Genomic DNA, 141,121 nt, shown 5'->3' with positions numbered 1-141,121 from the left:
CCTATTTTTTCAATTTTACCCTTCTCCTAAATCTAAACTCACCTCCACTTCTGACCGCCGCTGCCGCCGACACCAAAAGCCGATGCCGACTGCCGTCGCTTCCGGCTAGCCACCGTCGACCGCCGCCGACCACCACCGACAAAACTTAAAGAGCAATTTTGTCAATTCATCTAATAATCTTATTTCATTCTTAAAAATCATACCAAGAGTATCTCGCTTTCTTATTAACCTAAAGAGAGAAAAAGAAGAATTTTTCAAGCGTTATTTATTGATCTTTATACGCAATTATGTCCGCAAGAGCTTACTCAGAAACGGCAGCCTCCATCTTCTTAGTCATGAGCTGCAACCCCACTTCGTATTTGCCCACAAAATCTTCAAACTTCCATCCCACCACCGGATCAACGCGGAAACACCATTCAACGACACATCCTCTGCCGCTACCCCCTGCCGGAACAACCTTGATACTCGAGACGTAGGATTTGAACCCAATATTGCAATCCACAATCTCGTAACTAAACGTCATTTGGGCATGATCAATGGCGATTAGTCTCTCCGTAGACCAACGCAAACCGGACTCCTCTTCGTTGATTTTCTCTGTTTTGAGACCGAATCCAGCGCAGTAACGCACGCAACCCGGCTCGCCGTTGGTCCCGTGGATGCCGTATGGCGAGGCCCGGGAACCATTGATGAAGCCCGAAGAAATCCTGGAAAAGAGGCCATATTTGGTGAGCCGTAGCCTTTTCCAGCTTCGTTGAAACCCTCGCTTCCCATGTTTGTGATGAAATGTTTTGCTCCATTTTCAGGCTGGACTGTGAAGGTGAAATGCATCAGAATGAACGGCGATATTTCGAAATTTGCGACGATTTTTCGTAAACCATCGCAATTTTGCATAAACCGTCGCAAAGTGAAAAGCGTCTGTTTTTTTAAAAAAAAGGTCGCTATTTGAAAAACCGTCGCTAATTATCACCAACGGCTATTTTTTCAAACGGCAAAATTATGCACCAACGGCTATATTCGATTATCGTAATTCGTTTTCTTTGTATTTTGTGTTTTTTTTAAGAGATTGTGTTGAATAATATTTTAAATAAAAGAGACCAACTTTTTTTTCATTTCTTAATAATATTTTAATGAATATTGGAATTAAGTTATTTTTAAAATAATAATACTATTTATTTTTAGTAATATTTGTTGTAAAATTTTAAAAATATTAGAAAGATATTGAAATATTAAAAATAAAAAAAATAAGTAAGTGGACAGTGAGATCCATAAATAATGAAAGTTGAAATTAAATGAATGTGGGTGTGTGTTAATAATGGGGAAGTGTTAATGTAATGAATATGTGGCTCGTGGACCCCATCATTTTTGATGAGATGAAGAGTTATTAACATGGATTAATTCCGACGGATGCGGATGTCCTAAGCACAACAAAGCAATAACCCAATCCCGATTATACACTTGTAATTTTTCTTTCTTATATATTCGACAACATGGACTAATGGTCGCTGATCTTTGTCACATCAATTGAATTTCGACTTAATCATGCAAATCATGATATCGACTAATTATTATAAATTTTTTGAGAATAAAATATTTTATTTTTCAAAATATATTTTTTTAAAAAATTGAATGTTGAATACAAGTCTTTTTTTTTTTTTGGATCTCTTAGACCTTTATATATATATATATATGTTAATTAATTAGGGACTTGTAAAGTCGTACTAGTTGAATGCGGCGCGCTAAATACTCCATTTGATAAAGGATTTGGACATTATTATGAGAGTATCCCGTGAGGAATGAATGATCACCATTGTTGACATCTGACATTGACATTTGATTAATATATTTATTGGAATTGGACAACAAATTAAAACTTGAAAAAGAGTGAGACACCGAACATGCGTGCACGAATCTTCAAATGTGAGGGATAAAGGGCGGCTAATAGGCAATTACAATTCGGATGGACCTTATCAAATTTTTTTTTTTGGGAGCAATATTGTCCCTTTTGTCAAATAAAATAAAAATCATGTTCTCTTGTACTGATGACTTGTAAGATGGAGTCAAAATCACAATTGTAATAATCTCTTCACTTAACTGAAAAAAGGCAAATCCTCTTGTCCATGGCTTATAGTTATTTTGGCACAAGGAACGTAAATCTGAGACGAAATCTTAGGATCGAAACCGAATTATGACAAATCACAACACAAACTCAAAATAAATAAATAGAATCCTCTTGGTAAATAAGAACGTTCATACTAAGAGGACATGAAGAGTGTAATCGTCAATGCGTTTTTAGTTTTTTGAAGGGTCGACGATGATTTTTCCTCATTGATGACAAACCCATATAATGGGCCGAGTTGTTAGAAAACCCACACACCACTATTGGGCCGACAGTGGGAAATTTGTCGGGTTCCATGCATGACTACGCACATCCATTTTAAAAGCCCTGTTCAAAGAGCGGATAGCGCAGCGGGCGACAGAAATGGGGCGCTGTTTGCTCTCTCAGTTCTCAATCCTCTCCAACATTTCTCCACGCTCCATCTCTTCGATGTACGTTTTCGTTTTTCAGCTTCAGCTTTGAAATTTTACAGTATTATGATTCGTTTTCATTGTTTTTTTGAAGCTTGCCGAATCGTGTTCATCTGAATAATTGCTCGAGCAGAACGAATGTGCTACTTCAACGGAGAATTCAAATTGGCGAGAGCTTTCGATGCCTTTGCAGCGTCCCAGTTTCCAAACCTTCGACTTCTGAGTCTTCCTCCAGCTCCATGAAGTAATAGTTCATTGATTTCTTTCCATTGTGTTTCTGATTATTTTCGTTTACTGTTGGCTCTCTGTATCGGTTTGTGGAGAGATTGCGACTGCTTATGGTTGATACCATTGTATTTGAAGCGTTTGAATTGAGCGTAGAATGAATTGCGTTCAAATTTGAATTGAATATTCATATGTTTCAATTTTACGAGCCTACTAAGCCTATGGATAATGGATCTTAATGCATTAGTCGTTTTTTTGGGAATTTTATTCTCTTCGTATGATATCTATTGCTTGATTTTGTTGAGGAGTTTGGAGATAAAAATTTCTATGAGTTGTTTGCTTGTGGAATTCTACAATGTCAGCATAGATTAGAGTAGCTGCAGTGATTAATTCGGGAAACTTAACGGAAGAGATGATACTTGTGCGGATCATCTTATTAACATGTTGTAACATGTAAGGCACTTTTATTAGATTTTTTCTAGCCTTTATAGATTACTGTTTTCATGTTTTTAATTAATTCGAAAGTTGTAGAGCTCAACGGATGTCTGTTTATATTCTGATGCTTGATCAGCAGAAAATAAAGTTGACACAACCATGTTATCCCCTGTCATTTTAGAGAGGTATCCATTGACCTCATGTTGACTTCGCGTATGTTTCCTTGAGGAGGATATTTGAATTTTCCAATGCAATGTTGGTTATCCTAATAATGGATTTTATTGACGCACGTATTGACACCATATGTGTAATATAGTCTATCATCATCATCTACATCAGCCAGAGTTTGACACATTGCATAATTTCTAGAACAGGAAGGAACTTTCTGAGATATTTTTGGTTCACTCGCAAATTGGAAATTTCAATTTCTTCTCCTTTTTGACATTATTGATGAACACATTTACTTAATGAAGCACATTTGTTGGCTTCTTGTATAGGAAGAGAATAGTCTCTGGCATCCAGCCCACGGGATCCATACATCTTGGCAATTATCTTGGTGCCATAAAGAATTGGATTGAATTGCAGGTTTGTTAACAAAATATCATGAGTAAAAAAGTTCAAAATAAATTGTATTTGCTTGTCCGACTGTGAATGAACATTTATTTTTTTTCAAGCCTTTCTTTCACCTTTATATTCCATTCCTCCTTGCAGAATACCTACGAGACACTCTTTTTCATTGTGGACCTCCATGCGGTATTTCTTGATACTTGACATTTATTTACTGCTGCATTGTGTTCTCCTTTATTTTTTCAATGTAAAGTATTTCTGCTAACTAAATGTTTTGAGTCGCTTCTTGTTACTGTTTGCTGAACTCGCAAGAGTGCATTTAGCCAGCTCTGTACAATAATTGCTGGATTCCTTCCTAATACCTATTTGTTTCTGATGTCACGTCTGACTTTCTATGTTCAACTTCCCCATCTTACCCGAAATATATCTCTTTGTAGGATCTGTTATGTTCATTTATATGATGAGTTCAATGTGATGAAGTACAGTTACTAGAATATTTAGTTTAGTGATGCATTTTACAGTCAATTGACTATTCTCCAAGTTTGAGGCTGTTCAATAAGCTTTGTTTGGGGCCTTGGGCTCAATATATCACAATTTTACCAATATAGATTGCTCTGGTTCTGTTCATTTCAGATAACGTTACCATACGATGCATCACAGTTATCAAAAGCGACAAGAGATACCGCAGCTATTTATTTGGCATGTGGTGTTGATTTATCTAGGGTCTGCCCTTCTCTTGTGCTAGTTTAAGATTAATTTTTTGACGGGTCTGTTGCATCATGATTTATATGCTGTGTCTAATTTCCAACTACAGGGTTCAATCTTTGTTCAGTCTCACGTTCGTGCTCATGTAGAATTGATGTGGTTATTGAGTTCTGCCAGCCCAATAGGTTGGCTCAACCGGATGATACAATTTAAAGAGAAATCACTAAAGACCGTGAGTTTTATGCTTGCAGCTCGTTTATTCCTCATCTTTGACTTGTTTTCATATATGTAACCTTAGAGTCCTCTCAAGTATTATTGATTTTTTTTTCTAATAAATGCTGGATCAATTCCAATGCAGGAGGTTGTGTGCAGTTAATACAACTGAATCTTATATTTTTTTAGGATTTTCCATTTTTCTGATAATTTTAGCTGCTAATATTCTAATCAGATACCTTAAACGAATAAATTTGGTGTAAACAAATTGTTTCTTGCTCTAGAAACAATATGGTTTAATAAGAGTATACACATTCCTGAATCTGATTGTACACCATAATTTTCGAATTCATAAATTTGACAATGGAATCTCATACCTTCAATTGATTTTCTAAGAGAAATGTTTACATTCATACATTCTTTTATGTTGCAATCTGCTGACGTATGTCAATCCTTTTTCAACTAGAGGACTCGCATCAATACTATTATTGTTTTTATATTTTTGCATGCAGGGGGATGACAATGTTGGAGTTGCACTTCTAACCTATCCTGTTCTGATGGCGTCTGATATTCTTTTGTATCAGGTAATTTTGTCGTTGCGCTTCTGCACTTCCAGTTATGGAACTAGTTACTAAAAGATGCGCACCTCCACTCTGGTAAAATCATGTCTTTAATGCCTGAATTATTCATTATGCTTGTAATTGTAGTATTCTTGTGCAGTCTGATTTTGTTCCTGTTGGTGAGGATCAGAAGCAACACCTAGAATTGACTCGAGAATTAGCTGAGCGTTTTAATTATTTGTATGGAGGAAGAAAATGGAAGAAGTTAGGAGGGTAATGTACTTTGTTTTTCAGTCTTAAGAAGCAGTGGCAATCTTGTTTCATATCCAAAATATTAACTTTCTGTCCAATTTTTTTTTCCTGTTATTCTATTTGTTTCACTTGGTCGTTAGGAAATCTAAATGATTTGTTTAATCCACTTTTCGACCAAAGGCGAGGTGGTGATATTTTTAAGGTGGGTACTGATTGTCTCTTCCTTTGATGTTATTCAATTGTGGGACACGTGACAAGATGGAGTTTGGATAACATTTGCTTTGATGGTGTTGTGCATATAGGTTCCTGAACCCCTTATTCCACCCACTGGAGCTCGTGTGATGTCCCTCACTGATGGTCTTTCTAAGGTTCTGAACTTCTATTAGTTATGTACTTCAGTAAGTTAGGGGGTTGTCTTTGCCATTAGGGCATCAAAAATAGTGAAGGATGCCTGGATTGATTACTGATAACCCATGGTCGGATGACCTTATCGCTGAAACTGACATGGTTTCTCTAACTTGTCAAACTAAGAATAGCAAATTTATGGAAATGGACAGCTGTTCCTCTCTTTTACTAGTGAAATCTTCTTTACTTTTTGTTGCATCTCAAATCTCTTACTGACTTTTAAAGATTTTTCTCACCTTTTCGATGATTACACCTCTACCTCCACTATAACTTGATCTTTTTGTATTTAGATGTCAAAATCTGCACCATCTGATCAATCTCGAATCAATTTATTGGATTCAAAAGATGTGAGTAAGATCAATTCCGCCTGTATCTACTCTCTTTGAATGTCTTGGTGCTTATGATGCAATTTTTGTCTAGTAATTAGTTAGGTTGGTGGTGTAACAGTTTCTGTTTGAGGCTGTCAGTTAAATTGATATTATGTACTCTCTTTGAAGGGAGAAAAAGTAAGAGATGCACCCAACCAGTGATATGATCATATTTTCACTGTTTATTTTGGTGAATTGTTCTTATATGAAAGTGTAGTTGAGAGTTAGAAAGCAATGAGTCAACCGTTCTTTGTTTGCATCATTTCATGTTTATTTGTGTAAGAGGTCATTTATGGTACAAGTTCCAGCTATCATCTGTAAATCTTCTTCATCTTATGTAATTTGGTTTACTGGTTTTGTAGGTAATAGCCAACAAAATAAAACGTTGCAAGACTGATTCATTTCAGGGGTTGGATTTCTATTTAATTGTTATGATACTGCTTGTTTAGTTACTTCTGAGCCAAATATTTTTCTATTTTTATAATTTTTTGAGTGACCAAGATAAATCCTTGAGCTGTAACCCTGTGATTGTTGATTTGGAATCATGCAGCTTGGAATTTGATAATCCTGAAAGACCTGAATGTGACAACCTTCTTTCGGTATATCAGCTTATTACCTACAAGACAAAACAGGTACCTAATCTTCAAAATGAGAATCTTGCTGGTGGTTGTACCTATAAATCTCATTTGCTCATCTCTCATTCTTGAACTCTTTGAAGCCTTATCTATCTCGCCTATATATTGTTATTGTATCAATTTAAAATTGATATGCTATTATATTTTAAATTTATTGATGGAATGTAATGCGCAAGACTTATTCTAGCATTCTTTATGTTCTAAACTCGCATACAATGCAGATAGTTGTGTGAATGAAGATTTGGAGCTTAATTTAAGTGCAGCAAATTATTGTGCATGGGTTAAGTTCCTGTCTTGCAATATAGACATAATCAAAGTGTGTGCTATCTTAGCATTGTTGTCAGGAATATTTTTCTGAGTTCCCCTGCCTTCTATGTATGTCATGCATTTTTTCAAGTTCAATCAGAACACTCCTTTCTATCATTATGAGTGTGTTTTTATGGAGAAACTCTTCTAGGGGAAGCACTTTATGCAAAATCTCTCTTAAAAAACTTGGCATTTACCCATTTGGATAGAGCTGCTCTTTAAAAAGTGCTTAAGAAGCCAAGATCCAGAAGTAAAAAAATGTAGAATTTGGGTGTTTCTCTTAGTTAAGGCTTTTTGTATCCAAATTGGCAAATATTAATAGCTTTCTGCCATTGAGTTTTGAGGATCTAATGATGCAGGAAGTTGAAGAAGAATGCAAGGATATGAATTGGGGAGTTTTTAAAACCCTTCTTACTGACGCATTAATTGAGCATCTTCATCCCATCCAGGTTACTTCCGCATCTTAATGTCTTTCAAGTACCACGAATAGTTGAATACATGCTATAAAAGAACTACTAGATTTGTATTTTTTTTCCAAAACCACTTCTTATGTGTTCTCTCACATACTAGTGATGTCATTTTTCCTACTTGTGATTGGTTCTGGTATTCCAATTTCTAAGAAGTAAACTTGTATAGTCGAATTTCTAATACATTGAATTCCAAGAATGAAATAACTAGAGAGATTCTTTAGCGTTAAAATAAATCCGAGAAAGTTCTAAATATTTTGTTGTAGATGGAAGACAAATTGCTTTAGAATTGTTAGTACTATAGTAGGGCAATACCATCTTAAGGATAACAAGTCCAACTCTTCCCTCGACCAAAATGAATGTATTGTTAATTCTGTGAAAATTTCTATAATTATTTTTCTTGCTCCCCAAAATAAATAACCAAACTTTACCAACCGTTCAAGTCAACCTTTTGTCTCTTTGCCCTCTTTTCGTCGATTTTCTCCTGATTAGAATGCCTAGTTTACGTGGTTCTTCAGCGCAAAAGTAGTTTACTTTGATTGTAAGTTTGAAAGTCATGTTATGTGCAGGTTCATTATGCAGAAATTATGTCTGATGCCACTTACTTGGACACCATTCTAGCTGAGGGTGCTAGCAAAGCTGAGACCATAGCCGAAGTTACCATCAATAACATCTACGAGGCAATGGGATTTTTGCGGAGACAAGCATGATCACAGTTGCGGAGATGTGGCTGAATAGGTCAGTGTCCTTCCACAGACCTATACTATATTATATATTGAGTCACCAAATTTTTCTTTTTGACAAGTGAGTCACCAATTTTTTTCAACACACATCATGGCAACGAACCAAACCATACATTTATTCCCCCCCTTCGCCAATTCTGCAAAATTTACGATTTAACAGTTGGGTTCTAATCTCGCCTAGGAGATGAACACTTAATTAATCATTTCATTGTATTTCTTTAACTTGGTCTTTGTGGAGGCCAATCTCTTAGCAACAATTTAATGTTTGGCACGCGTTTAGAAAGACAAAATGCAACATTTCTTTTAACAATTTATGTCCAAAACATAATGGTTTAAGATATTTATTTTTTAAAAATAAATATTATTTAAATTAATTTTTTTCAAAAAAACAGTATATTACGTTTGTCATATAAAATATTCTTGTATTATTTCATACAAACGCATTTGTCTCAAGGATAGGTTTAATTTCTGTGATAGAGGAAACAAACGAGTAAATAGCCTAAACTGTCATTTGTTAACAAATTTCAATGTTTTGTAATCATGCTCGATAAATTTTAGCTGTCAAAATTTGCTAAGAAAATACTGGTGAACTCGAAAACATGTATAATAAAACATACAGATATTGATACTACTATAATATTGGTGCTAATTTGGTGATTGAAATTTCTTCTCAAATTCTAATTTCACACTACTATTATTTTATATTTTAAGAAAAAAGTATCAAAGTAAAACCTCACACACAAAATCAAATAGAAAGTTCTTTCAAATAAAAAATTTATTATCCATACAATTATATAAATTTGATTTCTCAGATGATTGAATTGGTTTAGTCTACAGTCACACGAGTAATTCTCCAAATATCCAACAATATTCGATCATATAGATCTCATTTATTTTAGTGAAACTTGACATCATGCGACAGTTCAAAGATTAAAATTTATCACACAGGAGTGTTGAGAAAAACACGTCAGATATCTCATAGAAAAAATCATAAAGCTACGTTATAAATACGTAAGTAATTGTTTAATCCCAATATAAAAGATGTAAACTTTTGACGTTTAGCAAAGGGATAACCATGTTGCTACAGAATTCTTGAGATAGTCGAAAATTTTCTAATGCCAAATATGATCCTCCAAGATGCGCAAGTTTGGTCTCTTCGTATTATTTAGATGTCACATATTGATTGAATTAAGTTCTTGAAAATTGTATATATACGATCTATCTTAACACTTAGATAAATCACTCTATCAAAATAACTCTTTTTATTCTCATTAGAAGTAACGATACTGCATGATCATTACTATTTCTAAAAGAACATAGACGCCGGATTTTCAGTGGAACCAAGTTTACACTAAATTCTGCAATTATCTCACTATATTAAAGTAAGATGATGGGAATGAAGTAGAACAAAGCCAAAATACAGCTCCAAGGGGAACAAAAATTATACCACATACTAGCGTTTAAACAAGTAAAATGCACACCATTTAAATTAATCGAGAAAGAGCAAAACTAAAACGTCTTACATCAGAATAACCGCACAGCGAAATGGCCAAACGAGAAAAAATTAAAAAAGGAAAATAGACACAAGCACGCGATAAAAGGGGGCTGGGATTGTGAGCAAGTAAAATAACTAGCAATTGAGAAATTGCAGTGTTTTTGCGACGCCAAAACAACTTCGATAATAATTCACACCCGAGCAATCAAAAAAGGGAGGTAACTTTTTCCGCATTTATCAGATTTTTATGACAGGATAAAACCCCTTCAGATGCCACATACCAATATACATTTGCATTGGGACGAGGAGATCCAATTAAGGGACGAATCCAATATCCTTGAAGTACTCGTGCTCAAGAGCACTTCTGGCTGTAGTCCGTTTGCTGGGATCCAAGCAGAGCATTTTCTATAAGAGTGAGAATATCAGTAGTATAATCAACAGATTCATTTCTTTCGTAAAAACATGCAAAGATTATCGCTCTGGTGGTAAATGACATCCATACTGTAGTTCAAATCACAAATATATGTGTTGTGTGTGTGTGTGTGTGTGTGTGTAACAAATGCAGAATCATTATCCTTCCACGTGACTCAATAAGAAAACAACGGAGACGTCTGCCGTCTAACTAGAAAGGTATTTTGTAAATTTTTCTACATTTACATGAGGTACATAAAAGTTTCTCCTAAAGCAAAACAGAGCAACTTCGATGAACACACGTGCTAAAGTTCTGTTTAGCATGTGGGTTAAATAAGATTTAGACTATTCCTTTTTCATATTTCTCTATCATATCCTCATCTGCAGAAAAAACTTACCCCGAGGAGGTTGAGGCCAGCAGCATCAAGATTTGGAACCACAGTAGACAGATCCTGCAAATAGAGCTAATGATTAAAACTAGTCCTAAATGTTTCAAACAAGAAAGTCATAAGCACAAATATAATGTAAAAAAAAAAAAAACCAATTGTAATCACCTTTGATGGCCATTTGGGAAATGCTGACTTAAAATCAGGAAGAGAAGTCACTCCTGGCCATGTATCTTCGTTTGGGGTGCCCATGACTCTGTATTACAGACAACAAAACATAAATTAGATCATTAATGATACAGGACATGCTTTAGTAATAAAAAAATATTTTGCAATTGTTTTTAATTGATCTAATACAAATAGTTACTTGCCCATTAACAACTCAAACACAAATAATCCTATGCGTTTGGGGAAAAGATGACAAATGCACAATTACATTGCAAGGCATACATACATCAAATTTGTTACCAGCGTACGCATCTCATCCCCATTAAGTCAACGTTAAAGGCAAAGTACGCCCATTTGAACTTTGAGGGGTAAGTAAGAAATCATTTACGAAGCAATTAACAGTTTATAAACATTAAGTAGCAAAAGCATCATTAGGTTCATTTGTTATCATGATAATGAACTATCAATGGGGCTTCAACCCATCTCAAAAAAAAGAGATGAGCTCAAGAAAGAAGACAATTTTAGGTCAGATATATTACCTAAAAATTTTAAAGAGTTCATCAATCTCAGAGTCCCCAGGAAACAATGGTCGCTGATTTACCATTTCAGCAAATATACAACCAACTGACCACACATCCACTGGAGTAGAATAGTGCCGCGATCCAAGTAGTATTTCTGGAGCCCTGTACCATAGTGTCACAACCTGCAAAAACAATGGTAAGTGAGGCAAACAAAACAATGCATAGATCAGGATACAAGTTCCTTTCATAGCTGGGTTTAAGATGACAATACTGATTGTAAACTACAGGTAATATCTAAACCTCTTTGCTTGAGGTCAACAACTAAAGTGACTGCAGCCTTGGACGAACTTGAATTTTGGCCACAAAAAATTACTATCAGGTAAACAGCATACTAGTGTAAAGCATATGCTATATTATTGTTATTTGTCCATAATAAAATCGGTTATTGTTCACATAAATAACAGCTAGACTACTGGAGGGACAAAAATTCCAAGGGCCATGAGTAATAGCTTCGAAGATGAAAATATTATTGAGTTAGAAACCATCTACCACATGCGAAGTTTGAAACCATTTACCTCATGCGTAAATGTCCTGACAGGTATACCAAATGCTCTAGCCAATCCAAAATCTGCAAGCTTTAATGCATTGGTCCGGCGATCTATCAGCAAGTTCTGAGGCTTCAAGTCTCGGTGAAGGACACGGTGAGAATGGCAATAGGCGATACCACGAAGTATTTGATACAGGAACATCTACAAAAGTGAGCATTGATTCAATGACAATATTGATCTGCACAAAAGACGCGGAATTCTTTTTCTTTGAGAAACTACCCAACCCCTGTACCACGCTGCTTATACTCAAACAAATAAAAACAATCCACACAAATGAAGCATATCCTTCATTTAAATACGATAAGATGTTTTTTTCCCTATATGATGAACTCAAAAGGTATGAATCTTTCAATCTAAACTCTCCTCAGGCGTCAAACTCATCCTCAAAGCATCACGCTCTCAAACCAGCACTGGCCGCAGAGGTTACTCACTTTGACCAGACGAGGATCCTTTGAGAATTCTGGGCAAGAATCCATGTGTTTCTTCAAATCCAAATCCAGATATTCAAACACCAGATACAAGCGTTTTTCACTGTGCACCACATCCTGCAACCTACAACCAAATAGTGTATTAATGTATTGGTGATTCAGTGCATGGCATGGATAACAAAAACATACAGAAAGAGCCATTTCAATTAAGACATCCCCCAAAAAATATTAATCTGATTTGAAAGTTGTCTTATGTGTTGCATTAGATGCAATGCCGATGTCAACTGGAAATGGCATATGCATGTAAATTGAACAGCCCGCCTTCACATTCAATTTAGTAAGCAGCCATGTTGGTTGTAATCACTACATACCTCACAATATTCCCGTGCTGCATCTCTTTCAAGAGAGAAATCTCTCTGATAGCTGTGCTTGGCACTCCCTCATCTTCCTGCTCCAAACGGATTTTCTTCAGAGCTATTGTTTCATTTGTTATGCGATCACGAGCCTTGTACACCACTCCATAAGTACCCTCGCCAATTTTCTCAACTTTTTCATACTGCAGCCAATTTTCAGGAATATCACAATCCACTAAGCGCAATAACTAATGAGAACATACACAAAAGCTGGGAAAATTTACCTGATCCATCTAGTCGAAAGTGATTGAATTCGCCGATCAGTTGTAGAAACGATTTTTAAGAGAGGAAAAAAGTAACATAAGGACATGATGCAAAAGCAACACAAATACAGCTATCCAGGTATTTAATTTAAACAGGATCCATAAACAACCACAAATTGGGTGTACGTCTCTCTGTATGTTCGAAGTTTTCAATTAAGCACACGGAGCAAACCAATGTGTACGAATAAACATCTCAATAACACGAAAATAAGCTATAGTCAATGTAATAAATAGCTTCTTCATGTGCTTCATATTACTCCATTAAATCCATAAATTTGTAGCGATTCATATTAGAAAGTCACAGCAAAAGAAGTTAAAATCCATAGCAAAAGTTCTGCGGTGAATCACTTCATAAAGCAATAATTATCCCAAAATAACACTCAACGAAGCCTAAAACGCAGAAAGATCCACAACATTTTCTTCACCATAAAAATTAAACATGAAAAACAATACGCAAAATGACGAATTCAGTTAAAGCTCTAAACCAATCGCAGTTCTATCAATCAAATCTTACAATCACATTAGCACCGAATAAGAAAAAAAACCTATCAATTTACATAAAATCAACAATCAAACGTACATTCTAGCATCAGAAATCGAAGGGTGGGGAACTAGATTGATAAAGAAACCGTTAAAATGAGTTGATCAGTGTAAATAATGCAAAAGAAATAGTTGAGAGACGATTGCTTTTGACATACCAGAGATCGATGAATGGGGAGAGAGTGAAAGACTGAGTAAAAGGCAGTGAGTGTGGCTGTGTTTTCTGCAATAGGGTTGGGTTTTTTAATTTATATTTCATTAATTTTAAATTCTATGATTGGGTGAAAATATGGGCGCTTTGACCAAGAATGGATATGGCAAGTCAAATCACTTTCTCTACTTTATTTTTTACCATTTTATATTATATGTTGTTTCAACAATATATATATATATATATATATGTATTTATTAATTTATTTTTTTAAAAAAAATAACAATCCTATTCACACTTTTAAAATTGAATTTTCAACGTCGACGTCTTCTAGCCCAATTGGCATTATTGTTTTAAATTCGAGATGAATTATCGACTCAAGATCTAATTATAATAAAATATTCATTTTCTAAAAAATATACGAGAAATATTATATAATAATAATATGAAATGATATCTCAATTGGTACGAGATTTTTGGGTAAAGTCTCAAAAATATACGAGAAATATTATGCCTAAAGTAGACAATATCTAGAGATACATGGCTTTCATGACACACCGATTAGTAGCAGAGCTATGGTATAGATCCAGTCACGTGGATGATAACTTCATATACTTGAAGGAAGGAAGTGAATGCTCCCAATAAATCAGTGATGAGATCGAGACAAACGGTGCTCCAAGTATTTCACGTAAAATGTGCGCTCCCAACGCACTGGAGAGGAGTGACCTCGAGGATGGACGAATGAGATTGAGAGGATGCCCAAACCATGAGAAAAATGACGGTCCTTTGTTTGAGGGAATGCTTGTTGGGAATTCAATCAAAATTTCACATTGAAAATACATGAGGAAGATCATATGTTAATAAAATGGAATGATATCTCCATTAGCATAAGATTTTTGGGGTAAAGTTAAAAAACAAATCCATGAGAATTTATGCTCAAAGTTGACAATATCATACAATTGTAGAGACATGTCACTTCTATCGCACTAACATAAATAATATATATATATATATATATATATATATATATATATTTATGATTTAAAATTAAAATGAGTGGTTACGATTAATGTTTTTACTCAGATCTATAAAAAAAAATGGTAGAATTTGTTTGTTTTATATAAAAAAAAAATCATATTTTGAAGATTATTGACTTTTTGTTTCATACTAAAAGAACATAGATTGATTGATACAAGGCCTTGGCACATAGCTTTGCAAAATTAGTCGTGGATGGAATGTTGGTCTTTGTCTTATATCATATTGCAACTGCAAACATTGCTCTACTTACAATCTACCAACCTATCTGGTCATCAATCTTAGCTAGATATAGGCACCAGACATTCATTTGTTTGTGTTGTTCAAGTCCGTTGGACGTCTAGCTCGCTCTTATTTTCTCCTTTTGGTTCATCAATAGATACAAATTCTTTTTTCTTGAATGTTTGAGCCAGCTGATTGTATCTTGCCGATAATTTTTCATTTGTATCACTGGTTCATTCTAAAATATATCATTCCTTGTCAATTAGTTCACCCACAAATCGTGTTCCTTGCTAGGTTTCTTTTCTTCTAATCTTTGTCAAATTCCGGCATTCAACGAGAACAAGACGATTGGGATGAGCAAATGAGTTGGCAATCTATGTGTTCTCAACACCTCCAGCCTCTCTGCCTGTTCTCTTGTTTGTAATGCGTCTTTAACTCAGTGCAAAATTTGGCATTTTGGAATGGACAATCGATCTTTTTCTAGATTGTCTGTTGGAGGCAATAATCTAAATCTTGATTCTTTGTATTCATAAAAAGACATTGTTTTTTCAATTTGTCACTTTTTGTCTAAACAGAAAAGATTGCCTTTTGTCTTGGACAATTTTATTTGTGAGAATTCATTTGAACTAGTGCATGCATCTTCATATTTGGGGCCCTTTTCCCACTTTGAGTATTGAAGATTACAAATTTTTTCTTACTATTGTGAACGATCATTCAAGGTACACCCGGATCTATTTTTTGAAAGCTAAATATGATGTTTCCAGCATATTTCCCAATTTTTGTGCGATGATTTCCATCCAATTTTGAATCTAGGACTGAGTTTGCTCATCTTGCAAAATCTCATTACACCCTTGATAGTTGCAACTTTCACAAATACGTGGTCGTCCACTGCAAACTCTAGATCTCTGTGTCGCTTATTTTCATAACTCTTCTTTCGGCCATGAGCAGTCTTCATCCATTCCTGAATCTTGACTACTAGCTCTGCAGTCTGTCTGACAATGTCTAGACCCAACTCTGCCTTTTCACCTACCTCATCCCAATAAATCGGTGACCGACACTTCCTCCATAAAGTGCTTCATATGGAGTTATACCTTTAGATGCCTGATAGCTATTGTTGTAGGTGAAATCCACGAGGTTCGAATAGATAATGCTCCTAAATTGGATTTTCCACTTTCTTTCGCAGAGAGGGCATAATTTCTCATCATCATGTGTTGAACGACCACAACAAAATTCTGTTGTGGAACAAAAACATCAACACATTCTCAATGTGACTCGTGCTTTGCTGTTCTAGTAACATGTTCCTTTAGTTTATTGGAGTGATTGTGTCCAAACTGCTATTTACTCTATCATTAGGACTCCCTCTCCTAGAATTTCACATAAAACACCATTTGAGTTGTTATTTCATAAATCCCCTTCCTAATCCCATTTGAAAACCTTTCGGTTGTTAGTGTTATGGCTCGACTCTTCTTAGTCGTCGAACTAAGTTCTATCCCCGAGCCATTAAATCTGTTTTTCTCTGTTTTCTACTTGAATACAAGGCTTACAAGCTCCTTAATCTCGAGACTGATGAGTGATATATTTCTGGCGATTTGGTGTTTCATGAAGACTCCTTTCCATTCCAAAATGAGTCATCCTCTTCACATCTGGATACTTTCTTTGACAATGTTTTGCCAACTCAATTTGTCCAAAACCCGAAGATACTGGCGATATTTTCAGTGTTATTCCAATGTTCTTTCTTATCTTTCCCCCACTGCTCATCCTTTTAAGTTCTACTCTAAGTGATCACCGTTTTTCTCTTACCCACAGAACTTTTATTCACAATATATCCTCTATAGTCGAATCGAACACCTTTTCTCAGGTTTTTGTTCAACCTGAATGTTGTCAGGCCATGACGGAGGAATTGTGTGCTTTGGAACGTAATGGCACTTGGACCATTATTTCTTTGCCACCCAGGAAGAGTGTTGTGGGTTGTCGTTGGACGTTGGGTGTATAAGGCCAAATTCTCGGCTGATGGAAGTTTGGAGTGATATAAAGCAAGACTCGTGGCAAAAGGGGTATACTCAACGTGAGTGTATCGACTATGTTGAGACATTTTACTCTGTTGCGAAGTTAGACTCAGTGAGAACTTTTCTGGCCTTAGCAGCCATCCATGGTTGTTTTTGACGCAGCTAGATGTTAATAATTCTATTTCGCACGTTGATTTGTCCGAAGAAGTGTATATGTCGTTGCCTCTGGGATACCATCGACGGGGGGAGTCTTTACCTTCGAATGCGATTTGTAAACTGCACAAGTCGTGATATGGTTTAAAACAGGTCTCAAAGCATTGGTTTGCTAAGTTTTCTTCCACGCTGCTTCACATTGGGTTTGTTCAATCTCACGCCGATAAGTCATTATTTGTTCAAACGTGGTGATGTGTTTTTGGCCTAGTTGGTGTATGTGGATGACATATTAATTGCCACAAATAAAGAAGAAAAAGCTACTGATTTGAAGCTGTTTTTGTATATCAATTTAAATTGAAGGACTTGGGTGATCTCAATTACTTTCTTGGTGTTCAAGTATGACACTCATCAATGGGTATTTCCATTTGTCAACGACATTACGCCCTTCAACTGCTTACTGATATGGGTCTTACTGTTGTAAACCACGCACCACACCCTTGGATGTTAATTTGAAACTAAGTGACAAGGAGGGTGAGTTGCTCCTTGATCTTCCTTGTATACACACCTCGTAGGCCGGCTTCATTATACTCACTGTGACTCGTCCAGTTTTGGCGTACTCAGTAAATAAGTTAAGGCAATTTGTCTCAAAACCAAGGGACATCCAGCTACAGGGTGTGTACTCTGTGTTGAAGTATGTTAGTGGGACAGTGGGTCAAGGCTTGTTTTACAGCTCTACATTTACTCTGAAACTAAGTTTTTTTTTATTCTAACTGTGCAGCTTGTCCAAAACGAAGAGATCAGTTTCTGGATTTTGTGTTCTTCTGGGTGAATCACTAATATCTTGGAAGTCCAAGAAGCAGCATACCATTTCAAGATCCTCTGCCGAAGCTGAGTATGGATCGATGGCCAATGAAACATGTGAATTGGTTTGGTCACTGTCATTGTTGAGAGATTTTCAAGTATGCTACGACTCTCCGGTAGTCTCATTCTGTGACAATCAGGCAGCATTGCATATTGCTTCCAATCCCGTGTTTCATGAGCGCCGTACTAAGGACATAGAGATAGATTGCCATGTGGTGACAGAGAAAATGCAAGTTGGGATCATCAATGTGTTGTATGTGGCTTCAACTTTGCAGCTTTCTAATTTGTTCACAAAATCCCTTCTCCCTGCATGATTCTGGCAACTCCTATCCAATTGGGGATCCTACCTATGTGGGCATTATCCTCACTTCATTTCAACGGGTAAGATCTTGCCACACATACAATTTCAAAAAAAAAAAAAGTGGATCCTATATATGCATTGACAAATCTTGGTCATCCATCTTATCATGGGGGCAATGCCCACATGGGTAGGATGAAATAAACCCCAATTAGGTGTTCATAACATCCACTCTCCATCTTGAGTGGAGTATTAGAAGAGTCGTTAATAAATATAAAACAAGTTTTTAGCTTCTTAGTTGATTGGTCTATTATGTTTCTTCCCGGAATATATAAGTAGCACACCAACTGTAAACATTTGTGATTTTAGCTCATTTTTTCGCACTGTACATTTGAGAAGATTCAATGGAGAACATCTCTCGGTCGATTCATTTCACTTGCTAATACAAACCTAAATCTATATATATATAAAAGCAGAGTTTTGCTTAAAATAGTAAGTTCCCGCCAAAATGACAATTCTAAAAAAAGAAAGATATAAATATAATGAATCTCGAAATAGGTGTACTGCAATAAATGAAAACTTCAATTATTATATGATTATATCAATTCTTTTATTAATTCAAATTTGAATTTTATTATTTTTATATCAATTTAAATGTAATTTATAAATTATATGTTTTTTATTTTCATTATTTAAATCTATATATATATATATATATATATAAAAGCAGATTTTTTGTAAAAAAAATAATAATTTCTCGCCGACATGTCATTTCTAAAAAATGAAAGATATATCTTGAATATTGAATATATTTACTTCAATAAATTATAATTTCAATTATTGTTTGCATTGATTATGTCAATTCATTTAGTTCAAATTTGAATTTAATTCATTTTTATATTAATTCAAATATAAATTATGTGTTATATGTTTTTTATTTTTTTAATTCAAATATATATATATATATATATATATATATATATATATATATAAAAGTAGAGTTTTTGTCAAAAATAATAATTTCTCGCCAACATGTCATTTCTAAAAAATGAAAGATATATATTGAATATTGAATATATTTACTATAATAAATTATAATTTCAATTATTGTTCGCATTGATGATATCAATTCGTTTAGTTCAAATTTGAATTTAATTCATTTTTATATTAATTCAAATATAATTTATGTATTATATGTTTTTTATTATTTTTTATTCAAATATATATATATATATATATATATAAGAGTTTTTACCAAAAATAATAATTACCCGCCAAAATGTCATTTCTAAAAAAGAAAAAATTTATTATGGATATTGATATATGTGCACTGCAATAAATGTCCACTTCAATTATTGTTTGCATTGATTATATCAATTCATTTAATTCAATTTTGAATTTAATTAATTTTTATATTAATTCAAATATAATTTATATATTATATGTTTTTTTTATTTTTTTACTCAAATTAAAACTAAATTCTATTGAAAACATAAATTATATTAAATTTTTTGCATTGATTATATCAATCAGTTTAATTAAAAATCGTATAAATAAATTTAAAATACAAATGATTGCAATGTTCAGTATCACTCATTAGATAATCATTCAAAAATAAATTTTTCTATTTTAAATAATTTATGCTCAAATTACTTACTAAAAATAATATACAATATTTAATTAGTTTATTTAATTTTTCTAAAAATAAAATTGGTTGAGTGTTAAAAGTTATCACTACTACAAGGTTTTTCAGTAAACATTAATTTTTCATTTAATAATCATAAATTTTTTTATCTCAAATACATATTATTTTGAAATTACCTTAATTTGAAAGAATTAATGCCTTGTAATTTTCTTCCAAAACCATATGTATATTGTATATCTTGAATTGTCTTCTTAAAAATTCAAATAAGAGAGCACAAAAAAATTAAAAAGATATATTCAAAAGAGTTTCAAATGGACTTAAATTACTCCCAATAAGCATGTATATTACCATCAATAATCAGAAATTTTTGACACTCAATGCATCTAATTCGAGATTTCCATAATTTGAAAGAGTTAATGTATGATATAATTCTGTCAAATGCATCAAACATATAATTATCGTCCATTGGGATGTCTTATTTGAATTTAAAATTATAAATAATGCAATATTGCATATTATATTATAAACTAATTTTATTCTATTTATCTTACTAAATTTATCTACTCCAAAATTGAATTTTGAAATGACTCATCTTTTCAGCACCATATATGAGTTGAATCATTTCAAGATGTAATGTTCGTTTAAATTTAGATTTGTTTGTTGTTATGAACTACCTACATATGGAAACAACGAGAACAACAAGACACTTTGAAATCTGTCTTTCATAATCGAGAAGTAAAAAATATTATTCATCTATTTGTACAAAATTTTAATTATTACGTATTACTAATGTGATCATTTTCTTCTATATTACAAAGTTCACGGATACATGATATTATAAAATTTCCCTTAATGGAAATAATTAAACCAATTCTAAAGAAAGTAAGCATCTTATTAGAAGACACCTTATAAAATTTATTAACATTATTTTGGAATACACATAATAAATGTTAATTAAATAACTTTTCTGATTTATACATAATTTACTTCTGATCACGTGTTTCATTTTCTTTCGAAATAATAGGCTGTTGTGTATATTATGAAGAGATTTTGTAAATAAAATCACAACCCATTTGGATAAAGATATTGATGAAACAATTATTGTTATCATTCAAATGTGTCAAACACGTGTCATCTCACAAAATTTTTTGTGAATTTGAATTTAGACGAAATTACTGAATTTTTTAAAAAGTATTTCTCATTAATTTTATTGGATATGATTTAAAAATATTTTTTTATCACATGTTAAAAAATAATAATATATAGCTTCTCGAAAATTAAAGAATTAAATATGTATTAAGGTTGGTGGTCGATATCAATACACTAAACACGATAAGCATCATGTCATTAACTTAGGCTAACACAATCTAAAATTTTGAGATATGATAGTGATTATTAACCAAAAAAATTAATCGACATGCGTAGTATTTAATAAAGTTTATTAAATTACCGAAAAATAGTTTTTTTTTTATTTTTTATAATTATATTATTTTTTCAATTTAAATATTTATTCATTTTCACTAATTTTTAATAATATTATCCCGTGCATCGCACAGGTGAAATACTAGTTTTTATTAAAAAAAGGTTCAAACATGATCTATATTTATTTTTTTATCTGATGAATTAAAATGTGTTTCATCTGTTTATTAAAGACATCTATTTATTTTAATTATATTTCATCATTGAATGTTTTTTAATACTATCATTTCCAACATAATATTTTAAGATTTTCATACCATTGAATTAGTTACTCACATCACACGATGTACTTCACAGTACGCCAAGTAACATATTTAAACTCTATTTTATTTAACATGATAAAATATACAAAAATATTAGAAACGGGAGATATATTAGGAAGCGAATCTAATTATAATAAGTTTTTCCCCCTCTGAAATTACCTAGTTTGGCTTGTATAGATTTTAATATATGTAATATAAGTTTATTACTCATCACATAAGCAACATACACGGGCGGAGCCATGTATTGCTACCGTCTGGATGACTTGTTTATTTTCAATATTTTTTATATATAAAATTTTGTCTTATTTTCCGATAGTTTTGGGTTTCATTTGTCAATAGCTCAACCATGATTTAGAAAAATCTAGCCCGGATAAAAATGAAAACATGACTCCGCCACTAACAACATATGAGAAATTCGGTTGTCAAATTATCAATATTCGATGAGTTTAGCAGTTTCAGGCAGAAAAATGATCAAATCAAAAAACAATCTAACTTATTGGATGAAAAATCAAAATTTGACAAGTTGCAATATCAAAATCTAAAACAAGACAACTTACTTTCTACAAAAAAAAGTTGACAAAACTTGTGTGAGACGGTCTCACGGGTCGTATTTTTGAGACGGATCTCTTAATTGAGTCATCCATGAAAAAGTATTATTTTTTATGCTAAGAGCATCACTTTTTATTGTGAATATCGGTAGGGTTGACCCGTCTCACAGATAAAGATTCGTGAGACCGTCTCACAAGAGACCTACTAAAAAAGTTATCACCTTTTATCACGCATTATTTTAATGTTATTATTAGAAAAATGTATGGTAATATAAAATAATCATTAAATATAGAATCAGTGACACTATAAATAAGGTTTAATTCAACCAAAAATCCTAAGAGTAATATCTTCATAGTAGATGGCTGAGTATATATATATATATATCTGAATTTGGATGATCAATTAAATTAAACATGTTATATTTTAAAAAAAATTGTGAAATCATAAGGGCACCCGCATTGGTGGGTGTTATAACACCCACCACCTCATCAAAAATCGTGGGGTCCACATGCCACATACACATTACATTAACACATCTATTCTCTCACATTCATTTTAACATTCACACTCATTATTTGTAGGTCCCGCTGTCCACTCATTCATCTTACTCTTATTTTACATTAAATAAATTCAATTTCAATTTTTTTAAGAAATTTAAATTATTATTGGTGGAATTTCCGAATTTTGGGAAGAAGTATTTTCTTCCGGATTTTTTGGATAACTCACGAAATTTCTAAAAAACCCTCGGTAATTTTCATCCATTTCGGAACAAAGTAGGACTTAAGAAATTTTTTTAAAAAAAGATTTTGAGATGATGAAAATAGAAGAGAGAAGATTTTTGGAGTGAAGAATAATATGTTTTGATGTTTGAAATAATTTGTGTAGTGTGTGAATATTTATAGATGAATATATTATTTTTTTAATAAACTAGCCGTTAACTAGCCGTTAATTAACCGTTAAAACAATTTTTTAATTTTAAAAACAAAAACAACCCTTAGTTTTTTATTTAACATTATTTTTTAATTTATTTTAATTTCCGTTTTTTTTTAAAACATACAAATTTGAAATTTAAACTAATACATTAAATAACATTAAATAAGGAAAATTCATCACGTGCGTGGGGTCCACTTTCAGCGACGAGTTTTGAAAATCTGTCGCTATCAAACCGTCTCTAAGTTTCGAAGGGGTGTTATAACACTCCTTTAACACCCAACGTGGGTGCTCTAATGAACCACACATATTTTGACCGATATCGACCATTGGATTGTAACGAGAGTAATACCAATGGTAGGATCTCGTTCTCTGATAAATAAATGTACTTTATTTGTTCAAAAAGAAAAAGAAAAACACCATGCATGGAACGAATAAAACAGCGGAAGAAGATCAGTATCTCATAAACGAAAAAAAGAAAAAAGAATGCATCCCAAGACTGGCATTATTCTGATTAATGAAACTTTCCAAAAAGGCAGTTGAAGCATATTTAATGGCTGTCTTCATTTATACGCATTTTTACACTTTTCTGGCATCTTGAAAACTGCCAAAGAAAATAGCTCATTAACTAAGTCTACTTTTACTCTTTCTTTAACAAATCCAATATACCAAAGATAAATATTATTGGCTCAAACACGTGTTACTTTGAAACAATTAACTTTTTACTTTCTTAACTATTAATTCAAGGGAAACATTTTTAAAGGAAGAATCACTTTTCAACCCAACACATGCATAAGTTCGAAAAATTTTGCAGTCATTAAATGACATTTTAAAACTTTTTTTCAGGTCTCTTTTGCTCATGTACATGGCGACTACAAACTAGGGTGAATTCAGTTCTAAAATGTTGGATTATTTAACCTGCAAGGCCATTTTTAAACACCGACAGATTATTTAGAGACCAATAACTAATTAGAGAGATGAGGTTTGTGGATGAAAGTATGCAAATTGAGGCTTGTGAATCAGCTTTGGAGATTCGGAAAATTGCCAGTACTGCAGAATTAGATGATGATGGAAAGCCCAGAAGAACAGGTAATTTAGATGTTTTCAAAAACGATATTTTTTCGATTAAAATAAAAAAATATATAATTTGATGATATTAATTATGCATACATGTTTCGTTGACCTCCATCTCCATGCATGGCGAATTGGAGACTTGGAGAAAACAAAAATTCCTGTAGAACAATTTACAATGAGGGAAGTATTTTTTGTTTAATTTTTTAAAATTATATGCTTTTTTGTGAAGAGTTTGATGAGGCGGCTTTTTTTGTTGATTGATATATTTAGATTTTGAAGGGGAAACATATATGTTCTTGAAACAAGTACAAATTTCTCATTCCCACCTCGAGTAAGATGCAAATTACAATATTTTTCTGAGATCGTAATATACAGTAAGGATCTTTTAGATTTTATCAGCATTAAATTCTCAGAAAAGAAATGCTAGCAAGAGACGAAAAAACATACTTTAATTTGTCCGGGGGAAATATATATTTTTAAAAAATGTTAAAAAAATGCATTCAGATTTGAAAAGCATGACCTCTAAAAAATGTTAATAATCTTATTATATCTCATAATATTCCACAATAACAAAATGGAGCAAATGCTCTTTTTCTTTCTGATTTTTTATGATTTTTTTAATGTTTGATTCACATTCGATGCCTTAAACTAGCATTATTCTTGCTTTCATTAAGGAAATGTTTGGTCGGCAAGTGCACACATAATTACAGCAGTTATAGGCTCTGGGGTCCTCTCGCTAGCCTGGGGTATGGCACAGCTTGGATGGATCGCCGGAGTCGCCACCCTGCTCGTTTTTTCGGGAATCACATTGTATACTTCCAGTTTCTTGGCAGATTGCTACCGATCTCCAGTCACGGGAAAACGAAACTATACTTATAAAGAAATTGTCAAAAACAACCTAGGTAACGATGATTACATTCTATTATATACCTTACTTTCTACCAAAAACAAAAAGATTTCTTGAAACATCGATCTTTTTTGTTGAGTATACCAGGTGGAACGATGTATGTGGCTTGTATAGTGGCTCAGTATGCTCTACTTTGTGGAGCTGTGGTAGGGTATACCATCACAACATCAATAAGCATGGTGTGAGTATGCTTATAATTTAACTTCATGAGTTTTTGGATATAGTTTACATGTTCAAAAGTTATGGGTGACTTGGGTCATGGTGTAGATGTATTGATCCAATATTGGTACCACAAGTGATTTTAGAGAGGTTTATAAGTTTGATTGACTCTACCATTTACTAGACTACTCATGTGTGTAAGTATGTTTTGTTTTTGTTAATGTCGCATGTCAGGGCAATCAAGAAGTCGAACTGCTTTCACAAAAGGGGCCATGAAGCTTCGTGCAGTGTCTCATACAATCCATATATGATTGGAATGGGAATTCTTGAAATATTTTTGTCTCAAATTCCAAACTTCCACAAGTTATCTATGCTCTCTGTTGTTGCAGCTGTTATGTCTTTCGGGTATTCGTCTATTGGCGTAGGACTCGCCCTTGCAAAAGTCATTTCTGGTGAGTTTTCCTTTTTATAAAATTTATTGTCTGTTTCCAAGGAAATGTTTGCTCGGGCAGGCCAGCATTCGATGTCCAAGGGGAGGCGAGACCAGAAAGGAGATTCAGTAAATTTTCAAGGATTTTTGAGACCGACAACTTCACCCCCCTCGTCAATCCATTCTTGCTCCATCTGAGCACCATTTCATGCCTCCCCTTTAAGAGCACATAGTTATGCATTTGAATTGTTAAGTCCTCTCGCTTTGATTACTTTTATATGAGCATGTCTTGAAGAATTAGAATAATGCTCTTTGCAGGTAATGGAGAAAAGACCACACTAACTGGAGTCGAGGTTGGAATAGTTATATCAGCAGCAGATAAAACCTGGAGAATGTTCAGAGCATTTGGTGATATTGCATTCGCTTACGCTTATTCTCAAGTTTTGGTGGAAATACAGGTAAAATGAATCGAAATACCAACTTTTTACAATTACTCTGTTAACTGTGCTCATCAGACTATATACATTTGTTACTATAGGATACGCTTAAGGCGTCCCCTCCTGAAAACGAAGTGATGAAAAGGGCCAACATCGTGGCAGTGGCAACTACAACAACATTCTACTTAATGTGTGGCTGCTTCGGTTATGCTGCATTTGGGAACAATGCAGCTGGGAATATGCTCACAGGGTTTGGATTTTACGAGCCATTCTGGTTGGTGGATTTGGCAAACGCATTCATTGTGTTGCATCTGGTTGGAGCATATCAGGTCTTGAATTGTTATGTTGTCAGGATTTTTAATAATCAAAAGCCATAAAAACGATCTACTTTCAAGAAATTCCCTTATTTGAAGCTACATATTATTCATAGGTATATTCACAGCCAGTATTTAGCGCGGTGGAATCTTGGGCCATAGGGAGATGGCCTAACTCAGATTTTGTAACAAAAGAGTACGGTATAGGAAGTGGCAAGAACTCACAATGTAAGTGTAGTTTCAACCTTTTGAGACTGGTGTGGAGAAGTTCTTTTGTTATGCTTGCAACGTTTCTAGCAATGATGATGCCCTTCTTCAATGACGTTCTGGCTCTTCTTGGAGCTATTGGATACTGGCCTCTGGTTGTATATTTTCCCATACAACTGCACATTGCGAAGTCCAAAATCAGAACGAGGACATGGAGTTGGCTCGGTCTTCAACTCATAAACTCGGTTTGTTTGGTAGTTGCAGTGGCTGCAGCTTGCGGCTCCATTCAAGGAATCAACGAGAGTCTCAAAAAATACAAGCCCTTCGAGGTCAAGGAATAGGGGAAAAAAATGGCATGACTTTAATTTGTTTATGCGGGCGAGCACGAGTTCTAAAATTTAAGTAATAATGATATCTCTCTTTGTTAGAGATGAATGAATTAATATGCATATATAGGCAATTTATTTGTGGTGACGAACTTGTTAAGACTTGGTTTGGCTGCATGAAGCTATATATCCATGCATGTTACGTAGAAGTTGAAACCTCTAAAATTGGTAGGTTTCAGGTACTGTTTATTAGAAGTGATCATTTGTTTCCATTCTAAATAATCAAAATCAATCCATCAGAGTTTCTATATATTCTACAAAAGAACTATCGGATCTTAAATTCGATCTCATAGAATATTATACCCTGTGAATTCTTCCGACGTTCATTGCAATCGCAAATTATAATGTTTTGGAAGATTGTATTTACTGCATGATCATGCTTCCATGGATTTATGTTTTTGTAAACATTTTATGTTATTGTAGGATTGTTATATGTATTTTTTATGCAGTACATGTGCAATGAGTTGGAACAATTGGACAGATTTGATGTTGTGATGGAAATATGTTATTGATCCCATCCATGTTTTTATGGTATAGTGTCTGTAAAGAGACCTATGATAGATTTAATAGTCATTATTGTTTAAAAAAAATATGTTGAGTAAAGAATAGATCTCACATGTTTTGAACATTGGATTGTAAAGATGATCCAATGAATAAATGTACCTTATTTCATGGAATATGAAAAACACAATGGAAAGAATAAATCAGCGGAAGATTAGTATATCAAAATCGAAAAATAAAAAAAATACAACCCAAGACTGGCTTGATTCTGTTTGAAACTTTCCAAAAAGGCAGTTGAAACACATCTAATGGATGGCTTTATTTATTATATGCAACGGGTCGTATTTTGTGAGACAGATATCTTATTTTTGTAATCCATGAAAAGATATTATTTTTTATGCTAAGTGTATTACTTTTTATTGTAAATATCGGTAGGATTTACCCGTGATAAAAAATTTTGAGATCGTCTCACGAGATACAATTTTATTTATGCACTTTGTTACACTTCTCTGGCATCTTGGAAACTGCCAAAGAAAATAGCTCATTTACTACGGTGTGTTTGGATATTAATAAAAAAAATTGGAATTGAAATCCATGGAATTGGAGTTCCATTTTGGTGTTTGACAATCATTTTTATACATATTATTTGGAGTTTGATTTGACAATTAAAAATATTATTCTTTATATTTTAAAAAATTTATTTCTTATTTTAAATTTTTTATTAATAATATTTATATAAATACTCACATATTTTTTTTATCAAGAACAAAAAGTTGTTTTAATATATAATATTTTTTATTAGATAGTTTTTAAAGAAATGAAAAAATATAAAGTTTATGAAGATGCAATTTTAAAATAAAGTTAGAAATTTTGACAAATTAGGTTTTTAGTATTAAAAAGAATGAAGTTTGTATAAGAAAAAGAAATAATTTATAGAATTTTTAAATATAAAAATATTTTTTATTAGATTTTCTCAATATATATATATATATAATAGTGTTAATTCATAACATATATTTTTGATAAATAGTATATGTAAAATTTAAAAAAAGACTTAAAATTTATAAGTAATATAAATTTAATTATGAAATTAATTTGATTGTTTTCAAAACTCAAATCTCATGAAGTTTCATGAAATTCTGTCAATTTTGTAAGGATTTCAAAAATCTTATCAAATATCAAACTCATTTTAAAATCTCATTTTGTCAAACACATATTTATAATTCTAAATCCTACCAAATTCCATGATACACGTCAACTTTTACTCCTCTAGCAAATCCAATCTACCAAAGATAAATATTATTGACTCAACACATGTTTCCACCACCTGTTTCTTTGAAACAATTTACTTTTTACTTTCTTAACTATTAATTCAAGAGAAACATTTTAAAAAGAAGAATCACTTTTCAACCCAACACACGCATAAGTTTGACAAATTTTGTAGCCATTAAATGACATTTTAAAACTTTTTGTCATGTCTCTTTTGCTCATGTACATGGCCTATAAACCAGGGTGAAATCAGTTCCAAAATGTTGGATTGTTTAACATGCATGGCCAGTTTTAAACATCGTTAGATTATTTAGAGAAAAAATTATCAATTAGAGAGATGAGGTTTGACGTGGATGAAAGTATTCAAATTGAGGCTTGTGAATCAGCCTTGGAGATTCAGAAAATTGAAAGTACTGCAGAATTAGATGATGATGGAAAGCCCAGAAGAACAGGTAATTTTTAGAGGTTTTCAAAAACTATATATTTTTCGAATAAATTTTTAAAAAAACACAGAATTCGATGATATTTCTGGCTACCATGTGATACCCCTTGTCCCACATGCTAAAAATTAAAGATTTAAAATGAGTTTATAACGGATTTATAATGGACTTTTATAGCAACTTGGGTTAATCATTTTCGTGAAGCGATGACGAATACGAAGTAGTTGCTATAGAGGCCAATTGTGCAATCACGAAGGCGTGGGCCCGTGCTCGGCGCGTGACAGAATGGTATCAGAGCCACTTATCGGCATGGAACACTGCAAAGTGCTACGTGCATGGGAGCTACCTTTTAAACCTGCGGGGCAAAATACTACATCCGTTGTTCTTTGTTGTTTTCGTTTTTTTTCAACAAGAATTTTTTATTAGAAACAAGAAAAAACATACTTTAATTTGTCCGGGGATAGATCTATATTTTTGCAAAAATTACAATTAAAATATGAAGAAAAAAAGTGTTTGAATAAGATCATGCACAAAGAAACATAAAAGCGCCAGACCTCCAAAAAAATACTAATGATCCGATTATATCTCATTATATTCCTCATAACAAAAGGAGCAAATGCCCTTCTTCTTTCTGAAATTTTATGATTTTTTTTAATGTTTGATTCCCATTCGATGTCTTAAACTAGCATTATTCTTGCTTTCTTACAGGTAATGTTTGGACTGCAAGTGCACACATAATTACAACAGTTATAGGCTCTGGGGTCCTCTCACTAGCCTGGGGTATGGCACAGCTTGGATGGATAGCCGGAGTCGCCACCCTGCTCGTTTTTTCGGGAATCACATTGTACACTTCCAGTTTCCTGGCAGATTGCTACCGATCTCCAGTCACCGGAAATCGAAACTATACTTATAAAGAAATTATCAAAAACAACCTAGGTAGTGATGATTACATTCTATTATATACCTTACTTTCTACCAAAAACAAAAAGATTTCTTGAAACATCGATCTTTTTTGGTTGAGTATATCAGGTGGAACGATGTATGTGGCTTGTGTAGTGGCTCAGTATGCTCTCCTTTCTGGAGTTGTGGTAGGGTATACCATCACAACATCAATAAGCATGGTGTGAGTATGCTTATAATTTAACTCGAGTTTTTGGATATAGTTTGCATGTTCAAAAGTTATGGGTTACTTGGGTCATGGTGTAGATGTATTGATCCCATATATGCTCTACAAGTGATTTTAGAGGGGTTTATAAGTTTGATTTACTCTACCATTTACTTGACTCGTATGTGTAAGTATGGTTTGTTTTTGTTAATATCGCATGTCAGGGCAATCAAGAAGTCCAACTGCTTTCACAAGAAGGGCCACGAAGCTTCGTGCAGTGTCTCATACAATCCATATGTGATTGGAATGGGAATTCTTGAAATATTTTTGTCTCAAATTCCAAATTTCCACAAGTTATCTATGCTCTCTGTCGTTGCAGCTGTTATGTCTTTTGGGTATTCGTCTATTGGCGTAGGACTCGCCCTTGCAAAAATAATTTCCGGTGAGTTTTCCTTCTTATGAAATTTATTCTCGGTTTCCAAGAAAAGGTTTGCTCGGGCTGGCCAGCATTCGATGGCCAGGGGAGGCGAGACCAGATAAGGAGATTCCGTAAATTTGCAAGGAGATAACTTAAAACTTCGAAAATTTACTCATCAAAACATAAATTTTGAACATTTGAGACCGACCACTTCACCACGTCCCGTTTCAATCCATCCTTGCTCCATCTGAGAACCATTTCATTTGTCCCTTTCAAGGACACATAGTTATGAATTTGAATTGTGAATTACTATCGCTTTGATTACTTTTATATGAGCGTGTAAGCATATCTATTTGAGGAATTAGAATAATGCTCTTTGCAGGAAAAGGAGAAAAGACCACCCTAACCGGAGTCGAGGTTGGAAAAGGTATATCAGCAGCAGATAAAACCTGGAGAACGTTCAGAGCATTTGGTGATATTGCATTCGCTTATGCTTATTCTCCAGTTTTTGTGGAAATACAGGTAAAATGAATCGAAATAAAAACTTTTTCAATTACTCTGTTAATTGTGCTCATCAGACTATGTAAATTTGTTACTATAGGATACGCTTAAGGCGTCCCCTCCTGAAAACGAAGTGATGAAAAGGGCCAACATTGTGGCAGTGGCAACTACAACAACATTCTACTTAATGTGTGGCTGCCTCGGTTATGCTGCATTTGGCAACAATGCGGCTGGGAATATGCTCACAGGGTTTGGATTTTACGAGCCATTCTGGTTGGTCGATTTGGGAAATGCATGCATTGTGTTGCATCTGGTTGGAGCATATCAGGTCTTGAATTGTTCTGGTATCAAAATTTGTCATAACCAAGAACCATAAAAACGATCTATTTTCAAGAAATTCCCTCATTTGAGCTATATATATTGTTCATAGGTAATATCACAACCAATATTTAGCGCGGTCGAATCTTGTGTCATTGGGAGATGGCCTAAGTCAGATTTTGTAACAAAAGAGTACGGCATAGGAAGTGGCAAGAATTCACAATGTAAGTGTAGCATCAACCTTTTGAGGCTGGTGTGGAGAAGTTCTTTTGTTATGCTTGCCACGTTTCTAGCCATGATGATGCCCTTCTTCAACGACGTTCTGGCTCTTCTTGGAGCAATTGGATACTGGCCTCGGGTGTATATTTTCCGATACAACTACACATTGTGAAGTCCAAAATGAGAACGAGGACATGGAGTTGGCTCGGTCTTCAACTCATAAACTCTGTCTGTTTTGTCGTTGCAGTGGCAGCCGCCTGCGGCTCCATCCAAGGAATCAACAAGAGTCTCAAAAAATACAAGCCCTCCTAGGTCAAGGGATAGGAGAAGAATGGTGACTTTAATTTGTATGTGCGGACAAAACAAGTTTTAAGTAATAATTTAATCTCTTTGTTAGAGATCAAGGAATATGCATATGTAATTTATTTTGTGGCGTGGGAACTTGTTAGGTTATAAATTCAAGAAGTGTTCATCCCAAAAGACTTATTTATTGTGTTGCATAAATCTCTTGAGTTTATAAATCACTGTTTATTAGTTTAATATTTCAATGCGCGAAATGTAACATTGACGACTCTTTGAGAAGCCGACGTCCGCGATGGTCCACTATATATAGACGGCTTTCACTCACGTTCGCGACGGCCCACTAGACTGTTTTCACTCACCTTTCAGTATTCAGTGCATGTATCATGCACCTTAATCTAGTTTATAATTTTTTTAATCTAGTTTATAATTTTTTCAATTATTATTGACATTAATCCAATCGTAGCCCTTTCCTGGGTCATCCATGTACCTTAATCAAGTCTATAATTTTTTCGATTATTATTGACACTAATCCGATCGTAGCTCTTTCCTAGGTCATCCCTTCCACTACGTCGATTCTCAAAATGTTATGTTATAAATTTAAGATGTATTCCATCCAAAAGACTTATCTATTGGGTGGTGTAATATTTTGAGTTTATAAATCATTGTTTATTAGTTTAATATTTAAATACGGGACATGTAACAGAAATTGTCAAGACTTGGATTCGCTGCATGAAGCTATATATCCATGCCATGCGTGTAGCAGTTGAAACTTCTAAAATTGGGAAATGGATCCTCTACTGTGGAGATATATCTCCACAGTAGAAGATGCTGTGGTTTTTTATCTTTATTTTAATTCTTTTTAGTTTTAATTTTTTTTGTGAGCTTTTTGTTTTAATATATCTTTTACTGAATCTCACATTTTCATTTTTAATCTTATTTAAAATATATTATAATATTTTCTTTTGCCATTTTTGGACTTTTTGTTTCCTTCTTTCTTTTTTTTCACATTTTTTTATCTCGTTTGTTTTGAAAATAAAACATATTTATGTTTCAATTTTAGTTCTTTTCACATGTTTGATTCGTCTATTTTTTTTTTTCTCATTAATTTTTTTAAAAAAGATTACAATAAAGGAGGAGGGGACTTCAATATAAAAATTTATATTTTCTTCCATTTACATGTTCAATTTTTTTCTAATTTTTTGACTACCGAATTTATTTATTTTGAGAATAAAATATATAATATTTTTTTTCTATATTGACATATTTAATCAGTTGGTACATTAAGCTAAGTATAAATTATAACAAGAAAAAATGATACAATAAAAATTGACAAGATAAAAAGATAATAGAAAATACTTTTAAAAAAATTAGAATGTATACACTAAAAGGTCAAAAAAGAAAATAAAAAAGAAAGTATTAATTAAAAATATATAAAAAGACAAAAAACGATAAGAATAGAAAATTGTGATTGTGGCTGTAAAACGACATCACAGTTTCTCTTGTGAAGATGCCCACAATAAATACAATTTTGAAATTAATTTTTTTTTTCACAGGATCCTCTGCTGTATGAATATAGAGTATCCATTCCCCTAAAATTGGCTGGTCAGAGGCAGTGTTTACTAGAATTTAGAAATGATCATTTGTTTCATTCTAGAAAATAAAAATCATTCCATCGAGTCTTTGTATTCTACAAAAGTACCATCGGATGTTAAATTCTCATAGAATCCCCTGTCCCGACGTCTGTTGCTTTAAAAATTTAATTAATTTTAAGATACTCAATATAAACTCAATGGAAACATTATCATATCATTTTATACATACTCTATGATTAATTTCTTCACTGGCTATTCTATAGTTTTCTACATAATATACGTATTTTACATGAACGTGTATGTGTGATGCAGAGTCGTACCTGTGTTGAATGAGGCCTGAAACGAAAATTGAAAAATGGGCTGTTACAAAATAAATATAAAATTCAATTTGCAAATTATAAATATACTAATAAATACATAAATATATCAAAATCAAAATATTACATCAATAACAACTCAATAAATATTTAAAATAACTACATAAATACTGCTCGTCTATCTTTTTTAGAGGCGAAAATATTTATCAAATCTGTGTAATCTAATTGTCAGATCATTTCTTTCTCAATCGACAACATAGTTAGCTCATTTAGTCTATTTTACGACATTGTTGACCGAAGATAATTCTTGTAAAAACTACACTTTTATTCTCTATAATTGTAGAAAATACAAAATCAAATAATTTTTTGAGTCGAAATAACAAACTACAAAATCAAAAGAAATCCCAAAAAATAATGAATTTCATCTTTCAATGATCCACACATCCAAGTTTTATTCACAAATTATTTTATTTCCTTGGACTATCCACTTATTAATTACACAAGTCGCGTATAAAATTTATATAAAACTCATAATTCAATTATAAATCATTAAAGAATTTAAATCAAGCGATGCGTACTTTAGTTATATATAAATTACTTATCTTCAGGCTTAAGAAAAGTAGAGGACCGTAAACTTTATTTGTTGAATGAAAACAAAAATCAAGGTTGAGATTTGATGTAGGTTAGAGAACAAATAACATATATATATTTGGCCTCCTTATTGAGCCGGGCCTTGAGGTAACCGTTTGGTTGGTCTCATAAAAGGTCCGGCTCTTCTTTATTGAGCCGGGCCTTGAGGTAACCGTTTGGTTGGTCTCATAAAAGGTCCGGCTCTGATGTGATATATATATATATATATATATATATATATATATATATATATCTATATAGCCTCCTTATTGAGCCGGGCCGTGAGATAACCGTTTGGTTGGTCTCATAAAAGGTTCGACTCTGATGTGATGGAGTTCGAAAACGTGGATTTCAAATCTAACATATTATTTTCTGCTTGACTAATTGAAAGTGCAACCACAAAATTTTTGAAAATATAAACCATGCTGAGTCACGTAACCGGAATATAAAAATAATTTAATAATTTCTAACCTGATCGGAGGATGTCGTTGACCAGAATCATAAACGAATCACATGAAAACAGCTATTGTACCTTAAGCTTCCATACTTATACCACCTGTGGCGCCACCGGTTTTAGTTAAAAAAATATAATTCTGGAAATGTAATCTAACCCTAAAGTCAAGGGCCCACGTGAAGCTCAGGATCATTTCCACTTTCCAAGCACCAATTTTTAAATGTTTGGATACCATTTGCAACACTCGCTATTTTCGTACAAGTTTTTTTTTTTGTTCTTGTGAAACGTTGATTCTCATCCAAAGGAAGCTGTAGATTTGGGAGAGAATATGGGTTCGGATAACAATTTTCAGATGAAGGTGGTTACCGGAGAGTTTGGATACGTTCTTCAAGACGTACCTCATTTCACCGACTACATAACGGATCTCCCTGTATGTGTTTCGCTTCGTTTTTGCGCATCCACATCTGTATTGATGATTAGTTGTGTTTGATAATCTTTGTAATATGTGTGAATTCATTGTGTCACGTTATTGTTCTGTTTTAAAATGTCATCGTGTCTACTATTGTGAGTTTATTATGAACTAGAATGCGTGAACATGTTTAGATCTATTTGAACCTATCAAAGTTTTTGCTAAAATGTCTGTTTGGCGTTTATGATGTATGATTATGCATGTTGTGGCGGCATCAAGTTTTTTTCCCCTGCTTTGTACAATTATGATTTCATTAATTTATTTTGGTGGTATGGCTTCCGAATTTTTCAATGATATAGAGGAATTGATGTGCAATCGCAAATTATAATGTTTTGGAAGATTGTATTTATTGTGTGATCATGCTTCGATAAATTTTGGTTTTGTAACCATTTTATGTTATTGTAGGATTATTTTATGTATATTTTATGCTGTACTGGTGCAATGAGTTGAAAAATCGGACATATTTGATGTTGTGATGGAAATTTTTTATTGATCCCACGCATTTATGGTATCTGTAGAGTTGACTATCAAAGTGTTGTAATTTGGGTTTTAGAATCATTCAGTATCATGGTGAAGTTATTTCATTGGAATTTGCGGAATAAAAACTGCATAAAATAAATATAGCAGTTCAAGATGAGAAAAAGCTTGATGCTTTTTTTAACTGTTGAACTGCAATTTATGTTTACAACAAGGTTGGTATAAATTATGATGTATAATGAGATCAATTTTACTAGTGAGCATAATTTGTGAAATTAATTGGTAACTTTTTCCTATCTGTCTTTTGAAGGCAACCACACACAAAGGTACCGACAGTGGCATTGGCCTAAATAAATGTTACGGCACTTATATTCTTTAAGTTGGGTTGAATATTATTTTTTAAAAAATTGGCAATATGGATCAGTGAAATGATCAATTTACTGATTTAGAAAGACAGTGTAGTGGGACGGCTTATCTCTTATCCATCTTTCTTGGTAGTTATGTCATTAATTTTGCTGTCACTTGATTTTTGGCAGACTTATCCTAATCCACTACGCTCCAACCCTGCATATTCAGTTGTTAAGTGAGTTATACTTACTGTTATCTTTTCTTATATGTGTATCTTGTCGCTTGTTTGCCACGTACTTTTGTTCATGATAATATATGGTTTGCGATGTTTCAGGCAGTACTTTGTTGACATGGATGACACTGTCCCCCAAAAGGTGAGCTATACCGTTCAGATTTTTTTTTTCTTTTTTGCCCCCCAATTTTGCTACTGAAACTTGGCCAAAGCGTAGGTTAACTAATTCCAGGTAACATTGTGCTCATTGAATGATAGGGTACAACATGCTGAACAACAATGTCAATTTAAAGATGATAGAATAAAGCTAAGAGTTCATCATTAACAACTTCAAAAAATTTAATAAAAAAGAAGATAAGACACTGTCATTTTTATTCATTGATCATTATTTGATTCCCATTTCTCTAGTTTGGAATATAAAATTGCTGTAATTTGTCTATATGAGTTTTAATTCACGTCGTTGAGTTTGGGTGTGAGATTTGTGAAATTTGTATGCTTGTGTATGGTATTCTACTTCAATAATGCTAGCCAATTATTTCTGAATCATTTTTCAGCTTATACCTTCACAATTTTCACCATTTCAACTCTGGTTGATAATGTAACCAGGTCCAGAAGATTCAGGCCTTTTGTTTTCTTTCCATCGTTAGTTATAAATCACTTTACAGGTTGTTGTTCACAAGGAAACTCCAAGAGGAATACACTTTCGGCGAGCTGGGCCTCGTGAAAAGGTGTGTATTAACTCTACTTGTGTTCAAGCATCAGGAAAATTGTGCAAATTTTGATTAGATACTTCGATGTTGTGCAGGTCTATTTTTCTTCAGACGAGGTGCATGCTTGTATTGTGACATGTGGCGGTTTATGCCCGGGACTAAACACTGTGATCAGGGAAATTGTGCACAGCCTCGATTATATGTATGGGGTCGAAAAAGTTCTTGGAATTGATGTAAGTTGAATAATTATTATTTTGATCGTGATGATATCTATTTTAGAAGGTTCATTGTCTTTCACCGCTTAGACGTTTAGATAATGATACTAGCTCTATTGCTCACTGTTTTCCCCTTCCAAACATTGTTTTGATTGCTGTTGTGACTTTTGAATCTCATAAGATCAGTTTATCATTAACGTGTCTTTTTTTATCATAATGAAGATATTTAATTTTGTCATTTTGTGCAAATTTCCTTAGGGAGGCTATAGGGGTTTTTATTCAAAGAACACGATTAATTTGACACCGAAGGTTGTGAACGACATACATAAGCGTGGTGGGACAATCTTGGGAACATCTCGAGGTGGTCATGATACCATTAAGATTGTTGACAGTATTCAGGACCGTGGAATTAACCAGGCAAGTCTGTTACTTAATATTATAAGAATTATCTAGTGTTTTGGCTTATAATGAACTGAACTTTGGTTCTGATGAACAGTATTACTGGTCAGGTTTATATAATTGGAGGAGATGGCACCCAGAAAGGAGCATCTGTAATCTATGAGGTATCATTATCTATCGAGTATGCTCCTTACAATTGACTTAAAAATGCATTATTGCATTCATCAAGCATCTCTCTGAAGAGCACCATTAATTGGCTTTTTTATAGCATCTGTTTGTTAGTCTCTTTTGTGCATGTCTGACAGAATCATGCATTTTTTGCATCTACGTTTTTTTGTTTTCTTTTCTTGGTTGAATTTTTTGGAGATATATGGGTAGCAATTTGTCCTGATTGATGATTTGACCCCTATCTCAAATTGAGGGTAATTTTCCTGTTATGGGTTTATTGATTGAAATAGCATGCTGGTTCAATGCCATTTTTTCACAAAAATAGTTTATTTGGTATTATGATTTTCTGTGGTAGGTGCTTGATTGTTGACGAGATACTGTTGTGGGGAGTGACTATGATATATATATTTTTTTCATAGGAAATCAGGAAGCGAGGCCTGAAGGTTGCTGTTGCTGGGATACCCAAAACAATTGACAATGATATTCCGGTATCACTTTTCAGTTATTATTTGGTGGACAATTTCTTCCAATGGTTCCTCACATGTTATTAACTCAAAACAAACACCAGATGGCGCTCCACATGGAAGGCTTCAGATTTTTAACTTTGAACATTCAGCTTTTCTTAATCCAAGATGCAAAATCTGTGTTTTTTAAGGCCAATCATAGTACTATATCCAGTAAAACTGGCTCTTATAAATTTTCTGGTTAATAAATGGCCCATATCTTCTGAGATTTCTCACTTTCACTGCTATTTGAGAGTTTGTGGAGCCTTTTGGTTTATATCATTCTTTGTGCACAGAACGTATTGCTTTATATTCTGGAAAGATTCAGTCGTGTGTTGGCTTCTGTTATCAGGTTATTGACAAGTCATTTGGTTTTGATACCGCCGTAGAGGAAGCACAACGTGCCATAAATGCTGCACATGTTGAAGCTGAGAGTGCAGAAAATGGAATTGGTGTAGTGAAACTAATGGGTCGCTATTGTGGTAAGATGGGTTTGTGCACTTCAATATGCAGTCATCAGCATTAAATGAGCCATTATTATTTGAATGACTTCATTTTCCACCCTTTTGTGGTGTGGAGACATTATAAAGCATGAGCTACATCCTCTTTAAGCTTTACAATTACTGTTGCAATTTAACTTTTTTTATGTGTGCATAATTGTTGTTTTCTTCTATGCTTGTTGGGATTCATGGTGCAGGATTTATCGCAATGTATGCAACTCTGGCTAGCCGGGATGTTGACTGCTGTTTGATTCCGGAATCACCCTTTTATCTTGAAGGAAAAGGTGGACTTTTTGAATACATCGAGAAAAGGCTAAAAGAAAATGGACATATGGTCATTGTTATAGCTGAAGGAGCAGGACAGGAGCTTCTCACAGCAAAAAATGAACAAGATGCTTCAGGGAATAAGCTACTTCAAGATGTTGGGTTGTGGATTTCCCAAAAGATAAAGGTAGACCGTCATCAGGCTGTTCTTTATTACGATTCTATATGTTATCTTGATAATGTCGTTTGGAAAAAATATGCTTCAAAAACAGAGAGCAAGACAAGATGGAATTGATAATTATGTTGATGATTTTAATTGTTGTCTCATCTGTAACAGGAACATTTTTCGCTGCTGCGTAAAATTCCAATCACTCTTAAGTACATTGGTCAGTACACTCATTATGAAATTATTTTATCCAGTTCTTGCCATTATTGGCAACTAACTTAACTATCTGGTGCCAGATCCAACTTACATGATACGCGCCATTCCTAGCAACGCATCCGACAATGTGTATTGCACACTTCTTGCTCAAAGTGCTGTTCATGGAGCAATGGCAGGGTACACTGGCTTCACTAGTGGGCTTGTCAATGGCCGGCATACATACATTCCTTTCAATGTGAGTTTTTATCTATTTTTACAAATTAATTCAATTAGTAAATTGTGCAGTCTCATGCTCTCTGGTATCCAATCCGTCACAAAGTCATAATTTAATCTCTGATGGCGTAAATACAAACACACAGATAAGATTAGTGATGCTACATGTGTTATATTTATACAGTAGAAGAAAAGGTAAACGATTTTGTCAAAATATTTGGAGAAAATGGAAAAATGTTTGTGTAATCAGCCCTGCCGAAAAAAATAAAACATTATATCTAATTTTATTTTGAGTTGTTTATAGAAATATAATATTGCTGGAAATTAAATTGAGGAATGTGATATTAATTGTATTCATATTCTCTAATTTAGACTGTTTTAATTGTAAATATCACGTCATACAAGTCTTGTGGAATTGTTTAAATTTTCTAGTGGGGTGTTTTCAACTTTCAAAATTGATTTGGTTAGATTATAAGATTATATCAGGTTACTTTCGGGAGTGGTAAAAAAGTTAAATAGGAAAAAATGATGATACAAGAAAATGTGAACAAAAAGTCAGTTTTGTTCCGAAGTTTTTGGTTACTATTTAATTTGTGCTTTTTACAATTTCTATTTTATGTTCTGTTCTAGTTTATGTGAATCGTTCTAGAACATGGAGTAACATTCATATCTTTGGCCGCTTTAGTATGACTGACATGAATTATTTGTTCTGGATTAGATATCGTATGAACATAACCAAAAACTGTTTGGATGCAGCGTGTTACTGAAAGGCAAAACAATGTTGTCATTACTGACCGGATGTGGGCGAGGCTTCTCTCTTCAACTAATCAACCAAGTTTCCTAACCGCGAAAGAGGTCGATGAATTCAAGAAAGAATTAGACCCTCCGACTCAATTGCTAGATGATGGAAGGAATGGGGAAGACGAGAACTCAGGTAACACAGACGTGAACATTAATGAAATAAAAAGCACTGAATAGTTCACGTTTTGGCACCAAGCTTGATCTCTGTGCCATCCCTCGAAACTATGAGATATGTAACCATAATCCTGGATTAATTGGGTCGTGTAGGAACAAATTTCAAGGTTATCGATCTGTTAAGATGCCTCAGCTGCGGGCAGTAAATTTATCTTGTACGTATTTCTTATATTGTTGTTGATTGTATAATATTTGGAACGGTGAGAAAACGTCCCCATAATTTTACATGGAGTTGTTTTTAATTTTAAGGTCCTTGGGTGTCGGATGATTAACTAATTTTATGCTGGATCAAGGTTAGTGAAACATGTGCGGTCAAGTTCATGTCCGAACATTATTACAGGTCCAAATTTCTTGTTGCACAACCGCATGCTTTTGCTTGTATATTTGTCATGGGATGAAGTGTTTGTTGGTTGTATTTCTTGAAACTTAAGAATTATTTTCATTTGATTCCAGGCTACGTAATACTTATTTAACTAATATTTTCTTTAAATTATAGATTTAAACTACATTAAATTACTCGTTATCTTATTAAATTTAGATCCATCGTTGGACCTCAATTCAATAGGGATTGGAAATCCAATTTCGTTGAGCGATTGTTGCGGCTAATGACTTGGGGAAACAAACGTAACCGGAGAAGAAGTTAACCCATCATTTGAACCTTCAAAGCTGAAATTATGAGTAATAGATTCCCAAAGCTGGTATTTTCCTAGTTTCGACTTATCCGTAAACAATAAAGTTTTTCTTTAACTATAACCATCGTATTTAAATATATTACTGTTTCACTCGTGGAGAATTTCCTTCAAATAGTTGATGAATACAAAGATTTTTCTCTGGAAAAGCAAATTGATGGACCCTGCGACCAACTCATAGAAACGACAAAATATATCTTATGAATTTATTGATACCAATTGATTTTTTTGAAACAAAATCATTTCAAATTTTATTTCAATTACACTCAAATTAAATATCAATTAAATTACATCTCCCATGTTCTTCCTTAAATCAAATATCTTCTTCAATCAAAATCATCCCCAGGTAATTATTATTATTATTATTATTATTATTATTATTATTATTACTGCCAAAATAATCTATTACTATTATTATGAATCTCTATAATAGAGACAAAAATAATGTATTGAACTGTTTTTTGCTCCTCCAATTTTGTCATTTTGCTATTCTAATATTATACTTTTGTTTTAATTTTTAATTTCAACAAACACTTTTGTTTTTATTTTTTAAAAATTATAACACTTTAGTTTCTCGATAATTTGTCAAATTTTACTTAAACTTTTCAATAATTATAAAAAAATTTGTACACACACTTATCGCGACTGCGTGCGCAAAATAGCTCTTTATTATTATCACCGCCAAATTTAGGCGGATCTAAAACTACAAGGATAGCTGTACATTGCCCAAAATACCAGAAGACATCTCACGTGTCGCTTCTAACGGAGACATGTCACCAGGCACGTGTGCCTCCCTTTGACTGCGCTGCTTTCCCTTCACGTTATGGACACGTGGCACATTATGCAAAATGCATACACGAAATATATATATATATAGTCGTGTTTGAACGAAAAGACTTTGATTTGTAGAGGATTTCAAATCAAATTATTAGATTGAAAAATATATTGTACATCGAAGTGAACAAATTCATTTTGACAATATAAGTGATTTTTTAGTTTTTCATTTTAATTTTGAGTCAAATATATTTGATACATAGATTTGAAATCATATTCACTCAAATTTATTCATATAAATGAAATTTGATACTTTATTATTATTATTATTATTGAAGAATACTTATTAGTTATTACATTTGCATGCGTGTAGCTTAAATAAAAAAAAATAGATAATATCGCGAGCTTCGTAACCAAAACGTGGAATCCCAATTCCTTTTGTCCATTTATTTTTCACGGATTTGTGTAGACAACTCGTTTGGTGCAACCAATTAAGCACTTAAAAAGATATATGTTAGGCCACATTGTATCCAATTTTACTTTTCTGATTAGTCGAAGGTTGGATTATAGCCACAGTTGGATCATAATCAATTCCGTATACAATAAAGCTGCAAAATCGCACGAGTTATTGAGAATATTCTGATTGTAAATATAGATATTTGTGAGTGGTGAATTTCACATTGTAGGTAAATAAAATTCAGAGAAATTTTAAAGCTAAATATAATATTTTACATTTGTAAAAGAAAAGTACATAATCATTTTTAAAAACATTTCTTTAATCTGATCAAATTAAAGAAGTTCGAGCTCAAACTTGAAGGAATTACAAGTTTAACTTGCACTCCCAAAAAATATTACGTTATCATCTGTTTTTGAGCTATAAAATTTACGAATGCATTCATGATCTAGGTACCATGTTTGCCTCTGAGTTTCACTACATATGATATCAAACTTATCTATGATATCTCGTGCCGGATGAATAAAAATTAGATGTTTCAATCGGTTTTAAAATGAGACAGAACAGACACTACAACAAAAACACTAAACAACAACATATATTATTCGTTGTCGTAGGCCATTTGAAACTGTTGTTATTGAGGGTGTTGTTGAAATTGCATGCAACGACAACGGTTTAGCTATCATTTGCGACTGTTTTTAAAATTAGCGACGGTAAAATCCGTCGCTAATTAGCGACAGTTAATGATATATCGTCGCTAAAATTAGCGCGGGGTTTTGTTTAAGTCGTCGCTAATTAGCGATAGTGTAATATATACCTAAAATTAGCGACAAATTTTGTCTAAATCGTCGCTAATTAGCGACAGTTTTTCATGAAGCCGTCGCTAATTAGCGACGGTTTAGACATAATCTGTCGCTAATTTTTTAAGTAATTAATAAAAAAATTACTTTAATAATTAAATAAATCTACAAAATAAACTTACAATATGACTATTTTAACAATTTCATGATCTTAACTAACACTTAAAAATTTACCAAAAATTGAATCGAAAAAACTTACCCAAAATCGAAACTAAAATCGTGTAAGAGAAAAAAATTTGAAGTGTTGTGATGTGGAGAAAAATGAACCGAAAATGCGGATATTGATAGACATATTTGCGACGGATTTTGGTAAAATAGCGACGGTTATCGGTAAAACCGTCGCTATTAGCGACGATTGTTTATTGAATAGTGACTGTTGCTTATTGAACCGTCGATTTAAACATAAAACATCGCTATTAGTGACAGTTTTTTTTATTAAATCATCACTAATTTAAAAATAGAGACAGTTTAATTAAAATCTTCGCTAAAGCGAAACCGTCGCTAAATATAGCAACCTCTTTAAAAAACCGTTGTTGTTTGTCCAAAAAACAAGCTAATCGACAATGATTTTTTAAAACCGTTGTCGATTGTCAAAAAAACAAGCTAATAAACAACGGTTCAAAGACAACCGTTGTCTTTGACCCGCAAAAAAACGCCAAAAGACAACGGTATTTAAAAGACCGTTGTATTTTGCTTAAAAAAAGCTAAAAGACAACGATTTTCACTAAAACTGTTGTTAAAAAGTAAAAAAACAACGATTGTAGTGAAAAACCGTTGTCGTAAGTGTATTGTTGAAGGTCAATTTTCTTGTAGTGAGACTCTTATAGCAATTTGTGTTAGTCATTTCCATAAAACAATAACGAATACAAAATAATTATTATAACATATATGATCTCATTGTGTATTCGCGCTTGAGCGGGTAAAGATCATGAGGCATGACATTATTAATTAGCTCACTTTAGTAAATTAGTCATAATGTTCCTCATATATTGTTGGATATCTTAATACATACGGTTTTCATGCGTATTTTATATCAAGCATGCATCTTCTATGAGCAATCCAACAACTTCAATATAATGAGTTACTTTACATCCTTGAACATATTATAAAAATGATATAATTCTCAATTTTAATTCCCTTTCTAAATCTGATTGTCTTTTTTGGCATTTTTTTTCTAATTATCAACTTCGTGTTCTTGCGGGTACTAATTTAATTAAGGTCGAGAACATTTGCGTCACACATTAATTAATATTGTATCATTTTTATGAAACTATATATTTTACTTATCCTAAAATTGACACTCATTTTCTCATTTCGAGAGTAACAAAGAATTAAAAAAATAAAAAAAATATCTAACTATATTTTTGTAATTTAAATACAAAATATAAGTTTGACTCTAATACGCCCAACATTTTTCTTGTTATTTTAACGGTAAATTTAAGAAAAATGCATCTGTCAATGTTTCAATTAAGATTCATTACCTACACATATTTTTTTAAGAATCAGTACCTGAAAAATATATACTTTTAGCTTTAACCCTTATAAGGTAAAATTTACATTTTTACCCTTTATTAATTAAATAAATATATTAGTTTATCCACAAACATTACATGTGTCTTCTCCATTTAAAATATAATTTTAAAAAAAATATTGTTTCTCAATTATCATGGAATAAAAGTAAATACTTATTTTGACATACAAAGTACCTATTATGAGGTTTCAGATACTTGATTTCGCTATTTCAATACTTCAAATATATAAGAAAATATTATATTTTCAAGCATTCACCATAAATTCAGTCATTTTTTGGTCTTTTCTTGAAAAATACATTAGGATGACTATTCATGTCATTTTATTTTTTAAAAAAAATATAGGTCATCACTCATCATGAAATAAGATTAAATATTTATTTTGACCTACAAAATACTTATTTTGGAATTCCAAATGATTGATTTGACTCTTTAAATACTCTAAATATGTAAGAAAATACTGGATCTTCGAGCTATCACAATAAATTCAATAATTGTTGGTCTTTTCATTGGAAATGCATTAAGATGACTTATTCAAGTCATCTAATTTTTGAAAAAACACAGTTTCTCACTCATTGTTGAATTAGAAAAAAATAGTTATTTTGATCGATAAAATACATATTTTGGGGTTTCACATATTTGATTTGGCTATTTGAATACTTAAAATGTGTAAGAAAATACTTAAGTTTCAAGTAATATTAAATGATTATTGATGGTGTCATTTGTGAAGTCAAAATGTGATACTTAAATTGGTACAAAGAGTATCTAATTAGTGTCTATAAATAAATGATGTTACCCCGTAAATACTCATATCCAATTATTTGAGGATGCCAAAATATAATTTGAAGTTAATATTAAATGACACCGATGATGAAATTCGTCAAGTAAAAAAGTGATACTTAAATTAATACAAATAATACATAATTCGAGTCCACAAATACTTGATTTTACCTTCTAAATACTCAAATTCGATTGAGTATGTCAAAATATATAGTTCGAAGATAATATTGAATGTTCTTTGATGATGAGATTTGTGAATAAAAAATGTGCTACCTAAATTGATAAAATAGTACCTAATTTGATTTCACATATGCTTGATTTTATTCTTTTAAGACTCAATTTTGATTATTTTTTGATATAAAAAAATATTGTTTCAAGTAATATTGAGTTACTTTTGAAGAGTCATTTGTGAAGTTAAAATGTGATACCTAAATTAGTACAAAAAGTATCTAATTCGAGTATATCAATACTTAATTTTACTCCATAAATGATAAATACTTAATTTGAGTTTGCAAATACTTGATTTCGTAAATGAGATACTCACAATATGTATTAAAATACTGGATATTCGAATAAGAAACGTAAGTTCACCAAGTGTTGGTATTTTTATGGAAGATACATTTAGATGACATATTCATCTCATTTAATATTTTTTTTAAAAAAATTTCTCAACTAAGCATGAAAATTTAAAGTACTTATTTTTACTTGAAATGTACCTAATTTGAGTTTGCAAATACTTGATTTCGTAAATGAGATACTCACAATATGTATTAAAATATTAGATATTCGAATAGACAACGTAAGTTCACCAAGTATTGATATTTCTATGGAATAAGCATTTGGATGACATATTCATCTCATTTAATATTTTTTTTTGTAAAAGAAAAAACAAATTTCTAACTGAGCATGTAAATTTTAAAGTACTTATTTTTATTTGAGATGTACCTAATTTGAGATTGCGAATATTTGATTTGGATCATGAGATACTCATAATATGTAGTAGAATACTGGATATTTGAATATGCAACGTAAGCTCACCAAGTGTTTATCTTTCCTTGGAAGATGCATTTGGATGACATATTCATCTCATTAAATATTTTTTTTGTAAAAACAAAAAAAACAAAACAAAAAACAAATTCCCAACTAAGTATTGAAATTTTAAAATATTTAGTTTTACTTGAGAAGTATCTAATTTGAGTTTGCAAATACTTGATATCTTGAATGAGATACTCACAATATATATTAAAATACTGGATATTCGAATAGGCAACGTAAGTTCACCAAGTGTTGTTCTTTCCATGAAAGATGCATTGATACGAAGAGTATCTAAATTGGTGAAGTTAAAATATGATAGCTAAATTGGTACAAAGAGTATCTAATGCGAGTTCGCAAATACTTGATTTTACTCTCTAAATACTTATATCTAACTATTTGGGGATGTCAAATTATATAATTTGAAGTTAATATTGTGTTGTCTTTGATGATGACATTCGTGAAATAAAAATGTGATACCTAAATTAATACAAATAATACCTAATACAAGTCTACAAATACTTGATTTTATCATTTAAATAATCAAATTCGATTATTTGATTATGTCAAAATATATAATTTGAGGTCAATATTGAGTGACCTTTGATGATGAGGTCCGTGAAATAAAAATGTGAAACCTAAATTGTTACAAGTATTACATAATTAGATTCAACTGATTGATTTTATCATTTAAAAACTCAAATTCGATAATAAGTATAATGAAAGAATATTGATATATATAATGAATGATTACCAATAAATATTATGAATGAATACTAACGAGGATGATATCAAATGAAGTATTGTCTTGTCATTTAATTAATACCAACAAGTATTGTGAATGAATATTAATGATATTATAAATTAATACTCACAAGTATAAAGAAAAAAATACTAATAAGTATAATTAATAATTACCAATAAGTATTATGTCAAATAAGTATAATTATCAAATAAATAATTCAATAATTATCAAAAGTATTGTCAATTAATATTGATGAGTATTTTATAAATCATTAATACAAGAATCGATAGATATGCTTAAAATGCAAACTTCAAGCTCATTTACGAACTATGTTCATAATGCATCTCCCAATTAGTCCATGATGAATAATGAACTATATTTATTTATTTAAATGACATAAATAAGTATCTTAATTAATTTTTCATGGAAATATTGCATATTCGAATATCCAGTATTTTAATACATATTGTGAGTATCTCATTTACGAAATCAAGTATTTGCAAACTCAAATTAGATATTTCTCAAATAAAACTAAGTACTTTAAAATCTTCATACTTATTTGAGAAATTTTTTTTTACCAAAAAAATATTAAATAAGATAAATATGTAATCCAAATGCATCTTTCATATAAAGAACAATACTTGGTGAACTTACGTTGCATATTTGAATATCAAGTAGTCTATTTTATATTATGAGTATCTCGTGTACCAAATCAAGTTTTTGCAATATGAAATTAGGTACTTCTCAAGTAAAATTAAGTATTTTTAAATATTCATGCTTATTTGAGAATTTTTTTTTTTTTACAAAAAGATATTAAATGAGATGAATATGTTATCCAAATGCATCTTCCATAGAAAGACCAACACTTGGTGAACTTATTTGCATATTCGAATATCCAGTATTCTATTACATATTTTGAGTATCTCATGTACCAAATCAAGTATTTTCAATATGAAATTATGTACTTCTCATATAAAACTAAGTACTTTAAAATTTTCATGCTTATTTGGGAATTTGTTTTTTTTTTTTACAAAAAATATATTAAATGAGATAAATATATCATCCAAACGAATCTTCCATGGAAAGCAAACACTTGGTGAACTTACGTTAGATATTCGAATATCCAATATTCTATTACATGTTATGAGTATCTCCTGTACCAAATCGAGTATTTGCAAACTCAAATTAGGTACTTTTCATTCAAATGCATATTCCATGGAAATACCAACACTTGGAGAACTTACGTTGATTTGAATATCCAGCATTTTATTACATATTGTGAGTATATCTCATTTACGAAATCAAGTATTTGCCAACTCAAATTAAGTACTTCTCAAGTAAAACTAAGTACTTTAAAATGTTCATGCTTATTTGAGAATTTGTTTTTTTGTTTTTACAAAAAATATATTAAATGAGATAAATATATCATCCAAATGCATCTTCCATGAAAATTTAACAATTGGTGAACTTACGTTGCATATTTGAATATCCACTATTCTATTACATATTATGACTATCTCCTATATCAAATAAAGTATTTACAAACTCAAATTAGGCACTTCTCATCCAAATGCATATTCTATGGAAATGCCAACACTTGGAGAACTTACGTCGCTTATTCGAATATCTAATATTTTAATACATATTGTGAGTATCTCATTTACGAAATCAAGTATTTGCCAACTCAAATTAGGTATTTTTCAAGTAAAACTAAGTACTTTAAAATTTTCATGCTTATTTGAGAATTTGTTTTTTTTTTTTACAAAAAAAATATATTAAATGAGATGAATATGTCATCCAAATGAATTTTCTATTGAAATACCAATACCTGGTGAATTTACGTTGTCTATTCGAATATCCAGTATTTTAATACATATTGTGAGTATTTTGTACTTATTTTGACATATAAAGTATCTATTTTGAGGTTTCAGATACTTGATTTGACTCTTTAAATACTCCGAATGTGTAAGAAAATACGAAGATCGCCATAAATTCAGTCGTTATTTCTCAAGTAAAACTAAGTATTTTAAAATTTACATGCTTAGTTGAGAATTTAATTTTTTTTACAAAAAATATTAAATGAGATGAATATATCATCCAAATACACCTTTCATGAAAAGACAAACAACGACTGAATTTATGGCGATCTTCGTATTTTCTTACACATTCGGAGTATTTAAAGAGTCAAATCAAGTATCTGAAACCTCAAAATAGATACTTTATATGTCAAAATAAGTACAAAATCTTATTTCATGATAAGTGAGCAACTATATTTTTTAAAAAATAAAATGACATGAATAAGTCATGATAATGCATTTTTAATGAAAAACCAACAATGACCGAATTTATGGTGATTGTTCGAAAATGTAGTATTTTTTTACATATTTGGAATTTTCAAATAACAAAATCAAGTATCTGAAACCACGTAATAGGTACTAATATTTTGGTAGATGGAAAACACACAATTAATTTGGTGGATAAAATTATATATTTATTTAAATAATAGAAGGGCAAAAATGTAAATTTATCTTTGTAGGGAGCTAAAACTAAGTTTGTAGTGTTGTCAGGTACTGATTTGTAAAAAAAATCATCTAGGTACTGAATCTTAAACCAAATATGTACAGATGTATATTTTTTAAATTTGCCCTTATTTTAATTTTGTCTACAGTGGCGCATCTTAGCACGAGTAGCGGCTTTCGTCTAAACGGCACACCTAGGGGTGAGCAAACACCGAAGGACCGTACGCATAAATTGCAATATGCGTACCACTGAGATCCTTCTGTCTCCAGGTGGCTTCCGTACTATCTTCCACTTGGCATCAGAGGACGTCGATATTCCATCGTGAACGAGAAATGACCGCTTTGAAACGACATATCATGAATTTTTTTTTAAAATGATATAATCAAATATTAATGTTTCAATTTTCAATATATAAGCCAAATTTTATAAAAAATATAAAAATATCCATATAAACTACTGTCATTAGAATAGGAGATAAACATTGTCGATTTATAAACAAACCCATATTTCATGTTATTATTTCACAATATTAACGGCCGGTGTAAAATTATTACACCGTCATTATCGTATAGTCTCAGAACATTCAATAAATTCATCTATATTGCTTATAGATGGCAATGAGGCGGAGCGGAGTAGGTTTGTTATTCTCGTCTTTGTTCTCGAATTTTATCTCTACCTCCATACTTGTCCTGATCCTCACTTTTTCTCCGAATCCAAAACCGCGGGGAACAAATCTCTATCTCCGCCCCCATCCATGTTTCAAAAATATTAATTGGGTAAGACGGAGGCGGGTTTGGTTATTCCTCGAACCAAAACTTATTATTATTAGTGATAATATTAATATCAATATTGATAATAATTTAAATAATAATATTATTATTATATATTATTAGTGCTAATAATATTTTTATTATTAATATTATTTTCGGAGGGAGTTCGAGGATAGGGATAGTATCCTCAAATCCGCCTCGAATCCAAACCCGCGGGACTCCGAACTTAGGGATGACAACTTTCTCCACGGATTTGAGGACCTGTGGAAAAACCCGAAACGGGGACGGGGATCCCGATGTTTTCGCGTTCGTGTTTAGGGATTTTTTAAAATCCCCGAATTAGTTCGGGACGGATATGAGATTACTATCTCCATCCCTGAACCTGCCCCGATAAGATTAATAATAAAATAATATTATTATTAGTATTAATATTGATATTAATATTATTGCTAATAATAATATATAATAATAAATTTTAGTTTGATAAAATATGTGAACTCGTCCTCGTCTTTTTCCATTAATAGTTTTAACCCACGAGAGGTTGTTTCCCTTAAACTTTACTCTACCAATTATCTTCTTTGAAATCTTTCAACGGACCGCGAGAGCTACTTACTGAACTTATGTTACAATTAGATTTCGGGTTTTTTGTTTGACAAGACGACAATCGGATTTGATTTGACATTATGATATCATAATGATATGATAATCGTAATGGGTGTGTATTATATGAGTTTAGAGAGAGTTGGTTTTATATGAGTTCAGCGTCAGATCTAACCGACGAGATATTCCTCGAAAATGCTCGTTAACAAGAAGTGGGGGGTTCAGTCTTCCTAGCTTCTTCTTATCGGTCTCTCGCTAGAAGAGTGAAGGTTATGAAATCACTTATAAAGTGGTATCTCTATCTCAAATTTTTCTCGAAGGGAAATTTCAGACTCCAATGTTTTAAAAAACCGTGGGGACATTTTTTTCTCAAAACCTTTAGCAAGTGATATTATTGACATTAAATTTACATGACAAAATCATATATTATATTATATAAATAAAAATTGTGAAAGAATCCAATGAAACCCCCACTTGGAGCAATGAATGCTCGTCCCAAAAATTGAAAAGCCAACCTTATTGGAGTAACCAACTGAGTGACATACAGAGACTTCAAGCACAACAAAGTTAAAATGTCCCAAAATTCAAGGAAATTTTTGCTTTACTTCCCTTATTAATTTTGGGACCCATAAAAGTCTTCCTCGGTCAATATTAAGCAAATCAAAAGCCTGCAAGGAATTGTTTGAAGTAAATGCAAAGGGAAGGTACTAAGGTTGGTGGTTACTGCCTTTATATTTTCTTCTCATTTGAATTTTAAATTTTTTTTGAGGAAAAATTTATTCTTTTGGTACTTCATAATTAATTTGTGTTTGTGATAATAGCAAAGTGTTTTATAATATCAAAATATCTAATATTGGTTCTCTTTGCGTGTCTGAGTAGTTTGTATATTACGGTTTACTTGACTATCATGATTCATAGACTACTGTATTAGTACGAGAGTTTACTCGAGTGGATGTCAAAGAATAACGGTTGAGGTTATATCGTAATAAAATAATAAACTTTCCATTGATTTTTTTATAGCAAATATTGGATTACATACCATGAGCAAGACTAATACTTAACTTTCCTAATTCACAATAATTAATATGTAGTACATCAGATGTCCGGCTCAAAAGTCTAAAATCAAATAATAATATTTTAACCCAACCATGGTTACGTCCAAAGCTTCGACCATGGTTAAAAGAACCAGTTTATATTGAACCCTCCGCATGCAAAGCTCTGGCAACCATTACAGAAAGCTTGAAAGTTGTAAGTTAGGAATTTTGATATATAAGATAAGAGAAATGATGATGATGATCATCGGAGATCCTCATAAGTCAAATCCCACCGTCCAAATCCCATCTTGGGACCGCCACCCCATAGAAGAGCCGTCGGCTCAAATTCAATCTCCCAACTCGAACAATGTCTACCCGAACAGCTATGATATTTTTCACTATGATAATGCTTTCGCTGCATTGCAGCGCTACCTGCCGTCTAACCAAGACGACGCCGTAGAGGTCGGAGAAGGAGATTCTGGTGATTTCGAAGTCCCGGTGGACGACTTCTCATGCGACAATTTCCGTATGTTCGAGTTCAAGGTGAAGAAATGCACGCGTTCCAGGCCGCATGACTGGACGGATTGCCCTTTCGCGCATCCCGGCGAGAAGGCGCGGCGGAGGGACCCGCGAAAGTTCCATTATTCCGGCTGCGCGTGCCCGGACTTTCGCAGGGGAACGTGTAACAGAGGCGATTCCTGCGAGTACGCGCACGGGGTTTTCGAGTGCTGGCTCCACCCTGCTCGCTACCGCACGCAGCCGTGTAAGGACGGGATTCATTGCCGGCGTCGCGTCTGCTTCTTCGCTCACACACCGGAGCAGATCCGAGTTCTGCCATATACTACTAGCCCAGACGCTTCTACGAGCCGACCAGGCCACGACTCGTTCGTCGCCGGCTTGGGTTTGTACGGCTCCTCACCAAAATCAACCATGTACTCGCCGCCGCTGTCTCCCACCACCGGGTCCTCATCTGTGCTAATCAATCAGCTCGTCGAATCGTTGCAAGATCTGCAAATGAACAGGATGAGAATGGGCATCGGCTTGAACATGAGCCCGCCTACATGGAAACCCGGGTTCGGATCACCCCGTAGCCCATCGGCTATCAGACCCGGATCCTCGAGCATGCCTTCTACTCCTATCGGTTCCCTTAACCGATCAGGACTCGTGGCTTTCGAAACATGGGAAATCTCTAGCAAGGAGGAGCAGGTGATGGAGAGAGTGGAATCTGGAAGACAACTGCGCGAGAAGTTATACGCCAAGCTCGGCAAAGAGAACTCGTTGGAGCGGGTTCGACGAATTGATTTTCCGTGTACGGGTCCTGATTCGGGATAGGTTTCGGATCGCGTCAAATGATAGTTCGGGTCGAATAGTCGGTGGTTTGAATTTTGATTGGATCTTAGACTTCTTGAAGCTTGTTTAAATACGGAGTGGACTTGACGTGGGGTTTAAGGATATTAATTAAATTTATCTCTATTTTGCCATTTGTAACTTATAATTATTATGTATATAAGAAGGTAATTTGGTTTTTCGTTGTTTATTTTTAGAAATAAAAATTTCGTATCTTTTTCAAAAAATATAATTAGGAGTTTATTCAAAGTTTTCACTATTACTAACATAATGCAATACTTCTTCTGTCCATATATTTAAATTTGTGTATATTTTCAAACAAAGTAAAAAAAATTATTGAAAAAGTAAATTATAGAAAAAAAATTTTAATTTCATATTTATTCGATGAATGATTTAATATGATAAAAAAATTGTTGAAAATAGTTAATATATTTAATGACGATGGTATATCAATAAAAAATATGAAACGGTCTTTATATTTGGAAAGGATGAAAAATTACAAAAACTTTTGCGAGACGGTCTCACGGATCGTATTATGTGAACGGATCTCTTATTTGGGTCATCCATGAAAAAGTATTACATTTTATGCTAAGAGTATTGTGAATATCGATAGGATTGACCCGTCACCGTTAAAGATTTGTGATATTGTCTCACAAGAGACATACTTATGAAATATAATCATGATATATTTTAATTTATTGGACTTTAAAAAAACCAGTGTGTTGAAAAAATTTTTATTAGTCAATCACAAAAAACTCAAAATTTAGAAAAATATAATAAGTTTTGAACATATAAATGCACTCACAGTGTGACGAGCCGTGTCTTAAAATATTACTACTTAATTATTTACGAAAAACTTTAAAAAATTTATTAAATAATTTTTTATAAATATAACTCGTAAAATAAATGTCACTATACGTATTAAAAATAAAGTTAATATTAAATCTTCGTTGTTTGAAAACCACTACCAAAAATCCAAGTAAAAAAAAAACATTCATCGTAATTTGAAAAAATCTTAAATAATGTAAAATGTTTAGCATAATAGTCACTAAAATTAGTGCAATAAAATTTGAGAAAATAGTTTTAAACGTGCATAATTAAAATCCCATAAACTATAAGGTTCTCGGATTTGCACTGTCATTGGTCCGAGCCTGTTCATTGTTCTCCGGCTCCTGTCTCATAACTACATCATCTGCACCGATCAAGTCCAGTGAGTACAATGACTCAGCATGCATAAATCATAAATAATGAAAAATACGTAGTAAAAATCCATGCAATTTAAATTTAGCTCGTACATAAAATATTATAAGCATAAAAATATATAATGTGAATTTCGTGCATAAACAACTTCATAAAAATCATATTTTCATACTTTTCATGCATAATCGTAAACGTAAATCATTTTGCGTAGAGTTTTGTTCAATGCAAGTGGCCCATACACATAAATCGTTGACCAAACTAAACCACAGTACTGTGCTGGAATGGATCACCACAACCTTTGGACTGGATATCCGCTGCCTAACATAACATAATCCTCCAAAGAGGTTGGAGAGGTCCTCTGACACGTTCTCCAGCTTCCAAACCCGTAACATAATTTGGCCAAAAGACAAATCGCATACCTCAAAAATAATTATTTTGATCGTCATACAATATTACGAACATCATGATCATCGTTGGATTGTCCTTGGACATGCTGCCCTAACATACTAAAATTTATACCCAAAACATCTTCTACGACGCATTTGGACACATACGACTCCCGAATTAAATAAAACCACTTAGGACGCACCAATCGACTCAAGACTCAACCCACACATAAAACACATCCTAAGCTATTGCCCGGCCCTAGACTAGCCTCGAACCATACCTGAACTTCGTACCATGCACAACGAACAATCTATACACAAACTGTCCAAAGAGTGACGCTATGACACTAATGCGTTCCATATGACTTCCTATCGATTCTAAATCGAACCAAACCCGAACCAAGCCTTATACTCGACCCTTAGACATATCTTAAGCTTCTGGTCCAGCCCTTTCCGGCCTATAACGGACCACAGCCCCTTGAATCCAAACAAAACCGTGCACCATAGTCGCGCCTCTCCATATGCGTGCAAGCTGATGTTCTCGACTCCAGCAGCTATTTTCACCCAACCAGACCCTAACCAACCATTACCAGACCTACCTTGGGACCCTAAGAGCCCGCCTAGACCCTGGATATGCACCATAGTCCAGCCTACAACTAAACTGATGCCACCAAGCTGATCTCCCTGTGCGCGTGCGGCTATGCGCTTGTTTCCTTTTATTTTGTACCAGCATCCTCTTGCCCCATCATGGGCTATCAAATGACATCTAAAAACCTCCTAAAACATAACCATATGTAGCAGCAAGCCATCGGATCGGTCCAACGAAGAAGGCAACTAAAAACTCGATAAAACGAATAAGTTCAAGCGTAATATATATCGAAATGAGTTTTAATCAAGACGGAGGCCGAACAGAGACGGTTTGCTACGTTTAATGGCTCGAAAAGTGGCTAAATAAATCAAGGATGATAGTGTACGTGTTGCTTGCCCAAGGTTGCTGCATGTGGGATTAGGGTAGGACTCCTCCTCAATATATACTAGTTAGGTGTTTTAGTTTAATTAAAACACTAATTAAATTTACTAATTAAACTCTTTCAATTTAAATTACTAATTTAGCCTTCCAATTTTTAAATTAAGAGTCCTACAATTTTAAAATTCTGCTCATAATTAAATACTATATAATTTAATTAATCAAGTCGTAAAATAATTATTAAAACAATTTATTTCGAGTGGATGTATTTAAATCCCTTATTTCCGAATTTTGCTAATTAAAATGTTTAGCGTTTCTATTTCACTCGATAAATTAAATTTAGCCCTAACAATGCTAAAATTTATAAAACATTTAAAATACTATTTTCTTGACTTAAAATAAAAATACAAATTAAATTATTTAACATCTTAATCGTCCCTGATCTCTTTTCTCAATTCGGTATCGAACATTCGTCTGAAAACTAAAACTCATAAAAACATATTAATTATAAAATTGCATATAAACAAGTCATGACTTTTGTGATAAACAAGTCAATCGAGTATCAAGAACCAAACATTTAAACAAGACAGAAAGATTAAACCATGTGTACTAAAATTTGCCGTTAATATCATCAATGTTCACAAAAAGTCTCGTGAGATCATATCATATATCAATTTTGTGATACGAATTTCCGATACAACCCAATTCTTGAAAGATATAATTTTTTAAGTAAAAAAAGTATTAATTTTTATGATAATTATAGATATAGTCAATCACCGTCTCAAAAAAGACCTACTCGTTAGTGATATTGTGATGTACATGATACGTAGGAAAAAAATTGGAGAAAAATTTATTTAAGGAACGCTGAGGATTTATTTTTTTCTTTTTATCCGCACAGCCTTTCGGATAAAAAGAACAGCATTATAGCTCCGCAAACAAATATTTATATTAGTTTTTTTTTTCCTTTTGAAATCAATTGTTATCATAAATAACTTTATCACTTTCAAGAACAAAAAATATAAAATAACTTTATCCTTAGTTTACATCTATCGAAGTCGGACTCGGTAATAAACATTTGGGTAGTCGAGATTAGGAATGTGACGTGGATGGTAAATCGAACATAAATATCCTTATCAATCTTATCCGTATTGATTAAAAAATTAATTAAACAAATGTGATTATTAATATGATCACTTCTCAAACACATCGTGAATATAAAACTTAATCACTTTGTGTCTTATTAATTCCCACGCATTAAGAGGATCTTGAAACTTGTAACCATTTCTAGGTTTAGATAATGAATGTTAAAATATACCCATCCGTCGTCTATATAGTATTTCTCCTATGAGACGATCATACTAATCTTTATCTGTGAAACAGATCAACCCTACTGATATTCACAATAAAAAGTAATACTCTTAGCATAAATGTAATATTTTTTCATGGATGACCCAAATAAGGTATTCGTCTCACAAAATACGATCCGTGAGACCGTCTCACACAAGTTTTTGTCATATATATGTACTAGTGCACCGACGCACGCGTTAGTATTTGTACAATATTTTTTATAATTTATTTGATTTATATTAAAATGATGATCAAAATATAATTGTAATAAATAGCGAGATACTATATTGTAATTTTAATATATGTATTAAAATAGAAAAGGAAAAAATCCAAACAAGAATTGAAACTATAATTTGATGCTTATGATTAACATTTTATTAATATATATAATTATTAAAAAAAACTATGACACCAAAATTTAGTTATTCTAAGTATATCAAATTTAATAATATAGTATAAATATATAGATATACATGTTGTTTTTTTCGATTGTCTCAAATATAATGTAAAATTATTTTTGTGAATAAATTAAATAAATAGAAATAGGAAAATAATTTGTTTGTAAATTTTGATTTTCCAATAAGTTTTTGAATATGTGAAAAAATAAACAACTTTATACGTTTTGAGACGTTTTTGGTTGATAAATTAACTCAGTAGACCAGACAAGACACCGGCAACGCAAGAGCTATTTAGGACTTCATTAGCTGTGCAAATAAGTGAAACCACAATGTTTTAGATTATTTATATTTGTAACTCGGAGCTTGAATTTTGAAAATGTAAATCAATTCCAATAAAATTTAATAATATTAACTTAGAATCAACGCAAAAACTATCATGAAATTGTTTCACAGATCAATTTTATAATACGAGTCTCAAATCGGACCCGTCCCATGAAAATACTATTTTTTATACGAAAAGTATTACTTTTTATTATAAATATGTACTGAATTAATATGTCTCATATAGATCGATGAGACCGTCTCATAAAATAATTACTCTATAATTAATTGTAGTTTAGATCAGTTCGATTTGATTCGGGAAAATAGTCCTCATTGTTTTTAGTGTTACCAAATGCGAATTTAACTTCTATAATTCTTATCCAAATTCCTACCTAACTCATGTTGCCATGAATCAAAATCTTTCTTTTATTTCAATTAAAAAGTTTATTGGATATGTTTTTTTCCCTATTTATTAGTAGTCAGTGAAATCGGGTCCAAACCCCCCCAAAAAAAAAAACAATGAATTCTTTTCCAGTTTTGAGAAATTGAATAATTTAACTTTTATCAATATTCAACCTTACCTTTTACAGGTTGGTATGCAATTGGGAAAAATTATTACTAAATAAATGTTCAAACACATTAATATTATTGTCTTATTGTCTAAAAGGCATAAATAACAGAAAAAACCCATTTCCTTCCCCCCAAAAAATACATTTTTTTAATTACCAATCAATTTTATTTTCTATTCTTTTCTTTTCTTTTCTCATTTGTTTTGTGTGTGTGTGTGTGTTGCCTTCACCTTTCTTGATCTAGCGGTTCCAGGATTTCTTTAATTTTAATTTTTGGAAGAAAAAAAGAGATCAAACCTATAAAAAATTTGCTCCAAATCTCCTTGTTTCAGGGTTTTGTGCTTTCCATTGTTGGTGATTGACATTCTAGCAAACTTCTTGTATACAATTTAGTAAGACAAATGGGACGTGAGTGGTGTCCTTCGTTTTCTTTATCAAATTCTCAAATTTTATGAGTGATTTTTTTTGAATATATATGTCAGTACGATGTTATCTACTTTTACCGTAAATTCAGGAACCAATATTATTAGGTTGTATTTGGATGAAATGAATTTTTTATTTTTTTGAAGTAAAACCGTTTTACAGCTAATTAACGGATCATATCATCATTTACAACTTGCTAGGAAAAAAAGATAAGGCAACGACCCAATTGAATTCATTATATCGGCTTAACATTAGAATGAAGAATTTGAAATCTCGTGTGTTGCTCAAGTATATTTTTTGCTTCAATTTTAAATTCAATATCCAATCTAGTAATTTGAATTCCATATATTATCCAAATTAGCGGTGTCAAAATCTGACACGACCCACCAACCCGACAAGGTTCAACCCGAAAAAATCAAGTTTGGGTATGAGGTTTTCGGGTTTGGGTCAGATCGGATTGGACTCGATAGCTGACCCGAAAAAATGATCAGGTTGGGTTGGGTTGTTGACCCGAAAATTTTAATTTTTTTAAAAAATATAATTAATAAATATTGCTTATATTTTTATATATTGTATATCTGAAAAAATATTTATTGTATATTTTATTATTTATTTTCAACATTTTTTAATTTTTAAATAATTTTTTTATTTGATTTAGTAAATATATTTTAATTTTCTAAAATTAGATTTTCAAATTTAAATCATATATAAGAGAGAGATTTTATTATTATGTGTTTAAATTAAAATATTAGTATTATTTTTTTTGAATTTAATTTAATTTTCTTTAAAAAATTATAAAAAATTCAAAATCAAGTTATACGGCTTGATCGGGTTGATTCGGTTTCGGGTTGAGAGTTTTCGGGTTAGCTCAGGTTCGGATTGAGTTCGGATTGAGCAAGTTTTGAACATTATTGTTGCTCAACCGACCCAACCCGCTCGAATTGACCCTCTCCATCCAAATTCTTCCATTTGAACACAATTTTAGGGAATTCAAGAATCGTCAAAACAAACTAGCGGAGTGAAGTAGCCCACCATTTGGGCTGGCTGGAAAATTGCAAACTCAACGCTTTCTATTTGACAGGATATGTCTCTTGACGAGTCTAGTTAGTTTTTAGTTGTATTAGATGGGACGATGGGGCGGAACGGGCCGATCCGGGAAGTCTAATCCATTTTGACGGCTTTAGTGAGTTCGCCAACACATATCCATTGAAGGCATGATGCTCTTAGTTTTTCTTTACAATAATTGCAAAAACAATTAGTTAAAATCAGTATTCCCCATTTTCTATCCCCATATTATTATTATTATTATTATTATTATCAATTCTGTCTATTTTTTCACATTTTAATGTATTACATTTGAATTTTTTAGAAGGACAGGTCAAATTTGAATTTTTTGGCAGTCATATAAGGTTGTAGGGGCTAGAAAGCATATCCCAAATCAATATATTTTATCTGCTACCCAAAATATTGGGCTAGAATCTGGGTTATGGCCCATTATGTTTGGTTGGGTCTACCCCAGATTCACTTAAACTATCTCTCTTTGGATTGTATTAGTGAGAATTTAGAAAATCAAATTGTTTTGTTTCACGATTTGGGAATTGGGCCTTTGTTTCATGATTTGGGCATTGGGCCTTCAAGTCATCAGCCAATTAGGGAGTATTATATTAGCTTTGCTAGTGAATAGTGATATATTGAAGTGGCTACATAAAAATATCCTCAATTGAAATAAAACATATATTCGAGGAATTTTTTTAAATAAATAGAGTTGGACATTTAAAATTACATGGACGTGTTCAACTAACTTGAAATTTAATGGGAAGATATGATTTTGAACGTCAGTTTCAAATTACCAACAAGCCAATGTTTGAAATGATCAAGCATACGATGTCCGATCAAATATAGCAACGTGACTCGTTAACATTGTTCGGGGCGGGTTACAACCCGGTCAAACGGGTTTCGTGATAGGACGAGTCCGAGTCAAAAGGTCCAAAGACAGGGCGAGGCCCGACCCGTATATATATGTATATTATATAGGCATACTATATATAGATGAGTACAATAAAAATTAATACTCTTGGCATAAAAAGTAATATTTTTTCATGGATGACCCAAATAAGAGATCCGTCTCACAAAATACGATCCGTGAGACCGTCTCACACAAGTTTTTGTCTATATATATATATATATATATGTATGTGTATGTATGTATGTATAATGTATATATTATTAAAAAATTATTGAAGTTGTTTTTAATTAGATGTATAACGGATCCACGAGACCCGTCGGGTTTTGAGGCGGGACAAGTCTAACAAAAAGGTGGGTGGGTTCGGGTCCTGATTTTCTTTGAAGGGGCGAGTCCCCCGAATCCATCCCTACTTGTTAACAATGCATGTGCCTCTGTAGTCAAACTTAGCAACATTATTTTGTGCTTTGACAAGTTGTGGTGACCTATTATGGAAACATAGGCATACGAATATTTTTAATAGACATGGAAAATTGTGGCATAAAGACGTTTATATGGATGGTCTTGTAGGCTATCACCCGGGGCCTGAATTTTGTGTGTGAATAATGCCTTAATAGTAAGTCAATATTGCATTAATTAAGTTAATTATGACACGAAACAATGGAAGATTAAGTATCGGATAAGAAAATTAGCCAAACAAAATGTTGATCGAGTGCATTGGATAAATTAGCTGCGATAAGTAAATAGATTCTATTTCGAGACATTTGCATTATAGAAATATCCCCAAAGCATGCATTGAATATTTTGATTTGATCCTATGTTGTTCACATCAGGCAATCTGGGGAATATGCGGCTAAATTTCACTTAGCAAAATTTGCGTCACAAGGCTAAAGCCAATTGATTAGAGAACAATAACTCGAGGGGAGCGAATAGAATGATCGTTTGGTTCGTTGGATGCGAATGCGATGAGAAATTATGTAAAATATTAAATATGAATATAACAAGTTGAAGACTATGAATGGCATGGCGGATGGAGGCAGAACTCGGGTTATTGCAGAACTACAGAGAGATTCTTGATTTTTTTTTTCAAATTCACGACCTACAGAGTTGAGACCGTGTATTTATTTTTAGCAAAAACTTGTGTGAGACGGTCTCACGGATCGTATTTTGTTAGACAGATCTCTTATTTGGGTCATCCATGAAAAAATATTACTTTTTATGCTAAAAGTATTACTTTTTATTGTGAATATCGGTAGGTTGACTCGTCTCACAGATAAAGATTCGTGAGACCGTCTCACAAGAGACCTACTCTTTATTTTTTACTATTTTATAATACTTGAGTATTTCGTAGTAACCAGTTTGGTAAGTTGTGTGATATCAAAGTCCATTTCCATTTTTACTCTCATGCATAATTTGTTACGTAACTTTGATAATGTATACTTATGAGTAATTGTCGTATCTCTCTCTATGTTCTTCCCATTTTTTCCTCTAATTTCTTACTATTTTATCTCAGAATTCACATGTTTTTCTGGTAGTTTTTTTTTTTAAAAAAATTTCCTTCAAATAATAATTATATTTCGTGAACACATGGAGACTATGATGGTTACTAATTCTATAATTATAGACCAAAGCGTGTTGACGCCACGGATATGAAAGGAGACTTATTAGTATGTGAAAGTGCGTGGCGAAGTCAAGCTTTTTATATAGAGGACTAGCGAAAGAAACGTATGTGGAAACAAGAGAAGACCGTCGTCACCTTTTTCATATATTGGAAAATACTCTGTACTTGCAGATTTTCAGTATCCACCACCTATACATACATTTTCCGCCTCAGTGAGAGCATCTGTGTGTGAATTTGTATTATGGGGAGAAGCCCTTGCTGTGATAAAACTAAGGTGAAAAGGGGGAGTTGGTCTCCAGAAGAAGATGCAACTCTCAAGGATTACCTCCACAAGCATGGCACTGGTGGCAACTGGATAGCTTTGCCTCAAAAGGCCCGTACGTACGTGCAATCATCCTCTCTCAAACTCGAGATATTCAAAGTTATGAGGATCATTATCAGTAAAACCGAGTTTCTCGCATTCAGCTGTAGTTTGATGTTCTTCGATCGGATGTTTTGTCGTCGTCCAAACTGATCATATCTTCCTTTCTTCCTTTCTTTGCTTGCTTTTTTATGTTTTCATTTGGGATTGCTTTGATCACATTAGTTCATGCTTCAAACTCCAAAACGTTTGGTATACATGTTATCAGTACACTTGTTAAAATAGGGGTACTTTCAAATCATGAAACAAGCCATAAAACATTTGAAAATCTGTATTAGATATCAATCGTGATCCTATTCATTCAAAGGATGAAACATACTAATGATGCATGAAAACTTGTTCATTTGGAGTCCAATTCCATCCATGCATTGTTTGGTTGATTCCCCGATGATTTTAATATTGTTCCTCAGGCCTTAAGCGTTGTGGCAAGAGTTGTCGCCTCAGATGGCTCAACTACCTAAGACCTGATATTAAACATGGCTCTTTTACACAAGAGGAAGAAAAAACCATCTTGAATCTTTACAACATACTCGGAAGCAGGCATGCATGTTTAATCATTATTTATATCTACAAGCTGATTCATATATATATATATATATGAATGTATGAGTAAATGCTTTTAAGTTTTGTTTTGCATATCAGATGGTCTGTCATAGCTTCACACTTGCCAGGAAGAACAGACAATGATGTGAAGAATTACTGGAACACTAAACTGAAAAAGAAGCTAATGGCAGAACTTAGCTGCTCTCGTACTACGTGTACCGTCACCACCACCACCACCACCACCGCTATTGCCAAGAAGACTGTGACTTTCCTAGCTTCGATGAATTCTCTAACCCCGGTACCAACGCCATTTCCACAAACCACCACTAATCACCCAAGTAGCATTTCAAATGATCCCAACAATTCTCCTGCACCAAGAATCGTTTGTAAAGATTCAGATGAACGTTTAAATCAAAATATAACTTCTTCCTATCCTCATTCCCACCAAGATTCAGGTACTTTTATGCCATCCACCTTAGAAATTAATGAATACTATGGCCTTAAGGGAATCCCAGTGGATGAATATTCATATGAAGTTCTAAGTGGCCTTTGGTCGTCGATGGAAGCCATTGAAGTTGAAAGCAATGCAGATTTTGCTCAGCTGTTTCCATTTTGATTTTAAACCACTAGGTATCAGTCAAAGTCATTAACCACTAGTAAGGATAGAGAGGACTTTTCATCTGGCTATTACCTGTTTTGTGATGTCATGTATATGAAACAAAGTGATTTAGGTTAATAATTAATAAACATCCCACCAATTTTAGTGTCGAAAAACAATGTTTTCTAACATAATTAACCCTTATTGTTGGCGGCAGTAGTTTATAAAACTTCTGAAAATTTTAAGTTTGTCCTTGTATGCATGCCATAAAAGATAAATTGATAGCAGAGCAATTTTTCTCAGTTCATAGTCAACGAATTTAAATATTAGGACCTGAATTTGTGGCGCACATTTGCTTTTCTTTACAACGTGAAAGGACATGGAAACACAAGTGGAATCAGAATCTCTTTCTTTATCATACTTGTCACTATCATGTAAACTAGTTGCATGGGTCGAGGATGAAGAAATGGATCTCAAAATGTATAGGAATTTGGTACAAAAAAATAATATGTTTTATTGATAAATAAACTATATGTTCGATTTATTTTGATAAAAAAAACTACGGATGTATATATCAAGTTACGACCAAATTCGTAATTTAGATTTTAAAATAATTTTAAAAAATACAATACAATAATAAAAAATTATGGGAAATAATTAAAGTTTAGACATTAATAGTAGTTCTGTTGGGATGTGTGACATTGAGGGAAGAAAAGAAATTAAAAATAAATTATATGGAAAATTATTTCTGGAAAAAAATAAAAGCAAACAAGGCATAACTTTTAGAAGATGAAACATTCCTTGGAACAGAATCAAATCTCGACAAGGAACGTATAACACTGGAATAAAGCAAAAGAATATGGATTGCTTTTCAAGGGGATAGGATAAATATCTCGCCCACACATCCTTGGCTCTACGTTACTTGGGTAATCATAATCAGAAAGTTGGGAGCAAGTCAACCTTTTCAAATGATTTATGCTTCACAGAAAAGTTCATGTCGTGTCTTTTAAATGTAAATTCCCACCAAAATATATGAAATTGTCTAAAATGCACAGTAAACGTTACAAACTTCGTGTATTAAAACCCCAATACTTTAGCATTTGGACACAATATCTTTCCTAACAGTTCAGTAAACGAATGGCCTTACATGCATTTTCCAGATAAGTGGATCTCAGCAAAGGCTAAAATTAACACACATCATACACATTTAATCGTCAAACGGTTGTGGGTGCTAGAAAACATTCATCATCTGCTAAACCACAAAGGCTGAATAGAAATTATTTAAAATCATCCATACATACAGGTATAAATCTCAGCACTGGTGAATGCACCTCTGTGAAATTCATCAGAGGATGGAGGTGGCAGCTCTAGCAATGATCTCAAGATACAGTAGAACTCATGATAACATTCGAACTTTGTTACTGAACTGCAAGACGGGGGATGAATTAGCCATTATCAAGGGTGTGAGGTAGGCTCGTACATGCATGAGCCCCAGAGCTCAAATTTCACAAACATTTGGAGAGGAAATCATAATTGCTTGTTAATAGAAAACCCTATATGTTGCACATACAACAACTATCAAACCACGCCAAGCAACTACCAAAATCTAGGAACAAGTTCAGCTTAGATTCTGTATACACCATCTAAAACATAATTGCAAAGTTTTTTCCAGTTACAGTTAAATTTATTAAATATCGTATCCTCTCAATTCAGCACAACCCTGTTCGAATTTTAACAATAAACTTTCTCATTGCAAATGTTTATCACAGATAAGATTCTCTCAGATACAATAGTTTCATCAAATGCAAGTCAATGAACTAACAAATTTACAATTTGTCAACGTGCAATTAACAAACATGCTATGCAACAAATATTAAAGGTCAGGGTATACCTCCTCAAAGGGCCATCTCCCTCTGCAATTCAGCAAGTTCATCATCTTCATCTTCATCCTTCTTTGCCGGTTGCCTACCGGCAGGCACTCTAACAGGAACAGCAGGAGCTGTTGTTGCAGGTTGCAGAAGCTGTTCCTCTAGTTCAGCTCCTTCAAGTTCTTCAAGCTCAGCCTCCAACTCGTCCTACGGAAGGAAATAGAGTAAAGTATAATATTCAAAAGAAGAAGTGAGAACAAGCAGCTGTCAGAACCTACCGCTTACCTCATCAAAATCTGCTGCTGCACCAAGTGGTGCAGACAGTGCTTCCTGAATTTGTTTCATATTTTCGGTCTGCTCATTGATCTCATCCATTGTTTTGTCCACATCGTCAATATTGCTACATCACAAAAGCCAGTTGAGATTATGAGGTAAGAAAATTCTAGTACACGGGATTAATGTGGTTGTGTGTCAACATGTGGTGCAGTCCGTAATTTGCTTTCCTTAAGATTTGGCAAACTACATTGTAATGACCATGGGCTATCCCGATCTTGAACTCCCTTTTAGGGCCTTTTCCCTCACGGGTTTTCCATATGCGCCATTACTCATAGAATTATCCCAACTATCATTGGTGTTCTTTGTCTTTTTAATTTAACTTCACTGTTGCGAGACTTAATTTCTATTCCGCATTGATGGGTTGTCTGTCAACTGTTCACAACCTTCTTCTTTCTAACTTCATATTTACAAAGCTATATCAATGAATCTCTTTTAAATTGGGGGAAATGCAACTTACGTAGCCTTCTGCATAGCTTTCATTGCAGCTGCTCCAGTTCTCAAAGCATCAACAGTTTCTGTAGTAGCTTTGGCCCCCTCGAGCATTATCATCTGGGACCGACGTTCAGACAAGTTCTTAAAAGGACCAGACAGAAAACAAAACTATTTCAACAGGAAAACTAAGTGGTTAATGTTTCTCCAAATCACCTGATCATGAATTCGCAACTGGAAATTTCCAAGTTGTTCGATTTGCTGTTCATAGAGCCTTTTCCTCTTTAAACATTGTATTGCAGCTAAAACATTACAATATAAGAACATTAAAAGCACGTTGTAATTCTTAAAATTACAAAGCACATAACACATTGTGTTGCTCATGGCATACAACCACTGCCATATGGCTGGGCAATGAAAGAGATGCAAAGTTTGTTTAAGATTCTAAAATACTGAACAAGCGAGTAAAATAATTTCTCACAAGCGCCGTATCGTACCCCTTTTATTTTTAGCTTTGGTAAGCTCCTTCGCCTTTTCCACTTCTGCCGCTGCCTTCTTCAGGAGAACTTTCTCCTTTTTCTCTAGCATCTCAAGAGTCTGCAAACCATGCCATGCAAGGGAATAAAAGAAAAAATGCATAAGAAGGGATCCTTACTTCAATTGCTCTAGAATCGAAAACAACTTCTGCAGTTGCAAAAAACACTAAGATCACAATGTTGTCATTTTTCCCCTTCATGCCAAAATTCAAATATTGAAAATGAAAAATTTGAAAGTGGACTGTCAAGAATGCTTTGGTTTCGACCATGGATATCTCCTTTATTTGCCATCGTATATACTTGGTTTCTGCATGACATCGCACTAAAAATGGTGGTGCATGTGACTCAAATTGCTACTATGAATATATTAGGCATAAGCATGTAAACTTCAAAATATAAGCCTAAGATAGGAACCCAAGGTCTGGATCTCTTCTATCTCGATATATTCACCAGAGTCATTTAACTAATAAAGTAGGTGGAACAGGTGAAAAATGGAAAAGGATAAAGCAAATTCCTTAAACCAACAACTTAATTAGAAGTTTGAACACATGATACAAACATCGTTTAAGAACACAACATTGACTGAATAATAAGTATTCTAATTAGCATTCTCTTAAACCAGAGATCATATTTAAAGTTTTAAACCACAAACCTCAAGGAGTGGATGTACAAATGAGGTCAGCTGAAGTTGAATATATTCATTCACAGATGTCTTTTCTAATTCAAATGATAACTTTTCTTTGTACGACAAAAAATAAAAATCAAAGCGTACTAGCGCAGACTAACTGATACCAAAAACAAATACAAATTATTCATCAGTGTATCGAAAAAGTTTCCAAATTAACATATGCTCTTAATTCTCTCACTCAAGAAATTTAGAACTCAATGAAGCTTTAAACGGTCAAGGCAGCACAATAAGGAAATACACAAACTTTAAAATTATATTCATTATAACAAAAAAATTCAAAACAAAAATAAGAGAGATTCCAAAATGATCAAAGACCAAACTTTTACCTCATTTAACTTGTCAAGCGTTGCCAGAGCATTTGCCTCTTGCTTAGGCTTTCCGAAAAGTCGCGTAAACATCGTCGATTATTTTACTTCAAAAACAAAGTATGTTTCGGAAAACTAAAAACAAATCGAAGGAACCAAACCCTGCAACCAAATGAGAAACAACGTAAATTTTATCATAGATAACACTAATAAATAAAATCAACCTGATTCGTCCAAATTCAGAAATGGCATCCACAACCAAAAAATAACAATTATTATTATCAATATCTAAACTAAAATAAACAAGTGTTTAATTAAATTATCACTGACCTGTAGTTTGACCCGATGATAAGAATCGTCCAGAGTTATTTGAGATTGTTTTTGGGGAGATTTCGTAGATCAATCATCGTTTAAGAAAATTTGCGGAAAAAGTCGTCGTTATCGAGACTTTGTACGAGCTAGATCGCTCGGGAAGGAATTGTTGTGTCACAGGCTGTGAGTCAGTAAATGTCACGGACGAATGACATTTAGAGAGAGATAGTGAGATTTTATAATAGCCAGAAAAATCTCACTCTCTCTCTAATGTTATTCGTCCGTGACATTTCAATTTGTGTGTGTGTATGTGTATGTGTATGTGTGGAGTAAATCGTAGTTACATGTATTTCAATTTTTAATAATTTCTATTTTTTTTTATCAAAAAGCACACGAGACATTAATAAGTCATGGATTGATAAATAATCATCATTATCCTATGTTTGGTACTTTTTTAAAAAGCTCATGATAATATCATGGGTACTTGATAAATAATTTTTTAGAATGATAAAATGTCCCTTCTATTAGGTGTGACTATTTTAATTTAATGATAAAATACACTACAAATGACTTAATTGTCTTCAATTTATAAATGATTTTTATAAATCTATGCTAGTAGGTAGAAATTAAAATCAAATAAATATTTTTATTTATTTTATATATTATAAAATATGATAATTATATAAATGAATTCGAGATAATTATATAAATAATTTTTATAAATATTAATAAAATTATTAGTATAACTCGATTAACCTTAAAAATTGATATTTGACTTGACTCACAAAATCAATGGCTCAATTATCATATTATATAATATATAAAATTAGATAAAAAATAAATAAATCATGTAAGCACTATCGGCGCATGAACAGATAAAAAATATGAACTCAAGCAACAACTTTGAAATTATAAAATTTATTATGATAAGGTTAATTTTTTCATTACAATATAATATATAAATTTAATCACTCTTATTAAAATCATACCAAACATTAAATATAATATCTTACATCTTATTTATCCTTATATTATATATCACATGTTTATCTTATCATGTGTACCAAACTATGCCTATATGTCAAAAAATAATTAATGTAAAAAATTAGTAGATTAAAACTGAAATTTTGACAACGTGATCAAAATCGTAACGAAATAAATATATAAAAATTATATTAATATGATTATGACCTTTTATGTACATAGATTTCTTTAAATCAATTATAAAAATAAGCTGTCTCCTGACTTGTACGTTTTTAGCATTTTACGAGACATGTATATCGCATTTATCAAGAAATTTTTCTGCATAACATCGTCTCTATGATTCACAAAACTTGTCAAACGCACAAAATATCAACATATTGTTCGCTGATTATGTCTATAATACACGAATTCTGCATAATTTACATTTGCATCATAGTATATACCATTATGCATTCCATGAAGTTCAAAACGTATTAGGCAAATACTCAAGGCGCCATACACCAGAACCGATTTACTGGAGAATCGAATAACAAGCAAGGACAATTAGTTTCGTCCCTCGAAGGGATTCCACATTCACCACATCTAGTTCAGATAATTTATATAAAATCTCCCTCAGTTTATGTTGAAAATATAACCTCAGTTTTGCCCCAGTTTTCATAAGCCTCAAGCTTAACAACTACTTTTTATTTATGTATAAGGGTGTATGTGACTTGAGTACATGCCCACTGATCCATCTTCCTGGTGCCGTCGCAAAGTATCTTGACAAATTGCAGCTTTCTAGTATATATCCAGCATTCTTCCCCTTATCATGGCTAGCGCTTTCCTAACCTGCTTTACTGGCCCAATTATGAAAACCTGCACATTTAAATGAACATTGTATTTCTACTGTAGACTATCTTAGTTACAAAGGAAAATACCATTTCAAACTTTGAGACAAAGATTATAAACTCAGACATAATAATGGGAGGCGATAGTTTTCTATGCCGGTAAGTGACATTATTCACCAGACTCAAATGATGGACTAACCTTGTCCGGAGGACCTTTATCACCTCCAAGAAATATTTCAGCGCTGCAAATATAATAATTCCATATTTGTTAGACCAAGTTGAAAGCATGCCCAAAATTCACAAGAAGAAAAAACCCAAAGGGTTTGCCGTTTGCCAATATGATAAAATTAAACAAAACCGACATCTTACCTATCATGCATATAGATAACTATGGCTCAAGTAGGTCAGGAATTTTTATAAATTAAATTGGCTAGTGTGCAAACAACAAAATGCCGACCAAAACTCATGGTACAAGGCAATAAGACATACTTGCATGATTCCTTTATTGACAAGATATTAACTCCTCGTCTCCCAATAACACACCCCATTTTCCCAGGGGGAACATCAAGAACTGAGAGGATTTCTTGCTCTGGAGCATGCCTATCAGCAATAAGATTATCTGAAACGATGAAAAGAAATAACAACACCTAAAGTTAGAATCTAGATGATACGCAACACCAGTTTTAACAGGTTACTTACAGTTTGAGACAATACTGTTCATGAGCGTGAACATATTTATAGAAGCTTGAATAAAACAGGATACAAGAGAATAATACCTGGAAGTGGAGGCAGAGCTGGCCAGTCAGCATAATTATCATCACTAATGCAGAAACATCTGCAATAAAGTGCACCACGGACCGCAAGATACCACAGAGATCTCTGATTCAATTTCTCCAACATCTTATGATAGATGAGTAAAAGAAAGCGGACATCATCTGCAGCAGCACGGACCATTTGTTTAGAAAATGGTCTGTATGTCCAAAAGTTGGGATCCTGGAGCAAAAAAAATTGAGTACCTAAAAAATTCATGTAATTTGCGGGTGGTTGAAATTTTAAGTCGCTTTATCTACGTTACACACCTAAATGTTAACATATTTTTAATAAAACCTGATCCAAAAAGCTCGAGGAGAAACCAAGACTAACCTGCCTTAAAAGAACGCGAACCTCTTCCTTCTCATCATAGGATATCCCTGTCACAAATTCTTTAGAGTGAAAGGATATCCTAGCACAAAGAAGCATGACTTTAACAAAACAATGTAAATTGAAGGCCCTCTCATACAGAAACAAACTAGTAACAATGTCTTTTGTGAAACACAAAACAGCAGCCAGAATACAGCATGCAAAGCTAAACATATAATGCAGAAGTATTGTTGACAAGTGTAATAATTTGTTGGATAAAGTTTCAGCAACGGAGAAAGTCTAGCATGCTTGGATTGTTGTGTAAATGAGGCAAAGTATGAAGTTGCATCAGGAAGCTTATCGGTTTTTCATAATATTTGTTTCCCTTCTTGTCATGTCCAGTATAATTGATTATTTAAGCCGAAGAATAAGAAATTGCTAAACAAATTTGACATTAATAAATAATGTCAACTTCAGAGTCGAACATGCATACAGAATCATCAATGAAGAAAGTTGATAAATTGCAAATGAGATGATATGCCAATCAAGTGACAATGAGATACGTAACCATTCCAGGGATAAGAATCCAAAACCCATTTTCACCAACAAAATGCTTAAACAAATTTCAGCACAGGTGATCCACAACCACACGATCCAAAATCATAACAAGGCACGATTGAAATGCAAAACAGACTAATTACCACAATAACTAGGGTCAGCAAGGAGGCCAACAAATGATATGTAGTCATCTGAGACTCTTTTGTCCCCTTCTTGCTCCTTAATCAAAGAATAAGCAATCTGCTCCAGAAAAATGTAAATATGCTTGTTAAATGTTTCATATCGGCTGTATTAAGTCTTCGAAAATTGTATATATGAACTTGGACAATCTTCCCTTAAGCTAACTTTTAGAGTTGAGGTATGTCCAAGTTTCAATATTAACATGCGTCATAGCCAAAGCCCACCGTTATGTGTTGGACTGTCCTACTGGCCAACTACTAATATCTTGTATATTTCACGCTCCAGATGTTTATTTCTGGACGTGAGGAGTGTGTTAAATGTCTCACATCAGTTATATTAAGTTCTTGAGAGTTGTATATATGAATTTAGATAATCATCTCCCTTGAGCTAGCTTTCGGAGTTGAGTTAGGTCAAAGTACCAATCTTAACAATGCTTAAGTGGTACAATAATAAAACTCACATCAAAGGCGACACACAACTTTAGTTGATTGTCTCCAAAACAGAAGAATTAAAGAAAATACAAACCTGGGTATCAACAACATTATTTAGCCGAATGCCAAACTGAAAGAACAGTGCCTGTGACATACAAAGCAACCAGAAAAATCAATCATTGAAGTTTTTCACAAATATTAAGCATGAAGTGGAGATGGCTGTCAACAAGAGACCTCGCTGTCTCGTTTGCAATCATGAATAACTTTGGTGACATAACTGGACTCAAGTGCAGGCTTACAGGCTTTCACAAGTGTATCTCCACCCTCAATGGCATCAACCAAATATATAGCATCTGAAAATGCAAGCTACAAAATATAACGATCATGAGTTGAAAGCACTTAAACACATTAGTTAATCAATGAATTTAGACATAGTGTGTTACGTCAAAATGAATGCGGTGTCCCATAGAGATTGCAAATTTGTGCAAAAAGAAATAGATTTAAACTGTACTCTTTTCCTACTTAGAAAGAAAGCCATAATAATCAAGCAACTAAGTAGCTACGGTCTATAGCCAAGTGTGACACACCCTTCTTTAAGCACAGAAATCAGTCATTGAAAAACACTCCATGAAAATTCCTTGTCATGTTATGGGAATGAAAATCATTAAGGGAACAAAACAAATGGGGTGATTTGTGTGTATTATGGCCAACCCTTCAAGGAATATGTTGGCCAGTGTGGTTAAAAAGAAATCGAAAATTTTTTGAAGATACGGAAGACTCCATTGACGAATGCTGGGGTAAAATCAAGATCAAAGTTGCTATGTAGATTGACACTCATGATGACTTTAAGAACGTATCAATATCAGATATATTGAGAGACTGGGCTGCGTATCATTGATAGAGCATTGATATTATGTAGTTTCTTTTGAAAGTGGACCAGTAGTCGACTAATTGTAATTAACTCTTATTATATTATTAATAAAATATCGTTTTTTATAAAAAAAAATCTCACAGAAGCTTCTTGTTGAATAAAACAACTGCCCTCCTTCCAATATTAATACTATGCCAGTGTGTAAAACCCAATGGGTGTACACAAAACTGAACATGAGATCTTTGTTAATCGAACAGTTGAAACCATCCCTTGATATTCAGAAAATCTAGTATTCTTGCAAAATATAACATAATGTGGGGATGAAAAGTGAAATACCTGCATAATACAAAGAGTCCCATTTCGACAAAGATCAACCCCCTCACAATCAAAGCCTATGACCAGTTGCCTCTCACTTGAAGGCTGCAAAAATTCTGCAGGAAGTTGAGATGCACAGGTGACCACATAGATAGAAAGAGTAGACAAGTCAGATTCATTCTTGATGGGCATGTCACCTGCAAAAGTCATACACAAGAGACCTTTAAAATGAAAAATGTAGGTATTTTTCACTCAGGTGAACGCAAGAATTTCTAGCTTTTAAGAGATGACAATTTGTCACAAAATCATGTAAGATCTCAATTGTAACATCATGAACGGCGACATTCCTATTCCTACAAGCTTGCCAACTATACTTCTAAACTATGTGAACGTGTTTCACGCAGTTAAGTTGCTTCTCATTTGTAAGTACATATTTAAGAGCATGCTTCTCATTTGTATGTACATATTTAAGATTAAATGTGATCATGATCTCTCTGAATGACCTCAAAAAATAATGATTTTAAGCTTCGAACCAACAAAGCAAATACATCGACACACCAAGAAATTGAAATCAGACTTCCCCTTGCCCCCATGTACGAAACTTTTAAACAAACAGATGACCTATCCAACTTTGTACCTCATTAACCATCAGCTAACTTAAACTTAAAGACCAATGCACACAGTTTTGCTTTCGTCGAGTGGAAATCATCCAAGAATCAACCACAAGCCATCTGGTTGAAATTCTATTGTCTCTCTTTAATTGGGAGAATTCATGGGTTTCCATCCCAATTGTTGCACCTCCTCCACCAGTAAAAAACAGCAAAAATATTCCAAAGATCTATCAACTATTTTTTGTAAGATCGAGAATCTATCAACTTCAATATGCTGTCATGCCATTTGTTTATTTAACACATAACCCGCCAAACAGACATGCTTATAGTAGTTTCCCATAAATATACGAAACCGCTTCCTATCCACTATCTTTTCCAAAGTACAAATCACCTCACATTCACAATAAAACTGCAGTAACAAAAATGTAATTAATAGGATTTTTTAGCAATTTATGGACCAACCAAAGGAAAAGGAAGGAAACAAAATTGAAACTATACCCCTAGGATTATATCATCACAGTTTTCTCTCTTTTCATCCACCAAAGCCCCAACAAAAGACCCAAAAATTAAGAAACATTAATCAAAACAACAAATTAACCGTAACCACAACATTCGTGGGCAGTAAATAATTCCAAGAAATAATTAAACTACAAAGAATCCTTTAATATCAAAGCAAATGCCAAAGAAATTTAACCAGCGAGTCTATTTCTTGATTCTTGGAAACTTGCCCAGCACCAAATGGAAATCGAATTAAAGGCAATCAAAATTGAGACAGCCCAAACAAATGAGAAGGGCGCTACACGGAAATTACCAGGGTCCTGAGGCACAGGAATGTGAGTCTCACGAGGGGACGACATGTCAGAAACTTTTGAAATTTCTTTGGACGTCAATATCAATTTATATAGACAAGAAAGCTGCTTTCATCTGTGGTTTCTTTTCGTCCAATTTATGCTATTCGGTGTAAAGTTGCTACACCGGGATGGCTTTTTAGATAGCCGTAATTTTTTCGTCTTAGTTTTTAGATCGTCGAAATTTAGTTTCACTCGGATTATGGATTACATATTTAAAATTATGATACCAATTTCAAAAAATCAAGTAATAATAACATTTTGGCAAAATTCTATCCTTTAGTTATGGAGAGTTTAAAATTTTAATCCTACATTTATTTAAGTATTCAATTGAATCATATACATTGTTACGAGTAGGTATTTTGTGAATCGGTATATCTATAATCATGAAACGAATCGATACGAGTCATATCTACAATAAAATATTATATTCATGACATAAAAATAATGTTTTTTTTCAATACTCAAATCAGAAATCCGTCTCACAAAATTATTTCGTGAGACGATCTCATCAAAGTTTTTGTGTATTGTTATTAGCAAAATCGATAATATATATTATTTGATGTGCAATAACTATCTCTGTTAAGATAATGATCAATACATGACGCTTGATTTGATTACAATTTAAACTATTTGAGTTATACTATTATCACAAAAAATATTTTTTGATAAAACGACACACACTCGATTAATATCAGATTCAATGTTAGAATTACTATAGAGGGTGAGGATTGTAGTTATTGAGAAAGTTATTGTTATGTTGCAATAATTGTCACTAATCAAACGGTGACTGATACATAACGCTTGATATGTTGTATGATTAAAAATATTTAAATTATAATGTTACCACAAATTATAAATTTTGATAATACGACAAGCATAGTTCCTACGTGGCTATCAAATTTTCTAGCCTTTTGTTATACTCGAATTAATATATTCAGTCAATCCGGAGAAAATTGGTTGGTCTTAGCTAAAGTTTAATAAATCAAGCAATCGTATGTCAAATATTTATTTCTTAACATCAATGTATGAATTCATTTTATTAGAGATACATCGACCCATTTAGAAGTCCGGATATATCAATCAAATAGTTAACCATTTACATTTTAAAAGGATGAACACATTAAAAGAGTTGATTGACACCGAAAAATATGTTCGAGTAATACATATTTGATGTGAAGTTACTAACGAGCTGCACGAGCTATTGGTAAGATGTAAGAAAGGTATTTTATAATTTTGTTTTAACTAGACTTCTTACTAAAATTGTGTGCCTTTGCTACAAGGAAAAACTGAACGAAACACACGAGAAGTAACCTAAATCATAATTAGAAAATATAGATCACAACGAAAACTGGAGAACACAAAAGAACTGAGGAAAAAAGGCCAGCCACAACAAAAATTACAAGATGGATTACAATAATAATACCTCACCTTCAGTTATCTAATGTAACAACATATAGATTACAGAAAACTTCTTCAGTCATAATTCATCCATTACATCTATAGAGATTCATCTTCATAAGATAAAGTTCAGTTAATAAAATAACAGGCAGAACAACTGAAAAACTCTAATTCCAAACACCAAGATGGTGTGAATAGGGCAGGAAATGACAAGGCCTATAATGAATCATGGTGTTTTCTCTCTTCCTGAATGGACCGAAAAATTCTAGCAACAGATTCAGTCGCGGATCCTGCCTTGTGAGGAACAACCTTAATCACCCGAGGGAGACTGGGGGGGCATTCAGGTTCGGTTGGAGACGTGGGAAAAAGTCGAAGCGCGCTTCTTTTATCCAAGACACCGCCTGACCCACTACTCTTCACTCTTTCAGTTGGACTACTTGCTGTGCTACCTTGTACTTCAATGTCCTCGGGTAACTGCAAGTTTTCCCTGGCCGGCACAGAATTGTTCCTGTTGCTGGACAGATTGGCTAACTGGAATTGCCCTGGTATAGACGGCTGATTCACTTGCTCAACGGAAGAACTGGATAAAGAAGTTGTACTCATGACAGGCATCCCGAAAGCTGGAAAGTAGGGGTGAGAACCGGGGGATGGAAAAGACGGTAATTGGTACTGTGCATGTATAGCAGGAACTCCATATGCTTGAGTCATGAAATTATTGCTAGGAATCGCTGGACCCACATAGCCAGGGCCAGGATACGGTTTGTATACTAGTCCTTCGGAAGGGGACATAACAGGAACCAACCATTGTGGGCCATGTGGTTGATTAAAAGACCATGGTGTAGCTTGATTGCAAGTAATTCTGTAGTTTGGAGGCAATACATTGTTTTGAACAGAAGATAAATACGATTTCGCAATAGAATTTTCAGCTGAACCTTCTTCAGTGACAGGCTTTTTCGAGTCACCTTTTGGATTGGAAACACTGGGAAGAGCTTTGTTGGGACAATCCAAGGGAACTTTTTTTTCTGTCAAAGCCTTCACAGGTTTGCTTATACGGACAACAACATCCTCGAGCAAAAAATGCGGCAATGTGGCAATAGATTTCTGGACCTGATAAAAAGTTAATACGTGCGGCTTTATCATTATCATTAAACCAAATTAAATCACAAGAATCACAAATTTATAATATTAATCTTGAACCCAGTTGACAACTCTAACCTTCATTAATCTATGCAACTCAAATACTTGATCAGCAAACACCCTTTGTTGACTGCAGTAACATAACCAAAGAGCGGAAATTTGGTTAGGCTTCGCAGAAAAAATAATAAAGCATTGAGCCCATTAGCATAATGTAGTCCTTGCAATGAAGGAAATCAAAATGGAAACTTTGAAGAGTATCGTTTTGCCTTTTCATTTTATGAATTTCTCCACACACACATATAGAGAGAGTTTTGATATGTTGTTCAACTATTGCCTTGGTGACACTTAACTATTAGATGTAGTGAAGCATATCAAAATTGTACATTCTGTGTCCACCAATGAGGTGACACTCACCTATTGGTGTGTATATACACACTTTGCAGAACATCTTTTTGCCTTTTCATTTTATGAATTTTCTCCATATATATATAGGCGTCACTGCCAACTAGAATTCCAGTGAAGTAAGAAAAGTAGCATCCATTTCGGTAAAATGTGAAAATCTCATCCAAAATGTATAATAACTTACTTGACAATTGCCCGCCTGGCTTTCCAAAACCGTTTCTGACCAATTACGCCAACGACATCATCCGGTGTTATCTCCAGTCCGGCTATAGTATCAGTAATGTAAGTTTCAGACATGGTGTTAACCCTTGGCTGATCTATATTAGGTTCTGATCCATAAGTAAGATCTCTAGCCATAACAGAAGAAATTCTTTTATCCATGGTGGATATATGCTCGCCACATACTTCAGAATCATGCATATCGCCAACAGGTTGAAACTCGTGGCAGACCTCTAATTGCACACTACCATCACTCTTCGATCTTTCAATACCATCTAGCGAGTTAACTATTGTTTCTTGACATAGAGATGAAGAATTTGAGATAGCTTTATCCGGGTCAGCCACCAGCTCTTTCAATTTCTCTTCGTTTTGAATGCTGTCTTTTCGAAACTTGAACAAGGGATTGAGGTGAGAAATGTTGGAGGGGGGTGGTTTTTCCGCAATAAAAACATTTGTAGATTTACCATGTTCTACACTTGATTTGGAGTGTATGAAAATGGGAACTCTAAAGTCATCATCATCCGATTCCTTTCTTTGATCAACTAGTGTCAATGGATTACTGGAATCGGAAAATTGCTTGTACTGTTTCTCAGATTGATGCCTTGGCAGCAGCTGCCGAGAAACAAAAATACCCTTTTCATTTCCACCACCCTGCAAAAACAAAATGGCATGAACAAAAATTAAGTTGCAAAAATGACATTCACATAAATCTTAGTGAGTAGCCCTTTATTAAGAACAAAAGCACAATCCAAGTTTCAATTTTCGAGTGTATCTTACATTCCTTGAACTGAACATCCATGGTTAGAGAATGGTCAAGAAAAGAAACACGATAAACATAAAATACTTTCCGATTGTTCAAAACAGAACCAATGCCACAGTTAATACAATCTTACAAGACGTGTCCAGGCTCGAGGTGCAGTGAGACTCAACCCTCAAGCCGGGATGCAAGTCAAGGTTCAGGACTTGAATCACGCGCGTGCATTCACAGTTAAACACGAGCTTCGGTACGCTTTAAAGGCTCGAGCCCCTCTTTAGGCGTGCCTTAAATGTAGGTATGGTAAATCCGGGAGAAATGCAAGGTAAGGGTGATCTTTGTTTGCTTATAAACTAATGAATATTTGCTATGTTTTCGTGTGAGTTAAAATAAAATATTTGAATGCGATGTAATGATTTTCAGAGTGAGGATATATTATCCCTATGGCACCTCAATCTGAAAAGATGCAGGCCACATCTTTTATCTTTGACTTAAGCTCGATTCTCCTATGTGCACACCAGAAATGCCTCGTGTCTCTAGTAACTATGACCAAGATTAATCAATCACTAGCAAGACTAAAAACTATTCACCACCAACTGATCAGAAATTCTACAGGAGAGCTAAATGCAAATATGCAAGAATTACAATATAAAATTTTACGAAGTGCAATACAAACAAATGAAGAAGTTTCCAATTCACCTGGCTCGAAGATGGCACCAAATCCACCGTCCCAGTAAATCTTTGTGAAGGGATGCTCAGCTGCTCGTAAAGGGCCATCTTGTTTCTAGGTGGTGCTCTTGGCCCTCGCTTCTCAATCTCATTAACATGAAGCCTTGGAAACATTGGCCCCATCGTCTTGTCCTCGTCTTTGCCTCTTTTCATCTTCAATGTTCACAATACAACACTTCTAAAGAACTGAATACACTCGAATTTCCGGATACCAGCTAGATATTAACTGTTTCACATACATTAAAAGAACCAAAAGTCATGAATACCAAGATTACATCTTCTTTCCAATAATCAAAGAGACAATCTACCCAGGTAAATGCAAATCTAACTAGGTCAAACCTAATCCGGAACCAATCCACTAGTTAAGCACCCAAATAGTGCTTCCCCTGATCACAAATGACGAAAAGCGGACAACCCAATAGCACATAAAAATAACATATCCACCAAAAAAATTTATTCTCTTTTTCTTGCAAAAAGAAACAAAAAATCAGTAGTTTTCCTAGCAACACGGAAACAAGCACATGTGACGAACAATTTCTACCATCGACGAGAAGAAAACCTGATAAAACAGATACCTTTCACCAACAGAAAGAAATCCAATCCAGAAGTTATAAAAAGGGAGATTAAAATGGATTCGAGAATTGGGGGAAAGAGGGTGGGCACGGATTCTTTCGCCCTTGGGAAGAGATAAATGTCGAGTGTGTGAAATGGGTAAGGAGCAAAAGTTCAGGAAATTGTGGTCCCAAGATTTGGATAGATCAAACCTAGAAGCTCCTAAAGATATATAGAATCGTATCAATCAAAATCGATAGAAGTAATTATTAGTTATTAGGATATTTACATATTACTAAAAATAAGAGATTTGAGTAATAAAAATAAAAGTTATAAATGTTAAAAATTAGTGTGTGATAATGTATACAATGATGTATTTATTTTTGAATTATTTCTAAAGAAATTCTATAAATAGATCTCTCAGTTTGTGAAGAAAAATACAATTGAGTAGACAAAAATTTATAAAGTGTGTAGTTTAATATATTTTGTGAGTTTGAGATTTTTACTTTTTATCGTACATTTTAACACGTTATCAGTATGATACTCGAATATTTTTCCAAGCTCCAAAACACAAGAAAAAGATAGTAATATTCAAAATTAAGAATATTTATTTTACAGTTTATTTATTTTTATTATGTATATATTTAATATATAATATCATGTTATTATATAAAAAGTAGTTTATGACATCTCATTATAATAACGTGATGTTATTATATTATTACATTGTTTATATAATTTTATTGTGTTACTGTTTATTTATTGTGTATATATATTTGAATAATATCATGTTATTATATAAAAGGAGTCTATGACACCTCATTATAATAATGTGATGTGATTATTTCACTGTTTATATATTTTTATTGTGTCATATAATTATATATATATATATATATATATATATTTGTATAATGTCACAATATTATATAAAAGGAGTCTTTGACACTTCGTTATAATATTGTGATATGATATACATAATTATTTAAACATGATTAACATTTTATACATCATATTATTGCCATAAAATTTACATATACATACATTTATTTTTTTAAGATTTTGTAACGGTCATAAACTGCTAGTTTTTACCCTATAAATATGATTTTATTAACACATTCAATCACTCCAAACTTACTCTTCCTTCCTAAAAAATTTGTTCATCAAAATTTTCAAAGAAGAAGAAGATGGTTCTTTCAATTTTATTTTGTATAATTATTTTAGTTATTATACTAACTAGTCTTGTATTTATCGAAGAATATCGACCTCACAATTTTTTTTAATTTTTATTGTCGTATTAATAGATTTAGAACTTAACTAATAAAATGCATTGTTATTTTTATAGTACCACCATGTCAAATTTGGCAAAGCTCAAATTTTTTGCGCTTGACATTACGGGAAAAGATTATATGCCATGGACTCTCGATATAGAAATGCATCTTGAATCATTGGGTTTAATTGAGACCATTAAAGAAAATGGTATCTCATCATCACAAGAAAAAGCAAAAGCTATAATATTTTTGCGTTGACATCTTGATAAGGATTAAAATTTGAATATCTCATTGAAAAAGATCACATGGTTTTATGGAAATGATTAAAAGAAATATTTGAATATATAAGGAAAGTTTTACTTCCGATCGCCCGTGATGAATGGAATACGTTAAGATTCCAAGATTTTAAGAAAATCAGTGATTACAACTCGGCGATGTATCATATAATCTCGCAATTAAAATTTCGTAGACATGAGATTACGGAATCGGAAATGCTTGAAAAATATTTTCCACTTTTCACGCATCAAATATAACTCTACAACAACAATATAGAACGTGAGGATTTACGAGATATTCTAAACATATCGCATGTCTTATTCTGGCGGAAAAGAACAACGAGCTGCTAATGATAAATCATCAGTCCCGACCCACTAGATCAACAGCATTTTCACTAGTCCCGACCCACTGGATCAACAACATTTCCAGAAGTAAATGTTGTAAGTACAAATGAATTTAATCATGGAAACAAAAATGAAAGTCAAAGACAAAGTTTTGGTCGAGATCGAGGTCGTGGACATAGACGTGGAAGTTGTCGCGGTCGCATGTTATTTGAATATCCGAGTAAAGAGATGTGCTCATTCTCCCAACATGTGTCAGTGCAAGAAAGACGATATACACGACATATTTTGGGGCACTTTTGGCTTGTCTTCCATAATGATTTGAACAAAATCCAAAACATAAAATTGTAGCTCTACTTCTTAGCTTTCTAATGAACTTGGCCTCCTATCAATGGGATTCATATTCATATAACTATATGAAAAAACGTAAAAACTGCCTTATTTTTCATCTCATTTCCTGAATTTCAATATCAACTTCCATTACACTACTTTATCTACACATCTTATTATTACTATTTATACGTATATTCATTCTCAATATATCGTGGACAATATAGAAACCATATTCAATCTCAATATCAATATATCAATCGATTTCAATAGGTCCATATGCATAATACAAGGAGTAGTAGCGACATCATTCATGTAAATCATAATAAATCAGGTAAGCACATAACAAACGACATAAACAATCATTTGTACGAGTAACAGAACATTACATTAAGTCTCTCGTAGGATAAATTAAATTGGTTCATATTTTACTGTGAAATATAATATTTTTTGGTAAAAATTAATATTTTTCAAAAGTCTGGATCAGTTTCATAAAATTGACACGTGATATAATGTCACGTTTTTGTGTCAGAAGAAATATATATTTTTAATATACTCTGGAACCACGTAACTTAAATTGGAGGCGATTAGTTGTGGTGGATAATTTTCAATTCATAAAAAACTTAATTAGTTACTTGTTATTAAATGACTTCGCTTTCAAGAATAATTTTCTGAATAAATCCAAACCGACCAAGGTTTCAAAAATTGTATGCTGCTAAATTGGTCTGGGCCTCTTTTGAATTGTTTAAACCTTGTAGAGCTTCTTGGGCCACCATAATATTATAAAAATCATTCTGAATACGAAATATTTTCATTTTATTTTAATTATTGAAAATATAACACGTGACTCTAGTTCCCGAAAAAAAAAACATTTATAAAATTTAAGGAAAATTAATAAATTAAGTAAAACAAAGTTCAAGTGCGTCAAATAAAAAATAATAATATTTACATTATTTTACAAAAATAAAACTTCAATCGTAATTTTATAACTTCCATTTGAAAATATTTTCAATGATAAATTAAAATATTATATTTCCACCATCAAAACCGATATTTATATTGACTTTTTCTGCATGAAAGTTTCTCGACAAAAACTTGCGTGAGACAGTCTCACGGATCGTATTTTGTGAGACGGATCTCGTATTTGGATCATCCATGAAAAAGTATTACTTTTTATGCTAAGAGTATTACTTTTTATTGTGAATATCGGTAGGATTGATCCATCTCACAGATAAAGATTCGTGAGACCGTCTCATAAGAGAACTACCCAAGTTCCTCTATTCAATTTAGATGTGATTTTTGAACGAATGTTTCATCGGATTTGTACGTGGAGTAATATCAATTAATGAGATACTACAATGATACACTTTGAAAATAATATCGAGTTCGAAAATTTTGCGAATCGAATCGAGAGCTTTGGTATTATTTTTATGTAACATTATGAACATAGTGGGATGAATACATTAATTGGACGCACGTACTAATGATCGAATATAGAAAATCTAATCGTGGCACATAAATACATATATATTATTAAGTTTATTTTAAATGCTTTTTTCTTAATCTGTAAGAAAAAAACAAACAAAATATATAGATACACTTAAATATATATAGATTAAGAAAAAAGCAAACCAAATATATATATATACACTTAAATATATATTCGATAGTCTCAATTTCTATCTATTTTTTAAAAAATAAATTAATAATAATAAAAACAGAGTCAAATGAAGTAGGACACCCTTGTCCGAAGGGGTTGTTGGCATGTCATCCTTCGGCCACGACCACATTAATGCGGCTAGAAAAGTTCTACTTCGAGGTTCATAAAACATTAATCAATAATTCTAAAAAAAAATTAAAAAAATGAAGCAATAAATATAAAAATAATTTGGCAAAAACTTGTGTGAAATGATCTCACGGGTCGTATTTTGTGAGACATATATTTTATTTGAGTCATCCATGAAAAAATATTATTTTTTTATTGTGAATATCGGTAGGGTTGACCCGTCTCACAGATAAATATTCGTGAGATCGTCTGACAAAAGATCTACTCAAATAATTTTATAATTGTTTTCCTAATAATAGTCTACCACATAATCATATGTCCATTATCATTAATATTATTATCTAGAAGGTCAACATATAAATTCCTTAACAAACCCAAAATATGATGAAACTAAAAATAAAAGAATAAGAGAAGAAATTTCTCTTTACATGCTTAATGAAGAGGAAATTTCCGGCCAATTAAATAACGAAATTTCATTATTTCAGAATGATTTTATTAAAAATAATTAATAACTGAATTTGACATTTCTTAAATAATATCTCAAATTTATATATTCTTGAGTATTATAAAGTAAGAACATGATATAAATATTTTTTTATTGTATTTAAGTGAACTTTGTGCTCGTGAAATAATTCATATTTTGGTTAATCAATGCATTATTTCATCTATCTTTTTACTAACTAATTTCTAGAAATTTTTGATTTTATTAATTATCATACCCCAATACTTTCCATACAATTACCATTTTGTATCTATTCATATTGATTAGATGCAAACATTATTGTTAGCAACATGATTCACTCTATCAATGTATTTGATCAAAATAAAATATTTTTACAAATTTATTATTATTTTTAGATGACGGTATAACCTGCAACCGTTGCCATTCGATGTGTCTCGAGCAAACTTTCGGTTAATGCAACAGTAAATCATGTTAGTCAGATAAATCATGCTTAAAACTATCAAAAGAAGATTTGCCTCGCCTTGAACCATCAACTTGGCTGGTTAGGGTTCCAACCGCTATGTGTTATTAGATGAATAGGTGGGCCAACTTGCAAAAAAAATTACAAAAAAAATCCAATTTTTTTTTGTAGAACAAATCATACATAAATTATTATAAATAATATCATTTTTTTCAAAATTTATCAATCAATAGATACACATAAATCATTATTAATGATATAAATATTTCAAAATTCATCCATCACATAAAATTTATAAACAACATAAATATTTCAGATTTCATCAAATATAATAAAAATTATAAATAATATATCATTCAAAACTCATCAGTCATACATAAATCATAAAAACAATATAATAAATTTCTTTACAAAAAACTGTCGGGTCAGCCTGCCTTCAGACAGAGAACTAAAACAGTAACCCAACACGTATATTTTTCATAGTGGGACGAGCTGGTCAACCAAACTAATCATTTTAATGTCTATAACTATATTAAGTTCGTCCGAAAATGAGTTAAATTACTTATTTTTATATACATACAATTCTGACATTGTGTGTAGAAACTAACTAAAAATAGCATTTAAATACTTTTGTTTCCCCTATATAAGAATAAATAGTTTGCAAAGTATGTAATCTATGAAACACTAGGTTTTTCGTGAGATGATTTCACGAATCTTTATCTGTGAGACGGGTGACTCATATCGATAGTCGCAATAAAAAGTAATACTCTTAGCATAAAAAATAATGTTTTTTAATGGATGACTCCAAATAAAAGATCTGTATTATAAAATAGGACCGTGAGATATTAAAAATATATCCCCAATTCCAGCACCACAGCGGATCCCCTTTTTTAAGCACGCGAGTGTGTTAAGAAAAACACAATCTTTAGAGCCATCTTCCCAAAATTCCTCTGGATTCTCCACGCACGTATATTTTTTCACGTCACGAATTTTGTTCTCACTCTTCACCGAAGATTTTTGTCTAGTAATCGGTTCTTTGATTTATTCTCTCCAGCAATTTGATCCGGACGTTTAGTTTGGCGTGTTTTTAGCGACGGAGACTGAATCAAGGAAATCAGATTATTGGTCTGTCCAATTACAGTGAAAACTGCAGATTTGCGGGTTTTGATTGCCTTGAATCTGGTTCCGTGATTTTATGTCCGAGAACTTTTTGTCTTACCGTGTTTATCTTTTTTTAAAGTTATGGTAGTGACCTTGACGGGTCACTCGTTTCTTTAGTTAATGTATGGTACGGCTTTTATAGCTTTTTATGAGTTGAAAGGTTTCTAATAGTTGGCAATTTTTTTCTTCGCACTACAAGGTAACAACTTTGAGTACCCAATAGCTTCCCCTGCCTTGCTGCCTAGGAAAGATCACGCTTGGGTTTTATATATTATTGGGTAAATTTCTATTTTTTTTGGATCTATTTGATCTGGGAGTTACAAAAAAATTATGGGTTTTAGTTTTTATATGTGAAAAGTTTCTCAATTGTGGGATTTTTCTTGGTGCTATCCATTGATTTACATTGGAGAGCAGAGATAGGCGGATTGAATCATTCTAGGTATATGTGAATTGCCTCTTATTCAGGAACTGGGCTTGGATTTTCTTGGGTTAAGTTTCTTCCTTTGGAGGGTTTTGATAAGCTTGGATTGGAATTCTCAGGGGAATTTATTTGGCGTAGATTGTTCTCTAAGTTGGATTAGAGCTATTATATACATGGAAGAAGGCAAGGATCCTAATGTCGTGAACCGGGTAGGCCATTCTAGGGTTTTGCCACACAGACTGCTTCGATTGCTTGTACCTTCTCTTGTTCTGTGTTTTACATTCTCTGTAGTTAGTATCTACATGGTTAGATATTTTGGAGCTTATAATACAGAGGCTATTTCGAGGCCTAGATTGGTGCCCTGCACTGAAGAAGGGACAAATTTAGACAATTGGATCAAGCCTCCTTCTGATGCAATGCACGGAATGAGTGACAAGGAGTTGTTTTGGAGAGCATCATTGGTACCCCGAGTCAAGAAATATCCATTTGAAAGGGTTCCAAAGATTGCGTTCATGTTCTTGACTAAAGGGCCATTGCCATTATTTCCTCTTTGGGAGAGGTTTTTCAAGGGGCATGAGGGGCTGTATTCCATCTATATTCATTCCCTACCGACTTTTAAGGCTGATTTCCCTTCATCATCCGTGTTTTATGGGAGGCAAATATCGAGTCAGGTATGTGTAGTGCCATTTTCTTTTTTATGTTGAATTGAATGTTCTTTCATTTGTTAGCATCATAACTGATTTTATTGTAGTTAGAGGACACCATTAACTTAAGTCCTTGCCGATGTGGGGCTTTTTTTCGCTGCTGGTCTCCAATGTTTGCTCTGTCCACGATAGGGATACCCATTATTTCCTGAGTAACCTCAGCCGGACAAGCTTGTTTTGTGATAATCTTGTGAAGTAGTTTATTCAGTGTCCTATTGTTAGTTGTAAATGTATATGTTATTGGATTTCAATAAATCTTTAGGCTCCTTTGTATCATCTCCCCTTTTTATGGTAAACCTTTTTACTTGGGTAATAGTTGGGGTGAATCAAGCTGTGCAGGCCCCAGACAGCCAGTTACATGTGATTATATGTATCTCTCCTTGCTCATGTATGCAGTATGTTGATGGAATATTCTCAGCAGATGTTCTACCAAATAACATATTATGTCAAGACATAGCGTTCAATTAAATATTGTGCAATCTGTTTTATGACTTTTGAATATTGGGTTAGAGCCTTGGGAAGAATATATTTCTTTGTTACTTCACATAGGTTGATAGGCAGGCCTTTAGAGACTGTAGGAGCACATAGGCATCCTCTATAGAATGTAAGACTACATGCTTGCCGGTAATCCAGAAGTTGTAACCAATTATCATGAATAATCTGGTCTTTTAATCTATACCAAATTAAGCCCCATTTCTCGATTGCTGTACCACATCTATAACGATAGAGTCTATACCGAACAACTTGAGCATTGATGCTACCAACATAGGGCACAACATGTAAAAGGCTTTCTATTTGAGCACGCTGCCCAAACTTCAAAGAGAAGAAGGAAAGCCCTTAATATTATGGCAATAACGCACGATGTGTACTTGGTTTTGGTTTAATCTTATCGAGCTCCTTACGATGTGTACTTGGTTTTGGTTTAATCTTATCGAACTCCTTATGATGCATGAATTCTCTGTGTTTCAGGTCTCAGAATGGGGAAAGATGAGTATGTGTGATGCCGAGAGAAGACTTCTTGCTAATGCCTTACTTGACATTTCCAATGAACGATTCGTCCTGCTCTCTGAATCTTGCATCCCCCTTTACAATTTCACAACAATCTACAACTACTTAACGAGGTCCAAATATAGCTTCATCGGTGCATTTGATGACCCCGGGCCATATGGGAGAGGACGATACAACTACAACATGTTACCAGAGGTTAACATTACCCAATGGCGCAAAGGATCTCAATGGTTTGAACTCAACCGAAAACTGGCTCTCTCTGTCATCGAGGACACAAAATTCTACCCAAAATTTTCGGAGTTCTGCAAACCACACTGCTACGTTGACGAACATTATTTTCCGACCATGTTGACAATTCGTGCGCCAAATCTCTTGGCAAACCGAAGCATCACTTGGGTAGACTGGTCTAGGGGTGGGGCCCATCCAGCTACATTTGGCAGCACAGATATCACGGAGGAATTCATGAAGAGGGTTCTTGAAGGGATGGAGTGCTCATACAATGATAATTCCTCTTCAGTATGTCATCTTTTTGCAAGAAAGTTCTCACCAAGTGCATTGGAACCATTATTCCTGTTGGCACCAAAGTTCTTGGGATTTTGACATGGAAAACGGTACGGTGCAGTTAGGATTATACAGCACCTGCATTTTGAACTTCTTCTAGTTGTATAGGATATAGAAGCCCTAATCGTAGTTTGTCCTCAAGATCTTGCAAATATAGATATTCGTTTTATTGCACATATGTCCTTTGACATGTTTAAATTGCATAAACACCAGTTGGTCCGCTTCGTCCTAGTAGCTTTGTTACGTCTGTCAGAATAATGATTTGATTTTATATACATAATTGAAGAAACTTCAGAGTAACTGAGTCTGGTCGTGGCGCAGCGTAGATCAAATTTTATGAGTAACAGCCGGGCCAGGAATCCGGGCTTAATTTCATGAGTCTGATTGTTCAATCGTCAGACTGAACATAATGGGTGATATTTGTTCTTAGATGTGGGTATGTCAAAGAAATTGTAGACATACATGTTTGAAAACTATATGCTCAAAATTTGAACCTTTTCATTTGAGGAGGTACGTATGAAAAGAGCTAATCTCACATTCTCAAGCAGAAATTGTTCCCATTGAGTTACTTTCAACCAAATTAATGACACCGATTCAAATAAATTTAAGATTCGTACGGAATTCGAACACACTTGAATATGTTTTGTGTCAGAAATTGTTTCAAATTAATGACAAAATTTAATATATATCTCATCACGAAAATAAAATGGCTTCGGCATTCGTTTGTTTTACCATAATAAATAGGGCTCAATCAAAATAATTCGAACGGACTAAATAATTAACTAGTTTACCGTACCTCAATTAAACGTAGGAAACATTACCAGAAGTGGGTTAGAAGAATCCCCGTCTATAGTATCAAAAAACAAACGTTTTTTTCCCAGCTATATTAATTTCATTCTTAAAAAACACGTCCAAATTGTAGGAAACCTTGAAAATTTTAAACATACTTATATTGAATCAAAATGTAAGATAACAAGCTCAAGAGATATCTAAGTTGATGAAAGAAGCGAGTATTTCAACGGTGGTCATGAGTTCGATTATTCCGGTCAATACTTTTTCAGGCGAACTGTCGCATAGGACTTGCTCGGTGCGATTTATTTGACTACTTCGAATTTGGATCAAGTGAAAAAGACGGAACCTCTAGCTCGCGGGCTATCAAGAGTGTGCTTTTACTCTGATTCACTCAATGGGATTCGTGCTATCATTGAACTAGAAGACGGTCTTGGTTCTGATGACACCTTATTGTTGGAAATTCAGGAACTTTTTAGAGGTCCAGAAATGTTATCTAGAAACCAAATGAGGATATCAGACAATGAAATGCCGCACCATCTCGCCCGATATGTCTTTCGATCAGATGCAAATATTGAATGGTCTAACAATGATTTCCCTCGTTAGTTTTCTAATATTGTATCTAATGATTTATTGTCTTCGTCTCATTTGTGTTATTCTCAAAAACAATTCCAGCAAATGAACATTTTGAGCCGTCGGCACAAATATTTCAGGGTTGTTTTTATCCCATTAATGCCAACAAAGAATGATCGAGTCTCAACGTGCACCCATGTGAACAACAGCGTAGCTAGGAACAGCTAATGAGGAGGAGGTGTGAAAACGTCATTCCCCAACATTGAATCACTTTATGCGACGTCGTAACCACCCTGGGGAATCGTTGTTGTTTGCCACTATAACCAGCTGTCACTCCCCCAATGGGTGGTCTACATATCCGGGCAGCTGCCCGCAAAACATTCCCTGTGCCCGAAACCTGGCAAGTGGCACCTCGAGTCCCAGCAGTATAAATCCAGACCCTATCCCTCTCTCAGCTCCGCCAATTACTTCCAGAGATATTCTGTGCTTCATTCTCTCTAACGCGCACTCACCAATAATCCAACCTAATACACAGGCAGGAGCAGGAAGCGCAATGGCGGTGACACAGTCCAGAATTTTCATCGTTACGATGGTGTCTGTCGCGTTCTTCGCTCTGATCGCGAGCTCTGCAGCTCAAGAATCACCGGCCCCGGCTCCTGATTCATCCGCCGGTATCCCATTACCCTCTATCGCCGCCGGTTGCGCCGTTGCCGTAGTTTCGTTTGTCTTTGGCTCTGCGCTCAGGATGTGAACGCCTTTACGGAACTTCTACACGTATTGTGGAGTGCTTCTACAGGCCGGCGCTATTTTTAGTTGATTCGCTTTTCTACTGCGTATCTGTTGATTTGGTGTGTGGCAAATTGTCTGTGATCATATTTCGTTTCAGGGGATTGTATAAGAATTAATTATCGATTTATTTTTATTCTTTTTATGTGCATTTTATGAATTCGTTTGATTTACTGTTATATGTATGATATATGTTTCGTTATGTTTCTATTCTGGTTTCATACTTACTAGGGTTCCCACAACTTGCCACGAATGTCGATTCAAAATTTGAATCCTTCTTGAATTCTTTTAATGCTTTAAATTCATAGATAAGAGTAAATCAGGTAATTATCATTTTATTCGACACATTTTTTAATCATGTTCTTTTGAATTTCCATCCGAACATTATATATATGTCATATTTCTTTCTTCGCTTTTTCGGAGTTCGAAATATTTTTACATCAATTGTTTTTGAAGAAGTTTTGATGCCTAAATCTTGAAACATTCATCTCAAGGTAATAAAATGACAGGCTTAACCTACGCTATATTGGACATTGAATCAAACATGGGATAGTGGGGATGGTATTTTTGAAACGTTACATGTGTGTTGAATCCAAGATTTTATTAACCCACCAACTTATACTATGAGAATCTGAATATAATAATATTAAAACATTGAAATTCTGGGTGATCCGAATTTTTAATTTGAGGGAGACCACCAATTATGACTTGTCAACCTACTATTCGGATCAGTCGGTGGATGCAGTGTATTGAGATGATGAGTCCATAATATTTTCTCTTTTACTTGTATATAGATATACATGGTGTTTGGTTCTCGGTTTTCTACGCGCCCAAACGCAGCGGAAGTTTAAAAATTTTTATTTTATTTTGACAATCAAAATATGTTGTCCTTTGGGTGCTCGTATGATTTAACAAAAACATTCATAGGGAGTTTAGTATTATACCTTTGGTGAATAATTTCACTTGGCTCCAACTACTCCGGTATTAGCGGACGTAGCTCTTGTTGTAAATCCCTACGAACATTCTTCGATCTCCTAATCCGGTCCACGACTGGAATATTTGTTCCTCTTCTAAATTGCACTAGAAATTTAGAAGATATTTTGCGTAGAGATAGAACACGACAAGGAATCGACTCAATACTATAAGCCAAATTTTTCTCGCAAAAGAAAAGAGATTTTGAGAGCAACCACCGAAATTTTTGAAGAGCCAAAAGTATATTGTGTGGAGAAAACTTTCGGATGCCTACTCCTTCAATCACCAACCAAAGCAATATCTTTTTATTTTTAACTAATAATTGCTTTCCTTAATTAATCATATTAATTAAGTTAATGATTTCAACATATCTATGTCTCTCGAAATTGGGAAGAGGCTATCTCTATCTTAAAGCTTTCGGATGCTATATTTTAAATAATAATCAATATCATTATTTTATTTCTAATCCATAATTTACTTAATTAATCTAATTAATTAAGTCAATTAAAGATTCTAAATTTATAGCATATCATAGCCAATCTCGTTTAATGCATATATTTTAGATAATATCATGCATCAATATTTTCTCTGTGTTCAAGTTTTAAATTATGGTATCATGAATATCTCCATATTACATAATTCAATACCATATTTAATAAAAACTTAATGGGCTATATTTTAACACAATTAAAATATAATTAATTATTAAAGTTCATTTGAACTCTAATAAATTTGCATGATGGGCTTATACTCTTATAAGCCCATGATCCATGCTCCCATTACATTAATCTCATCAAAATCCCGATCGGTGATCAAATATAATCGATGTGACAATTTCAAATTGTTTGTTATTATGATGCACACTTTAACTTCGAGATCACTAATATCTAAATAAGGTAGGTGTACTTCTTTGACTGTATTAACAATCATGCTCTCAAAATTTCTATAAGCTTTCATAAACTTTATTTATAAGCTTATCGATTGATCATATCAAATTTATTTCTTATAAATTCAACTCATTGAATTTATTATCTCAACGGGAACAAGTAAACCAGTACTTGTGTGACCCTCAATGGTTCAGGGATACAGCTAGCCGTGGGTTCACAACTCTTTTGTGATTCAGGACAGTTTCCTTTATTCGGGCTTACCCTAATTTGCCCCATTCCATGCACCAACATTTGATCATGAGAATGTCAGAACTCATTTCTGATTGCACCCATCGGATCATGGTAAGAGCGTCTAGCAGCATCGCCCCATGATCCCCTAGGTATCACTGATAGTGCCTGCAAGAACCAGTCGATTATGATTAACGTACAGTACGGTCCCTTCATCTCATATATCCCGATCGAATCTGCAACCATTGGTTCATCGAGGGTTGCATATTAATTCGATAACTATGTGATAACTATAATAGTGGCATCGCGTGTACTATTTGAGAACTCCTTCTCTAATGTACATCTCATACTCTGGCCAGAGATTCCATGCACTATTATTTCATCAGATCACACAGGATATCCACACCCGTAGGTGAGCGGTGAATCCCCGACTACAATGCACTGGCTCCTATATGTGTCACAACTGTACCCAACCTCGCCACCTGATGACTCTCCTGGAGCCGGTAAACGAGTCAAAGCACAGCCCTAGCATATAGAGCCTCAGTGTTGTCCCAGGTCGTAAGGACTAATGGTGTACAATCATAACCACAGACTCATCCTCTCGATGAATGATAACCACTTGGAAAGTCCGAGGGAGGGTTGTTCGGTATAATCATCATATGACTACCCATCTGCATGTTTGGACATCTCCATGCCCTTACCAAGAAACGCAGTACACAACATCACAGATGCTAGTCTCGAGTTCAAGCGACCTTTATCCATGTTTTAGGCGGCTGAATCGACTATGAACGAATTTAGAATATGCAGTGTTTACAAATGAGTTTCAACATCGAATTACGATTTATTTGTATTAAAGCATAATCAAGGACTTTATCTATGCTGATTGCATGGGTATACAGATAAAGCATAACAAAACCATTAAAAAGTAAATTATATTAAAATAAAGATTGTTTATTTCACTTGAGTCAATAAATTCTCTAGCCAACCGTTCGCTTGCAGGGCATCTACTCTAACACATGGATGAGCAGTCCACTCTCGATATAACATAGACTCATCCAATATAGATAATGCTTCTTTGGAGACTGATGAAACATGCTTAAAATAAACATGTTTCTAAGTATATATTTTAAAAAGGAATAGAACCCATTTAGACAAAATGGGTATAAACATAAGGAAACTTGTGATGTGTATGGTTTACACGACTTTCTTCCGAGGAGACGGCAAAAGTCTTATGTCACAGACTTGGAAACTATTCGCGGAATATCAATCTCGATCAGCTACTACCAATCTCTATCATTTGCAACTTCCTATAAATTGGTCTAATCCGACTCCGAGTCCATGTTGCACATCGCCTTCAACCCTCTTGGCCTCTGACATAGAAACAAAGTGCAATACTTTACAAAAAGTGACACGTTAAGAAAATAATGGTACCCAGAAATGGAGTACCTTCTTGGAAACTTTGTTCTCTCGGACTTCATATCTTTCTAGGGTTAAATCGCATAACCATGCACCTGGACTTACAAGCTGCAAATTATATTGCGAAACATTATGAATTTTCCTTTATTCAACTTAGTAAAGCAAAAAATTAACTAATATAAGTTAATGATCTACTGGTAACCCATAACCTCGTTAGAACCTAAGATTAAGATGTTTTTGTTTTTTCCAATCAAAATTCAACAGTTCTACTTCCTTTACTGATGTCGGTTTGAAGGAGAAGGTTGGGGGATCCAGCTTAGCATATTGAATCATTAACTTTGGTTAAAAATAATAATATGTGATAGCTTTAAGCTTAAGAGTTCCCATGTTTGACGCCAAGACAACCCAAATTAATGTGCTTCCTCTGTCTTGTTTCGCTTTGTTTGGTAGCCAATGTGGGTCATACAGGATGGGTTCCTCCTCCCACTGAACAATAGAAGATGTAAGAAATGGTAGTCCCCACCAGCACCAATTTATGGACTGGCACATTTGAAAAGGAAAGAATCGGAACACTCGTAAATATAAAAACATCCCAATATTAAATTCACCCTCCCTCTGTACAGTTAAAGTAAATAAATAAACAAACCAACGGATGGGAAAATGGACACGTGAAGGCATAAATTCCACTATGCTATGTACGCCTTACATGTTTTCCAGCGGTCCCTTTTGTCACGTCTATTAATGCCTCAGCCCCCACATAGCAATCATCACCAATCAAGATATTAATCTTAAATCGAAGTGGTATTAATTTAATCTAATGGTTTTGGAATTTGGATATTAAATATAATACATAAAAGTACTTTCTTCTTGAAATTTCTACCGTAATTTTCCACAGGTAGCCGGTTGATATGTTTTAGTGGAGCTCACTAAATTAAAGTTGTCCCTTTGCACTTTTTATTAGAAAATAATCAAGGCTCAGTCTTTTTATATCAGGAATCATGTGCCCCATAGCCCTAAAATATCGAGCGAATCTGAACGTCTCATAGTAATAACTGGTAGCTTCTTAAATTGTAAATGCTAGTATTTAGTCAAATATAATTAAAAATATATATAGAATCAAATGTCAAGAGTAGCAAGAGGCGCATGAAAATACTCTAAAAAGGATTATCAAAAGAATTCTATAGAACTTACATTGAGAGTGCGTTGAATACACTTTGCTCGCTTCTTGGGTCTTTGAGGCAGCTTGGACCCTTTGATTGCCATAAAATCTTCTTCTTTCTCCTTATTTGTCAAGGGTATCACAAACTTAGGCAGCCACAAGGCAGTGATCCCTACCACACCGGAGGATGACCCTCCTTTTCTGCCGCCGTGATCTGTCTCCGGTGACCCAGAACCGCCGCCGCCGCCTGTGTGGTGGTGGTGGTGATTGTCATTAATATCAGTACTGTCATTATTCTTGTTTATGTGAAAATTGCCAGCAACACCTCCTTTCCTGTCACCTCTATCGGGGGAAACCAATCCCCTCACTCCATTGCTCTGTCCCCTCATACCAGTTGAACTCGCGCAATTCCTGATTAAAACAACGAAAAAGAACACAAATAACAAGAGTAAGCAGAACAATATCCACAGCACATCACATGTACAGAGTAAATAAAATAGGCAAATACGATGATTCATAATCCATCAAGGAATTGACAACCCACAAAAGTTACCATACAAAGTGGCAACAAAACTCCAATTATTTTTATCCATGGCACAAAAGAAGATTGGTTGAAAGTAAAAGATTTCACTTGTAGAGTGAGAAATTACAAGAATAGCCTTATATTGTCGGAATCGGATTAGAAAATCAGGAGCCTTGTTGTATCTACATACTATGTAGGCTTGCGTAGAAAAACTGAATCTCTACGAGGAGAGATGTTCTGGTTTGGGCTTTGCACTTGATATATATTTTTCAAAATATAAGAAAAAAGAGAACACTAAATTCAAGGCTTTTCAGAATTTTAAAAATAATTGAAAAAAAGAAGCAAGGCAAACAGTGGGTTCTGACATAATTTGGGACATTGATTTACAATTCATTCACGTATTTTGCAACAGTAAACGTGTCCTAATTTCCAAAGATGTACCAAAACCAATTCCTTCAATAACAGTGGGACAAAGCGAGGACGCAGTCCACGGACGAACACCTCATCGACAATTTACCGCTCCTTTAAAACCACGCCTTACCCAGCAGTTCGTTACCTTAAGAGTTAAGGTTATCAAATCCTATTACGTACTGATACCTGGGCCAAATAAGCCGGTAATTTTTTTCAATTTTATTTTATTTTTACTTTTTTCACACGATAAGAAAATTTCATTTTTTTGTCATCTACCAGTTTCTTTGTGATTTTAATATTATTATTATTTCAATTCTAATAATGTATTCTTCGAATTTTTTTTATGATTTTATTTTTTTTTTATCGTGCACTATATGTATCAGATCGTGTTGCCACGTGTCTTAAAAAAAACTAAAACTGAAAAAAATAAAATAAAATAAATTATGATTAAAATTTGATATCTCGACAGAACAAAATTGCAAAACGATATTAATACAAAAACAAAAATAAAGTTTTCACTAACAAAGATTAGAAGGCCCCACATCTTGATTTGTTTACGAGTTCATCAATTTAATCAAGGCTTACCAGTGAAACTATTTGGGTATGAATAAAAACAACTCGTCCAAGCAACTTGGAAGAGAATCGTGAAAGGTACATGAAATCGTTACATGAAATATGATTTCAACCGATTCTCATTGGTCGTATTTTATGAGACGAATTTTTTATATGGATCATCTATAAAAAAAATAATATTTTTTATGTTAAAAATATTACTTTTTATTGTGAATATCGGTAAAATTGACATGTTTTACAGATAAAGATTCGTAAGACCGTCTCACAAGAGACATACTCAAAGTTTAAAATCTTTCGCAAAAGACTCGGAACTTCTGTAAATTTGGATAATTCAATCGAATTATGGATGAAATTTGAATTTTTAAAGTTATACCTAAAATCTTTAGGCAAAAACTTTTTGTGAGACGGTCTCACGAGTCGTATTTTGTGAGATGAATATCTTATTTGGATTATTCATGAAAAAATATTACTTTTTATGTTAAAAGTATTACTTTTTATTGTGAATATCGATAGAGTTCACATGTATTCAAATCTTTAAATCTTTGGAGCATGATTGATTACTACTTAATAATTAATAAAATAAATAAAAAGTATAGTAATTAAATATTCTGAATAAGATCATATCACGATAGCAATATTTACAAAATCGTAAACCGCTCTCATGAATACAACGAAAACAAATCACCAAGAAAACACGTAGAAAGCATCGAAGAAGTACGAGAAAGTTACCTCGGAGTTCGATGGGATGGAGAAGCCGGCCGCTGGCGGAGATTTAGATGTCCATTTCTACCGCCGTCACTCTTGCCAGCACCACGATTTTTTAGCTGATGCGAATTCGGATACCTTTCACTATTATTCGGATCCGATCTAACTACCCTTCTGTTGACCAGGGTCGTTCCACTATGAACCGGTCCCAAACCGGACGGTCCATTATCAACGCCATGCTCCTTCACCTGGGCCTTTGTGCACCGTTGCCTTTTCCGGTTCCCCCACTGCAACACGAAGTCAGGCGACGTCGACGGAGCTGAGCTAGCTTCAGGTCCGAGTAAAAACCTGTCTCTGCCAGTGATATTTACATGGTTCTTCATGTCCTGCTCGTCTAACCTGAGTGACGATGCTCTGTTATCTGAAGTTGGGTTGAATTACAGTACAAAAGAAACAAAGAATAGGTGAAAATGGGAAGATCCAATCAAGGGCAGTCGATATGTTTTTGCATTTATGAATATCTTAATCACTATCTTGTGATTAGATTTTGATCTCTGAAATGAAAAATGTAGGCAAATATGGTTACGACTCTATATTGTGCGGCTTTGTGGTTCTCTGGACTATGTTTTGTTTGGCTATGAGAGTTTAAACATGATGGAGAGAAACTGGCCGAAAATTTAAACGACCAGTTTTAAGGCAGATTAATGGTAAAATAAAACCACCCATAAAAAAGTTTGGGAGAAAAGGATCAAACCGATGAGCAAAGAGGGGTTGCTTCGAAGGCATGATTTGGATGGACAAAATTCACACACACATGTGATTTAAAAAAAATTAGTGGACATGATTTGGATGGACAAAATTCACACATATATGTGATTTAAAAAAAATTAGTGGACCCCATGTATGTGTGGCTAAATTTAAAAAAAATTAGTAGATTCATGTATGTGTGGTTAAATTTGGATCCTTGATTCTATCACGGAGCAATGTTCATCTAGCATGTAATCAACCCAGAGGAGAGACGAAACCCGAGAGAACATGATGGGAAAATTTGCACAAATTTTTTACAAAAGCTGATAAAAAAGACACAGATCAACAGACAATAATCCACAATTTTAGATTGATTATCTTCATTTTCTTAACATTTTTGTTATCTAAAGATAAAGAAAAACAGATTGGCCTCTCATGAACTTGAAGAGAGGTGAATCGACACCATAAATGCTAAGAAAAATGATAGAACTCACAATAATCGCCGAGTGATAAGGCCAATTTTCACAGTGAAACTAACATTAAATCAAAGCTTTAATCCGATCTTTTTAACTCGGAAACTGATCTAAAATCTCCCAAAATACACATGCCAAACAATAATTACGTATCACAGAAATTAAAACCAAATAAATGGGAAACAAATGGAAGTATATTAAATACAATCACAGACCTCTGGACTGATATTTCCTTCCTCACAATTCTGTCAACAAAACTAAGCTTCAGTAACTTCTCAAAAACACCTTGAAAATAGTGACTGCCATCCGAGAATCGCGGTTCAAAACATCAACACAAAAATACAGCAACATTTCCAGAGGTAAACTCAAATCGTACAAACTTTTATTTTCAGCAGCAAGAGGTTTTAGATAATCTGATTATAACGAATTCATCACATTTCCACTCATCAAATGCCGCTCGATGAATTTTTCCGATACTCCACGGAAGAGCCTGGACTGGATTTTCTTCTTGTGGTAAAGAATGAAAAACAAATAAGAAAATAAGATACCCCTGCTTTTCGAGAGCTATTTTGGAGGCTGTAGAATAAATATATATTTACTATTTATGATTTACATTTTGCCCAGACAATACTCTAGATCAAACTTGACATCTGTGGAACACCGTCACGGACTTTACATGACACTGTCGCGTCGATGGTAGTTAGCAAAATAATCTTTAGTTATATTTTCTTAAAGAATTAATCTTTTCATACATTCGAGAAATGTTATTTTTCAAAAAACTTATTTTCAAAATTGTCCTAGTTTTGGTGTGAGTGAATTTAGCCAATGAGTATATATATACAGCAAAAGTCATATATATATATATATATATATATATATTGCGTTGACCGTGTAAGTTGTAACCAATTACATACAAGAGGACAATTACATAAATAAATTGAAGCCTTTGTATTATAAGTTAAGATATATTAAGGGGAAATCAATTTAAGCACTGAATCCCTTGCGAAGGGAGCTCCAAGGATTAGAAGGGAAGCTGGTGCAGGCTTGTGCTGCCGCCTTCGCCATCTGCTCGTTATTCCCGCCAGCATTGCAGATGTTGGCCAGAGAGCGCATGTGTCTCATACCGTATTTGGACAGGGATCCACAGTGCGTCTCATATGTTCTAACCTGTACACAACATAAGGGAGGGGTATTTACTCAGATGGGGTCGTTAGACTTAGATCATTGGGCTAAAATTCGATAAATGTTCTGAGTTGGACTAAAATTCGTCAAGGGATCGGAGTATATGAGTTACCAATGACTTGAGGCAATCCCAATCATCAACAAGAGGTCGTCCATCAAGTCGAACAGTGTTCAGCACTTCAGGACCCTTGGTTGTTCCGAAAAGAAGTTCTCCAATGAATTTCATGCTGATGTCGACATGAGATCGGTACTCCATAGCTTCGGCCAGCTGCTTTTGGGCTTCGAGTTTTCTCGCAGAGCCTTCAGGAGCTTTACGGAACTGCCCACGAAAGAAGTTAACAAATCTTGAAACCATGATGCATATACATATATAACTCGAGCTCAAGCTTCTGCAAAATTTTAATATAGTAAACCTTATCCCAAAAGTGTAAAAGATCAGCATCTCTCTGGTTGACAGATCTTGAAGGTGGGAAGGGGCTCAGAGAATTTTCATCCGCAGAAGTGTGAGCATCAGTTACAGGATTTGAACCCAAATACGTGGAAAGTTTATCGGGATTAAGCTTAAGATCACCATATTGCATGACATGGGAGATGTCCGGCTCATACTTTTTATCAGCAGCTCGTTTCTTGACCTGTGGGAGGAAAATTATAACATACTGTTCCATATAAAAAGCTAACAACAAAGTCTTACCCGTTGATATTGTTGCTTCAAGGTTTCGGTCTGGATATGTTTGTCACTGTTCATAATGCCATAATGTGAATCATATCAGTGAACAAAAGTAAACTGAGAGTTTCCTAACAATAACAACCATCCTTTTATCAGGTTAAAAGCACCTTAATTTTGCCTTCTCTTTTTACAGTTAAATATAAATTTTTAATCCCAGCCATTGCGAATCGTGTGTTTCAACAAGCGATCATTCGATCAAGTTGGTTGGCCTAGTACAGGAAATAATTTCTCAATAGACATAATCACTTAATACACACCTGTCCTCCATCCAGGCAACACTATACATGTCACCCAAGCAGGTTTCATACTCAGGGGGAGGAGTAGGATACTCTCCAGGACAGTAAGTTCCATAGCTACTCTCATGTGCATTTGAAGCAGTGGTTGCGTATATATTTAAGCCTTCAGGAAGAAGACCCTCAAATATACTTCCAGCATCACAAGCTTCAAGGTAAAATACCTGTAAATAATTCAAATAAACAGCCAAGCAAAATTTTACATCATGTAACGTTTGACAGATGAAGAAATTGCTATAGAGCTGGGGGTATAAGCAGGTAACCAGTCTACCATGCTCTTATATGATCCAGAAGCGTGTTTCTTTTTCAAAACATGGATCAGATCATCCGCAAAAAGGGAAGGACCGACAGGCATCCCTGAGAATTATAATAAACATCACATGAATCAAGAAGCTAGAGTAAACACGTCTGTCGTGGCGAAATGCAAGCGGCGAATCAAAGGCTATCTACGCAAATGTTAGGAAAAACGGCATTAGCTTAGGACATGCAGTCCGAAGGTACCATATTGACATCATAACGTTGAAAATAAGGATACTACTTGTACACTAAAAATGTGGCACCTAGTCATAACATTCAATAACAAAAGGCTTTCCTCCTAGACATTTGAAAAGAAGGTTACCAACCAAGAACCCCTGGACCACCATGATCAGCATAGTATATGAATACACGATCATTCGGACCGCTGTTCACAACCTTCCCACTACCTCCTTTAACCGCGTTCTTGTTCCCAAGAATCACAGAAAGGAAGTTTTCCGCAGTAACATCATCCCCAACATAATCCTGTTAAATGAGAGTAAGAGGTGGACAGTTCCAAATAAGAGGTACTAGTTATTGATGTATGCAAATTACCTTTGGAACTCCCTTATAAACATCCTTGCCATCAGGATGGTTGATAATGACTCCACGCCTGGGGTTTTCAACATTGTAAGCAATGTCATCATACATGAAAACAACAATATTTTCATCCTTGAGGCCACCTTTCTTCAGGATTTGATATGCATGGCATATATCCGCCTATACAAATTTGCAGGAAAATCGCAAAAAGATGATATAATCAATATACCTTTTTCAGTCATTTTCTTCTCTCTTAACTTTGGAAGGTAGAGAGAGTATTTTTCTAATTTCAAGCATCCTAAAAATAACAAGAATGCTTTAAATTAACTATCCAGTGACTTTCTCCCATCAAGTTTAAGCCTACACGCTCTGCTAAAACTTGTAAAAACTACAACATATAGCACAATACAAACACTTAGGACAAAAGTTCAGACGTGCAGAACTTCATTACGGATGCATACATGCTAGGATAACCGGCAAGTTTATTAATCGATATCGATAGTTTGTGAGCATTAAAAGGCAGTTTAGAATCTTGGCGAATTTAGTGGAATTATTCCAAAGTTGAAACAACACACACATCTTACAACTCCCGAAATCATTTTTGGAGCTCAATAATTCAGGTACACAAAGAACGAGCTGATCACCTGGTGTCTGTAATTATAGTATTCAGAAGATCCAGCTATCAGCACAGCCCATTTCGTTCCCACGGAATCATTGGCATCACTAGCGTTGGCCTTCGACACGCTAGCACCCAAGAATCTAGGTGCTTGCGGAGAAAGCTTGACGAGATTATCCCGGCCATCGGCGAGAGCTAGGATAGAAATTAGTACAAAGAGATAGGTTACACTGACGGCGTAGCGAATCATCATCTGTCTTCCTCGGGGAGAATTTAGATTCTAAGAATTTGAAGATACACGGAAGATGAGTGTGCATATTTATAGGCACAAACATGCATGCATATAGTTTTTTTCCTCGGAAAATTGAAATTTTAATGATAGTTCGGTTCATTAACTTTTTTTTTCCCTCAAAACTACTAAATCTACAGGTCAATAGTTTTTTTTGACATTGATACATATCTACTTGGCTAATGTGACAAGATTAATAAAGCTTTATATTACACACATTAAATATACATAAACAAAAATAATGGAAAACGACAAATTTTTTCCTCTTATTTTGAAGTATTGAGGTCGTTTTGCTTTAATTTTTTTCTTTTTCTACGAGATAAATTTTAATTTGAGTAATATATGCTTAATTCTCGTCACATGTGCCACGTAGGAGAAATAACATCATATAAATGATATTCGATGGATTTCGTGGTTTGTGACAAAAAAAATACCAAAACCAAGAAAATATCCAAGTTAATGCACCAAAACCAAAATTTGAGATATTACAAGGTTAAAACCCAAAACATGACAACTTTCATGACTAAAATTATAATTTTTTTCTTTTTTTCCTTCGTTTTACAAAAATAGAATTGTAAAAAAAAGAAAAATGTCATATTACTCCTCACATTATAATATTTATAATCGACGAACGTAAAAATAAATAAATTAGTTAATTTATTTGTAGTAAAATATTTTAATAATATCAGTATAAATCAAGTTTAAGATTTTAAGTTTTTTAAATTTATAATCGATGGAGACACAAATTAACGTGCATGGAAATAAATTAGATGGATTAATTGTATATCACATAAATAAATTAATATTTCACTATGTGAATATATAATTATATAGCATTCTTTTTCTAAAAAAAGAAACAAATTTTCAACATATATTTATTTTAGAAATTTTATTCCTAATGAAACTTCGGATCTTATGAATTAATATATGATGAGAAATAAGAAATTAAACATGGTCTTATTGTCACGTATTTAAATTACTAAAAGCATATAGTTAAAAATAATTAAACAAGTTTAAAATATCTAAGTTATATATATTAATTAGTAAACAATTTGTTTATTACTAGGCAATGAAATGCCCGGATCACACAGGTAATTAACTAAAGGTGCTAATTACTGCAAGTAAAATAAGGCATGTTATATATGCTATCTACCATCCATTATAATGAGAGTATAGAACAACCATATATACTGTCATAGTGCTGTTATCACAATATTAAGGGAAAATTAATTTATTTTCATGTAACTTGTATGTTTTGCGTTTTTGATCAATTGTCGGTCTATTTACAATTTTAGTTTACTAATTTGTATTTTTTACATGGTCCTTCTTTCATCTGAGTAATGATGTCACACGAAAACAATTGGGCGTAGTCAGAAAATTATGACGTGACACATGTGACGTGTTCGATGTCACGTCAATATTCGAGAGAAATTAAAATTGATTAAAATTTAAAAATATACAAGTAAGTGGACTAAGATTGTGAAATGCGCTATAAGATGATAAAATAAATAAAAATAAGTTTTTGGTAAAGCTGCAAGCGTTATTTTCTACATATAGCTAGTATCAGAGCCAATGTTACATGTTTGATTTTCCATTGATTGCAAGAAGTAAAAATTATTGGGAGGAAGATTATTGGAAACAATAATTCTCTTTCTTGGGTAGAGCAATCGAAACATGAAGTTTGAGATGTTGAACGGTTTAAACTATTTGAATTTCACCGTTATCACTAGCTATAATTTTCAGTAAAATGGCAAACGCTCGTCCTACATGAATGTTACCATGAAATATGAAATATTTTGTGTCGTGATCGATTAATTTTAGGTAAAGAATAAAATCTGTTAAATATCGTATTCGAACACATTTTCGATATTTTAATTATTAAGCTCTTTCCTCTATAAAAAATAAAATTAAACTATAAAGCTTTGCTATTATTAAAGCATTACCTTATCTTTTGAATTATCTATTTTGTTGTCTTTTGATAGCTCAGAAACATGCAAAAATGTTGTGAAACACGCAAAAAATTTACTAAGATAATATGTTCATTCGGGTTCCTCGAAACCGATTGCAAATGAACAAAAATAATTCATCGCACACATAAATGGCAATTATTCTACAAGTGCAGAAAATTATAATAATACATCAACTTGGAAGAAATCCTACTTTTTTATGAAATAATATTTTTGCATGATGAAAGATTTCCCTAATAATATTGACTTCATGCACCGTCGAAATTCTACTTCAAAATAATTAATATATATATATATATATATATATATATATATATATGTATATATATAAATATTATAATTAAATATACTAGAAATGAATCTAAGGGTATTGCTTGTACTTACCAACGTCTAAAAAATTTAGTAAATTTTTTTATAAAGAAACATTAATTATTTAAATGGAAAAAAATTCAGATAAAAAATTTAAACAAAATATAAAGAATTTTACGGACAATCAATTGTGTCGCTCGATGCAAATTGATTTAAAAAAAATGTTTTTCGACCTCTCCTTTATAAAAAAATTTATAAAAAATGTTGTTTAGGAGAACTAAGCAAGGTGGAGGATACAAATTAAGGCAATAAATATTAGTTTAATTGAAATAGAATCAGTTGTAGCTAGCTAGCACATGAAGAATAGACTGATAAGATGGTAGAATTACTCATAATTTTGTTCAACTATTGTCTAGGTATTTAATTTTGTAATATACTTTGACGAATTGTTTATAGCTAATTTGGTACCAAAATTTCAAATTGAGAGACAATGTTCGAATATAAGATCTAATTATAACAAACATCTTTGAGTATGTCTCTTGTGATACGGTCTCATGAATCTTAATATGTGAGATTGATCAACCATATCGATATTGACAATAAAAAGTAATACGCTTAGCATAAAAAGTAATATTTTTTCATGGATAACCCAAATAAGAGATCTGTCTCACAAAATACGACTCGTGAGACCCTCTCAGACAAGTTTTTGCAAACATCTTTTCTAGCGTGTCCGGAAAAAAATCTATTCAATGTAAAATCGTAGTACGTCGATTTCCCATCTCAGGTCAAAAAATTGTTTCAAAAGAAAAAAAGGCCGAAAAAGTATAAAAGACGGTTGGCCCATTTGATGTATTGACAAAGCCCAAATAAAAGTCAACAAGCCCATTCGGACAAATTTGTCGGCCCCAGTATTGTGATTTGGGCTGCGGCGAGAGTGTTTTGATCATCCGAAATTTGGAATGGGCTTTCGAGCCGGGTCGGTTAAACAAATGGGTTTCCGGATCCAAACTCATATTCTGAAACCCGGTTTGCTAAAAAAAAACGTGTAAATTACGCAGCCATTGTTGAAGAAGAACTCGTCAACAACCCTTCTGACCCAACCGTTTCTCATTTTTTGCATTTTCCTTTTCCAATATTAATACCTACTTCTCCACCTCTCCAAATCCAAAGAATCTTGCCAAACCCCATTTTACTTCCAACTTTTTATATCAAAGTTTCCATTTTTCGTTGTCTTGATTGATCTCCATACGCTTACGCTTGACTCTTTTTCATTACATCTCTCATATATATATATATATATATATATATATCTCGTACTTTTGAGGGTTGACTTTTTTTAGAACTCTTGCGTGATGGAGGCGGCAGCGAGCTCTCAGATTCGTCCCCAAATGACTCTTAGACGGAACCCTGCATCGTATGTGATTTTGGTTCTTCATGTGTATAGTAAAGTTTGCTACTGTTTTGTTTTGTTGCTTTTCGTGGCGCGTTTTAGTTTCCCGTGTGTATTTACTGGCAGATCAAGAAAATATCGTTGCTTTTGTCTTTTTCTAGTGGTTATGTTTAAGAGTGTGTTGGAAATATGTTGAAATATATATTTTCGATGTTTCTGATACATATATATGATCAAGGGAGAAGAATAATTTCTGAATGAAACTAAGGGCGGATATTGCTAAAATCCAAATCCTCTTCTGTTGAATCGATCCTTATATTCGACTATAACACGTGTAATTTGAAAATTATTTTGTTCTGGATGCAATTATTTTGCTAGCTCTTAAATTTGGTCACAGTGCCATACATAAGCATTGGAGTATGGTTTCAGGCTTTAATCGATCTCGAATCAAGAGGAAATTTTTCATTTCATGCATTTTCAGGTTGCTACCTCAGGCTAGGATGATGCCAACTTTCTGTAATATATCCGAAGATTCTATGCATTTATGCACTAATTCGAGTTCGAAGAAAAACAATCTTGTTGGAAGATCATCTCTCAACCTCCCTACTCAGATTAAAGACTTTGGCAAAACATATAGCTCGGCCGGTGTATTCACATATCCCATTAGCACCGCAGAGGCAACCCCTCTCACCACAGAGGAAAAAATTGGAGTAATGCTTTTGAATCTTGGAGGGCCGGAGACACTTAATGATGTTCAACCTTTCTTGTTCAATTTGTTTGCCGATCCTGTATGTTTTGTTATCGAAAAATGCATTTGTGAGTGATAAGTTTTATAGTGTGCTTGTTGGTGATACTTTTTACTGCCATGTTACAGGACATCATCCGCCTTCCTAGATTGTTCCGATTTCTTCAACGTCCTTTGGCACAGCTCATTTCTGTATTGCGAGCTCCCAAAAGTAAAGAAGGATATGCTGCCATTGGAGGTGGTTCACCATTGAGAAAAATAACAGATGAGCAGGTGCCGTTAACAGTTTCACAAATAAAAAAATTATTGTACTTTTTGTTGAGTAGTTATGATTTTAGACTGAGTGGTCATTTGATTCCCCTGTTTCAGGCGAATGCATTGAAATTGGCTTTGGAGAATAAGGAGGTGCCTGCTAATGTTTATGTGGCGATGCGGTATTGGCACCCATTCACTGAGGATGCTGTTCATCAGGCAAGAAATAAGAATGTTATAGTTTGTTTGTTTGTTTTTTTTAATTTATGGATGCCAATTCCGAAATTGCGCATTATTGATGCATGACTTACAGCGAACTAACTAGGTTTCATAGATTACTTTTTTCTCTAATTTGGTGATTTTCATATCTTTTACTGACTCTGAAAAGTTTCAAGACCTTCCACGATTTATCCACTTTCTGAATTATATTAATCACATTGATTAATTGTGTTCTTTTTTCTTGGTGATAGATCAAGAAAGATAGGATTACAAGGCTCGTAGTATTGCCTCTCTATCCTCAATATTCTATTTCGACTACTGGATCCAGCATCCGTGTTCTACAAAACATGTTTAGGTGAACCCTTATCTCACTTTGTTGGATAAGATTTCATTTCCCCGCCCTTTAAATTTCTAAATCAAGTTCTTTATTAGGAATGATGCAGATTTGTCAAACCTACCTGTTGCTATCATAAAGTCTTGGTATCAAAGAGAAGGGTATATCAAGTCTTTGGCTGACTTGATTGAAAAAGAGTTACAAATTTTCCCAAACCCGGCTGAGGTGAGTTTTATTCCATCTTTGATAGCGTCGACCTGACTGAGTAAATTTCAAATATGCCCATGTTATTACGAGAAAGATAAAACTGACATCTTGCTCGGTACTGTAGGCCATGATATTCTTCAGTGCTCATGGAGTCCCTCTCAGTTATGTGGAGGATGCAGGTGATCCATACAGAGATCAAATGGAAGAGTGCATTTTCTTGATCATGCAAGAACTTAAATCTAGAGGAGTTAACAACGATCATACTTTGGCTTATCAGGTTGGTTTTAGTGTACTGAGCATACAATTAAACTGAATATTCACCTACTTTCAGTAGAAGTCACCACGACAACAATATAAATGAAACTGTACTATATGTAGCATAAGTGTTAATTTAAATATATTTATGCTTATGACTTTAGAGCCGGGTGGGACCTGTACAATGGTTGAAGCCGTACACCGACGAAGTTCTTGTCGAGCTTGGCCAGCAAGGTGTGAAATCCCTTCTGGCCGTTCCTGTGAGGTATGCTTATTGTTTAACATCGTTGTTTTAATTCAATGATAATAATAAGGATGGCGTGTTATTGTAAAGTTATAATAATTCAAGGTTCAACTCTCAGCTTTGTGAGTGAGCACATAGAAACACTTGAAGAGATCGATATGGAGTACAGAGAATTGGCACTTGAATCAGGCATTGTCAATTGGGGACGTGTCCCGGCTCTTAACTGCACCTCGTCCTTCATCAATGATCTTGCAAATGCAGTAACAGATGCGCTGCCTTCGGCTACGGCAATATCAACTTCTAATTCGACATCTGAGGAAGCCGAAAATGATGTAGTAGGGTATGCTATCAAAATGTTTTTCGGTTCAATCCTAGCATTCATTTTACTTTTGTCACCAAAAGTGATATCAGCTTTTAGGAATTTTCTTCTCTAGAAGAGGCATTCGGTTTTTTTGGTTGAGTTCTCTGACTCCTGCGAATGAGAAGAGTAGTCGATAGATACCACTAAAGCCTTTAAAATGATTTTGCAACTCACCCGTTTTCTTTACACAACGTCTATAAGTTTCCATATCAACACAGACATATATTGGATGCAGTCTGGGATAAATTTGTGTTTTGTATTTTGTATTTTGCTACTTCTTGTCATATTTGTAGAAATTTTATGTAATATTTTTTGAGTTTACTGTTTGCTTGGGAGTCAAAAGTAATTGATGTGCAGGAATGTGCCTCTTGGATTAAATATTGGAAATAACTTTTAATGAACATTATGACAAAAAGGCCAAAAACAAAATTAAACTAAAATATTAATAATCAAACCGAAAATAATTGTAAAGAAAGATAAATCATTCCAAACAATATATCCAAAACTTATATGACAAGTGGAAGAGTGGTAAAGAGATTTTCGCAGTGGAAGACTTTTTTTATTGTTATGAAATTTTATTGTAACAAATGACAAGTTTCCATATGTTGTTGAAGAAACCAAAATCAGAATATTTCAGTTGTGTTGTGCTTCCCAACAGAACAACATCACAATATCCATTCAAAATGAATTTGATGGCACTGTCGAAAGAGGTCGATGATATGATTTGTTCAAAACAGAGACAAGGATCAAGGTGGAAAAGAGAAAATTCACTCTTCATCGGTGCTAAACTCAAGAGTTTCATGGACGATACCAGCACTAGGCTACAAAATTGAAATCCGTAAACAGTTGCTCACAATTTCTGCCAAGTGTACGAGTGGCAGAACAGCTATTTTATCGAGATAAAGGAAAACCAGTACTTGGGAAAGTAAAATTGTTGATATGAGTCGTGCTCTAGACATGATAGCCAGTTATCGTGAACCCTCTTCCAATAATCTCTCCAGCACAAAACCAGGCAAAACATTCCAAACCGAAAAGAGCTGCGATGCCAGCATCCTCTACCTTCAGTTCTTGCCTACGCTTCAACATCTGCTTCGCATGATCAAGTTCTTTCCACAACGATTCATATCGGCTAGGAATGCTGTGTCAAGAAGTCAACAATAATGATAAATAATGCGGTCTTAATTAAATTTAGTATTGCAGGAGAGAAATAATCGAGATAGAAGTTTCGAATTCACGGATACCCAGAAAAAAAAAAAGAAAATTAAGAAACTTTCAGCACCATACCAAAAAAAAACATATATCAATTGTCAACCATTCAAACATCAAGATTAACCTGACAATCTAGTATGGGAAATTATAAACGAATTCTTAAAAAAGAGCAGTGAGCTGTGAAGTTATGACACACAGCAAACTTGTCTAAAGGTTCTGGCTTGAAAGTTCAAAGTTGCGAACAAAAATCCGATGTGGAGAAATATCAGAAGTGACAAGATTGTATCAATTTTAGAATTATTGTCATAGACTCATGCTGCTTATTGGAATTAAGAAATTACAATTGCAGACAACCATCTTGGTTTTTCACAGAGACCGATCGGTCCCTCTAACTCTAAAAATTTAATGTCATAGCCACTGTTATTTTCACTCCAAACTCAGAAAGAAGAAAAGGAAGACATTAGTTCGGAATTTGATGCCACTTGATCAGTGGTTGTGATGAATTAGACACGGTCTTAAAAAGTACCAAAAGAACAACCAAGGTCATTTTCAAAGACGCAAGCACCAAAATAACATATCAAGTTTACGATGAAAATTAGATTTAAGCACATAACCACCATCATTATTATAAGTCAAGTTGCAAAATACCATATGCAACAAGCTGTGATGCACAAACAAAAATCAATTTATAGTGAAGTACTTATATGCTCCTAAGAAAACTTTAATTGCCAATCACAGATAATAAAAAGTGCGAGGGTGGAAAAACAAACCTATCCTCCAAGAATAATGTAGAATATTATGCATAAAAAATGGCAAACCTGGCAAGGCGGGTATAAAACAGCTGCTTCCCTAAAAGCTGGCAAGTTTCCACCGTAGGTGGTTCTTGGATGTATTTCTTGTTCTTCTCTAGCAATTGCTTGTAGTAAGTGCCTCCTTTCTTCACCACAAAGCTTGAAACTTCCATAGTTTTTGCTCGTAGTTGATTCAAGTTAGAAGCCATCCTCCAATCCTACATAAAACCCAAAAAACCAAATTCTATTATTCAGCTATTATTTTATTCATTATATTTCACAACATTTCCCCTCCTATTGTTAATTCTCGTCTATCCATCGTGTCAACATCCCCTCTATCACAAATTCCTTCCAGAGGATCAGCATAGTTGGTGCCAAAAAAGCACTATCCCAATGAAATATTACGGTTATCATGAATCAATCACTCAGAAGACAGAACCCTGTAAACAAAGGGAGGTTATGCAAAAATCATGACTCAGGTTTGGGGAACGAACATCTTTGGCCTCTTCAATACCAAACATCGATCTTTGACATTTGAAAATTAAAAACAATTAAAATGTACCTAAACTTGATTTTTTACATCGGGTAAACAATTAAAAACAGCAATTTTACAGTACTTCACTAATTTGAGCCGCATAAAGTTGATTTACTTCAAAGTCTAAAGCGAAATCATAATAAAAAAATGTACCTAAACTTGATTTTTTACTATTTTTCCCCAAAAAAAAAAAAAAAACAGATAGGAAGCTTAAGCGTACGCAGCTAAAAAAAAGTCGACTTTCCATACCTCCGTAAAGCTTGTTTTTGAGGAACAGACGAGGGTTTATGTTGCGGGGTTTGGCATATAAATGTGCTCTCTATTCGGTACTCTCCAGTAACTCTGGTGCGGTGCCGTACAGTTGAAAATTATATGCTAAGCAAATATTATTTTCTTGTTGTGCAAGAAAAAGAAAATTGTTTGCCAAACGGATCTTTACAGAAATAAAATATATTACATTTACGCAAAATATAAGTTTTACAAAAATAATGTTAAATTTCATCCCATCTTAACAAGATAATTATTTTGTGGTGTTTTATTATTATAAAATTGTATATTTTTTGTTTTATTAATTATAGTATATTGTTGGTTAGGTTGAACCAATTATCTTATCTTCAGCTCTGTTAACTGCTATAAATTTGGTGAATTAAAACCGCAAGTGGTTGATCCGACAAATTTTGTTGCATGCATCATGCATGCTCTAATTTATCAAATTTTGCATGTGCAAGATATGAGAACCTCAATGCTGACAAGCTTCACATTATGTGAGCTGAGATGCAGCAAATTTCCGCTAAATTTTCTCCAAATGTTAGGTGTAGTTTCCGCTTCACGGAAGATTTCATCCTACCTTGTGGGACATTGCCCCCATGAAAAGATCAAAGGCCTAGATTTATACACACATACATGGAGTCCACCAGTTTCTTTAAAATCAATGGCCCAGATCCTGTGGAGGCACTGCCCCACAGGTAGTGTCGAACCTTCCCCGGTTCACTCCCAATAGAATTTAATGACTGATTTAATCCCAAACATTTAAAAAACTTTTCAATCCAGATTTTGTGCCAATTTGTGGGTTAAATAAAAAGGAGATACTATGGCACGTGTAAATCGGTTTATCAGACGAAGAAAAAAATCCCAAATCAATTTTTAGCTCTAAGTCGATTTTCTCCGAAGTGCAGAAGACCAAACCCTTGGACTCGCTGCTGCCGGACGAAGAAAGTCACCACCTCCAGACGATCGGCAGTGGAGGGTTCTTTTTCTATCTATTAAACTACCCGGTTTCCCAAGTTGATGAAAATGAAGATCTCGGACTACAAATTAATTGAATAGTACAAGCTAAGCCTCCAAGTTCCTTCCAGTTTCCCACGTACGTTTCTAGATACTCAACTGCAGTCTCTTTAATTTACATATATAACAAGTCATTTTACGTAAGTAAGGAACTTGTCACCTTGAAAATGGACGAGAAATACACGATCCAATTCAACAAAACATTATATTTCACAGCGAGAAAATTGTTCAAAGTTTGTAAAATGGAAAATACATACTTCTTGATTGGAATTAAAGGAAGAAGCTTGTAAGATGGAGAGCACATCCAGCAGGAAGTACTGGGATGCTCGATTGCATCAATACATGCATACTACATCCAACAGTTTCATAGCAGCACTTACAGCAACAAAAATAACAGTAGCATAACCTCAACCAAAATAATAAATAGCCAAAAATAATACACAGACCCAACAAAATCACTCCTTCAGTATGATCACCAATGTGTTGTGGTCTTCTCACCTGTAGTTTAATAGGTAGACAGGCACCTATAAATTTTCATAAACAACACAAATACAAGTGAATATCGAGGATATTGAAATTTGAGCTACTCATGAAAAACTCGACTTAATTGTCGCTCTAATATGAACTTAGGATTTGACGACAAATTTCCTAAACAATTAGGTGAACATAATAAAAAATAATAACGATTGTTGTTCCACATTTGCATGTTATTCTTGTTTTGCAATGACCAAACAGTAGAGTGGTACAAATATATAATATAAATAGAAAAATAGACAAAAGTTATGTTGGCAGGAGACATTCACGAATTTCAAGTGTTTAATTTAATTTGAGGCGTTTGAACGAAGAATATAAGTTTATCGGTGGATAAAATTGAGAGAACGACGGTGATGGTAGTGGCGAAGTCAGGAATATGGCTCTACTCGGGCTAGAATTTTAAATTTTATAATTTTTTAATATTTTAAATTCATCTACCCGAACTAATATCAAATTAATCCAAATTTTACATATAAGTTTTTTTAAAAAAATTTGATCGCCCGAGCTGTAATATAATGTGGCTCCGCCACTAGTGATGGGATATGCATGTTACTCGACAAATCATTTCAATATACATTGAAACTTTTTAAGTGCATAAAATATTTAAATTCGATCGATATATCATTTCAAATATAAAATTATAACAAAATATAATTAATTGTGGTACACAAATATTTTCTTGAAAAAAAAAACATAGGTTATGTATTTAAAAACAGTGTTTGTGTTAAAGGTAATTGTAGGGAAAAAACGAATTTAATTAAATATGAAGGTAAATATAGTGTAATGGAAAGACATATTTTTTCCATACTCTTTGTTTTTATGAAAAAAATATAAACCCGGAAGCAAATTAGTTTTTTTAATAAATAATCAAATGTGGTTATATATATTTTGTGTAAAAACTATTATAAATAAACTTATAGTTAATTAAAAAATATACTGAAATTATAAACATATACTTTTAAAAATTTATTTGTGTGCTTTTTTAAGAAATTAGATCATTTTATATATTGCATTTCTTATTATTATTTCCTAGAAGATCAATATTATAATATTGTTGATGCAAAGATACACGACTAACTTATCACATGTTTCGGTTCTATAAAAGTATTTTTTCCTTCAAAAATAGCACATTCTACGTACGTGTTAAGGTGTAAAAACCGACAACTCGACAAACCGAGTATTCCAAAAAAAAAATTGATTTTTTTGTGGAAATTTTATGTTCAATAATTTTGCAAATAAAAAAATTAACTCCCGACGAAGTTAATTCCCAAAAACCGAAATGAAAAATTTTTATTTGATAAAATCGAAATCAAAACGATTTTTGTGAAAACTGCATGCATTTAAAATCGATTATTTCAGTCATTAACCGAATTAAATGATTTTTTTAAAAAAAAATAGAGGCTAAAGCCTACGTGACACATCAAAATTATATATTATAAATATTAATTGGGTCTATATAAAATCGATTAAATCAGTAAACCAAATTTTAAAAATAAAAAATAAAAACAAAAACTGGACCGATATTTTTAAAATTTAAATCAAATTTTAGAATTAACATAATTAAATTTTCTTATTAATATTGTTTGATCGATAAATTCGATTTAACCGAATTAATACTCCCTTGGAGATAGGTGATCTGAATTTTGTATTGAAATTCGGAATACGATTGTCAAAACGTGAATTAAACATCTCGGTTTCAATTCAATATGGTTGCTTTCCTCGAGTCAAGAAGAATGGCCAGTGAGCCAAAAAGCATATTTTGCATACGGTATGTTTCAGTGAGACGGTTTCACAAATCTTTATCTGTGAGACGGGTCAATTCTACCGATATTCACAATAAAAAATATACTAGCTCTATGCATAAAAAATAATATTTTTTCATGAATGACTCAAATAAAAAACATGTCTCACAAAATACGAATCGTGAGACCGTCTCACGCAAGTTTTTGCATTTTGTATAAACGTGAAAATATGATTTTTCTTGTTATTATTATTCTACAGTGATTATAATTCATCTGATAGTTGATAATCAACACCGATATTGTTATGTATAAATGATCAACTTGAGAGCTATTTATATTGAAGATCCGTCTTATGTGTTTTTGGACTAGATTGACGTGAGAACTAGGTAAATTATTCTCGTAAGTGGCGGAACCAAGAATATAGCTGTATTCGGCTTAGAATTTTAAATTCTATAATCTTTTTATTTTAAATTGATATATTCGGGCTAATGTCAAATTAATCCAAAATTTATATACCAATTTTTTTAAAAAAAAAAAATTGGATCACCGGAGCTTAAACCCAGATATCATTTAATGTGGCTCCGCCACTGATTGACATACTATCGATCTATCTTAATTTAATCTCGACGTCAATGTTATTATACATTAAGATATTCAAAATCAGATTCAATAATGTGTTGTGACTAAAGTTTGAATTCAATGTCTGAATATGAATGAGAGAGGTGGAGTTTTTCTTCCTTCACGATGTGGCTGTCGGAGATGGAAGGAAAAATGAGTTTTTTCTTTCTTTAATAATATAAAGTTATTATTTTTTTCACTTCACGTGAGGAAATCTGTCGGCACAAAAGAAACGTTAAAATTTAAAAAGTCCGATAATGACATCACACGATTGGGGCCCACTCCGTTTGCTCCAGCGTCGGTGGCCTGTTAGTTAATGATTAGCATTTATTATTTGTAATTAACAAGTTTTCGTTGTGTATATAAATAGATCCAACGCGTCTCGAATTTGTGAGACTGGCAATGGCGGACTCCAGCGATTCTGTCTGCGTTGATACGGAGTCCATTCCTCTCTCCGGGAAGGTGAATAGTCGAGCTCTTATTCATCCGTATAGACGAATAGCTGTGTGCATCATTATGCTTGTTTAATATTTTAGTGGCGGTGCTTTGTTTCTCAGCAGTGAGCCTAGCTAGTGCGCTGTTTTTTTGGAGGGAAATTGATCTTGATGGAGAAACACTAGTGTGCGCTGTTTTTACTGGTTTGCCTTTTATCGAATTTGTAGTTATTGTTCTTCCATTTACTTATTGTGTAATTCAAGTGTTCTGGGTTATGATCACAATCAACTCAAGTGTTAAATATTGTGATTTTGCATCAAGGGGAGGGGAAACTTTTGATTCCAACAATTTTATAAGTTAATCGTGTAGTTTCCAATTTAATTGTAGTTACATGACATGCAAGAAGCCATCGGTTTCGCTTTCTTCATCCTTACTTTGAAACAGGAACCGACTGGATGTATCTGGACTGGGATATACCATTTATAGCTAAATAAGCATCTAACTGGAAAGTCTATGGGCAGTTTCACAACCGTCCATGTTTTCAGGTCTTTGATTATCATATGCAAAGTAGGATCAAGTCTTATTTACTTGTGTGTTGTCCAGATGACAGGGATCATATGTCTTGGAAACTTTGCTAACTAAATATGCTTGCTAGAGAGAAGCAAATGGCCGCCATCTTCCTTTTTTTTTTTTGGGAAAATATTGGTTCAATTGTTAAAGCATTTAGCATCCTAATATTCCTGGAATATAGATATCTGATGGAATATTTGGCTCTAATGGGTCTTTTACGTTTCTTTTTCCGCAGTAATTATATAAATCATGTTTTTTATGATGGCTTACAGGAGCATATTGTGAAACCGGCTGTGGTTCTGTTTCAGTTTCCATTTTTGGGGACCAAGACAAGCCGGGTTTAATTACTTATCCTGATCTAGCTTTGAACCGTAAGTAAACTAGGATAGACTAAACACTGACCATAATGGCAATTTGTTCTATATGTAATTGCATTTACTTGACCTTGAACATTTGTCGGTGCCTCACATCCTGTTTTAAGACTATTTATTATATGTAGCAACCACTAAAAATTTGGCTGTGTGATGTTTGTTGGAACATGTTTACATTCATTTTAATTGTTGCAACATGCTAGTTGCTTTGAAAACGAGTTATTGATAACTAAATAATCTTTTGTCTGCATGTACTTCCAAACAGATGTGTCATGTTTCCAAGGATTGTTATTTTGTCCAGAAACATTTTCTCTTCTGCTCCATAACTTCTGTATCTACCACATCAGCCCACCTGGGCATGAGGTCTGAGCCATCCCTTGTTGCTTGACCACTGCTCATTGATAAATGGGGTGGGATCACTGCCACCAGATAATTGTGCCGTTTCTTATCTGGTACTTCAATTAATTCTAATGCAGTTCGGATCTGCTATAGTTGGCCTTGATGAACCCTCTTTGTCAGTTGATGATTTAGCAGATCAGATTGCTGAAGTCCTCGATCATTTTGGGTAAAATCACGGAAACTCATTTGTCTCTCCGCTTATTCAGTTATTATTGCTTTGTAACCGTAGTTTCTTTAGTCTATTTCACCTAGTTAATTTATTTGTTTTTTCATTTTTCTCTAGAGGCAATCCAATAGTTGATGGGTTAATGTAATAAAATAGCATGTGGAAATTGATTATATGCATGTCTCTCCAGACTTGGTGCGGTGATGTGTCTTGGGGTAACAGCTGGAGCTTATATTCTAACTCTGTTTGCTGTAAGTCATTCTTCTTCTACAACTCTATCTTGTTTCTGAAATCTGTATTAAGAAGTTGTATACTACTGCAGATTAAGTACTCGCACAGGGTTATGGGTTTGATTCTTGTTTCGCCTCTATGCAAAGCACCATCTTGGACAGAGTGGTTATGTAATAAGGTTTATCTTCTCGAGAAGTTTCTTTCAGTTCTCCCCTTGTTACTTGTTTTCTGTACGATCGTGATTTTATTTTCTTGTAATGCTTAACTATATATTCAGGTGCTGTCTAAATTATTGCACATATGTGGAATGTGTGGTTTGATGAAAGAACTACTGGTCACGCGGTACTTCAGCAAGGTGTTTTGATGCATCCTTTTGGTTTGAGAATATATATGATTCCTTTCACATGAATGATGAGTTCATTGGATTTTCAATGATTTAACAGGTAGCTCGTGGCAGTGTGGATATACCAGAATCGGACATCATTCAATCATGCAGAAGAGTCGGTGTCCTGTTTCTTATCATTTCCATTTTATATTCCCTCGAACCACTTTCATCTAGCAATTACTAAAGTTCCATCAAACTCATTTTTCATCTCGGTTATATGCAGTCTTTGGGAGAGAGGCAGGGCCGAAGTGTGCTCAGATTTCTTGAAGCCATTAATGGGTAAGCTCTTCCACATCAAGCCTTTAAACACAATCTATGGTTTAGTATATAGTGATTCATTATCTGGTTTTTGAGCTACGACATTAAGGATGCCTTTAATCAACTGATAATGCAGCAAGCGGAAACATTGGTCACTCGGTGAAATCTTTTACTGATTGTCATAAGCTTCTCATAATCCTTACATAGTACACCGACAGGCAACAGTACACCATGTGTCACCAATTATACACATTTCTATCATTGCTTCCTTTGTCGCCCAAAGAGTTGTATCTCAATATCTCCTGTGTGGCAGGAGGCCAGACATTACCGAAGGCTTGAGGAAACTTAAATGTCCGACCTTGATTTTCGTTGGAGAAAACTCTCCTTTCTACACTATGAAGCTCTCCACATGACATTGAAGTTAGATAGGAGATTCAGTGCCTTGGTTGAGGTACATTGCACTATAACTGCTTTCTCCTACAACTATCTAAAAAGTGCACGGCGACCCATTCATGACGTATCGTACCTGTTGTTATGCATGCAGGTTCAAGAATGCGGGTCTGTGGTCACCGAAGAACGACCAGATGCAATGGTGATACCGTTGGAATATTTTCTTATGGGGTTTAGCCTGTACAGGCCGTCTCGACTCAACCTCGTCCCCAGAAGTCCTTTGTGTCCAAGGAGCATTTCGCATGAACTTTTTTCACCAGAAAGTATGGGGTTGAAGTTAAAGCCAATCAAAACAAGAATCCATGCATAATTAGGAAGGGTTGTGAATAGTGGGTGACTAAAGGCTTATTTATTTGGTCTTTACTCCCCACACCCACCCCCCCCCCCCCCCCCCCCCCCCCCCGCCAAATTTAGTCCCAGCGAATTATACTCCAAGGTCCCACCACATATAAGTCAAAATAAATTTTTTTTATATATATATAATAAATTAAGTCAAACAATTATATGATGACAGCGAGACAAATATGACCAAATCTGATACTCGTCTTCTCCCATTCCGTGAACCCGATAGGTTTAACTCGGGTTGGACTGGTTGCACCTATAAAAATTAAATTATTTTATATTTTATTCAATACAAAATGTAAAAATTTAAAAATTATTAAAATATTAAAGTTACTTTTCAGTTTTATATTAATAATATTTAGCAAATTTTTTATCATAAGTTAGAATCAATCAATTTATATAAAATTAATAACAAAAAAACTTTAATTATATATTTTTATATTGAATATATTAGTAAAAGATAAAAATTATTTCAGTTCTAAAAAAAATTATGGCCTAAGGTATTCATTATTCAATATAAGAAAAATATATATATATTATTAACAGTGAAAACTCTAAATAAATCACTAAAACCTATTTTTAATCAGGCATAATCTCTCTGTTAAATAATCGATATCAATCCGCATTTTAAAAACATAGTTTTAAGTTTTAACTCTTCATTCACATAAAAATTAATAGGAAAATACCTTTACTTTGTCACATATTTTGTACATGAACTTCTTTTTCAAATTTTAACCAATCAACTCTGTTAATTATTATATTTCTTACCATTATTAATTTATTTTTTTATAATAATTATTGATATTATTATTTATATTACACATTATTGATTATTTTCATTTATTATTCTTATTATTGCTCAAATATATTTTATTATCTTTTCTAACTTTATTTCTTATTATTAATAATATATACTTCTTATTAATTTTTTTAATTATCACTTATTATTAATTTGATTTATAATAATATTTTTATTGTTACTTTTAATTAATTATTTCATATTAATATTAATTTTGATAGTGAAAAACAGTAAGGAATAAATTATTAACAACTATAATAATTTTATTGAAACGAAATTGATATTAATTATTTCAAGAACGAACTGTGTCGTTACGTTTAAAAAAAAAATTAAGAACTCTGTTCTTTTAAAGTGAGACATGTTAAGTGAATTGATGTATTATTATTTTATTCTTTGAACAATGTATGAGATTTTACTATCAACACAAGAACTATATATTGTTTATAAATTATTAGCTTAAAATTTATATGATTTGAGAATTCATCATGTGTGTTTTGAGTAGATTGATATATATGCGAATGAAGAAAATTTTTGTTTTGCATTGATTATACTCCATCTCAATTCCGATAATTGATAATTAACATCAATAATTAGATCCAAAACTATTTGATGAATTCAGATTCAATTATATGTTTTGTGGCTATATTGATATGGGAATTATGTTTTAGTACAAAAATTAGAGATTAGCAGATATCAATTAATATTTTTTAGATAATAATTGAGCTTTATCATATATAGGGTAATCTAATGTACAGATATTATATCCAAGGTAAAAACTTGTGTGAGACGGTCTCACGGGTTGTATTTTGTGAGACGGATATCTTATTTGGGTCTTCCATGAAAAAATATTACTTTTTATGCTAAGAGTATTACTTTTTATTGTGAATATCAGTAGGGTTGACAAGTCTCACAGATAAAAATTCGTGACACCGTCTCACAAGAGACCTACTCTATATCAAATGCACAAAACATATGCACAAAATTAAGCATAATTAAGCTCAATATAATAAAATTTATTATCACCCAAAAAAAGATTAAACATTTTACTGATTTCACAAAATTATTAAACTACACCAACCAAAATAATCAACCAATAATACATTTTGTTTAAAATTTTCAAATATTTAAGAGATTTCTGGAAATGAAAATTGGTGTTTTAACAGTTTGCATGCAAATTTTTTCAAGAATTAATATGCCCATCAGGATTTAGATAAGCTGGAAATTAACTACTTGAAATTAAACTTGCACTACAATGCTTTTTCTTAGAAAAAGAATTGCACAAAATTTGCACAAAATGCTCTTCAATTTATAAATAGAGAGAATCTTTTATCCGCGACACAAATTATGGAATGATGTCATAAATTTCAAAGTAATACAGTACAAAATATCTTACAAAATTCCTGTCTCCTCGTTGACGCACGTGGTGACCCCATCCCCCTCCACTTCTATAAATATACCCCTTTCCTCCGCTACCTGCTTCTGTTCTGACACAGAAAACAGTGGAAAATCCATTCCTGACAAAGAAACTGTTGTACATGTATGTATATATATTTATATACACACACACACAGCTCCATATATGCACGTTCTTCTGAGCGGTGTTCGGAGAGACGAAGCAAAGCTATGTCGTCGATCCGTTTCAAATTCAGGAGCGCCGTCAACTTTGATTCAATGGAGGTTGGAGATCGGGCGTCAATCTCCGTTCGAGAACTTCGAGCGAAGATTCTGAGAGGAAAGGCTTCGCAGCAAGGCTTCGATCTCGTGTTCTCAGACGCGGGTTCCGGTCTAGGTGTGTCAAATTCGTCATTCCCTTGAAATTCCTGTCATTTCGTTGAGTTGCCGTGTTTTCGTCTTCCTTTTCCTTAATCGTGATTTCATGTGCTGAGTCGGTGCACCGTGCATGCATTTTCAATTTCTTTTGATGAATGAAATTTCTGGTAACTAATTATGCGAGTTGGTTTTAAGTAACTGGATATGTGGGTCTGATGTAGAATACAAAGGTGATGATTTCCAAATTCCCCGTGGATCCAGCGTCATTGTTAGAAGAGTTCCCTGTGGAGCTGTGCCCGCGGTTCTGTGAGTTTCTTTCTTTATTTAAAATTAATTAGCTAGTTTCTTTGGGCTTTTTGCAGTATTTTTGAAGAGTCTCTATTTGAAATTTTGCATGCACGAGAATGCTTGTCATATTCAGTAATGTTTGGGGTATTTCATGTTTAAAAATAGCAAGATGATCTTGTTGTTTCATGACTGGAGATTTGGAATGCACGCTCGAGGTTTGGTAAATTTTTGTTTTTTGTGAATACAAGCGAGCAGTGTATTGGATTAGTAGCGCGAGAATATCGCTATGATCATGGCCACTTATGTTTTTCAATAGCATGGTCTGCTAGTTGGTTTAGATCAACACAAATGTGGTAAGTGGATGACATGAATTGGTGAATTAATTCTAGTTATTCGACGGTTTGGTAGTTATCGATCGAAGAATTTTGTTGGTGCGTTGACTTGTGTGACTCTATGGTTTTGGAAATTATCGAATAATTAAGTTATTGATGAGCATGTGGAAGCATGTAATTTGGAATCATCTGTTTGGACTATAGATTGATGAGATTATACTCTTGTGTTTTCGTAATTATCGAATAGTTTACCGATGAACACGGGGAAACATGTAATTTTCCATCATCTGTTTGGTCCGTAAATCGTTATGTGATTTGGTACATGATCACATCCTCTATTTTAACACATGTTGAAGTGAAAAGAAAGATGTTTGGCCACCAATATGAAGCTAAAAGGTGTCGACTTATGTTTTAGTACTTTTGCAATTCTTTTGATTTATGACATCACATTTAGTTATTATCGTTGTTTGTGTAACAGAAATTCGATGTTTTGATGCGTTTAGGATTTTCATTGAGTACGCCAAATGGGGAAAAAAAAAAAACAAGATTAGCTTTCGCTGAAAAGTACTCATAACTAGAAGACACGTAATTCTAACCATATTTTTCCTTATTTAGCTTTTTCTCATATCATAATAATCTCCTTAATCACGACCGTTTGCTTGAGCTGTATATAATAATTGTCAGATTGGTCCTGTAAGTTGTCTATTTTTATCCTCTAATTTGCCAAAGTTTGGTCGAAGTCCTATAACCTTGATTTTGTTAGTTTTTAGTCCTGTATCGAGACACAACATTTTCAGTGGCTACCGAGTTGTAGAAATGTATATTCCACTTTCTGTTATTGGGAGAGACCATTTGGGAACAATAAATGTCCTTGTTAGGGGATCAATCAAAAAATAGCGTTTGAGTGCAAAAATTTGCGATGAATTATTATCATTAGTTGTGACTTTTGATTAAATAGTAGACGCTGAATTCGACAATACCAAGCTATCTTTATGTTATAAGCCACTCGCTATTACATTAGTTGTCTAGAAACGATAAATCAATGTATTTATGTCACACGTAAAGATCAGTTAGGTATATGAATAGCTGTTGCTTGCAAAGGGACAGGATTATGCTTCCAGCGGTTATTTCTTTTCTGTTCTCTTTACTTAAATAACGGCCTTTCCAGGATATTTAAGTTACAAAACTAATGTTGTTTTGCTCCAAGATATCCTATTATTGTTTTTGTCTCTAGATAATCCTATTGAAACCTTCTTGAAATTTTGCTTAAATATTTTGAGGAATCAATCCATAAGATGCACGATATATCTCTTTGTGAACTCCATTCATCTATAAACTCACGCACCTTCCCGTCTTTTATCCTTTCTCCGTGTGTAAATGTAATCCTTTCTTTTTCTTCTCATAATTCTCAAATTATTGTATGTCACTATACAGAGCAAATTTTTTGGTTAACTAATTTATTATTAGTGCAGGTCACCTCTTGAAGCTGTGAATGAGACGGAAGGATCCTATACTTCGAATCCTGCTGTAAGTTGTGTTGATATGAGTAGTTCGCATCTGTCACTTCTACTGTTTTTCTTCGGTTTTGATTTAATTCTGGGGCCACTTTTGTTTGAAATATCACTAAATTTCTATCAGTGTAATATCTCAATTCTTAGATTACCTTTTTGTTTGATTTAAGATGCTGATTCTTTGCATACATGGTTGCCTATTATTTTCCTCATCATCGCACATTCTTGTATCTACAGAAAGAACCGATTGATGAGTTTGATGACTTTGGTGCTGATTTGTTTCCCTTTATCAACGCAAACTTGCCTCCATCTGTTCAAGAAATTAAGAACAATGTAATGAACAAGAACATGGAAGACTTTACTGGCTTGAGGTATATGGTCATCTATTAATTTTAAATTACATGTTTATCCTCTCTATGCATATTTTGAAAAAGTGTTTTGAAGCTCTATTGCATTTTTTGTTGACTGATGACTTGTTACAAGACAGTATTCAATTTCTTATAGTTTTTGATACAATTTGCCTTTTGATGATTTTAAAAAAAAATTGACCTGAATTAGTTTCTACAGAATTATTTCTGTAAACAGTTAGAGGTCATGAATTGTTGAAATGGGTAGCATATATTCTATTTGCAAATTTTTTTCCATGTTGAAGGACAAGTAGTTAATTTATCAATCTAGTGAGTGACTTTCATATTAAATCTGTTGGCTTTCTTTGATTTTCTTATGGTTGTAAGTGGCACCAACGATGAGCTCGCTTGGATATTGTGTACGTCCTTTCAGCATATTTGGTCTTGTAATGGAAAATGATAGTGTGTTTATCTACTTCCATTTAATTTGTTCAATGACCTACTTTTTTTATCTTGAAAAACAAAGTAGACCTCCTGTTTGTTTAATTGAAACTTGTGACTCTCCCTCTGATCAGTGATTACTTTGCGATCAGATTTAAAATGCAACTCATGTTTCCATGAAAGAGAGGGTTGGTTTATCATATTTTGTTTCTTGAGTCCTCTAGATTGTAACATTCTTTTGTATTGCCTTGGTTTTCCAGGTTAGACCACCAAAATCTCGCCACCAATAACCTCAGTGAAGCCATACTCGGAGGTTTGTTCTGTTCTGGTTACATCTGCTTTTTTGGGTTAGGAATCTATCGATAATGTGACATTTACTTTCAGGCTCTAAGCAAAACGGGAATGCGATAAATATTTCATTGGAAGCCAGAGTGGAAGAGCAAAGGAAGCAAAACAAGTATATATTTTGTTGCTTCTCCTTTGGTTTCACTAGATTTTCATAGAATTCTTATTCTCGCAGACCTGATTTTTGAGATGTTGTCACAAGGCTATCTAATTCCAATTTCATTTTCGTGCAAATTAGTAATTTACCTTTGGAACTGAAATGCACACTCTGCAAATATTACCTCAAGGACGCTGTGATGATACGTTGCTGCCATCATAGCTTTTGTGAAAATTGTGAGTACCAACAAGTTCTCTTAATATGACTACCTTCTGCTGTTGGTTGAAGAACACTGCAAGTACTGAGAAACATGATTACATCTGGGGATTCACGATCATCCGTTAAATGTTCACACTTTAGCAAGTTGTTTTCATGTGCTGGAGTTTTTTCATAATAATTGTTATAAGATTTATTTATACCGAATTATGTTTTGGTTGTTCAGGTATTAGTCGGGTGCTTGTTGAGAAAGGAAGGTGCCCAAAATGCTTTTCTGGCCAATGCAGCGTAGGAGATCTACTACCAAATTTATCACTTCGAAAAGCAATTAGACGTTTCCTTGAATATCAGGTGCTTGTCTCTGGTTTAGAGAATCACGACTTGCAGAAACACGTGCCAGGTGGATAGCTTGTTTTTTTGTCAAATTTTGATGGACATGCCTTGGAATGGTGCATAAATTTTTTATTTTGTACATGCAGATGGAGAATCTGGAATCCGAGCTGAAGGCATTTATTGTGCTCATAGGGTTGTCAAAAGGGAACTGGAAGTTCCTCAGTCTCCTGCTGCCACTGGGAAAGGATCAAATCAAGTTTTTGAATCATGTTATGAGCAACAGCCGCAAAGAAATGTGCCATTTGCAGACTCTGGTAATCACGACAGCTTAGTAGGTGATAACGATATAAAATCTGCCTTTCAATGCCAGAAAGCCAAACAAGTAGATAGTGTAAGAGGCAGGTATCCTCATCATGATAACTTGCAGAGAGGATTTGAAGATGTCACACCTTCAGCGACTTTTCGGATGAAAAATCAACTTGTTATTCCTCAAGTTAAAAAGATCATGATGATGGTACTTGCCTATGCATGATGTATAAAATATCCGTGTGTAGGATATTGCTGAAGGGTGAAGCTTTTGGATGGTCTCCTTGTTATGGAACTGTTTCCATGATTCTGTCTGTTCTACTTTTTATGTTAAGAAGTAGAATGGACAGTTTCATAGATAGGAACTTACGATACTGTCTGTCTACTTTTTATGTGAAGAAGTAGAATGGACAGTTTCATTGACAGAAACTTGTCTGCTATATCCATTTGTTTCTTTTGAGCATACAGACCCCTTTTTTTTGTGGAAAAGCATATAGACCTTTTCTAATATAAGGCATAGTTGCTATAATCAGCTGAGTATATCTGAGAGTTAAATAAAAACCTTGAAAGGCAATTATACCACTATACTGTACAAAACACCTTTTTCCAAATATGCTATGCAAATAACTTATTGAGCATAATAATGGAATCCAGGTGAGGGTTTGTGGTGACTGCTGATGTTATATTTATTTTAGAGGCTATGAATGCCAAAATTTATTACACCTTTGTAAAAACTCCCTTTTTCTCTGCTTTCCTCAGGCTTGTGAGGCTAATCATTTTCGATGGATCTGATAGCATCTGCACACTCGATTTTATAGCCCTTTATTCATAAGTTCTAATCACCTTTTTTTCCTTCACTAGCTCCCACCCCCTACTTGACATTTGCGAGTTTTTGCTTTTAAATTACAGCTGATTCTAGTGCTAAGAGAGAAGAGGAATTCTGGATTGACAGAGAAGGTAAAAAATGCCTGATAACGACTCTGTAATCTATATCAGCTTATTATTATTATTATGTATACTGACTTGTGCGATGGTGCCATTAATTTCAGGTGGAGATATAAATTTTTTGGCTCATGGTGAACACAATGAGGTAAACTTAACAGACCTTGACTTGTGAGTATCATCTCCTGAATTAAATTCTATAGAAATGGTATGTGCTAGAACCATCCGGAGCCCAAACGATGAAATAAAGATTCATAATGACCCCAATCATTCTTTATTTTCTCTTTTGAGAGAGGAGTAAACTATATATGGTGTTTTCTGAACTTTCAGAGTTTTCTCTCTTCTTTGTCTTCATTAGACACTCTTCAATATATGGTGGGAATGCAATTGAAATTCATTGAAGTATGCTTCTTGGTCCAAGGTCTTTGCTAGGAATTGTTTTAAGTTTTTATTGACAGTGCATTGTTGGTGTTCAGGGGATTCGTACTTGTTTGACATGTGGTTCGCCTGACCATCTCATTAGAGATTGCCCTACTTCTAATCTAACTCCCATGTTTCAGCCAGGTATAATCAGTTTTTTTGTCTCCTGCTCTTTTTACAATTGCCTGTTTAATTATATCACCACTCAATTTTAGGAAATTATGCACTTAATGGAGGCATGCGAACCTATGGCCCCCCCTACATGAGTAACTCTACAATTCATCCTTTTAGATCATATGCAAATATGTATAGTAATCACGGATTGATGCCATTCAATGCATACCTGGCCCCAGCGGCACCGTATGCAATCCCTCCTTATATCTGTTCCATGTGTGGTGGTTCCTTTGTTCCTAGGTAGGTTTGCTGGTTGTTACTCATATCATTTCCTCAAATCTTCCGCAAAGTTGGCATGTGCAACATTTGACACTGACTATATGTGGCAGTGAAAATTTGAGGATGGGAAACATGGGACCGCCTTGCCATTCTGAGTTTTTTGGGCTTCAACGCTGCAAAAATAGACAGAAACATTCAAACGAAAATCTGCCAAGGTAAGCTTGTGATGATATGCCTCAGCGGTAGTACAATCTCTTATGCAGGTGCTAAGGTTTTTGTCTCTTCTCCTTTTCAATGAGTGAGAATTGATGACCAGAAGTTGCATCAATCTTCATATGTATGACCTTGGTTACAGGAACTTGTACTTCATGCATTTGTTCTTTCATTAATTTACCTTAATCTTCTGTTCCTTTCCTTGGTATGTCCTCTGCAAATATAAATTTCTAATTTGAGATATTGTGTATCAGACAACAATTTTCTGGCGACAAAGACTTTTTTCCTGAGAGCTATCGTTATAAAAGTGCAGAAAGAGCACATTTTTACAAGTCACCAATAGGAAAAGAACTTAGCTTGGGTGTCACTAGGGAGAGCTTCACTCGAAGATCAAGGAAGAGAAATCAACGTGACAAATATCATGATTCTGTTGATCGCTACGCTGATGATAAACATAAGAAAAGATATGACTCCTCTTATGGTGGAAGGCAGAAGAGGTTGTATCATTCTCGGAGGTTAAAATCAAACCCAGAATATCCGACCAGAAGTTCTGATCAGCCTAGCAAAAGGAGAGACAAGCATCATTATGGAGAGTCGAAGTACCATGAGAGAATGGGATGCTGTGAACCGAGTGATCGTCAAAAAGGTTTTAAAGGGAGAGTCTGAGTCTGAGTCTGACATCAGAATCTCTCACAAGAGACATCACAGCAACTCAAAATCTGGTTATGAACTGAACTCAGCTGTTGATTGGGGGAGGAGTTACAAAGAGAGGGATGTAGGCCATGATTCAAGGCATTCCAGACACAGTCCAAAGCACTCAAAGAGATAAGCATCATATGACGTGTGAGATGTTACATTTTTCTTTGAATATCTTCGCACCAGCAAAAACGAGCATACTATAAAAAGTATTGGAACTTGATTTACGAGCTAAATATTGCGTGGTTGAAGTTTGGGAGAGATAGAATATGGCGATTTACAGGCTATTCTTTCAACAGGTATATGAGTATATCCCATCGGTTGGATGTAATTGTAGCTAAATAATGTATATACATAATCTGTTTACATACAGTTGGACGCAAGAAATACATTGAAGTCATAGTTCCCAACTTTAACTTGTAACCTTTGTCGGCTGTACCGTCACAGATAGTCTGGTCTGGTACATACCTTGTGAGATTAATATCTTCTGTTTTTTTTCTCTTTGTTGATCATTTCTGACTGACGTCCTTCTCGAATGTGAGGTTTGGATGCTAGCATAAACTTTTGCCAGAGCTGTAGCAATTGAAATAAATACTGTCCGGATCTTTACACGTTTCGTGTCAACCTGTTGAAGGTATGTCTTTTTGCTTTTTTAATTTTTAGGTCGGAAGGAGTTTAACATGAGACTTAGTCACGATGAGGCCAGACGATGAAGATGGGCGACCGAGTATTTTTTTAGGAGGCAATTATTTGCATGCTTGTTTGAGCCATATTTTGCTGTTCATTCTAAATCCTAGTAAAGGTATTAGTAAAGACCATTGGATGCAATCCCGAGGGGATAATTATTAATGTTGTGCTCAAGCAACATTATGGCTTATCTGTGTGTTATGTGTTGGAAATTTGAAGAGTTTTGGATAAAAATTACGTCTCATGAATGTGAGAGTGTCTTTTGTCTCTCCATATTCTTGAGTTAGTTGAAGAGTTTTGGCTCTTCATATTCTTGAGTTAATGGAAAGATTAATTGAGTTAATTAATCTTGCATTACTCTTGGTATGCATTTTAGGGCCTATAAATAGTGTGTTCACTTCCTCGTTTCATACACATGAAAATTTTATCTCTTTCAAGCACTCTCTTGCATTATATATTGGTATCTTTCCATTTGGCCTCCGTTAAATCTCGGTGATAAAGTAAAGGTACGTTTTCAGTTCGCCGTAGTAGTGTCTCGTGCTAAGTCACTTCTGGTTGTTCCGTTGTATTCTGGGAAACAGACGTCCAAGACGATCCTCAAAGCACATACAGGAGGGGACGAATCTGTTTTAAGGACACTGTACTTCGTACAGGCCTCGGTTTGGTTTATTTCATTTATATCGTTTCTCTAGCGTTTTTTCTTCATTGTATTACTCGCTGGTTTTATTGACAAAAACTTTTCTGTACTGTCCCATTTGATATATTGTGTAACATTATGTGCTAGCGTGATTCGCTGTCGCGGAAAGAAGCCCCAAGAACGGCGGCTCTGCGCCAAACTCAATATTTTAACATTTCTATAGTAAAAGAAGTAAAAATATTCTTTTCAAGTTCTTCGAAGACATCGGGATGCTCCTAAAATTTGCTTCCTCTATGTTGGTGTTCCAATCATCCCATCTTTACTGAAAACCATAAATAAATCGGTTAGGGGGTCGGGATTTGTCTCGACGTAAATCCTTTAATGGTTAAGTTATACATAAAATATAGAGGAATAAACGATATAACTTAACCAACATATTGATATCTCATATTCTAAATCAATTATTAAAAACACAATTTTTTGGAGTTTCTTTCTTTTGTAAAATCACATGGAGTCGGATAATTTGGAAAACCGGTGTGATATTATTTTAATAATCAAATCGGCTTCTATGCTAATAGTGATCAAACATAATTTTTCCCCAAAATTTTTTAGTTTAGCTGAGTTGAAACTAAAATGGAGTGAAAAACATGAAATAAATACCGGAAGATGTGGATTAAAGGAGAGAGATCATATTTTATTCAACTTTTACCGAATATATAAATCTTGTTTACCAATTCGATTTTTCACTCGATCGAATTTGGATTTTGGTCAGGTTTGATTTCCATAGTATTTCCTGAGTCTTGAGTCATTCGAACTAAGAAAGAAATACATTTAATCGAATTGAGAAAGAAATACTTGACATGATGTAGAGTAATCATAATTATTTTTTATTTTTCAAGATGTATGTCAATATTTTGTTTTAGATTCGATCAGTATCGTTTATTTAGAAATTATAGATGTGAGTATACTCGTATGGCTGCATTTTGAGTTCATACTAACATAAATAATTTAAACCTAATTATAACAGATATTATCCCTAAAAAAATTTAATAATAATTTTTAATAACCAACCGTGGCCCTTGCCGATAAGTCCGAGACCAAGCATGGACCTTAATTTATTTCATTTCTCATAAACGAGTCTCCTGGCTGAACTATTCCTTTGAATTGGATTAAGGAAATGGTGCTCACAGAAGCAACTGCAGTTGCGGGAGATGCCGCTAGCAGTAGCAACTCAGATATCAAGCCCGGCGGTGGCGGTGGCGGTGGCGTACGGCGGTTCCCGTTGGCGGCGCAGCCAGAAATAATGAGAGCCGCGGAGAAGGACGACCAGTATGCTTCCTTCGTCCACGACGCTTGCCGCGATGCCTTCCGCCATCTCTTCGGTGTTTCCCTAATTAATATCTTTGAGATATATAAATTCTACCTTAAATGGTGTCGTGTCTAAGTTTGTTTGTATTGAAATTACAGTGTTTATGATTCGCCATCGAAGCTTCAATTCCTTGTTACTAATCCACTTTATATTAATCTTCTTGTACTGTGTTCAGAATTTTTTTTCTATCTTGTTTCAGGTACAAGAGTTGCTGTTGCGTATCAAAATGAGGTTTGCCACTTTTCTTTTTCAGCTTGTCTCCCAAGGTGAAGTTTAAAATGCTGGAGTTTATGAAACTTCTTCTTTTTTGTCTGTATGGAATTTAATATTCATGTAATTGTAAATGCCCGGGGGGATGCGCGTAGTGCTGTCAACCAAAATCCAGAAATACTAGAAAAACAAAATTTTCATAAAACTCAGGCTAATTTGACCTGATCGTGACTGGTATTTAATCTGGCGGATTACTTTCTCTCTCAGTACGTTTCGTGGTTAAATTGTTTCATTAGACAAGCTAAAATTGGCTTGTTCATTTACACTCCTTGGCAATGGAAACTATGGCCAATGCTTCTATGTGCCATATCTAAATGAAGTATGCAAAGCAAAGGGGACAGAGATGAAGACTTCCGTTATGAAAAAATGCACATTGTAATATATTTAGTCAAGTGATAATAATTCCCCACGGTTTCCATCCTCAGATCTATTCTTGAGCTAGCATGCAGAATTATATTTTAATCTGGCCGTTGGAAGTTATATGAGTGGATTGAATGCCTTATTACTCAAGATGATGATGACATTCATGTAGAGGTATAAAATTAAATCACTTGACATCGTCCCAACATAGATGTGGCCACATCAAATTAAGTTCTTGATATTTGGTTGCTTTTTATGATGTGTTATTGTTTTTTTCTATCACAGACCAAACTTTTAGGGCAGGTGCTTTATTATTTGTTGACAACTGGAGCAGGGAAGCAGACTTTAGGAGAAGAATATTGTGATATCACTCAGGTGTGTATTTTTTTCACTTTATCCTTGCTTATTTGTGCTAAGTAGCTTAGCAAATCTTGTCTATGATTCAAGTTTATGTTACTATCATCACATCTTTGTCCTACTCATGTACCGCCATCCCCGATGGATCTTTTAGTTTGAACTATTATTTTCTGTAGGTAATTTATATTTTAATCCACACTCATCAATCTTTATATTTATGCTTTGACAGGTTGCAGGACAATATGGACTTCCTCCAACCCCAGCAAGGCGTTCTCTTTTTATTTTTTATCAGACAACATTTCCATATATAGCAGAACGTATCAGGTTTTTGTATTGTTTCCATCCAATATTTTTTCGATGGTCCATTCTTGATTTGTCTGGTTATTTAATACATAAATGATTGCATTACTAATCATTCCGGAACTGTAGCACGCGGATTGCTTCTCGAGGAATAACCATGGCTGATGAATTACGTGGTGATCTCAATGATGACGCAACTATCTCAAACAGTCAAATCCAGTCATCTTCGGGTGCTGAAAATTCATCATCTTTAAGTTCAAGAGTATTTGTTTCAGCTTTATCAAGATTGAAATCCCGAATCACTGGAATGTGGTTGACTGCTGTGCAGAGATGGCCCTCGGTGTGCACTTTTCCTTAAAAATTACTCACCCTTGTTTGCATGTAATAATTTTTTGCTAAGGTAAATATATATGGAATGAGTTTCTGCTATATAACTTGAGTTTGTTGCTTATTCAAATACAAAAGCTCAATTTATGAACAGTGCATTGTGCTCCCCTCGCATCATCTCTGCCCCTTGTTTCTGTTACTATTCTTCTCAACAATGTTGTCCTTTAACTGATCAATTCAGGCATTTCCTTTGGTACGTGAGCTTTTTGCACTGGTACTCCGGATGAACCTCATGTTCTTTTATTTTGAAGGTAAAATAATCTACTGTTTTCATCAGTAGGTCCTTCTTTGAGGGAATACTGATTTTTTCAATCTTATTATCTTTTTTCCCACGACAGGCTTATATTTTCACCTATCAAAGCGAGCTGTTGGGATTCGTTATATGTTTATTGGTAAACCAACCAATCAACGGCCTAGGTATATTTATCTGTTCGCGCTCCGCTTTCTGTGAGAAAGACCTTTGTTAGAGAGACCTATCAACAAATTTTTTTTTAAGCTTTTGAATGGATTTTCTGAAACCTTACCTTCAAATTTTGGCACTAGATGTTGATTATATACATAATACCACTTTTGTGTGTTGACTCATTTCTATCATTTCCATTTGCTTAATTCTCACAAGTAGAGAATCGTGATGCGTGTTTTAGCATTGTTGTGATACAATACATCAATGTAATGAGTATGTGACTATTGGTTTTCTTTGATGTTAAGTGTTAATTGCTCTTTTTTGCTTTACATATATTTATCTGGGATGACGTTGATCACTTGTAGTTCTTCTGACACCAAGATTTTAAGTTTGGGACGATGTCTTGAGTTCGAGACCCAATTATAACAATCCCCTCGCTTGACAAAAAAAAATTATCTGGGCTTCACATCGAGCTGGAAATTTATGTTCCTTTATCTTTTAACATTGTTTTGAGAAAAAAGTTTGGTTCAGTTTGTATGTAGCACGGACCAACACTTGCATTGACATTTTTCATGAAAATCTAGTTCATAGTGCAAGAGAGGACACTATTTACACTCACTTATTTAAGCATATGATTTACGTCGTGGATCACGTGCCTACATTCTAATGACCATTTTCCTTGATTGTATTTTGAATTTTTATTGGGTTTAACAGATTCCATTGTGCTTCACATTATTGGCTTCCAGCCTCAGATATTACATTTCTTTGGACAGATATCAAATATTGGGAGTCTTCCTCCTGGTTCAGCTATGTATCATTGCTGCAGAAGGATTACGGAGAAGCAATTTATCCTCTTTTGCGACGTCATTACAGCAAACTTCTGTTGGCTCTTATCAAACTCCAGCAGGTTCTTGATCACATTGGATATGTCATGATTTACACCATTTATCATTCTAGTTTTACATTTTCAGGCATAAGATTGTTTTTTTCTTTTTGATTGTTAAAACTGTGGATGAATATTCTTCCTTTGTTAAGCAAATTGATCTATCTCAACTATTGACTTGACTTGCTTGATATTTCTGGATGATGGTGTCATGACCTCCTGTCCGGAGACAATTAGATTATATAAATCCATATCTAAATATCCTATTCGGAGGACTTATTTTGGTTATGCTTTAAGTTTTATTTTTTCAAGGTTTAGTTAGAGTTCCCTGATGCTGCTTTGAGTTTTTGCTGGGAATTGAGTCATCTTCTTCTGATAATGTCTAGAACTTCTGCTTATTGATACTGGCAGGAAGAGGTTTGCCTGTCTTAAATGAGGAAGGTAATTTAATTACCGAGGATTCTGCAAAGAGTAGTTGGATTTCAGACTCAGCATCAACTTCAGAGGTACGTACATGTCTCTCAATTCTAGATCTGCAGTTCCTCTCCCCGTCTCTTTTTCATTTTCTGGCACTTGTGTGATGTGTATTTGTGTGTGTATGCTGGAATCGAGTACTTTGGCTGGCTTCGTCAGAACATTTGCATTGATTGTGCTGAGCTTTTGCCATCATTTGAAATGGTTTTCACAGTGGTAGCTAGCGTGAATTGCAACAAATGTGACATGTTCTACTCCATTGATGTGAAAATACTGAAGTAGATATTGAATAATTGTGTGTATTTCAGTCTCAAGTAAGTGGAGTGACCAAATGCACGCTTTGCCTCAGTAACCGGCAACACCCCACATCCACTCCCTGTGGTCATGTTTTTTGCTGGTATGAACTCCGAAATACACACCGTTAGTTGAACCAAGCTTGGTTGATATCCATAATCTTTCATTATGGCATTTTTCAGGAACTGCATCATGGAATGGTGTAACGAAAAGCCTGAATGTCCTCTCTGTCGCTCGCCGACCACTCATTCGAGTTTAGTTTGTTTATATCATTCTGATTTTTAGCTCATCTAATTAGTGAAAATGCTATTCAAACAGATAAATCCATGAGGGTTTAGTCTCTCTTTAATATATATGCAAAAAGACCACGATTCACTACCCGTGGACTTTATTTTATTCATATTATTCGTTTTTTTTTGTGATTTATGGTCGGACTAAAGTGTCGAGAAACGAATTATGGCGTTACTCTGTGATTTGGTTAATCCTTGTGGCAGTGTAGTAGTATATGTTAGCAGCGTGTGATGTGACAGTGTATTTATAACTTTTAATATATACTAATCATGATGACATCATTATTATGTCACAATGCAACATGCATTATTTTATATCTTTGACATAAAATCATCAGCAATTTTGATAGTGTCCAAAATATTACATGATAATGTAGATAAGTAAATGGACACTTTTTAATGTCATTCGCATGCCACTTGAGCCATGATAGTGTGTGTGTGTGTGTGTGAGTGAGTGAGATGTCAATTCTTTTAAAAATATATATATATTATCGATCATTTTTAATAAAGGAAAAAATACTGATTTATTTATTTAATAAAATTACCATTAAAACTTATTGTAGTAGACTTCATGCTCAACTTGTGGGCACCATTTTGCTGGTTTCTGATTGTTTCCAAATTCTCAAGCTGCTTGTATAAAATATATGTATGCCTCAAGCTATGGAAACGAATATGTTTTTATCTCATACATTTGAATTTGCAAAAGGACATGATCCACTGTGTAATTTTGACCGTGCTTAATAATTAAGAAATATAATGAATAATATGGAAAAAGTCTTTAGTTGATTCAGGGTGCTTAGATGCTATCCATAGAGCAGAGTCAAAACTCTTAATTCAAGGGCTACGTTGGCGATACATATTTATTCACAATGGCCTACACATTGTATTACATGACAAAATATAGACGTTGCTTCATTGCAACCATCCTAATAATAAAAGAATCGATCCCAAAATCATATAGATTTATTTTCGAGCCTCCTCGCGTTAAGAAAATCGCCTTGTTTCATAGCATTGATGTGATTAACTCCCTTCATTATTATTTATTTTTATTGATTTATGGAGTCACATGGAGTGGAGGGGATTATGCTCTAAGCACGCTAATTAATATTTAAATGTGAGTGGCCGGTTTCACACGAAACATATCATTTGATGTTTTAATAATGGTAATAATTGTTTCAAAAAAAAAAATAATGGTAATAATTAATAAGCATAGATTTGGAGCGGAGTGGAGTGGCGCATGTACCAATTTGAGGAGATGATGAGGTTAAAAGTTTTGACCGATTATTAATTAATTAAGAATTGTTTTGTCACACTCACAAGGGATTTTAACATCCATTGACTTGGACATTACAAGGAAAAGATTAAGAATTTTTCCAAAAAATTTGAAAGTCTTTGAAAATTATTACACCATTCGATATGGCCAACAACTTAACTTTTGGGTTTTTCCTCCTCATTAACACCAAAACTAACACTCCACAGAAAAACAAAAAATTTACATCTTTTAATTTTTGATTTTTGATTTTTTGTAGGTTAAATTCTTTGATCTCCCTGTCATCAATTTGTGCGTCTTTTGCTTAGAACAAATAAACACAATACTCTAACAAATTAAAATTTGGTGTAAAGACCAACTTTGTCTTTTTCTACCAATTATCGGTCCTTTTTTTTTTTTTTCTTTAATACGATAAGGATAAAGAAATATGTCTCGTCTTCATCATGGATAATGGTCACTTGAATTTTAATTAACAAGGTTTCCAAACATACAAGCCGAATGGTCGGCATTATATTCTATCGGGTTGACTGTCAAGGGAGAGTTTATCATTTGGTGTGAAAAATAACACATCAATTATATATTCTTATTTCATCTAACATTTAAAAAATGAGTCGAGCTCGAGCCTGATATTGCTCAGCTCGGCTCGACACGACTCGGCTCATTTACATCCCAAGACTCAAGTGAAAATATTAAACCCTTGCTGCGAACCGTTCATTTTCGTACAAAGAAATTTCCTAGTATAGTACAAACAAATCAAAATAAATATGGTATTTTTCCTCATATACATTATACATAATTAGCTTTCGTAGCCTTTTACCCAGAGTCTGAATTAGCTTCACCAGGATAATTCTCGCATCCGTTCACCTGTTTACCATGAAACTACACCTTATCATGTGTAATTAGCATAAACTGTTAAATAACCTAAATTACAAAAAAACAATTTCCAAACAAACTGTAAGTGGACACCATTTAAGTAGTTGGAGGAGAGCTATGTAATGGGAAAAGAGTGGGATTTCCACACACAAAATTTGGGGGGGAAACATGTGTTAATTAGTGCAATCACTGCACGCTCGAGACAGACAGCCCCACTATTCGTCTCGCTGCCTCTTGTCTCCTCTATCGACTGCCATTATACAAGTGCTGCACGCCTACACTACATTTTGTAACCATTCCTTGTACGACCATCCACACCTATCAAAACTACATCATTTTCACCACTTTTGGCCTTTGCTTACGCTTGAATTAATTAGATGGGGAAAAAAAAATCCAAAGTTTCGATTCTGTAAATATTTGAACAATGTCTTTTCTTTGACGCGAACCAATATGACAAGAACTAAAAAATTTAGATGATTTCTCGATTTTTATAATCTTCCTCTTTTCAAAAGAGAAAAGGTTTGATTTGACTCGAATCAATACTAACATTTTTTCGTATAGCGGACATATACGTTGCATGTATATAAAGGAAAAAAAATTCTTCTTTTTTTAAATTGGAAGTAGAAAGAAGCAGAGTCGCTAAAAATATCTTCAAAATAGGAGATTCATAAAAATTAGCAAAATGGGTGAAAGCGTGTCTGCTGCATGTATTATATGCAAGTATTCACATCAATGTGGCCCCCATTTTTGTCACGCCCTCCAATTAATATTTTGCTACTAACATTATTATTATAATTATATTATATTATATTATATTATATTATTTTGTTTTTTAAAAAAAAAAGAAAAAAGAAAAAGACGCGCATGCTTATATATGAAACGTGCTGCTGCATCCGCCGTATTGCAAACAGTTGGTACGTACTAGTTCAACCCTACTCCCAATTATCTCACTCTACATTCGTTTTTTTCAAGTATACACGAATTTGGCACCAAGTGAACATGGATAAAAAAGATGACCTAATTAGAAATTCGATAAAAGAAATCAAAGATGACTCTGACACGATGTTTGAGGTTGTGAAATATGTGAAAGTTTGTAAGGAACAATAATAATTTGTTTGATTTTTCGTATCAACGCTTTTTTAGGTGAGCTTGTTGCACAACATTTTCTCAGTGATGTTTACCTGATTAGCTTGATTTGCAGACTAATGCGTTAGTAAGTGAGTTTATCCAGTGCACCTCAAAGAGTAATGACTGCGGATTCCATCATAATATATATATATATATATATATATATATATATATATATAGTTTTGATATATTAGACAACTACATGAGCACCGAAGATGTGTTACTCACATATTTGATATAATGAAACATATCAAAATTATGTGTGTGCAGGAATATGAGTTTGGGGGGCTTGAACTCAATATAATAAGTTATATATTATTAAAAAAATGACATTATATTGTTCAACGAAGTTGTGTCCTACGAGATTTTAATACATAAATTTCATCTATAATAGAATTTACATCTATATGTTTAGATAAATCTCGTTCAGTATAGAGTGTCAAACAATCGGCAAGAAAGTCATCCTCCATTTTATTGCGAAATGTCGTCTTCACATGCTTCATTGCTGAAAAAGCTCGCTCAATACAGGCGGTAGACACAGGTAATGTCAAAACAAGATGAATCAATCTAGTCAAACAATGACTCAACAACAAACAATCAAAATTCAAGAATCAGTGTCTCATAAACAAATATTCAAGCAATGTCAATCGATTAAAGGACGGAAAATCTATACAAATCACCTTATAAAATTTTTTATAAAAAACTTTTCCAAACAAATATTTTAAGTTTTTTTCCATTAATGAAACATTAA

At 33.6% G+C, this 141,121-nt stretch overlaps 17 protein-coding genes, 1 long non-coding RNA gene and 2 pseudogenes across 27 annotated transcripts; 11 read left to right on the top strand and 9 right to left on the bottom strand.

Annotated features, from left to right (window-relative positions):
- Positions 1 to 19: 19 nt before the first annotated feature.
- Positions 20 to 822, bottom strand: LOC142555483 (lachrymatory-factor synthase). Its single transcript, XM_075666366.1, is given in 2 exon segments — positions 20 to 665; positions 667 to 822. Coding segments are annotated over 2 exon segments (495 nt in total). The 5' UTR covers positions 798 to 822; the 3' UTR covers positions 20 to 301.
- Positions 823 to 2,411: 1,589 nt separating this feature from the next.
- LOC142555480 (tryptophan--tRNA ligase, chloroplastic/mitochondrial) lies at positions 2,412 to 8,629 on the top strand. Of its 2 annotated transcripts, XM_075666360.1 has the most exons (15): positions 2,412 to 2,547; positions 2,621 to 2,770; positions 3,684 to 3,771; positions 3,898 to 3,939; positions 4,387 to 4,476; positions 4,568 to 4,690; positions 5,184 to 5,255; positions 5,392 to 5,504; positions 5,664 to 5,685; positions 5,786 to 5,851; positions 6,179 to 6,235; positions 6,619 to 6,665; positions 6,807 to 6,888; positions 7,557 to 7,646; positions 8,234 to 8,629. In XM_075666360.1, exons 1-15 carry the CDS (start codon positions 2,480 to 2,482, stop codon positions 8,372 to 8,374), a joined length of 1,251 nt encoding a protein of 416 aa, XP_075522475.1. In that variant the 5' UTR covers positions 2,412 to 2,479; the 3' UTR covers positions 8,375 to 8,629. The 2 variants fall into 2 exon arrangements, with proteins under 2 accessions (XP_075522475.1, XP_075522476.1); XM_075666361.1 differs by lacking the exons at positions 5,392 to 5,504; positions 5,664 to 5,685; positions 5,786 to 5,851.
- A 1,506-nt stretch (positions 8,630 to 10,135) lies between these two features.
- Positions 10,136 to 13,781, bottom strand: LOC142555481 (cell division control protein 2 homolog A). 2 transcript variants are annotated; one of them, XM_075666363.1, is made up of 8 exons: positions 13,062 to 13,781; positions 12,796 to 12,980; positions 12,428 to 12,548; positions 11,964 to 12,137; positions 11,407 to 11,570; positions 10,868 to 10,955; positions 10,712 to 10,765; positions 10,136 to 10,307 (listed from the first exon to the last, which is right to left on the bottom strand). In XM_075666363.1, the coding sequence occupies exons 1-8, from the start codon at positions 13,068 to 13,070 to the stop codon at positions 10,218 to 10,220; spliced, it is 885 nt and encodes a 294-aa protein (XP_075522478.1). In that variant the 5' UTR covers positions 13,071 to 13,781; the 3' UTR covers positions 10,136 to 10,217. The 2 variants fall into 2 exon arrangements, with proteins under 2 accessions (XP_075522478.1, XP_075522477.1); XM_075666362.1 differs by having other exon boundaries at positions 12,796 to 13,012; positions 13,681 to 13,705.
- Positions 13,782 to 23,927: 10,146 nt separating this feature from the next.
- LOC142555478 (amino acid permease 8-like) lies at positions 23,928 to 27,384 on the top strand. The gene is made up of 7 exons (XM_075666359.1): positions 23,928 to 24,321; positions 24,981 to 25,208; positions 25,301 to 25,394; positions 25,607 to 25,824; positions 26,121 to 26,260; positions 26,341 to 26,568; positions 26,670 to 27,384. Exons 1-7 carry the CDS (start codon positions 24,210 to 24,212, stop codon positions 27,099 to 27,101), a joined length of 1,452 nt encoding a protein of 483 aa, XP_075522474.1. The 5' UTR covers positions 23,928 to 24,209; the 3' UTR covers positions 27,102 to 27,384.
- Positions 27,385 to 29,029: 1,645 nt separating this feature from the next.
- Positions 29,030 to 32,357, top strand: LOC142555479 (amino acid permease 8-like; annotated as a pseudogene).
- Positions 32,358 to 35,373: 3,016 nt separating this feature from the next.
- On the top strand, positions 35,374 to 41,397 carry LOC142555477 (ATP-dependent 6-phosphofructokinase 6-like). 2 transcript variants are annotated; one of them, XM_075666358.1, is made up of 15 exons: positions 35,374 to 35,643; positions 36,696 to 36,742; positions 36,842 to 36,881; positions 37,405 to 37,467; positions 37,545 to 37,682; positions 37,923 to 38,081; positions 38,174 to 38,227; positions 38,651 to 38,719; positions 39,087 to 39,216; positions 39,432 to 39,685; positions 39,836 to 39,884; positions 39,961 to 40,115; positions 40,850 to 41,027; positions 41,162 to 41,223; positions 41,318 to 41,397. In XM_075666358.1, the coding sequence occupies exons 1-14, from the start codon at positions 35,542 to 35,544 to the stop codon at positions 41,212 to 41,214; spliced, it is 1,491 nt and encodes a 496-aa protein (XP_075522473.1). In that variant the 5' UTR covers positions 35,374 to 35,541; the 3' UTR covers positions 41,215 to 41,223; positions 41,318 to 41,397. The 2 variants fall into 2 exon arrangements, with proteins under 2 accessions (XP_075522473.1, XP_075522472.1); XM_075666357.1 differs by lacking the exon at positions 41,318 to 41,397 and having other exon boundaries at positions 41,162 to 41,310.
- Positions 41,398 to 53,003: 11,606 nt separating this feature from the next.
- On the top strand, positions 53,004 to 54,384 carry LOC142555476 (zinc finger CCCH domain-containing protein 23). The gene has a single exon (XM_075666355.1). It carries the CDS (start codon positions 53,030 to 53,032, stop codon positions 54,185 to 54,187), a length of 1,158 nt encoding a protein of 385 aa, XP_075522470.1. The 5' UTR covers positions 53,004 to 53,029; the 3' UTR covers positions 54,188 to 54,384.
- Positions 54,385 to 63,445: 9,061 nt separating this feature from the next.
- LOC142555474 (transcription factor MYB94-like) lies at positions 63,446 to 66,184 on the top strand. The gene is made up of 3 exons (XM_075666353.1): positions 63,446 to 63,774; positions 64,229 to 64,358; positions 64,461 to 66,184. The coding sequence occupies exons 1-3, from the start codon at positions 63,639 to 63,641 to the stop codon at positions 64,975 to 64,977; spliced, it is 783 nt and encodes a 260-aa protein (XP_075522468.1). The 5' UTR covers positions 63,446 to 63,638; the 3' UTR covers positions 64,978 to 66,184.
- LOC142555475 (vacuolar protein sorting-associated protein 32 homolog 1-like) lies at positions 66,035 to 69,649 on the bottom strand. Its single transcript, XM_075666354.1, has 8 exons — positions 69,452 to 69,649; positions 69,143 to 69,283; positions 68,090 to 68,189; positions 67,809 to 67,894; positions 67,621 to 67,712; positions 67,113 to 67,227; positions 66,851 to 67,034; positions 66,035 to 66,385 (listed from the first exon to the last, which is right to left on the bottom strand). Exons 2-7 carry the CDS (start codon positions 69,212 to 69,214, stop codon positions 66,855 to 66,857), a joined length of 645 nt encoding a protein of 214 aa, XP_075522469.1. The 5' UTR covers positions 69,215 to 69,283; positions 69,452 to 69,649; the 3' UTR covers positions 66,035 to 66,385; positions 66,851 to 66,854.
- Positions 69,650 to 70,784: 1,135 nt separating this feature from the next.
- Positions 70,785 to 76,356, bottom strand: LOC142555472 (uncharacterized). Its single transcript, XM_075666352.1, has 10 exons — positions 76,141 to 76,356; positions 74,740 to 74,915; positions 73,767 to 73,898; positions 73,627 to 73,677; positions 73,065 to 73,161; positions 72,388 to 72,434; positions 72,021 to 72,237; positions 71,734 to 71,863; positions 71,444 to 71,486; positions 70,785 to 71,272 (listed from the first exon to the last, which is right to left on the bottom strand). Exons 1-10 carry the CDS (start codon positions 76,184 to 76,186, stop codon positions 71,195 to 71,197), a joined length of 1,017 nt encoding a protein of 338 aa, XP_075522467.1. The 5' UTR covers positions 76,187 to 76,356; the 3' UTR covers positions 70,785 to 71,194.
- A 1,212-nt stretch (positions 76,357 to 77,568) lies between these two features.
- On the bottom strand, positions 77,569 to 81,583 carry LOC142555471 (ELF3-like protein 2). 2 transcript variants are annotated; one of them, XM_075666350.1, is made up of 5 exons: positions 81,395 to 81,583; positions 80,790 to 81,045; positions 79,302 to 79,987; positions 78,794 to 78,845; positions 77,569 to 78,685 (listed from the first exon to the last, which is right to left on the bottom strand). In XM_075666350.1, exons 2-5 carry the CDS (start codon positions 80,970 to 80,972, stop codon positions 77,795 to 77,797), a joined length of 1,812 nt encoding a protein of 603 aa, XP_075522465.1. In that variant the 5' UTR covers positions 80,973 to 81,045; positions 81,395 to 81,583; the 3' UTR covers positions 77,569 to 77,794. The 2 variants fall into 2 exon arrangements, with proteins under 2 accessions (XP_075522465.1, XP_075522466.1); XM_075666351.1 differs by having other exon boundaries at positions 80,790 to 80,972; positions 81,395 to 81,575.
- Positions 81,584 to 87,155: 5,572 nt separating this feature from the next.
- LOC142555470 (glycosyltransferase BC10-like) lies at positions 87,156 to 90,453 on the top strand. Its single transcript, XM_075666349.1, has 2 exons — positions 87,156 to 88,551; positions 89,554 to 90,453. Exons 1-2 carry the CDS (start codon positions 88,054 to 88,056, stop codon positions 90,190 to 90,192), a joined length of 1,137 nt encoding a protein of 378 aa, XP_075522464.1. The 5' UTR covers positions 87,156 to 88,053; the 3' UTR covers positions 90,193 to 90,453.
- Positions 90,454 to 92,225: 1,772 nt separating this feature from the next.
- LOC142556615 (uncharacterized) lies at positions 92,226 to 92,890 on the bottom strand. The gene is made up of 2 exons (XR_012822661.1): positions 92,822 to 92,890; positions 92,226 to 92,543 (listed from the first exon to the last, which is right to left on the bottom strand). It is a non-coding gene; the product is annotated as an uncharacterized LOC142556615 (long non-coding RNA).
- Positions 92,891 to 95,449: 2,559 nt separating this feature from the next.
- LOC142555469 (uncharacterized) lies at positions 95,450 to 101,202 on the bottom strand. 4 transcript variants are annotated; one of them, XM_075666348.1, is made up of 5 exons: positions 100,611 to 101,202; positions 99,200 to 99,569; positions 96,996 to 97,374; positions 95,835 to 95,912; positions 95,450 to 95,758 (listed from the first exon to the last, which is right to left on the bottom strand). In XM_075666348.1, the coding sequence occupies exons 2-5, from the start codon at positions 99,556 to 99,558 to the stop codon at positions 95,708 to 95,710; spliced, it is 867 nt and encodes a 288-aa protein (XP_075522463.1). In that variant the 5' UTR covers positions 99,559 to 99,569; positions 100,611 to 101,202; the 3' UTR covers positions 95,450 to 95,707. The 4 variants fall into 4 exon arrangements, with proteins under 4 accessions (XP_075522463.1, XP_075522461.1, XP_075522460.1 ...); XM_075666346.1 differs by having other exon boundaries at positions 99,200 to 99,596; positions 100,611 to 101,201; XM_075666345.1 differs by having other exon boundaries at positions 99,200 to 99,574; positions 100,611 to 101,198.
- A 45-nt stretch (positions 101,203 to 101,247) lies between these two features.
- Positions 101,248 to 104,340, bottom strand: LOC142555468 (vacuolar-processing enzyme-like). Its single transcript, XM_075666343.1, has 9 exons — positions 104,076 to 104,340; positions 103,447 to 103,611; positions 103,221 to 103,377; positions 102,869 to 102,954; positions 102,562 to 102,761; positions 102,269 to 102,314; positions 101,991 to 102,209; positions 101,690 to 101,896; positions 101,248 to 101,562 (listed from the first exon to the last, which is right to left on the bottom strand). Exons 1-9 carry the CDS (start codon positions 104,298 to 104,300, stop codon positions 101,380 to 101,382), a joined length of 1,488 nt encoding a protein of 495 aa, XP_075522458.1. The 5' UTR covers positions 104,301 to 104,340; the 3' UTR covers positions 101,248 to 101,379.
- A 3,373-nt stretch (positions 104,341 to 107,713) lies between these two features.
- Positions 107,714 to 110,965, top strand: LOC142555467 (ferrochelatase-1, chloroplastic). Its single transcript, XM_075666342.1, has 9 exons — positions 107,714 to 108,026; positions 108,484 to 108,790; positions 108,877 to 109,020; positions 109,117 to 109,218; positions 109,470 to 109,573; positions 109,651 to 109,777; positions 109,884 to 110,036; positions 110,179 to 110,279; positions 110,377 to 110,965. Exons 1-9 carry the CDS (start codon positions 107,965 to 107,967, stop codon positions 110,690 to 110,692), a joined length of 1,416 nt encoding a protein of 471 aa, XP_075522457.1. The 5' UTR covers positions 107,714 to 107,964; the 3' UTR covers positions 110,693 to 110,965.
- Positions 110,966 to 111,299: 334 nt separating this feature from the next.
- On the bottom strand, positions 111,300 to 113,539 carry LOC142556614 (uncharacterized). Of its 2 annotated transcripts, none has more exons than XM_075668090.1 (3): positions 113,404 to 113,539; positions 112,647 to 112,837; positions 111,300 to 111,757 (listed from the first exon to the last, which is right to left on the bottom strand). In XM_075668090.1, exons 2-3 carry the CDS (start codon positions 112,826 to 112,828, stop codon positions 111,571 to 111,573), a joined length of 369 nt encoding a protein of 122 aa, XP_075524205.1. In that variant the 5' UTR covers positions 112,829 to 112,837; positions 113,404 to 113,539; the 3' UTR covers positions 111,300 to 111,570. The 2 variants fall into 2 exon arrangements, with proteins under 2 accessions (XP_075524205.1, XP_075524206.1); XM_075668091.1 differs by having other exon boundaries at positions 113,395 to 113,415.
- A 4,189-nt stretch (positions 113,540 to 117,728) lies between these two features.
- LOC142555466 (protein NDL2-like) lies at positions 117,729 to 120,960 on the top strand (annotated as a pseudogene).
- Positions 120,961 to 123,376: 2,416 nt separating this feature from the next.
- On the top strand, positions 123,377 to 131,202 carry LOC142556613 (uncharacterized). Its single transcript, XM_075668089.1, has 15 exons — positions 123,377 to 123,527; positions 123,730 to 123,814; positions 125,601 to 125,655; positions 125,877 to 126,010; positions 126,688 to 126,740; positions 126,812 to 126,884; positions 127,011 to 127,105; positions 127,312 to 127,485; positions 127,565 to 127,732; positions 128,634 to 128,681; positions 128,774 to 128,814; positions 129,143 to 129,230; positions 129,302 to 129,500; positions 129,590 to 129,694; positions 129,947 to 131,202. The coding sequence occupies exons 1-15, from the start codon at positions 123,410 to 123,412 to the stop codon at positions 130,356 to 130,358; spliced, it is 1,848 nt and encodes a 615-aa protein (XP_075524204.1). The 5' UTR covers positions 123,377 to 123,409; the 3' UTR covers positions 130,359 to 131,202.
- A 1,655-nt stretch (positions 131,203 to 132,857) lies between these two features.
- LOC142555464 (peroxisome biogenesis factor 10) lies at positions 132,858 to 137,299 on the top strand. 2 transcript variants are annotated; one of them, XM_075666339.1, is made up of 11 exons: positions 132,858 to 133,094; positions 133,281 to 133,312; positions 133,997 to 134,086; positions 134,298 to 134,392; positions 134,498 to 134,708; positions 134,937 to 135,006; positions 135,094 to 135,172; positions 135,932 to 136,065; positions 136,453 to 136,547; positions 136,824 to 136,912; positions 136,992 to 137,299. In XM_075666339.1, exons 1-11 carry the CDS (start codon positions 132,890 to 132,892, stop codon positions 137,092 to 137,094), a joined length of 1,203 nt encoding a protein of 400 aa, XP_075522454.1. In that variant the 5' UTR covers positions 132,858 to 132,889; the 3' UTR covers positions 137,095 to 137,299. The 2 variants fall into 2 exon arrangements, with proteins under 2 accessions (XP_075522454.1, XP_075522456.1); XM_075666341.1 differs by having other exon boundaries at positions 134,498 to 134,710; positions 134,951 to 135,006.
- The last annotated feature ends 3,822 nt before the right edge of the window (positions 137,300 to 141,121 follow it).

The sequence above is a fragment of the Primulina tabacum genome, chromosome 9 (genome assembly GCF_025594145.1).
Source record: "Primulina tabacum isolate GXHZ01 chromosome 9, ASM2559414v2, whole genome shotgun sequence".
Taxonomy (NCBI): domain Eukaryota; kingdom Viridiplantae; phylum Streptophyta; class Magnoliopsida; order Lamiales; family Gesneriaceae; genus Primulina; species Primulina tabacum.
This window is presented reverse-complemented; position numbering and strand designations above follow the sequence as displayed.

Bases quoted from the DNA above. Each gene is read 5' to 3' on its own strand.
- LOC142555480 (XM_075666360.1), top strand. From the start codon at position 2,480: ATGGGGCGCTGTTTGCTCTCTCAGTTCTCAATCCTCTCCAACATTTCT. The intron at 5,686-5,785 runs GTGGGTACTGAT...TTGTGCATATAG, and splicing joins GAGGTGGTGATATTTTTAAG to GTTCCTGAACCCCTTATTCC. The intron at 5,852-6,178 runs GTTCTGAACTTC...TTTTGTATTTAG, and splicing joins TCACTGATGGTCTTTCTAAG to ATGTCAAAATCTGCACCATC.
- LOC142555481 (XM_075666362.1), bottom strand. The intron at 10,956-11,406 runs GTAATATATCTG...TCTGTAATACAG, and splicing joins GAACTCTTTAAAATTTTTAG to AGTCATGGGCACCCCAAACG. The intron at 10,766-10,867 runs GTGATTACAATT...CTCTATTTGCAG, and splicing joins TTCCCAAATGGCCATCAAAG to GATCTGTCTACTGTGGTTCC.
- LOC142555478 (XM_075666359.1), top strand. From the start codon at position 24,210: ATGAGGTTTGTGGATGAAAGTATGCAAATTGAGGCTTGTGAATCAGCT. The intron at 25,395-25,606 runs GTGAGTATGCTT...GTCGCATGTCAG, and splicing joins ACAACATCAATAAGCATGGT to GGCAATCAAGAAGTCGAACT. The intron at 25,825-26,120 runs GTGAGTTTTCCT...TGCTCTTTGCAG, and splicing joins CCTTGCAAAAGTCATTTCTG to GTAATGGAGAAAAGACCACA.
- LOC142555477 (XM_075666358.1), top strand. From the start codon at position 35,542: ATGGGTTCGGATAACAATTTTCAGATGAAGGTGGTTACCGGAGAGTTT. The intron at 35,644-36,695 runs GTATGTGTTTCG...GATTTTTGGCAG, and splicing joins ACTACATAACGGATCTCCCT to ACTTATCCTAATCCACTACG. The intron at 39,885-39,960 runs GTCAGTACACTC...ATCTGGTGCCAG, and splicing joins AATCACTCTTAAGTACATTG to ATCCAACTTACATGATACGC.
- LOC142555476 (XM_075666355.1), top strand. From the start codon at position 53,030: ATGCAAAGCTCTGGCAACCATTACAGAAAGCTTGAAAGTTGTAAGTTA.
- LOC142555474 (XM_075666353.1), top strand. From the start codon at position 63,639: ATGGGGAGAAGCCCTTGCTGTGATAAAACTAAGGTGAAAAGGGGGAGT. The intron at 63,775-64,228 runs GTACGTACGTGC...ATTGTTCCTCAG, and splicing joins AGCTTTGCCTCAAAAGGCCC to GCCTTAAGCGTTGTGGCAAG. The intron at 64,359-64,460 runs GCATGCATGTTT...TTTGCATATCAG, and splicing joins TACAACATACTCGGAAGCAG to ATGGTCTGTCATAGCTTCAC.
- LOC142555475 (XM_075666354.1), bottom strand. From the start codon at position 69,214: ATGTTTACGCGACTTTTCGGAAAGCCTAAGCAAGAGGCAAATGCTCTG. The intron at 68,190-69,142 runs GTAAAAGTTTGG...CATGGTTTGCAG, and splicing joins CGCTTGACAAGTTAAATGAG to ACTCTTGAGATGCTAGAGAA. The intron at 67,713-67,808 runs GTGATTTGGAGA...CGTCGGTCCCAG, and splicing joins AGTTGCGAATTCATGATCAG to ATGATAATGCTCGAGGGGGC.
- LOC142555472 (XM_075666352.1), bottom strand. From the start codon at position 76,186: ATGTCGTCCCCTCGTGAGACTCACATTCCTGTGCCTCAGGACCCTG. The intron at 73,899-74,739 runs GTATTTCACTTT...TATATTTTGTAG, and splicing joins GGACTCTTTGTATTATGCAG to CTTGCATTTTCAGATGCTAT. The intron at 73,678-73,766 runs GTCTCTTGTTGA...TGTATGTCACAG, and splicing joins ATTGCAAACGAGACAGCGAG to GCACTGTTCTTTCAGTTTGG.
- LOC142555471 (XM_075666350.1), bottom strand. From the start codon at position 80,972: ATGAAAAGAGGCAAAGACGAGGACAAGACGATGGGGCCAATGTTTCCA. The intron at 78,846-79,301 runs GTAAGTTATTAT...ATGTTACTGCAG, and splicing joins GCCAGGCGGGCAATTGTCAA to TCAACAAAGGGTGTTTGCTG. The intron at 78,686-78,793 runs GTTAGAGTTGTC...ACTTTTTATCAG, and splicing joins AGTTGCATAGATTAATGAAG to GTCCAGAAATCTATTGCCAC.
- LOC142555470 (XM_075666349.1), top strand. From the start codon at position 88,054: ATGGAAGAAGGCAAGGATCCTAATGTCGTGAACCGGGTAGGCCATTCT. The intron at 88,552-89,553 runs GTATGTGTAGTG...TCTGTGTTTCAG, and splicing joins GGAGGCAAATATCGAGTCAG to GTCTCAGAATGGGGAAAGAT.
- LOC142555469 (XM_075666348.1), bottom strand. From the start codon at position 99,558: ATGAAGAACCATGTAAATATCACTGGCAGAGACAGGTTTTTACTCGGA. The intron at 97,375-99,199 runs GTAACTTTCTCG...TGTTTTAATCAG, and splicing joins CCATCCCATCGAACTCCGAG to GAATTGCGCGAGTTCAACTG. The intron at 95,759-95,834 runs GTACTCCATTTC...TTTCTATGTCAG, and splicing joins AGAACAAAGTTTCCAAGAAG to AGGCCAAGAGGGTTGAAGGC.
- LOC142555468 (XM_075666343.1), bottom strand. From the start codon at position 104,300: ATGATGATTCGCTACGCCGTCAGTGTAACCTATCTCTTTGTACTAATT. The intron at 103,378-103,446 runs GTAATTTGCATA...CTCATTTAACAG, and splicing joins TTTATAAGGGAGTTCCAAAG to GATTATGTTGGGGATGATGT. The intron at 102,762-102,868 runs GTAGACTGGTTA...AATTATTTACAG, and splicing joins CTGGATCATATAAGAGCATG to GTATTTTACCTTGAAGCTTG.
- LOC142555467 (XM_075666342.1), top strand. From the start codon at position 107,965: ATGGAGGCGGCAGCGAGCTCTCAGATTCGTCCCCAAATGACTCTTAGA. The intron at 109,021-109,116 runs GTGCCGTTAACA...CCCCTGTTTCAG, and splicing joins GAAAAATAACAGATGAGCAG to GCGAATGCATTGAAATTGGC. The intron at 109,574-109,650 runs GTGAACCCTTAT...GTTCTTTATTAG, and splicing joins GTTCTACAAAACATGTTTAG to GAATGATGCAGATTTGTCAA.
- LOC142556614 (XM_075668090.1), bottom strand. From the start codon at position 112,828: ATGGCTTCTAACTTGAATCAACTACGAGCAAAAACTATGGAAGTTTCA. The intron at 111,758-112,646 runs GTTTGCCATTTT...TTCTTGACACAG, and splicing joins TTTTATACCCGCCTTGCCAG to CATTCCTAGCCGATATGAAT.
- LOC142556613 (XM_075668089.1), top strand. From the start codon at position 123,410: ATGGAGGTTGGAGATCGGGCGTCAATCTCCGTTCGAGAACTTCGAGCG. The intron at 123,528-123,729 runs GTGTGTCAAATT...GGTCTGATGTAG, and splicing joins AGACGCGGGTTCCGGTCTAG to AATACAAAGGTGATGATTTC. The intron at 129,695-129,946 runs GTAAGCTTGTGA...ATTGTGTATCAG, and splicing joins TCAAACGAAAATCTGCCAAG to ACAACAATTTTCTGGCGACA.
- LOC142555464 (XM_075666339.1), top strand. From the start codon at position 132,890: ATGGTGCTCACAGAAGCAACTGCAGTTGCGGGAGATGCCGCTAGCAGT. The intron at 133,095-133,280 runs GTGTTTCCCTAA...ATCTTGTTTCAG, and splicing joins TGCCTTCCGCCATCTCTTCG to GTACAAGAGTTGCTGTTGCG. The intron at 135,173-135,931 runs GTATATTTATCT...TTCTTTGGACAG, and splicing joins CCAACCAATCAACGGCCTAG to ATATCAAATATTGGGAGTCT.